Raw genomic sequence first — 144,179 nt, 5'->3', positions numbered from 1 at the left:
CCACCCGCAATTGAACCCGCAACACAGACTCCCTGTAGCGTTCATTCGCGATTTGCAAAGATGGCGTCGTGTCCGCGGGAGTTTCCAGGAATTTTGTCGGGATTTTTCTAAATGCTAGCGCGACGGCGTTCATTTTCACGGCTTAACGTGTCCGGGGAAAGTGCCCTAAATTCTGGGGTGGGAATTCCGCAATTCCTGTTACGCGTTGAGTCGAGGCTTCGACGGAAGTGACGATGCGGTTCGGTCACGCCGACCGGCGTTGCGGTAGTTCAGAATGCGGCCGAGGGTAAAACGGCAGAGTTCTGCAATACCGGCGAACCCAATGGGTCCCATAGGGTCCCATATGTGCAGCGATGGGACATGGCGAGACGATTATCGCGATTTGCAGTACAAGAGGAACTTGCATTTCCTAGTATCCACATTTCGCCATCCATAGGAATATCCGCCATCTTGGCCCCTTTTACCCGAACCATACTAATGACTAAAAAAATTCAACAGAACCTCCATTAAAATCCAGGCGGCCAAATTTTTCATTCAAAATTCTCATTGTACTTTAGAAGCGATTTAAGGTGAAGTGAAACACGTCGAGGAACTTGATCAACGTCGATAAAGATGATTTTTCTAAATGCCTACGTTGCCGACGTTCGTTTTTATATTGACAGCTGGGTCGAATTATATTGGGTATTGTACCAAATGGCATATTCCACCTGTCGTTTTCGTACAATAATTATAAAGAAATCGAAGTAAAACTCCAGAAATCCTCTGGATTCGTGCCTTCTGGGGCCCTAATTGACTGCGGAGGGACCCCTGCGCCATGTGTGATTTCCAGGTCAATTAAATTTTCACTCCGAGACCTCGTATTCCCATCGTTTTAGCAAAGAAGCGCATACAACACTTTTTTTGCCTTTATCCCGTTCAAATGCGAGTTTATCGATTACCAGAGTGTTCTAAATTGTCGTAAAATTGTCCTGACCCTTTCGATTCTCATATCAGAGCCTTCGATAATTGTATATTGATCGAAATATGAGAGCTCGACGCCATTTTGGTTCTGGTCTGGACTGAGTTAAAAAATTTTTTTGAAAAATCCAAATTTTGAATGTGTCAGGACAATTCTTAGATGATCAGGAGTGATGTGTCAAAGTTTCGGACAGTTTGGTCTAATACCCTTAAAAAAAAGTGTTGTATTCGAATCGACTGATTTGTAGGATGTTTCACTTCACCTTAAAATCTGTACTCGAGTCGAAAATTTTGCAAAAAATTGTGTATTGAATTTAATCTTGGATTACATGTACACTATATTTCGAGCAGATCTTTCCCAAGAGTGGAGGTTATGTTTAAACCCACTTACGCACCTTATGCATTTCTAACAGATATTTTCAACAGTGGAGGTCGTTTTTAAATACACCTTGCATTTTTTTTTCTCACCGTAGAGGGTCGGCAATAATTCCTTGAGTTCGCGTCGTAATATCGGCCGTGGCAGAATTTCTAGTTCACCCTGGCACACGTGGGTATGTAGTATTTAAACTCGAATCATAATTCATTGGTCAGATCAAACACGGCAGGCCATTATTCTTAGGGGTGCCGCCCTGGCGGCCGGAAGCGAGGGCTCAGCCCGCTGCGTTGTTCCACGGCGTATAACGTCGCGCGACGCCGTATAACGTCGTGTAACGTCGTGTAACGCCGTATAACGCGGTATACCCGCGCGTAACGATCTCTTTCAGAGTCCCACGTGCGGAGTGACACGCACGTCTAACCTTTACGTCCTCGCGTGGTTCTCAGTCGATGCGATCGGGTCAGAGGTCGACCATGAAAAAGAGGGACAAGCCTCGAGGTCGTAAACCAGACATCACCAACAATCTCCCCGTTAAGGTGAAGTGAAACACGTCGAGGAACTTGATCAATGTCGATAAAGAAGATTTTTCTAAATGCCTACGTTGCCGACGTTGGTTTTTATATTGACAGCTGGGTCGAATTATATTGTGTATTGTGCCAAATGGCATATTCCACCTGTCGTTTTCGTACAATAATTATAAAGAAATCGAAGTAAAACTCCAGAAATCCTCTGGATTCGTGCCTTCTGGGGCCCTAATTGACTGCGGAGGGACCCCTGCGCCATCTGTGATTTCCAGGTCAATTAAATTTTCACTCCGAGACCTCGTGTTACCATCGTTTTTGGCAAAGAAGCGCATACAACACTTTTTTGCCTTTATCCCGTTCAAATGCGAGTTTATCGATTACCAGAGTGTTCTAAATTCTCGTAAAATTGTCCTGACCCTTTCGATTCTCATATCAGAGCCTTCGATAATTGTATATTGATCGAAATATCAGAGCTCGACGCCATTTTGGTTCTGGTCTGGAATGAGTTAAAACATTTTGTTGAAAAATCCAAATTTTCAATGTGTCAGGACAATTCTTAGATGATCAGGAGTGATGTGTCAAAGTTTCGGACAGTTTGGTCTAATACCCTTAAAAAGAAAGTGTTGTACTCGAATCGACTGATTTGAAGGATGTTTCACTTCACCTTAAGTGCGTTAAACGTTAATCCAGGAAAAAAAAATCGCCGAACAACCATTTTTATCGAGGCTCGTTCCTAGGTTTTTACGGAGGAACGGGATTAGAATAAAATCCAAGGTCATAGGTCGATCATGAAAAGAAGGAACAACTAGGTCGTAAACCAACCTCCCCATGGGGAAACTTCGGTTCAACGATGGTTAACGCCGATAAAAATTCAGCTCACCCATAAATAATGTACAACGTCGTTCAACAATTTCCTTTCACCGTTGGATTTTTCTCTTTTGTCGATAGATGGGTTTAGTTTAAAGTCGAAGGTCGGAGGTGGACGTTGAAGAGGTGGGACAAATTTCGAGCTGGCAACTTGTTACCCAATGGAGAAGAGTCAGGTTGAACGCCGTTAAACTTGGAGCTTTTAACGTGGAAAATCCTGATATAACGCCGTTTAACGATTTTCCTCAGGCTTGATTTTTCCATTTTCGTCCCCTGTTGAACGGGTTAGGTGGAAAATCGATGGTCGACCCTGACGAGGAGGGACAAGCCGCCAGGTCGTAAGTTGGTTGGCGAGGGTGGAAAGCTCGAGCGCTTTACTCGCGGCGCGGGAGGCTTTCCTTGGATAGGAATAATACGGGGAGTAACGTAATAATAGTGCACCTAAAAGCACCACATCCAGTGCTTTTAGTGTCGGTGTCTTCAGCAGGGTCCCGCTTCCAGCGTTCGCCACGTTCCCCACGTTCCCCACGTTCTCCACGTTCCGCCCAGCCGGAGTGCGACGTCAGTCATGCGCGCCACCTACGACCGTGTTGCAGTCCGCAGTCCGTAATTCCGTTTGCTATCCTCGTAAAAGCATTCTACAATTTCTCATAGCCCCCCTCGTCGCTTTGCGTCCTCTCCGCTCGACAGAATGGTTCCTTTCCGTTGTCCTTTCGGTCTATCCCGTCTCCGCCAGGATGCTGAGATTTGCAAGGACCAGAAGTAGTTCCTGTCCAAAATTCATTCCGCCTCATCAAATGTGGAATGTTTCAAACTAGGGAGATTTTCAATTTTTTTTTAACTGTACCCGGTCGTACCCTGAGAAAAAGTGTATTTTAACCGGAGAAATATTTTCTTCAATTCTCCCACAGAAATTGTTTATTAATTCACAAAATAATTCTTTGACGTATCGTTTTTGGATAAACTGAAGTATCAGAAGAGTTCCTCGAAGTATCAGAAGGGTCGATACTTTTCAGCATCTCGAGGAGTGGTCCAGAAAAGGAGAGTCCCTAGGGACATCAGTATTCCCTCTTCGCTTTTCATGTCTCTATCCCTTGCCTTATCCTGGTTCCCCCTCGGCGAGCAAACAATCGCAAACGTTACTTCCCTTTTATTTGGATTCCCGCGGATAAAGGTGAAAATCGAAAGGTTAGCCGGTTGATTGAAATTCGCGTCTCGAATTCTTCCAGGCCAGCGGTGTGATGAATTCCAATCCGAGGAATTGCACATTTGATGTAATTGTCTTTGAGTTTATTTGAGAGCTCGTGGGATTTAATGGAGGATCTGTCCTATTATAAACATCCCTGATAGACTTTGCCTCAATTTCTCCATAAAATGGGAGGAAAATCCATTTTCCGCGCTCAAATGGATTTTCCGAAGGTCGAAAAGGGAAAAGTTACGGAAGAGAATTCCTCTTTTTTTTTTTTTAATTCAAGCTTTATTAATTAAGTTATACAATGTGGGGTACATTCTAGTTCGCTTCGAAAATCAGGGCAGAAAGGGAGGCTTGCCAAAGGCTTCGACCCTCCCTTTCCACCGCCTCATCCCCCTTTCGGCGGGCAAACAATCGCGAGGGTTGCCAGTGCACCACCGAACTCGGGGATGCAGGTCGGGCAGAAGGGGTGGCGAGTATGCCCAAGTCGTTACCCCTTTGCCAAAGGATCGAAGTTCCCGAAATTATCCGGGCTCGGTTCACTTCGCATGCGAAAGTGACGCCAGGTGCGGGACTACTTTGGGGCGGGGTTCGCGATGGCATTATCGCAACAGGCGTTTCGCCAATATTCCCTCGGCGTCTCAAGAATTCCACGGTAGGTTCCTCCGAAGGTTCCTTCCTAAGTGCATAATATAAAACAATACACGAGATACGCACCCTATTAAATTCACCAATTCGCCAACACTGGCCTCTTCTTCCTGAAAGAAACCCCAGAATTAAAAACTTAAATTCTAACCAATCTCCTTACCGTTCCTCCTTTTCGAAGATTTTCTTCTAAACCCCTTCACTCGAGACGCGTTCTGAGTAGAGTCAGCGAAGTTTGATCTGAAAAGTATAAGATCAGTATTAATTCGAGTTAATTACGAGTACCTTACCTTGAGCGGTCGCCGACTTCCCCCGCTGGCGTCCCTCCCGCGACTGGCGGTCAGTCTCGCGCGGGAACAAAGAAGTAGTCACTCGTCGCGCCGAACTCTGCCGAGCACTTCCGATCTCGGCCGAGTCGCTACACCGCGATCGGCTCCAATTTCGTGGATCGCATGTCGTCGAAGCCTCGGCGACTCGAACGAAATCAATTATCCGAACGGAAGCTAGGGCTTGCAGGCATCGTGGGCCGAATGTCCCGGACGTGCACGTACGTCGATACGGTTCCATTTAACCGGCTATTCGGATTGCATGAAGAGCACCTCGCCTATCTGTACGCATCTAACGGGTGTCACTGCCTCGACGCATCTACCTCCGATATCGCCCGAAATGCGGAAACTGAGTCGATGTTATCGGCTTTTGCTGATCCGCGGAAATTCTTGGCTCCTGCCATGAGCCATCTCGACGTCGAAACGGGAAATTACAGTGGAAATGTGAAAACGGCTAGAATTATCGTATTTATGTATGTAATTATTTACATAATCATAATCAGGGAATTTCAGTGGGGATTATTTCGGGAGGGTAGTTACACTTTCTTTTTCTATCTTGCGTTCGGGTGGTTCCCCGGAAAGGGAATTCTTTATTGTGCGGTCCCCAGGATGGCGGAGACCCCGTAACGAGATTTCTTACATCTTCGTAAAAAGTCATCTACAGGGCGGGGAAACGAGGGGCCGATAAAAAGAAGATAGATGCTCGTATCATGTCCCATCGAACATCAGGGAATGCTTCCTCGGGGACGTTTAGTCGGCAAGTTTTGTCCAGAGAAACTCTTCAGGGGGTGGAGGGGACCCTTAATCGGAGTTGCTTTTCTTTTTTTTTCTTCTTCCCACGCTTCCGGGTATCCCTTTTTCAGGAAAAACTCCTCCGATTTTCGGAGACGCCGTGCAGACATCTATGGCACCCTCAGCAACCTCCCGAAGAGAATTCCGAAGTATCCCCATGCTTTCGGATTTCCCCTATGGGGAGGAACTCCTTTTCTGGGGATTTATGGGGCGACGGCTATGCCACCCTCAGCAACCTCGATCGTTTCTCTGGGAAGCCTTGAAGAGTCGTGACTTCTTTTTTTTTTTCCACGCTTTTACCCGGAGGAAAAAACAATCAAACTCGTAGAAAAATCGGAAGACTCTTTTCTGCCAATTCTGGAGACTTTACCTTACCTTTCCGGGTGGCAGTAAAAGGGGAGGAATTTTTCCCGAGGGAATTTTGTCTGTAGGAAATTGTCACCAGTGACGTCACGCCTTTCAAACGACTGGGGATCAGTCTGTCCGTTTATAATTTTCACCCCTCGACAAGGGGCGGCGGATTATTAATTAATTAATAATTTTTATTCTAATGGATAGGCGGAATTGTTGGAATTCTATTTCTACCCTTATGCTGCACCAGAGTTCGGGAAAAAATTCCTTTCCTTGGAATTTCACAATTTTTTGTTCTCCCATAGATTTACATTTCTTGGGCTCCTAACTCGCACGACAAAGTCCCTTAAATGGCTCGTGGAATCTGTTAGGGGTGAAAAGAGGTCTCGAAAGTTTATTCCTAAGGCATCCTGGGGGTGGTGGAAATTTTCGATATGTTTATGGCCCATTTTGCGCCGCGTTCGCGCGACAGAATTATGGAGCACAATATGTCGGGAATAGATTGGATGGATATTTTTCTCCAGGGGTGGAGTGTACAGAGAGAAGTTACCCTGCAGGGTGCATTTTAGAGGGTGCAATGAGTCGAAAGTGCTCCAAGTTTCTTATGAAGATTAATTAAATTTTTATACCGCTGGTGGAAAAACTAAATGAATAAAATCCATAATAAAAATTCACCGTCATTTTACGGGGTGGAAATTCTTGCGAATAAAGAAATCAGGGGACAGGCGATCGGCTTAATTTTCTTTTTCACAGTTTCATGCAGTTCGGCAGATAGCAGGTGTGCCGTGAAAAATTTCTTCGGCACACAGTCGTTTGGGAATGAAAACATTTTAGGTGGACGAGAGAGGACGTGCCCGGCGTCTTTGAGAGTGGCTAGCGAACTGTAGGTGTACTTTTGGTCCACTTCAATGAAGAAAAAGACTACTTTAAGTCCATTCAATTGCGAAAAAGTATATATTTAAGACCGGAGAGGTGCCGGACACGTTCCCTTCCGGCAAGCTAAAAGTTCTGCCTCTTAACCAGACGGGCGGTAATTGAATCCTCCTCCACTCGGTCATTTAAAAATTTTTATTTCACCTCATTTCAAACGCTAACCCTCTCCCGAAAATTCCCAACACTCTTCACATGTTTAAGAAGCGCTAGTAATTTTTTATTTATTTTTATAACGACTCCCTTTGATAAAAAAAAAATGTATAAGACCGACATTTCTCGCGCTCGCGTGGTGTTTCTTGGGAAGGATATTTTTATTTCTTCGAAACGGCACTTTTTTTTCTTGCCAATGGAGATGCAATTCAAGGCCATGAAAAGAGGATCGATTTTCCAGATATAGGCGATTCAACAATTTCCCCCGAAATTCGGCCGGATCGTCTGAATAAAAAATCGGAGCAAATGGCCATTCGTGATATGGAGGACTTGATAATGGCTTCCTAAATCCTGGTCCTCGTGGCAGTCGATGACTGTCATCGTCGGTCTCTTCCTCGACAACGTGCAGGGAAAATGGACAATGCTGCACTCGATACTGCAATTTTGCATTCGCAAAATTCCGACTGCACGATTGCGGGTAATTGTGCCTTTCAGTCCAGAAGAGCATTGTTGCCCCGAGAAAGAAAAAAAAAAAAACCCCCATTGAACCAAAGAAATATATCTTCAATTCAAAGAATAATTATTTCCGTCAAATGAACTGAAATAAATTGTCAGAATTCCGAATGAACGTCCCATTCAATTTATTCCAGTTACTTTAACTAAAATCATTACTCCTTAAATTGTCAATTTATTTCTCTGGTTCAGTGACAGTTTTTTTTTTCTCAGGGTGAAGAGCTACCTGGTGTACACTTTTATGCGACTATAATATACTGAATAATGAGCCTCGAGAAAGAAAAAAAAAAAAACCCCCATTGAACCAAAGAAATATATCTACAATTCAAAGAATAATTATTCCGTCAAATGTGCCCATAATTATGAAAGTGGTCTAAGTCAAAATTAAAAAAAATGAGTTTATCAGTTATTTCACGCCATATTATTTCAAACGAAATTAATTCAATGTAATTTCGAAACAAAAAATATATGACCACTTTCATAATTATGGGCACAAATGAACTGAAATAAATTGTCCGAATTCCGAAGAAACGTCCCATTCAATTTATTCCAGTTACTTTAACTAAAATCATTACCCCTTGAATTGTCAATTTATTTCTCTGGTTCAATGACAGTTTTTTTTTTCTCTCAAGGTGAAGAGCTACCTGGTGTACACTTTTATGCGACTATAATATACTGAATAATGAGCCTCGAGAAAGAAAAAAAAAAAAAACCCCATTGAACCAAAGAAATATATCTTCAATTCAAAGAATAATTATTTCCGTCAAATGTGCCCATAATTATGAAAGTGGTCTAAGTCAAAATTAAAAAAAAAATGAGTTTATCAGTTATTTCACGCCATATTATTTCAAACGAAATTAATTCAATGTAATTTCGAAACAAAAAATATATGACTTAGACCACTTTCATAATTATGGGCACAAATGAACTGAAATAAATTGTCAGAATTCCGAAGAAACGTCCCATTCAATTTATTCCAGTTACTTTAACTAAAATCATTACTCCTTAAATTGTCAATTTATTTCTCTGGTTCAGTGACAGTTTTTTTTTTCTCTCAAGGTGAAGAGCTACCTGGTGCACACTTTTATGCGACTATAATATACTGAATAATGAGCCAGATCGGTCTTCGATATCTGGCACTCGAGATGATCGATCGAGTCCGATGGCTCCTTCAGTTCTTGACATGTCAAGGATTGATAAGCTGTGCGATAATAATGTCTTCAGGGCGCGATGCAGTCAGGGTTGCACGCGAGTATGCACCGTCGTGCGTGTCGGTCTTACATCTCATACAAAATGGCATTTTCATGTTTTTTATGGGCATCACGTGCGTAAAGTATTGCAGTACTTGTGCAGATGAGCACTGCATAAAAGTGCAGCGAATTACCGCCTTTCGGGCTGGGTGGGCTCGTAAATCCTCCCTGGAATGTGGTTTCATGAACGAGGAGCAACAATGATCATTGTCACTGATATATATATATGCCAAAACGATTACGTTTGCGGTAACAAATGTCCTCGGTGGAATTTAAAAAATAGAGTTCATTGGCGAGCTCTCTCTCTCGAAGATGGGCTTTATTTATCGTCTTATTTAAACAACGAATACTGTTACTGATTTAATAATACCAAAACAATTATACATGCACGTAGAAATTTTAAATATCAAGTCGAGTAGGTATGTCATAAAAATTGCACTTTTCAGGCCCTTATCGTCATCGTTTATTGGTCCACTTCCGTGGTTTCCAAGTGATGGCGCCTCTGCATTTATTTATTTATTTAAACCATCATCTTAATAGATACCGCAATTGTCTTTGTCAACACTATTAGCCATTATCTTCATCCTGTCTATTTCGGGCACTCGGAAATCTTTTTGCTGTAATTTTAAGGTGAAGTGAAACACGTCGAGGAACTTGATCAACGTCGATAAAGAAGATTTTTCCAAATGCCTACGTTGCCGACGTTGGTTTTTATATTGACAGCTGGGTCGAATTATATTGTGTATTGTACCAAATGGCATATTCCACCTGTCGTTTTCGTACAATAATTATAAAGAAATCGAAGTAAAACTCCAGAAATCCTCTGGATTCGTGCCTTCTGGGGCCCTAATTGACTGCGGAGGGACCCCCTGCGCCATCTGTGATTTCCAGGTCAATTAAATTTTCACTCCGAGACCTCGTATTACCATCGTTTTAGCAAAGAAGCGCATACAACACTTTTTTTGCCTTTATCCCGTTCAAATGCGAGTTTATCGATTACCAGAGTGTTCTAAATTCTCGTAAAATTGTCCTGACCCTTTCGATTCTCATATCAGAGCCTTCGATAATTGTATATTGATCGAAATATCAGAGCTCGACGCCATTTTGGTTCTGGTCTGGAATGAGTTAAAAAATTTTGTTGAAAAATCCAAATTTTCAATGTGTCAGGACAATTCTTGGATGATCAGGAGTGATGTGTCAAAGTTTCGGACAGTTTGGTCTAATACCCTTAAAAAAAAGTGTTGTATTCGAATCGACTGATTTGAAGGATGTTTCACTTCACCTTAAGCACGGAACCCTTTCCTCAAAGATGCGTTCTCCAGGTCTTCTTCTTCATCGTTTACTTCATCGTCCATTTTCGTCCTTCCAAGCGATGATCCTCCCGTATTTGTTTAAACCATCGTCCTAACAGCCCTCGCACGAGTCTTTGGCAACAATTAGAGCAATTCCCATCCTCTCTATTTCCAACCACATAGGGGAAGACAGACAATACTGGACACTTGGTACCAAAATGGCGGCGGAGCGAATACGGGCGCCGGCACCGAAGTATCGGGGATTCCTGTCATGTTCCCAGAGGCGAGCTTCCCTTATAAAATCACCGCGATTCATCTTCGTTGGCCGTCGATGGAACCGGATAGCGAGGCCGCCGGCCCGGCAGGATTTAAAGGAATTTATCGCCCCCGGAACTTCCGGAAAGCCGCGCAATCGTTCCCGAGTGCGGACGTGTTCCCTGCAGGACGTGTTTCGCAGTAAGCTCGAGCTTAACCCTTTCCCCGGCGCCGGTCGTTACGTCGCTTCGCGGGAAAAAATGCCGGCGATTTTCTCCTTCCATCCCTTATTTTTTCCCTTTTTTCCCACCCCCGCCCAAGGGGCGAAAACGGGGCTAATCGCGGGGGTGGCGGCGAAGACGCGCGAAACGAGGGCCAGAGGTCCGGATCGAGTCTCGTTAGGAAACGCAGCTTAGAGTCCGATGAGAAGCGTATGGAACTACTCTCGGCTCCGCTCGGCAAGGCTCAGCAAGGCTCAGCTTGGATCAGCTTGGAAAAAATTGCACCGGCACGCGATTCCCCTCATTTGCCGGGACTGACAAGGGATGAGAGCGGGATTTCGACGGAGAATCTTCTTTTCCTCGGATTTTCAAGCGCGGATTTTCAACTGAGTAATTAATAATGATTTTTTTTCGAGAGAGAATTTTTTACGCGCCCTTTAAGGACTTATTCAGCTCCGAGACGTTCTCCGGGTGCCAGGAATTTGTCGGTATTGGTTAAGCATCGATCAAAATTTTTCCAGGAATTTTGACGTCGCTCCTCTAGCACTTCTTTCTCGGGCGTGTTTTAAATGTTGGTGACGACTTTTCAGGAATTTTTATGTCGCGCTTTTTTGGTACTTCTTCGTCTTTGGTCGTTCTTCCAGGAATTTCTCGGGCATGTTTTAAACATTGGTAATGGTTTTCCTGGAATTTTGATCTCGCTCAAATTGTATTCTTTTTTTTCTTTTTATATTTGAGCGGTTAAGCATCGATCAGAATTTTTCCAGGAATTTTGACGTCGCACCTCTGGCACTTCTTTCTCGGGCGTGTTTTAAATGTTGGTGACGACTTTTCAGGAATTTTTATGTCGCGCTTTTTCGGTACTTCTTCGTCTTTGGTGGTTCTTCCAGGAATTTTCCGGGCATGTTTTAAACATTGGTAATGGTTTTCCTGGAATTTTTATCTCGCTCGTTGTATTTTTTTTTCTTCTTATATTTGAGCGGTTAAGCATCGATCAGAATTTTTCCAGGAATTTTGACGTCGCTCCTCTGGCACTTCTTTCTCGGGCGTGTTTTAAATGTTGGTGACGACTTTCCAGGAATTTTTATGTCGCGCTTTTTCGGTACTTCTTCGTCTTTGGTGGTTCTTCCAGGAATTTCCCGGGCATGTTTTAAACATTGGTAATGGTTTTCCTGGAATTTTGATCTCGCTCAAATTGTATTCTTTTTTTTCTTTTTATATTTGAGCGGTTAAGCATCGATCAGAATTTTTCCAGGAATTTTGACGTCGCACCTCTGGCACTTCTTTCTCGGGCGTGTTTTAAATGTTGGTGACGACTTTTCAGGAATTTTTATGTCGCGCTTTTTCGGTACTTCTTCGTCTTTGGTGGTTCTTCCAGGAATTTTCCGGGCATGTTTTAAACATTGGTAATGGTTTTCCTGGAATTTTTATCTCGCTCAAGTTGTATTTTTTTTTTCTTTTTATATTTGAACGATTCGCAACGGGCAAAGGATGTTTCTGGTATTCCCTTTTCGACTTCTTTGAGGGGCTCGTGTCTGCAATCACTGGGGAGCATTTATGACGATATGAGGTATATAAGTCGTCGGGATAGACTCGGATAGGTCCAGGACCGATATCCCGGAACAGGGCTGCTTTGTTCGCCTGTTCTTTGATCCCGCTTCCGCTTTCTGCGAGCGATGATACTTTGAGACTCTTTGACCACCGAAGCGGAGGAAACTGCCTTTGACAGAAAAACTGAGACGCTCTCGAAAACTGGTCCCGAGAAGGGACTTATCAGCCGAGGAAGGCAATCCAAAATCCTCCTCTTCGAGATCGATATATATTCATGTCCCTTCCTCTTCATCTCCTTGTATTAGTCTTCCATTACAGAATCGATACACTCTTTCCGTCGTGTTGCTCTTCGAGGTAGTTTGCAGGATCGACACAGGTCGTTACATTTATCAGACTATTTTTATTATCGCGAAAGTTAAATATTTTCTTGAATCCCGAAAAGTCTCGAGGCAAACATTTTCGAAATGGAAACGATGACGAAGACGAAGTTGAGGATAGAGGACGCAGTTTTCAGCGTCGATAATAAATCAATTTTTACATTTATATTANATCAATAAATTTTTCTCTTTACGAAAATCGACGAATTTTTGTATTTACAAAAATCAATAAATTTTTCTCTTTACGAAAATCAATGAATTTTTCGTAAAGAGAAAAGCTCCAGGACAAACATTTTGGGGGTGGAAAACGATGACGAAGATGAAGTTGGGAAGAGGGGAAGCGTCTTACACGGTTTTTAGCGTCGATGATAAATCAAGCCCGACTGAATGCGTGTCGCGGGGTGGAAGACGTCCTGTTATGCGGAAACACGGGTCGCTTCCTCCCCGTTCCCGGCGTCTTGCTCCTCCCGAGGGACTTCCGTCTTTCCGGGCTCGTATTAACGTCCAAATCTAAGCGGGTTAATTACCTTCCCGAGACGCCGAGGCAAGGATGAAGAGCGCCTCGGGGGCGAAAACTCTTCTTCTTCCCCCTGAGGGCAGAAAACCTCCCGGAATCCCGGGGGACGTAAGCCTCACCCACGGGATCCCTCCACCGAAAGATAAAGAGACTCCTCTTCGGGAACGGCGCAGACGTTGATGGATTTCTGAAATGGATCCTTCGCCCCTCGATTCCTGGTACCAAAGTATATTCCCAGGATCTCCCGGATTTTTTGGGCTTCAAGGAAGAACTCGATTTCCACTCTGGATATTTTCTGGATTATAAATTCGGAATATTTTATTTATTGCACGAAATATATTACAAAATGGCAGGAATCGGTTTCGCTGCTTTTCGATTCCTGGTACCAAAGTATATTTTCAGGATCTCCCGGATTTTTTGGGCTTCAAGGGAGAACTCGATTTCCACTCTGGATATTTTCTGGTTTATAAATTCGGAATATTTTATTTATTGCACGAAACGTTTTACAAAATTGCAGGAATCGGTTTCGCTGTTTTTCGATTCTTGGAACGAAAATATATTTCCAGGATCTCCCGGATTTTTGGGCTTCAAGGGAGAACTCGATTTCCACTCTGGATATTTTCTGGTTTATAAATTCATCATATTTTATTTATTGCACGAAACGTTTTACAAAATTGCAGGAATCGGTTTCGCTGCTTTTCGATTCCTGGTACGAAAATATATTCCCAAGATCTTCCGGTTTTTTCGGATCCTCGAATGTTAAAACTCCCCTTTTATCAAATTTCTTCTTTAAATTTCAGATATGTTATAATTTTTTAGGGTAAGTTTCGATTTGGCTTTACCTGACGCCATTCGCGTTACAAGGGTGCTCTTCAACAACCACAAGTCGCGGAAACGATCCGCAATAGTAACCCCCCTATGTAGAGCAGACCGCAATGACTTCGCGCACTGCAGTAACCGGTACAAGTAGGGCCAGTAATGGAACTGCACGATGCACTCGAATTTGCATACATACAGAGCGATCCAGGTAAAACACGAAGTCGTTTCCGAGGCCACCGTTTTGACATCAAGATCTTTTCCCCCCATAAAACCGTATATTTCGAGAAAAAACGTTTTACCCCAATTTCCCGCCCACAAGATCAATCAATTGTCGAAAACAAAACCGCAGCATCCCGAAAAAAGTCTCTCCACACCCGAGGAACTATCTGGGCTTAATGTATAATTAATGCACTTTTTATATAAGAGCTACCACACCAGAGAAGGCAATACAATGGATTGTTCCATAATTCCACGGACAAAGGTTCCGAAATGTTAGCCTGCAATTTCAAATCGAATCACGTAATAATTAATATTAATTACTAATATTACCCACCCCTAATTGCCACGCCGGGAGGTTTGTTTACCCTCTAAAAAATCCCCTGCAAGAAAATTTGCGCGGCAGTTACAAAAAGTGCATCACCACCATCAGCCTCCGAAAATGGACTGTGTGGTTTTGGAATTCAGTTTGAGGCAAAAACAAAATTAACAGACTCATTGTAATGTTTCTGTAACGTAGACGTGAGTGGCATTTTTTTTTATAAGCACCAGAGCTGTAAGAAAAAAAATAAACAAATTCCGAAAATGACCATTTTAACGTTTTTGGGGTTCTAGGAGGCTCTGAAAGTTCCTAACGTCAGAGAACCCATTAGAGTCGAAAATCCCAAATTTCGACGATTACAGAATTTGTTTATCTTTTTAAACAATTCTGGTTTGTGTAAAAAAAAATGCCATAAACAAAACTCAACATGACACAAACGTCTACACCACAGAGACATGCCAATAAGCCTTGTGCGTCAACTGGACCCAGGTTCACACAGTGTGGAAGCTCCCCAGGACTTATGAATGATCATTTACACCCCCGATCCCATTTTGGCTAAAACCACCCCCAGCATCCCTGCCGACCCCCGAGGAAAGTTGGAGCCACCTATGAGAAGCAATCCGGCCTGTTCCATAAATGAAGGCGCGGAGCAAAGTTACCCATGGTGGTCCATCCCATGTGCCCTGGGATGGGGCCGGATGCTGCAAAGTGGTCCAGGGCCCGTTCTTCGGGGTCGACTCGACCGGACGGTCCAGGACAGCTTCCATCCACTCGGTCCGAAAGTCCTTCAACGAGGAGGGTAGTTTCGGATGAAGTACGGTCGCCCCGGGAAATCTCGCGACGCGCGACGTCGGCGTCCCTCAGGGCGACGCGGTCATCGTGTCCTCGGATTTCCGGATCCGGAATTCCGCAGCTTTCCGAGCTTTCCTAGGAAGCCAAGCTTCGTTAAGGTGAAGTGAAACATCCTTCAAATCAGTCGATTCGAATACAACACTTTTTTTTAAGGGTATTAGACCAAACTGTCCGAAACTTTGACACATCACTCCTGATCATCCAAGAATTGTCCTGACACATTGAAAATTTGGATTTTTCAACAAAATTTTTTAACTCATTCCAGACCAGAACCAAAATGGCGTCGAGCTCTGATATTTCGATCAATATACAATTATCGAAGGCTCTGATATGAGAATCGAAAGGGTCAGGACAATTTTACGAGAATTTAGAACACTCTGGTAATCTATAAACTCGCATTTGAACGGGATAAAGGCAAAAAAAGTGTTGTATGCGGTTTTTTGCTAAAACGATGGTAATACGAGGTCTCGGAGTGAAAATTTAATTGACCTGGAAATCACAGATGGCGCAGGGGGTCCCTCCGCAGTCAATTAGGGCCCCATAAGGCACGAATCCAGAGGATTTCTGGAGTTTTACTTCGATTTCTTTACAATTATTGTACGAAAACGACAGGTGGAATATGCCATTTGGTACAATACACAATATAATTCGACCCAGCTGTCAATATAAAAACGAACGTCACCAACGTAGGCATTTAGAAAAATCTTCTTTATCGACGATGATCAAGTTCCTCGACGTCGGTAAAAAAGACTTTCCTAAATACCTCCGTTATTATATTGAGTATTGTACTAAATGGTATATTCCATGTGTCGTTTTTCTACAATAATTATAAATAAATCGAAGTAAAACCTCATATATCCTCTGGGTTCAGGAAGAAAGGCAAGGTTTGATAGTGGTACCAGGATTGGTACCACTTGGTACCACTCGGTACCACTCGGTACCACTCGGTACCACTCGGTACCACTTGGTACCAAGCCCCGCAAGGTTCCCCATGAAATCCACCGGCACCCCCGTTTCTACAATAATTATAAAAAAATCGAAGTAAAACCTCATATATCCTCTGGGTTCAGGAAGAAAGGCAAGGTTTGATAGTGGTACCAGGATTGGTACCACTTGGTACCACTTGGTACCACTCGGTACCACTTGGTACCAAGCCCCGCAAGGTTCCCCATGAAATCCACCGGCACCCCCATAGCCGAAATCCTGATAAATCGAACCGGAAGGGCGTCCATTAAACTTCCCACCCTCCGTACAATGCGGCCATGCATCAGGTTCTCCATCAGCAGCAGACAATCCGCGGGGCGGATTTTTTTGGCACTTCCGGTGCATCCGGTGCATCCGAGGTGCATCTTTCACGGCGCGTGAACGCAGGCACGCGGTGGCTCTTCTTCGGGGTGAGTTCGGTGCATATTCTTTCCATGCATCAGGCCGAGGGGAAAAGATTTACGCGGCCGCCCTCCTCCCTCTCGGTTCCTCCCGAGGGAGCGTTTCCGGTGCGGTCGGCCGCGGAAACGCGGCGGCCCGTGAAGCCGATCGATCGTGGCACCTTCCGAAAACCCGCCCTCCACCCCGCGGGCGGAAATTCCGCCCCGGAAAATGGGCGAAACGCCTCCCGGTAGAATTTCCTCGTTTTTCCGCACAACCGCATGCCGCCCGTTCCTGCCGCTTTTATCGAGTAAACCTGAAGCGTGTTTATGCATAGTTGATTTTCATTTCGCACGGTGGCGAGCGGGATAAATCCTCCGCTCGAGGGGAACGAAGACGTACGGCGTGCACCCCCTAAAAACTGCGGCCGCGGTCGAGCGGAATGCAAGCGGGGAGGCGGAAGTTCGACCTCGACTGCACTTTTTCCCTGCTCGAGGGGGAGGACGTTTTCCATGATAGGAGGGGTGAAAATGCTTCCTACATATGGGGATGAACAGCTCCTCATTTGAAAAGGGGTTTCCACTCGTGTCGTTCGGGAAAAATGAAATTTTCTTGAAATCTTTAGGTATCAATAAATCGTCGTCGGAACGGAATTTCGAAAAATTAGGGATCTGAAAATCACTGCGTTTTTAGTAGTTTTCGACGCCACCGTTTAATCAATTTCAATTTTCCGATGGAAAGGAAAAATCTGATAACGCCACCCGCCATATTTAAGATTTCATGAAGAACTTATTAAAACTCGATCTCAGGTACAGGTTTTCCTTGGCTTGTGACAAAATTAGGAATCTAAAAATGATAAAAAACCTTTTTTGTAATTCCGTACGTTTGTAGTAGTTCGCGGCGCCACCGTCAGAGGTCCGCCACCCTTTCGGCGGGTGCGCAGATTTTTCCTCGCGGGAAAACATTTTCCAGCGGAAACAATTCGGTCGAGCTCCGTCGTGTTAATTGCATTCGGGTAAACGCGACGGTCGCAGCCCGGAAACGCGGTCGCCGTTCGTTTTCCCTTTTTCCCGGCGGCGCGTCCCCTTTTTCCCCATACGCTGCGGCGGGGCGCAATCCCGCGGCGTTTCGGCCGCAGCGTCCTTTCGGGCGGATTGCCACCCCGAAGACGCGCCCAGACCCTCAGGGTTGAGCTGGGTTGGCTTAACAAGGTCCTCGTAACCGCAACCAACACATCCTCGGCATCCTCGACAGGTTTGCGAGCTGCGGATGCTCCGCATGCCTGTCCTGCCGCGAGGACGCGGCATTGTCCTTTATTCGGGGGCGAAAATGGGGTTAGAGGGCCGATGGGACCGAAACCATTTTGAGCGAGCCTTGGAAATGGGAATTGGGCACAGAGGAACATCCGGGATATTCGGTAACATTAAAGGGAAGTTGGTTCTTCAGGCTTCACCTCAGGGTGCTCTTAATTCGGTTTCCGAATATCACTTTAAATCCTCTTAATTCGATCTTCTGGTATCACTTCACATCTTAACCCTTTCCATGGACACATAAGTGTGTCGGACGTTTGGTCCAATATTGCTTGGACGCAGGGATGAAATTCGCCCATAACGCCAAAAGGACTTACCGCTGAAAGAGTCATTTCGATCTTCAGGGCTCTCTTCATCCCTTCTCCGCCCACCCAAAAATTGATAATAAAATTGAATTAACTTCGGTAACATTAAAGGGAAGTTGGTTCTTCAGGTTCTACCTCAGGGTGCTCTTAATTCGTTTCTGAGGTAGTATCACTTTAAATTCTCTTAATTCGATCTTCAGGTATCACTTCACATCTTAACCCCTTCAGCGCCATGGACACATAAGCGTGTCCGACGTTTGGTCCAATATTGCTTGGACGCAGGGATGAAATTCGCCCATAATGCCAAAAGGGCCTCGTTTCTGAGGTAGTATCACATTAAATGCTCTTAATTCGATCTTCAGGTATCATTTTACATCTTAACCCTTTCAGAGCCATGGACACATAAGTATGTCCGACGTTTGGTCCAATATTGCTTGAACGCAGGGATGAAATTCGCCCATAACGCCAAAAGGACTTACCGCTGAGAGTCATTTCGATCTTCAGGGCTCTCTTCATCCCTTCTCCGCCCACCCAAAAATTGATAATAAAATTGAATTAACTTGAGTTAATGACGATCTGAGGAATATGTCATATTAATGCTAGGAAGTAGCGATTCTCTTCAAGGAAGAGGTTAACCCCGAGGACCCTTTGTCACCTTTGGTCCTTTGATGCCAAAGAACACTTTGGACTTTCGAAGTCGGATCACAAAGGGCGAAGGATTTCTGAGCCAATCTTGTATAACTGGTTCCCTCCACGCGTCCTGGCAAGGACTTGCGCGAAATGGGTGGACCTCGATGCAAACCCCCACCTCAGCAGGGTCCTTTTCAGGGTCCTCTTCGTCCTTTATCCAGGCATCCGGCGGCTTTCTCGCGTCCACCCAATTTCCTCGGCCGGTAGTTACCGGGGTTTCGGGCCGAGCGGATCAAAAAGCGTCTCTAAGGGTGATTCTTTGCCGGGAGAGGAAGTTCCCGGAGAGGTCGAAGAAGAGCCCGAAGAGCGGGCTTCGCAAGGCTTCGTTTTGTTATCCCCCGTAATGGGATCACCATCTTTGCACTTTGCACTCGGACTCTGCCACTTCGTGCAGGGGGTGTTCGCGAAAAATTTACCACCGCCCCCGGAAGTTGGAGTTGCCACCCCTGAAGAGGTCGTTGAAGACCCGGAGCACGTACGTCGGTACTCATTTCCAGTTCCTCCTTGACTCGGGAGGACATAGAGATCCGCACTCCCGAAATGTCTTTCGCAACCCTTGCTTTTGATATCCACGGGGAATGGGGTAGTAGGGGGTTGGGGGTGGGGAACTGGAATATTTCTTATCCGTCGTACCAGAAAATATGTAGAGTAAAAATCCATTTCTCCCTAAAAATTTCAAGTAGATGTAAGAATCCCCCCGAAACTGAAGCCTAGGATCAAGATCCAAAATGGCGGAGGAAGGGCGACGAGACGCATCCATCCCCGTCTTCCGGGGTATCCCTCGTGACGAATTCACATTTCTAGGTTGAATACCTCGGACCATTCTCATAAGCAACATTAAATTATCAAGATTTCAGGTCTCCCGGATGGCGGAGCAAAGTGGCATCGCTACTATTTATTTCCCCGTTTGTTGAGCCAGTCAGCCCGGAGGGAGGACGCGAATGCTCATGCTAGATTTCGCAAACAATGACGCGAACGTACGGCGCTGCCCTGCTTTACGTATTTATATACACCGGGTAGAATGTATATTAATTCGATTTCATTTGCATATAAATTGCGCCGACGGTGTTTCGTGACGAGTACGCCGGCGAGCACCCGCCGTTATACGACGTGATATACGGGAAAATGGAATTGATATTTACTCGGTCCGTAATTTCCGGGCGCGTTAAAAGTATCGAAACTACGGCCAGCAAGAAACACACGTAACGAGAGAGAACGAGCCGCAGGGCGGCCGGTTTTTCCTCGCAAAAAGGAAAGTAAAGAAGACTTATGGTGCGACGATAAACGGGGACCGTAAAGATCGGAGATTTCGATGCCTGAACGAGTTCGAGGAAAGACGCTTTTTCCTATCCCGGGATTTGCGACTCGACGCGCTCATCATTATCTAATAGTTGATAAGGCACTATGACCATAATATCAAATTTCATATTTATTAATCTCCTAGATGTTAATTATATTTTCTTTTAAGCCGATTATAATTCTGGACATTTTTAGAATTTCATATCCTTCATTTAAGGATGGCTCATCTGCGCTTATCAGAGGTTATCAATCACGATTCATGGCCCATCGATGATTAGGTCGATGACCATACGATTTGTTAACTTTCTATACGTTAATTGTATTTCTTGAAAATCTGGAAATGGCTCTGCAGGCATTTTTTTAATTTTAAGGACTCTTGGAAGAAGAGCTCATCCGCCTTCGTATGTTTTTCTGAGCCATTTCTCTGAGGTGCACTTTTCCAAAAGTCGATTTTGCGTATCGAAGTGCATGGAAATGGTCTCTTTAATTATATTTTCTTTTAAGCCGATTATAATTCTGGACATTTTTAGAATTTCATACCCTTCATTGAAGAATGGCTCATCTGCGCTTATCAGAGTTTATCAATCACGATTTATAACCCATCGATGATTAGGTCGATGACCATACGATTTGTTAACTTTCTATACGTTAATTGTATTTCTTGAAAATCTGGAAATGGCTCTGCAGGCATTTTTTTAATTTTAAGGACTCTTGGAAGAAGAGCTCATCCGCCTTCGTATGTTTTTCTGAGCCATTTCTCTGAGGTGCACTTTTCCAAAAGTCGATTTTGCGTATCGAAGTGCATGGAAATGGTCTCTTTCCTGGCAACTTCTGAAGTGCACTTCTTGAAAAATCCCCTTCCGAATTTTCCCTCTTGAGATTGGGCTCTTCTCTTTTCGATCTCGTGCGTGCTTCCACTCTCGGTTGGGCTTCTTCAAGTTGGAGTAAAACGGACTGGTTTACGATCAGGGTTGATAATCGGAGATGATATATGCCCGGCCGATGGTTTTCACGTTGTAAACGGCGGATCTTCCAGTTCCACTATTAACTCGGCCATTAAAGCGAAACGCCGTCTGCGAGGGACCTTTAAAGAAAATGACTCCCACGAGTTACTTACGGCATCCATTAAGAGAGCTTGCTCATGGTTCTCTTCAGGGTTCCACCCCCACGAGCGGCAATTACATGCGCACTGTACCCGGTGATACATCAATGATGATGGAAAAAAAATCATCCCCCTGACAATGCCTCATAAGATTATATTCACGTTATGCATCTTCAGGGTGGAAGTGCAGAATTCCACCCCCCATTTCCCTCGTTCATCATTCTTATCAATTTCTCCTCCACTTGCGGCTTGGAAATTAAAAATGAAATTTATTCATTACTCATCCTAGCGTGTGAATTACTCCTTTCTCAATTGCAAGTGCATTATCATTCCAGATGGCGAAGTAAAAAAGAAATCCCCCTAAAATCGACCGTGAAGTTCCCCCAGGATGAAATTTCTTCTCGAAGGCCAGGAATTTCTCCACCCAGTAATTCATTCCCTTTGCCAAACACGGGAATAAAATTCCTTACGCATTCATTTCCCCAGGTTTCCATTTTCCATGGAATTCCCCATGACGCAGTTCGCTTCGGAGAGCAAGACAAACCCTCGAAGAAGGGGCGACATAGAAAACGAAGAGGAAGAGGAAGAGGCGTGCAAACTCCAGGAATCCCGCGACCAATTCCTGGAACATGAAGACAACGCACTAAATCTAAACAAAAGGAGGAATATGTATATGTTTATATACACGGCCATGTATATATACCGGAAGCGGATGCGGAGTTGACGGGAGGTCTCGTAAAGCACTCGAGTTGCGTCCCTTCGGTTGAGCATTTCCGATTTATGACGACTTCCGGGGATCCGGTGCATCGTTAACCGGGAAACGCCATGGCCGCGTAAAGTCGAGAGGTTTTTCAGTTTCTTTTTTCTTTTTTCATTTTCCTGAGCTTTCTCGCGGGCGAAGCGCCCCGTAAAAAGAGGTCCCCGGTAAAAGTTCCGAACAATAATTCGCGATGACACTTGTTTCGGATGCAGATCCCGACTTGCAGATTTGAGTGGCGAACCCGCCTCGAAATTTACTCTCGTCTCTTTGTTTCCCTTGAAGAGGTGTCGAAACTTTCGCGGGTCCTGATATAGAGCCCTTTTTCAACCCTCGTTCCTTCTTCGACGTGTTATTCCCCCGAGAATTCCTGGCATCTCGAGGGGAGGAATTTACAAAGATCATTGTTGCTCCGATAAACAATTCCCCCGTCACCGAGGAAATTGCTCCGTACTCTTATCGAGGAAGCTTAAACATAAGAATTAGAGAAATCGAATTGCTAAAAATCGAATTTTTCAATGTTCGGCCAATTTTTCAACATCTATCGCCATTATTATCCCTTCTTAACATTGTTTATTTGTGTCCGCGTGAATTTTGTGACACTTACAGTTGACGGAGGAATTTATTGCAATTATTTCGTCGGAACGTCACCCGTTTTATCAATTTTTATTCATTCCGCCATTTTGGAGAACACTTTTTCTCAGGTTCAACGTTGAGTTAAGGGTCTTGCAATGGGTGTTGCTCCGATAAACAATTCCCCCGTCACCGAGGAAATTGCTCCGTACTCTTATCGAGGAAGCTTAAACATAAGAATTAGAGAAATCGAATTGCTAAAAATCGAATTTTTCAATGTTCGGCCAATTTTTCAACATCTATCGCCATTATTATCCCTTCTTAACATTGTTTATTTGTGTCCGCGTGAATTTTGTGACACTTACAGTTGACGGAGGAATTTATTGCAATTATTTCGTCGGGACGTCAACCGTTTTATCCATTTTTATTCATTCCGCCATTTTGGAGAACACTTTTTCTCGGGTTTAACGGTGAGTTAAGGGTCTTGCAATTATTCTGGCATACAGAGAGGTGAGAAATAAGTGTTAAGGGGTAAATGGGGGAACTTTGAAAGAGACGCCCGAGTTCCTAGGGGATTTTTGTTGGTCGTGTCCGGGCATTGTCGGCGCCAACGAAACAACGCCGGATGCGACTATTAATCTCGGTCCCAGAGATCTCTCGTTTTTCCTGGACCTCTCTATCGCCGACTCCAATTAAAGCTCGGATCGTCCTGTTTTTCCACGCAACAAGCAACCCTGCATTTCCGTGTGCAAGCGTCGGTTTCCATTCCACCGCGACGTGGATTGCTGGCCTGTAGACGCGATTCATGAACACGAATCCAAAAAAAGTAGACCTTTCTGCTTTTCTTCCTTTTTCAAATCCCTAAACCGACCCCAGCAGCACGAAATGTTTGTTCTATATTTTTTTATTTTTACTACCTGTTCATAAATTAAAAAATATAACTTCTGTATATGTTTATAAATTATTGAAACTGAATATGTCATTGAGACTTTCACCAAATATTTCAGGTATCATCGAATGAAATCCACATCTTAAAAAATCTGTCGCTTGAGATATTTACCAAAAATTATAAACAAATATATAGAAATTATTTTATACTACTAGGGGAAGTCTAATTAAAACACTTGATGTCCAGGTCTGAATTCATTATATATCCAGATGCAATTAAAAAAACAACTAGGCTATTTCTTAAAATCTAAAACGTGAATTCTATTTCTTTTTTTTATGTATGAAGTGCTTAGCAATTGCCCTTCAATTTGAGTTGCAATAAATATTTATTCGCGGTCCTAGATGACGTCTTGACACTCCAAAAATGGGATTAGAATTCTTAGGACATCGAAAGAAATCCTACGGCATTTTCTTTTTTTTTTTAGTCCCAAATGTGCCTAACGCGATTCGCCATTAAACCCTCGGTGCAACAATTGCATCCCCATTTTGGCGCGAATCCTTGATAAGGTATTCTTGGTCCCAGGATTCGGTGGATTTGCACGCCTCTCCCTTATTGTCTCCTGAGTAAACTCCGTCTCTCCACGTAATGGGTTACTTAGAATTTTAACCCAAAGTAAACTCCTTCGGGATGATAAATCCCCGGCTGGGAAATTGGAGCGACTCATTAATCGACCGAATGTGTCGCACATGAAGTGGTTTACTCACTTCCCTGGAAATTGAAACGCAGTTTACGGTGCGTGGAAAGAATGGGAAACGGCCAAAGAAAAGTTCCGTAATGAAAAGTGCGGCTGCACTTTTTACATCAACGTCATGAACGCGGTTTACGGCAGTAAGCGAAAGAGCGAACAATAAATTTCAAAAGACCGGAAATAATTGCCTTATAATTAGGTGGTATCGATTTGTTGAACATCGACAGTCCAATCGCGCTTGGATTTCAGGGTGCGTTATCAATGCATTAATTCCTAGATGACTCGATGGACGCGCGAACAATAAATCCATAAATGCCTAAATTAATTACCTAATAATCAGGCGATATCGTTAATCGAAGGTCGATCGCGATCCATCCCTTTGCAACCCTCGTCGATTCACCCCTTTCGCGATTCGCGAATTTATATCCTCGTTCGGATCTCAGGGTGCATTATTAATGCACGGTCAATAATTTCTAGGCGGACTCTGCACCTGACGCGTACAAATCTTCGCAGCTTCGTCATTAGTCCCCGTACCCCCAGCGGGGAAAGTTTTGTCCACGACCACTTCCGGTTCCGTTTTACCGGAAACGCGACGAATCGACTCTGCTCGGAAAGGGGTAGATTGGGATTCGCCAGATTTCCGGAAATTCGACGTCTTACACGTGATACATATATTACTTATTTTCAGTACTCGCTAATACATATTCATATCTTGTTTTTTATCATTTAATTTAATTACGGATTATTTCCAATCTTTCATTTCCGAATTTTCTAATTATCTTTAATCAGCTATTTTTTGTAAATTTTAAATATTCTAAAATACAGCTTTCAGAGTACATGGTAGGGGAGGAAATGTTCTAAGGGGATGCAAAACGTGTCGCACCCTCAAAAGGAGGACCTCCTGTTCTCAATTTCCATATTTATCGATTATTCATAAATTTCCTAATCAATTTCAATTAATGATCTGTTGAGTTAAAATATCCTCATTCTGGATTTTCCGAGTGCATGGTAGGGGAGGAAATGTTCTAAGGGGATGCAAAACGTGTCGTACCCTCAAAAGGAGGACCTCCTCCGGTGTTCGAGTCTTCTCGAGTTCCATAACTATCGATCGATTATTCGCGCTTCGAGGACGGCCGGAGCTTCGCGCAATATCGTCGTCGGCGTCTCTTCGGGGCCGAAACCTAATTCCGCGCATAGTGCAGCTTTAATATCGCGCCACTCCGGGGAGCTTTAAAAGTCGATCCGAGCCTTCAGAATTTCCAGCCGGAGAAAAATCGCATTATCTGCCGGGCGTCCTTTGGTCCTGCCGTACTTGACCGTCGCCGTAAATGCGAGCCTTTCCGAGCTTGCGACTGGAACTCCATTTTTCGTGAGTCCAACCTGAGAAGAAAAAATGAAAAAAAAAAAGTGTATCGAACCAAAGAGACATTTCTTTGAATAGTACCAAAGAAAGGTTTCGTCGTTAAAAAGATCTCACTGGTCAATACAAATTCTCTGGATTATGATAAAATGTATTCCAGTTGTAGTAACAACATTCATGTAACAACTTAATCCTCCTTTTTTGTTGGTACTCAAAGGAAATTAATTAACAGAATTTCCGAGATTTTAGACACGTTAAGAATTGATCCTCGGTAATATTTCGTATCCAACGAAAATTGATTAGTTGATTTTTGGAAGTATATGGAAGGATTTGATGGATCTGGATTTCTGAATGCTTTCCGGCAATTCTAGTTTCGGCTGAGGGTTATTATTTTGATTTTTGTTCTTGGAGGATTTATTATATTACAGAGGAGGAGGAGGCACCAATCGGGAAATTCCTGCAGCAGGAAAAACTCGCATAACTCCCCTCGGAATTTTTAACCCCAGGGTTCACCGGCGTTGCATTAATTCCGGAGATTTTCCAGCTTGCAACTCCTAAAGGGGGAGGTCCTTCTCGAGGGGGTGGAAGTCCATTTTTCACTGTTTCTCCGGGAGAATCGGAGAGCAAAATTTTCTAAGAGGGTGGAGGGGCCAAGGGAGCATTCCTTCTAGTTGATTAAGCTATTCCTATCATCCCCTTATACGATCCTTGTCACCGCCTCTGCACCCCCTTGTGTTCCTCCACCCCGTGCACTCCAGTTTTCTCATTTTCCATTTTCATCTACTTATGCCGAGCTGCACCCTCTGTTACCTAGACTCATCTATAACTCTTCGGTACCTTCCCCGATTTCCTGGTTTTCCTTTTTCCCGCCTCCCCTCCCTCGGAGAAAGGAAATTCTCTAAATATTGAAATATTAATGCCGGCAGAGAAATTGGGGATGCCGAGTGTTTCGTGAAAAATTTCCATCCCCCTGTAATACCCATCCAGTTTCTCGTCCTTCTCATTTTGATATTACCCATATCAGAAATGCAAAGCTCTGGTTCTGCGATATTTATAGCGGGTACAGAGGATAGAGTAGCTGCAGTAGCCACATCTCTTCCGGATATTGAAGCTGTGGGGAGGAAGTGGAGGACCTCATCCGAAGGGTCGTCGATTCGTCCGCATCCTTCCTTGAATTTTTCAAAGTCCTTGTTTTTCCATTTGGGGGATGATTCCTTGTAGACCCTGAAGTGGACGGAGGAAACCATTGGCAGAAATTGGACGGGCGAAATTTCTCGGAATTTTTAATAATTAATTTTAAAAAGAAGACGTTGAAGATGTCGAAGACACACGAGTGAAATTAATGCGGTGGACATGGTGAAGACGCTGAAGGCGTTCCTAGGATTCTTAAGACACTCGACCCCCGATAAAAAGACACCCTGAAGACTTCTCTAAGATGTTGAAGACCCCTCCAACACGTAAACCGAAGTCCTGCGACACGTAGCAAGCCTCTAAAGTCTGCAAATTCATTTTCATCCCCCGTCTGCGAGGTTCGTCCTGTCCGCCCCATTCTTTCTCGCTTTTTCGGACGTTCCTGAAAAACCAAGGGAAAAAGAGATGGCGAAAAAGAAGGTCCTCCCTCGAAACGACCCCCTTGGGGTGACAAACTTTATGAATTACTCCGCCCTCGTGTAACCCCGGATTACCTCCTCCATTACAATCCTCATCATAGGCCACGCTTCGAAAATTTCCCGGACACCTAAAAATACCAAACGAAAATAAAAATGTTTCCGGGGCAGCGATAAAAGATCGTTGACGTTTTCAGGACGAACGGAGCTCTTGAGGGGAATTTGCGTCCGCTGAAAATTCCGGTGGTTTCTAAATTATAAATCAGGCACGATTAGCTCCATATGTGGTTATAGGTATTCCCCTAAATCCTTCCAAAACTGACTCTTAAATTCCCTGACCTTTCCATCCCCTTCCAAAAATCCCCAGAATCGAACCCCGCAATTCCCGTGGATTTTTCTCACTCCTCGCCGGAGAAAATCCTCGCTTCCGCCGGAAACTTTCCACTCGCGAAGTTGGCCAACTTTGCACACGGTTCTCGGGGAAGTTGCCGAAGACGCCCCCGAGGAAGTCCTCATCCTTCGAGCACGCACGCGCGCGTAGAATTCGTCCTGGAGCGATGCAATCGCGTTATCTCGGTCGAAGTCGGCGCGTCTCTTTCTGGGGAAAAAAAGAAAAAAAAAAAGAGGAAAGTATCGGCGCTTCGTTGAGGCAGGTCTGGCATAAAATCAAAGCACTTCCCGGGAAAGCGACAGACGTTTTCTCCGACCTCCTCTTTCGCCTTCTTCCCGATCTGGCTCCCTTTGAGACATGAATAAAGCGTCGCTCCTGAAGAACCCGAAGGACCTCGTTCCACGAGGGACGAGAAGCATTTATTTACTCAGCTCTTCCCAGGCCTTTCGACCTCACCTCTGGAAGGGGTGCGCATCTTCAACCCCTCTTCCATACAGGTGAAGTGTCAGATAGAGCCAACTTCGACTCCCCATCTGGGGACAAAGTTCTCCCTAAAGGGACGATCAGCATCACCTTGAAGAATTCCCTTATTTCGGTTCGGTACCGATCTTTAATTTTTTTTTCAGCTTATCGTTGGTTCCCCCTGTTTTGTGGATATAATAAAAATTTAGGCACTTTGTCTTTTACTTTTAATTTATTAATAAATGACTTTTACGTTATACATCAATTATATCGCCCCACCCGAACTCATTTGAAGATCAGATACTTCCTGAAGAGAATACTTCTTTCATTTTTTTTTTCAGCTTATCGTTGGTTCCCTCTATTTTGTGGATATAATAAAAATTTAGGCACTTTGTCCCTTACTTTTAATTTATTAATAAATGACTTTTACGTTATACATCAATTATATCGCCCCACCCGAACTCATTTGAATATCAAATACTTCCTGAAGAGAATACTTCTTTCATTTTTTTTTATCAGGTTATCGTTGGTTCCCCCTATTTTGTGGATATAATAAAAATTTAGGCACTTTGTCCCTTACTTTTAATTTATTAATAAATGACTTTTACGTTATACGTCAATTATATCGCCCCACCCGAACTCATTTTAGATCAGATACTTCCTGAAGAGCTGGTCGCTCCTTAATAATTCTCTACTCCTTCTTCAAGGCTCGAAACTCCACCTTATCACCTCACAGCCTTGATCGATCCGCTCAGATACATAAAAAAAAATTCCATATGATTTATTAATACCGGAGATCATTAATTTAGAAGTGAAATTTCAAGGTACCAATCATTCATGAACAGGCGCTGAAATTAACAATTTGGAAGTCCAGGATTAATTCGGGGCGTTGAAAATGTTGAGAAAAAAATTATTTCTGGATATTTTTTACAATTTCTTGTTATGTCTGATGAAGATTGATGATCTAATTAATGGATTTCCTGGAGACACAATTCAAGGGTAGCGGCCGAGAGGCCCTTTCAGCAGTCGCTCTCGATTCATCTCTCGTTGGCAATGGTACCGAGTATCGTTTGTACGGCATAATACTCCGTTTTATGACATCGGCCATGTAACCTGGAAGTACATAGGACCGTAGACAGTAATCCTCCACGTCGGGCTGACCCGGGCGGACAAACTCCAACACCCAACATAAACCTACCCCGAAGGGGTGAGTGCTTCACCTTGGAGCTGATCCTAATCCGAGTCGACCGACTTCAGGGGTTGAGACGACGGCAACCCCTGTCAGAATCGCAGGGATGTTTTGATCCCTAATCGCTTGCAGTCGGACCAGCCTCTGGGGAACCTCTTCAGGGTGTATCGACGATGCCGAAGAAACGTCTTCGGTGAACTGTTGGGGAGGATCGATCGAATCTCGGAATAATCTTCAATATTTATTCGGAGATTCTCATTAATCTTTTTAATTCTCATTTCGGATCGGAATATTGATTTCGAAAAAATTTCCAAGGATAAAAATAAATACAGAATGAGCCGATCGGTTCCCGTAAATTATAACCCCAATTTATTTTAGGGTCCGGATTAAACCTCACCCTTGTAACGAGGAGTCGATTCCAGGAATTTTTCAGGACGACAAAATAGAGTCGGGGATTTTGTAATCGAAATTTTGTACACAAAAGAAATAGGTACAGACCAGTTTCAATAATTATTCCCTAGGTCGATTAATTTGAAAATAACGAGGAGTGGAGTCCAGGAATTTTGTAGGATGCCGGCAGAAAGCTCAGAATTTCTCAGATGTAGAATAGTTACAGACTGATACGATCAGTTCCTGAAATAATGAATTACGTTGATGAATGCCAGAAATCGTCCTAATTTAGACCCTTGTACAGGAAACCGGGAATTTTTCAGGACGACAAAGGAGAGCCTGGAATTTTACAAGAGGGATTCTACAATCGAAACACGGAGGAGGGAAAAGAGGAGTGCACTGCGGCGGGAGGTCCGCGTCACGTTATAATGAAGTCATTTGCATGCTTTTCCGAGTGTATCCGAGGGAGGACTCGGTCCAGGGGAGAAGTCTCTCTAGGGCTGGAAGGGACCGGAGAAGACCAGGTGGCAGAAGAGGTGTCGTGGAACGAGGACTAATTTCACCGGCTGCTTCTCATATAACGAACAGCCGTGTCTCGGGAAAACTCTAACACTCGAGTCACCGGCTACGGGGAACGTTTGCGGGTTACTTTGTTCGGTCTCCCTTTCTCGAGATGTAGACTACCCAGCATCCCTTTGTATCTGTATCTTACCTGTTCCTGATAAATCCAGGTCGTCTCGATGTCTCATAAAGGGAAAATTTCCTGCATCCTTATCGAACCTATGGAGCTTATCTCGACTGTAATGTAATTTTCGTGTATACTTTATGTACACTATATAGGCTGTGCAGCATCCCTCTGTACCTGTATCTTACCTGTTCCGGAAAAATCCAGGTCGTCTCGATGTCTCATGAAGGGAAAATTTCCTGCATCCTTATCAAACCTATGGAGCTTATCTCGACTGATATGAGAGAATGTTAATAGTTACATGGATAAAAAATTAATTTTCGCATATGCTTTATGTACAATATTGCCTTGAAATTAATTTCATATGCGCGTTTGTCGTTAATTTAAGTAATTAATTTGTACGTTACTTACTAGTTTACCGTGGTTCAGTATTAATAGTTTTCATTGGTTCCTTTCTTAAAAGATTTCGGAATTTCATCTAGTGTTAAAAAGAATGATTTTTCGAGCCGGGTTGACTCTGGACAAAATGGCAGAATTTCATGAAATGTTATGAAAAGTGTGATCTCTTCGGTGGGTTTCTTAAAAAATCTCGGAATTTCACCGAATGTCCTGAAGAATAAATCCTAATAAAGTTCTTCCTCTCGAATATAGGATACCTCGAATGGAATGAAGCCCTCCTGCAGGAAGATCCCGAAATGTCTGGAGAGATGCACTCCATGCAACGTCCCATTAGTCGAGTGATGCACCGACATGCACCATGGATCGCAATCGAATGCAAATAGGCATCGGTGTGTCTTTTCGGGTTTCCATGTTAGGAAGCTTCCGAATCAATGCTAATCAAATGGATCGGAAATGGCGCGGCTCTTCGAGTCCTCCTTTCGAGAGCGGCGGAGGAAAGCTCGTCCATTCCGAACTTTTCCTCGTTTCCGGCTTTTCCTTCGGACGCGCAAATCACCCCGAGGATGTCGGACCAGGGTGGAAAAGTGCCGAGAAAAGTACACGCGAGATAAGCGATAAAAGTCTCCGCGGAAACGGTTCGACCGCTCCCGAATTCCTTGAAGTGCCTCCTAACTTCCATTTCCATTACTCGAGACACTATCGTTACAATTATCACAATCATACATTTCCAAACCGACAGGTTTTCCCTTAATTTAACGAGTTCCCACTTGTGGGGGTGAATTTCCAATTATCAGGAATTAATTATTAGGAAAATATGACCGATCGCTTCGGGATGACGAAGGCTAGTCGATGCGTTGGATTTATTTTAGGTTATGTGATCTTTCATTCGTGTTATGACGGCTGATTTTCTGCTGTTTTGGGGATGAAAAAGCGAGATTATTTTTCAATCCTGTCGCCGTGAACGTCGCGAGACAAAATGGCGGAGTGAACCGGGCTAGCCGGCGTTATTGTTTTTATAAAAAAATATCAGTAGCCGGAGTGCAATCGGTTCCGATGAACTGCATCTTGCAGCAGTCGGGGAAAAAGTTAACGCGAATTCTAGCTTTGAACGGGGGATTCGATTAAGTCACAAAGTGATTGGCTCCACTGGCCGAGATAATTGCATCTCGAGTCGCGTTTACATGCCGACGGGGGGTTGCAGGCGAAAGTGATGCAACTTTATGCTCTTTTTAATCACTCGAGAAGATGTGGGTTAACGACTTCCCCGAAGCCGCGAGAAACCCTACCGCCCCCGCGTTTATTCCGTATAATCTCGAGATAGACTGTAAAAACTTTTCTTTAGCGTCTTAATCCAAAATGGCGGCGGCCACTTTCTAAGAAAGACTTTAGAGGGCATTTATCGGTCGATAGATCAACTCTCGGAATTCATCCTGAAATAATAGAAACCTTTCAAATATGTCGTTTTATCGATATTGCTAATTTTAAGATGGACAGATCCGTAATTAAAAAACCACGTGGAAAGTCCTTAATCCAAAATGGCGGCGGTCGCTTTCTGAGAAAGACTTTTAAGTGTATTTATCCATCGATAGATCAACTCTCAGAATTCATCCTGAAATAATAGAAACCTTTCAAATATGTCGTTTTATCGATATTCCTAATTTTAAGATGGACAGATCGCATAATTAAGAAATTGGGTGGAGATTTTGCAATTGGCGCAGACCGGCTTAGTTCAAAATGGCGGCATGCAAATTAGGCTGCGCGGGAAACAAAGCGCGATCGTTTCTGCAACAAGGGCCCAAGTCGGCGGGTTTGGTAGCGACCGATCGGAGAAATGTCGAAATCGATGGGGAATTTATTGCGCGGCGAGTACGATCGTCCGTTCGGTCGGTGCTCGCCTCGTAAAAGTGCGGCGAGCGCCATTAACCTCGGCGGCGTTTTATTGCCGGGACTTTTTGATTGGCTACTCTCGAGCGGGGAACAATTATAAATCCCGTCCCCCCTTTCGCCAACATCCCTTTCCCGGCCGTTTCTCTTCTAATTTCCTCTTTTCCCGAAGAAAAGTCGAGATATTCAAAGCCGAGCGTCCCCACTCATCAATGGCGCCGAGTTAACCTCAAAAAACTGAATTACCCCTGCCCACGTTTCTCCTTCGTTTCAAGAATAATTCTAGGACGTGATTTTACCATAAACAATAATATAGGAGAGGAAATTTGACATTTATTTTGCAAATTTCTCGAGATATTCAAAGCCGAGCGTCCCCACTCATCAATGGCGCCGAGTTAACCTCAAAAAACTGAATTACCCCGACCCACGTTTCTTCTTCGTTTCAAAAATAATTCTAGGACGTGATTTTAACATAAACAATAATATAGAAGAGGAAATTTGGCATTTATTTTCAAATTTCTCGAGATATTCAAAGCGGAGCATCCCCACTGAAATGAATACCCGAAAATGGCGCTGAGTTAACCTCAATAAATTCAATTACCCCGATTCAACATTTCGTTTTTATCGTAGAAATAATGTGTGCAAGTAAATTTAACTGATAAAATATTTCAGGAGGTAATGCATGGTTATTTGAATTTATTGATCTTATTGGCAATGATTATGAAATTTATTTTTCAGTCGTACAGGTCGGGAAGACGCATAACCTCCTTTCATGGGATGGGGTTACCAATACTGATTTAAAAAGCAATTATAATTCGCATTCCCGTCTTCCCGGACAGTTTCTAGTCCCCTTTCCTACCCATTTCTCGTATAATTTCCTTTTTCCGAAGAAAAGCCGAGATATTCAAAGACTCCTGAAGACTCGGAGGATTCCCATTTATCGACGCCTTTCGCTTCGCGCTCGGAAGACGGCGAATTGGCCTCGCAAATTGGAACAGAGAAATCCACAGTTCTGCACTTCTACGAGCACTCCCTTGGGATATAATTCTAAACTAATTTTTAAAAATTATTTAAAGTAGAGTCTAGGGAAGGACTTGCAGAAATTCATGACGCCCCGCAAAAGAATCATCCCTCGTAAATTGTTTCAAAGGTTCTGAAAATGAGGTATGGATTTGAAAGATTACGAAAATTAGAATCATCCCTTAGGGGTGGTTATCAAAAATGTCTAATAATAAAATGATCCTTTAGATGGGAATTTAAAAAATCATGAGGCTTGAAGTGATTCGCTAATGATTTTCAGGAATTCGAAAAGCAGCCAGGTTTAGGTGTGAAATTGTGGAAGCCCCAAATTGCACTCGGCGTATGTTGAGTACTTTCAGTACACGGGGTAAAAGCACCCGTGAATGAATGTTTAAGATGAAGAGCATCTCCATGAATGGAGGCGACTACTCCGAAATGCAGTGAAAAGATCGGTCGCTGTTAATTTACCCCTTTCAAGGTGCAAACCGCGGACGAATGGCGGCCATACTTACGCGGCTGGTTTTGTTTAAATTTAAAGTTTAATACTCGGCCCAGTCTGCCGACTAAAGTCGCTTTTAGTAACCAGAGATCGTTTCACGGCCATAGTCGCTTTTGGCAGTAAAAGGGTTAACGACGCGCCCAGCACGAACGACTTAAGGGGTGCCTCGGGAATAACTAGGAACAGGGTTGAAAATTTCGAAAAAATCCCCCGACCTCAGGGGATGGATTTCGAGCCCGGAAAAAATTCCCCCTCCTTCCTGCGAACTAGAGCTCGAGAAAAAAAAATACAACCCACGAGTAAATCTTCAAACAAGGTCCAGAAAAATTAATCTCCATATGTATATCCCATTTTACTTTATACATATATTCTTTAAAGACTCAAGGAGGGCGAAAAAGGGGTTGTAACTTTTCAGGGCAGCAATTCGAAAACTATTACAACCCCTGAAGCGAAAATTCCCCCTGGAAGCACCCTCCGATTCCATTTTTTTTTTTTTTCCCCTCTTTATATCTACTTTCGCCGATCCGCTCTTTAAGGCTGCCGGAAAAAGTGCTCGAGAGGGCGAAAGTAGGTGGGGAGGGGAGGAGGGAAAGCTCGAAAACAGGGGAAAAACGGAAGAGGGGTGGCACGAGGCGATATCCGGACTCTTTGTAGCCTTAAGTCTCAAGTTTCGAGTTTTAAGTTTTAAGTTTTAAGCCCGAAGTTTTCCCATCGCGACGCGGCCGTAACTCGCGGGAAATTCAATTGTCGCGATTCGATTTCTGCAGGGAAATTGTTGAAAGCGGAAGGACGGTTTCCGGTGTAGCTCTCCTCGAAGAAAGAGAAATGCAATTAAAAAACGTTGAATTTTTCAAGACCTTCCCTAAGAAAAAAAAATGTCAGCGACGCAAAGAAACCCTTTGTTTATTCAAAGAATAATTATTTGACTCAAATAATTCTTTCCTGACCCTACTCAAAGAAATAATTCATTTGAACTGTATGCCATCCTCTCGTTTTATGTCAATCATAACTAATTTTTTATTCGGTTTTTACTCCTTACTCATCTTTAAAAATCTGAAAGAACCTCCACAAAAATTAAATCATAATCGGAAAAATGACTTAAATTCCGAATTTTTGGGAACCGCGATTTCTTCTTTCGAATTTACAAATTCCCGGGAAAAAGGGAGAGGGAGGGAATTTTATTCTCTCGTGGGTGGAATTGAAAAATAAAAAATAAAAAAAAAATGGCTCGCGCGCTTGGGTTCAATTTTCAGAGGCGGCTGGGAATTCCGGCTCGAGTGATAACGCGATAACGCGGTATCACGGAAAGTGTCGCAATGGCGGCGTGTAACGACATTCGGCCTTCCGCTGGCTCAACCAGCGGTGACGTATTCCGCAAAATTTCCGCAAATTCCCGAGTCTCGTGTCACTCGAGCCCCTCTTTACGCGCAATGACAAAATGTTAATGTTACTCGTGTCACCAACACGTTTCACCATTGTCACGTGTCGAGGGGGAAGTTTGTGTTAACTGATTGCGAGAGCCAACAATTCCCACAAAGGGTGCTATCGAAAGGGTGTCTGCAAATAATTCCCGGAACAATTGCGGATAAACAATTAACCCTCGAAAAAGTAATTTTCCGCATTAAACTGTCCGTGACAATCCTGTAAATGAAAAATATGCGATTGCTCAAGATTAAACCGAAGAATGAATAATGACGTATCTCGTATAACTGATTAAAAAAAAATTCATTGAACCACAGAAATATTTATTTCATTGAAATAAAATCGAGATAATTGGGAGGCGGCATTCCCTCGGAATAACGACAATATATTTAAATTATTTTTTAAGTTAATAATATATTTCTTCGGTTCACTGGATTTTTCTTCACGGTGTACGTTATATATTGTATTTTAAATTAGCCGTTCATTGTCTCCGTCTTGGAACCGTGATAAAGATCTGAAAATATTCGAGATTAAAATCCAGGATTAATAACATTGCACGGAGTATAAATATATAAAAACTTTAATATCCGCCCGAATGGAGTGCCCTGGACTCGAGTCGTTTTATTGAGGGAAAAAGGAAAAAATGGTGGCGGCTTTATGGGGAAAATATTTTACGGAGAGGGTGGAACAAGCTGGAAAAAGTCCTGGGGTGCCGGGAAACGCGGGGGGGGGGCTATTTGTCGGAAAAAAGTTACGGTTAGCCACGGGAAAATAAGCAACAAACCAGGGAGCAAATCGCTGCCCATAAATCAGAACCTCGTCGATGGTCTCTGCACCCTTTTCAGTCCTTCTCTTCGGGGACTTTATTTATCATTCCTCCTTTAGAGCTTTATACTTTTCCGTATTTTTCCACAATTTTCCCGCAGAACGCGAGAACGGTCGCCACCTTGGGAACTCTCCTCGAGTGGGATCGCTTTTTTGGAATTTATTCGGAATGCGTAAAGCCCGATTTTCCTCCCCGATGGACCCAATCAATGAATCTAACAAACAGCTCGAGCTTTTTCTTCCTCCACTTCGTACGAACTCGAACGAGCTTTACAAGCGAATGATTTTTATTTACTGCCGAGCCAATGACTCGGAATCCATATTTGGATGGGATCCATCTTGAGGAAACGCCAGATCTCCCCGAGCCTCTATTACCCTGATTTTTTAATTTATTCCTCTGCAAGTAACAGCTTATAATCGAAAAATAATTGTTAGTGTTTAATTTATCCATTTACCACTTTTTATAATCACCCCCCAATCTCGTTTAAAAATTCTCCTCCCTTTTAATCTTCACTTGTCTCAAGTAATTGGTCAATAATAAAAAAACAATTTCTGTTGTAGATTTTTATTCCACTTATAAAATAACAATAATTTCGTAAATGCTAGATTTTCACGAGGGTGAATTTCCTCAGCAATTTTTCCGCGCCTTGAGTCTTCGTCTCTTCATGTTCTTCCTTCAATTTCCGATTCCTGTTAGCAATCGACGGGTGCCAGAGTACGTGTACACGCGTGTATGCGTGTACACGAGCGAATGCACGGCTGGGATAAAATAAGTCGCCATTTTCCAAGAGCGGCGTGCCAATACGGTGTGACCTCGATCGCGGCGCGATGTGTACTGCCGCGGCGCGGCGTTTGTTCTTCGCTTTATTGAAAGCAGCCACTCGCTCCCATCGATTCCTGGATCCCGGCCGCTGCCGTCAAATTCCCGGAGGTGTAATCGCGACTCTGTCCCCGGGTGGATACAACTCCAATGTGCCCCCGAAAACTCCCTCTTCGACGTGTCACCCTGAAGAGCCCTGGAATACGCTTGAAATGATTGAAAGGGATTTTTTATACAATTTCAAAACAGTGTTTATTTATTAAATGCTTTTCCCATAAAATCCTAGTTCCTAAGTTTGACAGAGAGGCCTCTTCAAAGTGTCGCCCTGAAGAGCGAATCACGGTGCTTGTGGAATAAATCCGAAAAATTCAGAAATTAATCTCGAAATCTGTTATCATTTACACGTGACTAGAGATATCAAAATCGGAAACATTCACGTCAAGTTCCGAACAATGGGGGGGGAATTAATTTTCGTTCGAAGGTTATTTCCTGGGGCTGTTTGTAAAAACAATTTCCGGCCCTGGAAATAATTCCCTAGCCCCGTCATCCCCTGATGCACCCCCTGGCGGAGTGCAGGGCTGCAGCGGATCGAAAGCTGCAGATTTAGCCGTCGAAGCCAGCTTTCGAATCGGCCCTGTTGAAGCTGGACCATCGTCCGAATCTCTTTTCACGGTCGACAGGAACGATACATTTCCCCTTTTCAGCCGGGGGTGCATCCCGTGGGAAAGGAGAACCCCAAATCATGGGTCCAGCCTCGTATCTCACCCTGGTTATTTCCCAATAAAATATTTATCGGCCACCCCTACAAGGGGATGCTGTCGGTCCATCCTGAGACAAGGGACGACCCTGGCTTTCGGAGATGAGGACGGACACTCTCGCTGATTTCCTGGACCCTTTATTGCTCAGGACCTGAATCTCGTTCCATGGTTCCCCATGGGGCAAAAGCTACCCCTAGGGTCCGCGAAGACACCCCTCCCTAGTAGCACAAAAATATTTACCCTATATTTTCTATATATTAAATGAATATCCTACACTTTTTAATCATCGCCCAGAGAAATAAATTGTAATTCGGTGCTTCCATACACCGAGAAAAAAATTTCATTGAACCAAAAGAATATTTTTTGGAGCATCAAAAAAATATTTCAATAATTCAGAGAATAATCACTTGATGAGAATGAACTCGATTAAATTGAATGCGATATTTCTCTGGATTGCGGAAATTTTTTCAGTGCACTTTTGTCCGCAACGGTTCACAGAGAAGATGAAATAGAAATTAATTTATCGTATATTCTTTTTAACAGCGGGGCTTAAATTGAAAAAAAAATATGTAGAGCATAAATTATGCGGAGGGGCGTTCATTCCTGTTTCTCTCTCCTTCTGGTCTACCATTTCCGACTTATCTGCGACCATCTATCCACCCTTTTCCCAACCAAAACGATTCCATCCGGCGAAATGACGAGCCTAGGGGGGTTCGTTGCTATCCCTAGTAAAAGTTCCCTATATCGGAGCATTAAACGCGGAGGGATAAAATTGCTCCGCAGCTTTTATCCCTCAAATCATCGTCTCGCTCTTGTCTAAAGTGTCGCGGGACAAGATATCCCCCCAGTAAAAAATAGAAAAAAGAAGGCCAAGCCGTGTAAATCCGTGAATTTGGAGTAAAAAAGTCGGAATACATTTCCTCATCGACGCCGGGAATTTCAAAGAGGTCATTGTCGGTTCTTTTTTTCAATTCTCTCCATGGCGACGCAACAATCCGTGAAAAGCTCCGGGTTTCAAATTCCACCTGCTTTCGCGCAACAATTCGGGGGTTCAGCCAGTTTCCGGAAAGAATCGAAGAATCGCGTGGGGGTGGAAGTGGCGTTCGATTTTTTGGGGCGAAAGAGAACCCGTGAAAGGGTTGCGCCCTCTGAAAGGGTGCTTTTTCGGGCCCGAGAGAAAGAGATTTTCCTGCCGGGGATTTTTCACGATGTGCCGCAGTTTGTCGAAAGGAGGACCTTTGGGGTTGGGACGACGCATCCCCGGATTTATGGGGTTACACGGGGAGGCTCGAAAGAGCACCCCCTTATGGTTTTCCTGCGGTCGCATAAGCTGCGGCGATTCCGCCAGGGGTTGACGGTCTTTCCGCCGATATGGACACCGGGGGTTGTAACTTCCCTAAGTACTCGATATTTTTCAAAGTCCGCCCGAATTTTCGGGAGGGTCGAAATCGACGCCATTTTGCGTCCATTTTGACGTATCGCGAACAACCCTTACATTTTTCAAAGGAAGAACTCGAGGGGGTTCTAAACCAACATTTTCCATGTGCAAACCGGAAGACAATCTTTCCACCCCATTTTTAAGGTGAAGTGAAACACGTCGAGGAACTTGATCGACGTCGATAAAGAAGATTTTTCTAAATGCCTACGTTGCCGAGGTTCGTTTTTATATTGACAGCTGGGTCGAATTATATTGGGTATTGTACCAAATGGCATATTCCACCTGTCGTTTTCGTACAATAATTATAAAGAAATCGAAGTAAAACTCCAGAAATCCTCTGGATTCGTGCCTTCTGGGGCCCTAATTGACTGCGGAGGGACCCCCTGCGCCATCTGTGATTTCCAGGTCAATTAAATTTTCACTCCGAGACCTCGTATTCCCATCGTTTTAGCAAAGAAGCGCATACAACACTTTTTTTGCCTTTATCCCGTTCAAATGCGAGTTTATCGATTACCAGAGTGTTCTAAATTGTCGTAAAATTGTCCTGACCCTTTCGATTCTCATATCAGAGCCTTCGATAATTGTATATTGATCGAAATATCAGAGCTCGACGCCATTTTGGTTCTGGTCTGGAATGAGTTAAAAATTTTTTGGAAAAATCCAAATTTTCAATGTGTCAGGACAATTCTTAGATGATCAGGAGTGATGTGTCAAAGTTTCGGACAGTTTGGTCTAATACCCTTAAAAAAAAGTGTTGTATTCGAAACGACTGATTTGAAGGATGTTTCACTTCACTTTACGAAGATCTTCTAATTAACGAAGTCGTTAATAAATAATTTAACATCAGCCCCGAAATTTTTATTAAGTTTATCCCGATCAGAATGTAACACCGGAAATGGGTGCAGAAAGCCGGGGAAAATCCCAACCCTTCCGTGATAAGGCCGGGACCGGAAACCGTGCGACATCCGGCTCTTCCGGGTCAGACAGAGTCGCGATAACCATTTTATTCCCCATCGGACGATCCCCTCCGCTGGCCATCGTTATTAAGTAATATCAGGAGATTTCGCCCCGTCGGTTCGATGCGTCGATAAAATTTTCATTTCGCGGTTCGCTGCCATTGCCGCGACCGTGACGCTATCGTCGTTCCCTGTTCCACCCTCCGTTTCGCCCTCCACCCCTTCGCCCCTTGACCCGGGCCTTGATTTCAGCGTGACCCCGACGTGGCCGCCGATTAATCGATAAATTGATAAATTGATCAACTGATAAATCCTTCGCGGCCGACGTTTTGTCCGAGCCTGGATCACACCCCCGGAATCCACCCCTGTAATAACGACGCGCGGATTGCCCGCGTCCGCATATCTGTAAAAAGGGTTTACAAGGGTGAGTTCGCCGAAATCTGAATTTATACAGCGTATAAAATGGGATTTTAAATTGTTTTATGAGTCTATGTGCACTTATTTCAATAAATGCGGTGAACGCCAGACGCGGATTTTTTTTAATCTGCAAAAATGGTTTCAGGTCCGCATACCTGTAAAAAGGGTTTACAAGGGTGAGTTCGCCGAAATCTGAATTTATACAGCGTATGAAATGGGATTTTAAATTGTTTTATGAGTCGATGTGCACTTATTTCAAAAAATGCGGTGAACGCCAGACGCGGATTTTTTTTTAATCTGCAAAAATGGTTTCAGGTTTGAATATCTGTAAAAAGGGTTTACAAGGGGTGAGTTCGCAGAAATCTGAATTTATACAGCGTATGAAATGGGATTTTAAATTGTTTTATGAGTCGATGTGCATTTTTTTAAATAAATGCAGTTAATGTCTGGGGAATATCTGAGGTCGAGTTGTTCATGTAAACGCAGACTTGTAAAAATACATTTAAGGGTGGTTTTATCAAGGTTAAAATTTTTCCCTATAGGGGAATCACGATTAAAAAATTAGTATTAACAAGTATTGTCCACGTTTCTGTATATCAGTAAAGTAAAGTACTAAAAATAGAATTTTCCCTGAACGAATAATAATGAATTGTATTTTGAAAATTTGTTCGACGATTAATATGCACTTCATTGGTGAACTTTGGCAATGCAGTCAATTTTGGCTGTTCATTTCATGGCACAGGATTGATAATGCACCCGAAGGGTGTATTAATCGACAGAGGGATGACATGGATATCGGTGTACCGTCGAATTAAAATCTCCGTAACGAGGGAACGAGCCCATTCCGTTTTGACGAGGAATCACGTGCCGATTCGATATCCGGAAATGACCGGGCATTGTCGAGTTTCGCGAATTACGCGGATTTTAATCCCCAGCCAGGCCGAACCGGAAGTATCGCGAATGAATTTGGCAGTTTTGCAAAACCGGCCAGTTTATCAGCGTCGATCATCGTTATCGGCGGAGAAATGAACCTCGATTGCCGTTCGAATCTCGAATTCGCGTCTCCCCATATATCACAAAAATTTCAGGTTTAATTGTACGATGATTAGAAAAAAATACAGGCAACCGGATATACATTAGTTAAGGTGAAGTGAAACATCCTTCAAATCAGTCGATTCGAATACAACACTTTTTTTTAAGGGTATTAGACCAAACTGTCCGAAACTTTGACACATCACTCCTGATCATCTAAGAATTGTCCTGACACATTGAAAATTTGGATTTTTCCAAAAAATTGTTTAACTCATTCCAGACCAGAACCAAAATGGCGTCGAGCTCAGATATTTCGATCAATATACAATTATCGAAGACTCCGATATGAGAATCGAAAGGGTCAGGACAATTTTACGAGAATTTAGAACACTCTGGTAATCGATAAACTCGCACTTGAACGGGATAAAGGCAAAAAAAGTGTTGTATGCGCTTCTTTGCTGAAACGATGGGAATACGAGGTCTCGGAGTGAAAATTTAATTGACCTGGAAATCACAGATGGCGCAGGGGGTCCCTCCGCAGTCAATTAGGGCCCCAGAAGGCACGAATCCAGAGGATTTCTGGAGTTTTACTTCGATTTCTTGATATTGATTGTACGAAAACGACAGGTGGAATATGCCATTTGGTACAATACCCAATATAATTCGACCCAGCTGTCAATATAAAAACCAACATCGGCAACGTAGGCATTTAGAAAAATCTTCTTTATCGACGTCGATCAAGTTCCTCGACGTGTTTCACTTCACCTTAAATTATGGGAATTTTGGAATGTTCAGTTCCCCAGATTTATCGATCGATTGGGGACGCCTGAGAATATCTGGGATTTAATTCCAGTGATTTATTAATCATCTCGTTCCTGGTTTTGAATCGTGAAGGCCTTTTGGGGATTTTAAACCCTTTGAATATTAAATACGGATACCAATATTTCATATTGGGTATTGAGACAAGAATACTTTGGATTTCATCGTTCATGGGATTACGTCGACCTTTCGTCATTTCTCTTTGCGGTCACTTTTGTCAAGGGAATTTACGACTTACTGTCCGCTTTGTGAGAAATGATGTACAATAGGGACCGGAGGCATCTAATCAGGGAATCATGAAAGGCCTTGTATTTTATTGCACCGAGTGTCCAGTCGGGGGTGGGAAGAGAGCAGATAGTAAATCGACTGTTCCGGGGGTGAAAAGGGGAGGAAAAAAGCTCGTTTCCTGCAAGGGCCCCTGGGAGAGGTGGAGTGACAGTTTTTGTCACCTCCCAGGATCCCGGAAAAGGTACGAAAATCCCATTCCCGAAGAAGCACCCCCCAGGGATGTGGTGATGAACTAATTCGAACTTTTGATTTCCTCACAATGAGTTCTCTCACGAATGAAATTTCGAGACATTTTTCAGCCTTGCGACGAAATGTCGTGAACCTTTCGACTTTGCCGCGAAACTTTCAGATCCTTTCATCTATGCGACGAAATTTCGAGGTCGTTTCATCTTTGCGACGAAATTTCATGATTTTATTCATCCTTGCGACAAGATCCTAGGACACTGCACTCGTAAACATGAAATTGATCTACGCTAAACGCGTAAAATTTTTTATTTTTATCATTTCTGGCGTTTTAATCATTTTTAAGGTGAAGTGAAACACGTCGAGGAACTTGATCGACGTCGATAAAAAAGATTTTTCCAAATGCCTACGTTGAGAACGTTCGTTTTTATATTGACAGCTGGGTCGAATTATATTGTGTATTGTACCAAATGGTATACTCCACCTGTCGTTTTCGTACAATAAATATCAAGAAATCGAAGTAAAACCCTAGAAATCCTCTGGATTCGTGTTTTCTGGGGCCCTAATTAACTGCAGAGGGACCCCCTGCGCCATCTGTGATTTCCAGGTCAATTAAATTTTCACTCCGAGACCTCGTATTCCCATCGTTTTAGCAAAGAAGCGCATACAACACTTTTTTTGCCTTTATCCCGTTCAAATGCGAGTTTATCGATTACCAGAGTGTTCTAAATTCTCGTAAAATTGTCCTGACCCTTTCGATTCTCACATCAGAGCCTTCGATAATTGTATATTGATCGAAATATGAGAGCTCGACGCCATTTTGGTTCTGGTCTGGAATGAGTTAAAAAATTTGTTTGAAAAATCCAAATTTTCAATGTGTCAGGACAATTCTTAGATGATCAGGAGTGATGTGTCAAAGTTTCGGACAGTTTGGTCTGATACCCTTAAAAAAAAGTGTTGTATTCGAATCGACTGATTTGAAGGATGTTTCACTTCACCTTAATCATTTTTAAGGGAGCACAGGTAGACTCGCCATCGAGAGAATCGACTCACCGTTTGCGAAAGGCGCAGGTGCCTGGTATAAATTTCGACAAGGTACCCTACAAGGGTACGTAGGGGGTGGCGACGCAGAGGGTTGTAACTTCCGGGGGTGGATTTCCCGACGAGCGTTTATTCGGGCGCAGTTTGAGCAACCGATCCAGACTTCCCCCCTGCACCTGCTCGTAATCGCCAGATATTTGCCAGCTCTTTATTTATTAATCGGCTAGAGATTCCGCAGCTAATCACGGAAAATGGAGAATAATTGCAAGATAGCCAGAAATATATTAAATTAATAATTTAGATGTAATTACAGCGACTCCGTTTATGTTTATTACCACTTCTCTTTACTTTTCGCCGCACTTCCTTTTCGGAAAATGGGGAGGAAATAATTCCCACCCTTGTTCCCGGTTTCCAGTCCCAAAGGGGTGCGAGGGCGAATCGATCTCAGGGCGGACTTCGTGTTCCTCGGAAAAAGGAACTTCTGAAAGGGGGTGCATCTAACAAACCTCCTTGGGGGGCGAAGGGGGAGATAAGGGGCAGAAGCGCCCCTCGTCAATCGGAATATCTCGCGCTGCCTTAAAGTGACTCCTTTTCTTCTCCAAGGGGTAGTTCCTTGTGGAATAGGTTTCCCCTTGTTTTCAATGGGGAACCCACCCCTTGGTGCGTTTCCGCCGCGGCTCAAACGCCCTATGCAAATCGGACGACGTCGGCGATCGAAGAAGGCGGTTTTATCGGAATTCCGAGGCATCGGAGGAATTCAGACACCCGGAGGGTCCTTTTTTCAGGATCTGAAAAATGTCCATCCTGAAATTTCAATGTCACAGTCTCCAGAAAGTGAGGATTTGGAGATCTCGGTGGAGAAAATTTGAAATTTCGGGCCTGCTGCATGGAAAAAAAAAAAAAAGAAATTACGTTTGCACCTTTAACAAAGGACAGCATTGTTGCATAAACCCTAGTAGCACAAAATATTTGTCCTGTATTTTCTATATATTTAACGAATACCGTAAATTTTGTAAATATTTATCAGACGTTTGAAATATTTGCAAAACGTTTACTTTAGAATATTATCACTATAACATTTGTGTAATATTAGCTCCACGTGTTTTCATCATATTTTCCTACTAGGTATACAAAACATTTCGTTTAATTTTAATGTAAGTATTTTTTATATATTATCCGCCGAATACATTATAAACGTTTTAAAAATCTTTGCAATAAAAGTCACAGGATTTGCTCCCATAATGAAATAGCCGAAGAAAAGTACTGCAAAAATTAGTCGTGTTTGCTTTTCACAGGATGTCTTGAAAAATCTGTCGCTCGAGATATTTAGCCAAGATTATAAACAAATATTTAGACATTATTAATTCATGGGAATTTGACTGAACCCGAATTAACCTGATGATTCATATAAAAATGCGTAAATTCGCAGACTAGAAGATGGCGGGCCTTTAGATCATGCACATATCTTTGAATGTATTTCCTGAAGTAGAGGTTTGTTTTATGGAATGTCAGCCCCGAGCTCGTACAATGTATTCAGGGGGTGCGTCGTTATTCAAACACCTCGGCACCGTTTCTATAATCTTCCTACGAGTTGTTCTCAGGAAAAGGGCCGAAAGATACCGAAGGGATGGTTCCTCGATACCATTTCGTGGGAACATGTATCAAACTGGTCCCGAACCAGACTCGTACGTCATCCCTCTCCTTTTTCCCCCAGAAAGTAGAATGCACCGTCCAAAGCATCCCCAGTACCGTGGAATATTTTCTAAATATTTTTTATCACAACCTTCGGTAAACATCCAAAGCGACAGCTTCTTCAAGACATCCTGCAGATTTCATTTGAAGACATCTCAAATATTTCTCGAAAATCTCAATGACACATTCCGTTTTCATAATCATGGAAACATATATCTAAATGATATTTCTTAACGTGTAAACGTATTATAAAAATACATTTTCTTTTTTTTTTTTTTATTTACCTTTACTTGGTATCGGAAAACGCGAGAGATTTTTCCAATGCTTTCCTTCCGTTAATCTCATTATGGCAACGAGACGTGTGATTTTGATTTTAAAGGTTTCTAAAACGTTTGTTATGTGGGTTTAAATGTTTGACAATGGGATTTTCAATTTGTCGTTAATTTATAATAAATTTCTACCCGGCGTGAACGCCGGAGGTGTCTATTCGTCGCAGAGTCCTCTCTCGTCCTGTAACGCGATCGATAGGACCGTAATATCCTGCAGGCGGCACAAGGACGTCAATGTGGAACTATTAGTTTGCAATCAAGCCCCTGGTCATTCGGGGAGGAAAAAAGAAGGAGGACTGAACTGACTTTAACCCACGTTCAGACGCAAAAACTTATAGCCGCGCTAATAGTTTATTGCGGGTAGTTCCCGAGTGAAAATATCGGACAAAACTTTTCCCCGGGCAATTTTCATCGTCCTGGTCCTTGAATAAGACAACTTTCGATATCCTAAGCCATCGCTTTACGCGATAGAAAATTGGGAAAATTCCTGATTTACGTAAAAAAAAAAAATAATTCCACCCCGAGGAAAGAAATTCATTGAACTAGAAAAATATTTCGTTAATTCCAAGAATTTCATTCAAATAAATCGCCATCAATCCGAATAAATTTTCCATCCGATTTATTCCTGTTTGAGTTAAATAATTATTCTTTGAATTGACAGGATATTTCTTTGGTTCAATGACATTTTCTCCTCAGTGTAGGGGAGTAACGCTCAAATTTGGATTCTTCAGGATTTCATTTCATCCACGTGCGCACAGGTTGAAAAAATCCGTGATTCCCTTATAAATAAATAAAAAAGGACGTTAATAAGTCCTGTATTCCCGGAATTCCAGTGCGTTTTCGGTTGAAAAATCAATTTCTGCCTTCAGGATTTAATGCAGGTTGAAAAAGATGTCGGAAACGTGAGGCCATGATTTTGCAATTAAGCTCTATCCATTCGGAGTTAAAACCAGAGGAAAAAGGGTCCGGGCTTCGAAACTCGGGGAATCACCATTGCTAGGGGTAGTTCCGAAGTGAAAATATCGGGAAAACTTTTCCCGGCAGCTTCCGACGACCCTCGCTAGGAAAAGGCGTGTAACGACGCGGGGGGCACACACCCCCCCAAGGATAGCTGATAGAAAATTGCAGGGGGTCTCGATTCGTCCCCGATTACCGAAATTCCTTCGAAATTGATCAATCGCGACAATGACCTCCGATTTTCACCCCCAAGCTGGACACCGTTTCCCAATTACGCATTTCCCTTGAACCATCAATTAATTTCAATAACGACCGCTTGTTTAACCCAAATTCCCGATTACGCGACAGCGTCCATTCGCACCTTCGGAAATTCCCTCATTATATCCCCAGACGAGTCCGCCATTTTGTCAATTTATTTCCCTGGTAAAATTGGCCGACATAAGTGGCGCCTCTTTTAAACAAAAGACCAAACCTACGCTCCAGATATTAATATCGCTCTTGAAACACGAAGCTGTCTTTCGATCTTCAAATGGACACTAATAACCTCGATACGTCATCACAATTCCTGTTAAAAAAATTGTTGGCAGTTGATAATACATGTACATTTTGTGATGTCTAATAATACAGGTCTAGTGTCGGTTAATTGTCCGTAAAGAATTTTTGGAATGCATGATTCGGGCGTATTTTCGGAGTTCATGCGTTCTCCAGGCGCCGCCATCTTGGATGCGCGCTGCAGTTCAGTCGGGCCGATAATTTCAATTTGTAGACGCATTTGAGGGAGGAGAAAGCCAAGTGAGCGATATTTCTCGTATATTTTTGCGCTTTCTTGATTTTCGAAAGAATTTTTGGAATGCATGATTCGGGCGTATTTTCGGAGTTCAAGCGTTCTCCAGGCGCCGCCATCTTGGATGCGCGCTGCAGTTCAGTCGGGCCGATAATTTCAATTTGTAGACGCATTTGAGGGAGGAGAAAGCCAAGTGAGCGATATTTCTCGTATATTTTTGCGCTTTCTTGATTTTCGAAAGAATTTTTGGAATGCATGATTCGGGCGTATTTTCGGAGTTCAAGCGTTCTCCAGGCGCCGCCATCTTGGATGCGCGCTGCAGTTCAGTCGGGCCGATAATTTCAATTTGTAGACGCATTTGAGGGAGGAGAAAGCCAAGTGAGCGATATTTCTCGTATATTTTTGCGCTTTCTTGATTTTCGAAAGAATTTTTGGAATGCATGATTCGGGCGTATTTTCGGAGTTCAAGCGTTCTCCAGGCGCCGCCATCTTGGATGCGCGCTGCAGTTCAGTCGGGCCGATAATTTCAATTTGTAGACGCATTTGAGGGAGGAGAAAGCCAAGTGAGCGATATTTCTCGTATATTTTTGCGCTTTCTTGATTTTCGAAAGAATTTTTGGAATGCATGATTCGGGCGTATTTTCGGAGTTCAAGCGTTCTCCAGGCGCCGCCATCTTGGATGCGCGCTGCAGTTCAGTCGGGCCGATAATTTCAATTTGTAGACGCATTTGAGGTAGGAGAAAGCCAAGTGAGCGATATTTCTCGTATATTTTTGCGCTTTCTTGATTTTCGTCGTAAAGAGGGGAGCCAGGAGGGCGCTGAAGAGCGCCATTGTTAACAGCTGCGTAATCGCAGGACCCTGCGGCCATTTCGCTTGAAGTATCCTCTCGAGCGGGTCGTCTAGCGACCAATGAAATTAGCCGGACCGAAGGAACCGACCTCTGGTTTTCTCGCTCCAGGGGAAAATCTGCCCATTCCGGTGTACAGCTTCCGGAGGAAGATGGAGGCCATCCATGGGCGCCATAATGGAAGCTTGATGGTCCAATTAAAAGGAGATTGGCGCGATCCGCCGTAAGGCCTGACTCGTATGAAAATGCCCTGCTACCCTTATTTAAGGGTTGCGTTATGTCCTCGCAATTGCCTCCGCGTATTCGGATTTTCCATTATTATTTCATTAATTTCGTGCGCGTAATTAATCCAGACCAAAGTACGCGGTTGCGTCTCCACCAAGTACACGACCCTCGACTGGGTGCCGCGTCTCTTTACGCTAATTAGAGCGCAAATTAGTGTCGCGCTCTTGTCGCAAAATCTATAGAGGTTTTTAGAGGTTCCAAAGGAATCGGAAGAAATCTCCATTTTTTTAAATCTTCAACGAGACCGGATAATGGCTCGGGAATGAACGTTCTTCAGGATGTTCCTCGTGGGAGGCGTAAAAACTTTTTCCAGGTGGAACCACCTCCTGCGGTGCTCGGAACTTCGAGAGATACTCGCCTAAGTTCCGCGGCGTTTTTATTCCCCATCCTCGGCGATGTCAATGCCTAAAAGTAGAAATGGAATTCGATCCAATAATTCTTCCAAGTTGGGCTCGAACTTTCCCAGCAAGAACACACTTGGAGTGGTTTGTCACGTCTACGGCAAATGCGATCATACGTCTTCAGGATGTTTGCGCGTTGGTCCTGCCGAAAGTGCTTCCAAACGCTAACTCTTTATCAATGAGCATTTTTTAACTGCTTTTCAGCAATTTTCCTCTTCCTCGGGATATTGTCACGCCCTCGACAAATACGTTAATGCATCTTCAGGGGATGTTTATGTCTCGAAATGTTGCACCAAATGCAGAGGGTATTACCAATTTCTCAAACTTATCAGACTTTCCTTCGAACTGGGTGTGCCGAATCCTTTCAAACATTACAACCTGAATGTAGAAGCTATAAGGAAGGTCCTGGCACCCGTGGAATATTTTAAAAATATTCTTAAATGTTTATGGAATAATTTGTGAAAATTGAAAACATTCGGTAGGTACCATTTTTTTATTGGCTGGACTTTCTGGGACATTTCTTGGAATATCGAGGAAGAAAGGGATTATGTGGCGTGGCCGAAAAGTGCCGCCACTTTTCGTCCTTTTTCTTTCTTGAAGAGGCTCATTCCGGGTACGGGAGTGTCCTTGAAGGATCCGAAATTCCAAGTGCGCGTTCAATTTTCCCGATGCATGGAAGTAAGCGTCGGGAATCATTCGGCCGTGGAAGTGGATTCGGCATTCTTGAGTCAGCGAGGCAGGAGGTGTCGAGATTGACCAATCTCAGGATTCTTCAAGGACTGAGTAGAGCACTGAAAGGACGATCCGAGGACTCCGAGGACTACTGCAACAAGAATTCTCAAAAAAGACCCCGAGTCATTCCAAGAGATCCAAAAATCCAGCCTCTCTAAATCTCGAGACATCTTTTAAAAATCCATGAAAGTGTTAAACAACAAATATGAAGATTAACCTCCTCATGAATGTTTAAATTCGATTGAAAAAAAAATCAGGAAAGTAGCATTTTGGAAGAATGGCAAGGTCGACCTCTTCGGTAATTCGTAGAAATTTCGAGAAAGTATTATTTCGGAAAAGCAGAGTCTCATTTTTCGGAATTCTAGGGAAGGACTTTTCCCCAGGATGTGGAGCACTTCTGCATCCTGCTCCTTCCTGGAAGCTGGACACTCTTCGGGGGCACCAGAAGGTTTCTTCATATGTTCAGGGTCTCTTATCCAGGACTCCTGAGGGAACGGATTCTCGCCACGACTTCGATCCTCGGGATCTCTCCGATGCAAGGAATACTCGAAGACCTAGGTCCCTCTTTCGTCCTTCGTCCTTCCACTGGTGGATTCTCTGCAGTTTCCTGGAACGACCCGCCAGGAGTAAACGGCTGACCAAACAACATGCCGCCACCTCTACTGGTGATTTTATTGAGAATCGATCGAGCGTACCGGAACATGTCGAGGGTATCGATGTCCTGGACCACTTTGTGTCCTTTGTCGATGGAAACGATCGAGCCTGGAAATGTAAAACGAGAAAGAGGCCGAGAGCTTTCCTGAATACCGAGACATTTCCTCACTGGAACTATTAAATCAAAATGTATCCTCGCAAGGACGACAAGATCCCGACATGTTCTCGCAAGGATGAAAGAAATCTCGTCGCGAGGACGAAAGGATCTCAAAATTTCATCGCAAGGATGAATAGAATCTCGGAATTTGGTCGCAAGGACGAAAGGATCTCGAAGTCTCGTCGCAAGGACGAAAGGATCTCAAAATTTCATCGCAAGGATGAAAGAAATCTCGTCGCAAGGACGAAAGGATCTGAAAATTTCATCGCAAGGATGAATAGAATCTCGGAATTTGGTCGCAAGGACGAAAGGATCTCGAAGTCAGGTACTAGGTCGTACATATATATTTAATATTTCTCGGTAATGCAGCAGGTCGTGTCAGAGTGACGGTACCAATGTCAGTGCCCCAGGTCATGGTATCAGTGCCCCAGGTCATGGTCCGGAACGACTCCAGCCGTTCTCCGGCAAAGAGCGTCCTTTTCTGGTCCATCGAGTCCTCGGCCCATTTGTGACGCTACAGAAACAATAAAAGACGATAAAAGACGATAAAAGAAGCGACGGGGACGACGCACATCCGAGCCGACGAGGCGGAATGAAAATTGGCCCTTGTCGAGGGGGCTCGAAGATGTCTTTTCCTTGGAGCCAATAATCGTGCCAGCTTCCGGACCTCGTCTCCTGTACCGAGGCGACCTCTCCGTGCAATTAAATCGGTAGTAAACTTGGGTTATCTCGGTCGCAATGAATGGCCGGCCATTGTGTCCCTCGGGGGTGCGCGGACCTCCGCGTATTGTGCGAGTCCACCCCTAACCAAATGGAATAATACTCGGTCCATTGTGCCCCGGGAATGCTTCGGTACACCCGGGGCCTCCAGACGTGTAACCGGCTAATTTATTTTCTTCAAGTCCTCCCAGGAGTTCGCTACACTCGCGCCTGCTGCTGGAAAAACCTCCCCGGGTTTCCCTTATTGGACCCATTTCGGAGGGGCGGAATTTATTTGCCATCCCTCCGCTGGAGATGCGATCGTCGTATATTTATTTAGATACTTATTTATTTCATGTACAGTGATTAGTGTTTTCCGTTTGTTTATTAGGGTGTCTCGACACGGTGTTACAGTGAAACACCGAAATCTGGAGAATGTCGACTTTCACCGGCGAATGTCAACATTCACATAGTCGCTTCGTGTATGTCCGAAATATTTGCTAAATACACTTATTTCTGACTTACACCAGTAAATGTTGACTTTCACCGGTGGGTGATTGTCGACATACACTGGAGAGGGTCCGAATGTACAACAATGTAATGAAATATTCGATCTTTCTCCGACGTATTTGGTATCTGTTGACATTCACCGGTGAAAGTCGACATTCTCCAATTTCGGTCATTCACGGTAACATATATATTAATCAATTATGGTACCACTTAAATGTGGAAAATACATTGAAGTCGAATTTTAATTCCGACACGGAATTAAAATTCGACGGACGGACTGAAACGGAAATTAATTATTTATGTGTGTCATGTTTGAAATTAATCTTAGGGTATGAACTAATCAATTTGTTTCTTTTGTATATATTAATCAATTGAGGTACCACTTAAATGTGGAGAGTACATTGAAGTCGAATTTTAATTCCGACACGGAATTAAAATTCGACGGACGGACTGAAACGGAAATTAATTATTTATGTGTGTCGTGTTTAAATTTAATCTTAGGGTACGAACGACTCAATTTGTTTATTTTGTATATATTAATCTATTGAGGTAACACTTAAATGTGGAGAATAAATTTAAGGGGGTAGATTACTCATAATGGTTTCAATATTTCCTACGAGTACGCGTTTTCACGGCCCTGGTATGCACTTCCTGGTCAATATCTGCGACTGTCGGTATCTGCTTTCAGAGTATTTCGCCCGATACTGTTTACGAGCGCATAAAGCGACGCGATTCCCCCCCCCCGGCTCTTCCACCCTCTTTACGTATCCAATGACTACGGCGGAGATTCCGCGCGGAGGACCGAGAATCGCGCGTAAACGCGCGTCGCGGAAGCGTTTTAGCGGGAACGTCATTCGCCTCCCTCTCGAAATGGATACGACCGCGATGAGCCCGAGGGTGCTTTTAGCAAGGAAGAAGGGAAGACCCGAGAATCGAGACGAGTCCTCCGGCGGACGGCGACGCCATATTTCTTTGCGTCTTCCCTCCCCACCCGTTTCAACTCTTTCAGATTTTCAGAAATTCAAATATGACATTTTAGAATGTTAAAAGAAGTTCTTGAATAATTCTCAAGGTTTGTTTGCCTTACCTTCAATTTTTGTTTCTTTTCCAGAATTCGGGGAAGCCGTGCCATCGCGACGCCATATTTCTTTGCGTCTTCCCTCCCCGACATTTTCATCTCTTTCAAATTTGCAGAAATTCAAATGCGATATTTTAGAATGTTAAAAGACGTTCTTGAATAATTCTCAGGGTGTTTTTGCCTTACCTTCAATTTTTGTTTCTTTTCCAGAATTCGGGGAAGCCGTGCCATCGCGACGCCATATTTCTTTGCGTCTTCCCTCCCCGACATTTTCAACTCTTTCAGATTTGCAGAAATTCAAATATGACATTTTAGAAAGTTGAATGAAGTTCTTGAATAGTTCACAGGGTGTTTTTTTTTCCCTTACCTTCAATTTTTGTTTCTTTTCCAGAATTCGGGGAAGCCGTGCATCGCGACGCCATCTTTCTTTGCGCCTTCCCTCCCCGACATTTTTAACTCTTTCAGATTTGCAGAAATTCAAATGCGATATTTTAGAATGTTAAAAGAAGTTCTTGAATAATTCCAGGGTTTTTTTGCCTTACCTCCAATTTTTGCTTCTTTTCCAGATTTTGGTGAAGCCGTGCCATCGCGACGCCATCTTCCTTTGCGCCTTCCTCCCCGACATTTTCAACTCTTTCAGATTTGCAGAAATTCAAATGCGATATTTTAGAATGTGAAAAGAAATTCTTGAATAATTCTCAGGTTTTTCTTTGCCTTACCTTCAACTTTTGCTTCTTTTCCAGAAATTGGAAACGGCGTCTCGGCCCAAATTTGAGGTTAGAACCTGAAAAGTTTATCTCCTAGCGAATTTATCAGATAAAATAAATTATCAATTTTCTGACTTTTAAGACTTTCACTGAATTAATTTAGCAATTCTTAATATTTCGTACTAAATTTCTGACGTTTTAAGGCTTTCCTTGAATTTCGCACTTTTCGACATTTCTTATTTACTCTCGCGCTTCTGAGGTTTCCACCGAATTAATTCAACAGTATTTAAAATAGGCTCCCGGATTGTTCATTCTTAAGGCTCATCGTCGCAGTTGTTGATTTTCGATTTCTTTATCGACGAGGAGACAATTTTCAGGTTTTCCATGGATTTTCAGCGTTTTAGAATATTCCTACAGCGGCGCTTCCGCCGACGCCATGTTTACACACGACGTGGACTCATTCTCCTATCCGGTGGATTTCAGCCATAAACTCGGAGGGAATCGTGAAATATTCCGCGACACGTGGAAACATCCTGTCGGGGCCCGGAAGTTCAAGGGATCACGCATGCCCGCGTGCGCCTGCGTTTTATACGTATCTCATCCTCCCCGCGAATGGAAAACGCGGATATATATACGGGGGTAATATCACCTCATGAACCTTGATAACCTTCGAATCCTCCACCATCATATTTGACCCCCAACAGAGTTCGGCCACCCCACAAAACCAATTTAACCCCTGGTTAAATCTCAAATTAAGTCTAAAAAGGACATTTTACGAATGTCGCACGTTAGGAAAATTTTTTTCCGTCCCTTATGTCGATGAACTACACTGGAAAAAAAAATTAGTTATATCCGACCCCCAGCAGAGTTCGGCCACCCCGCAAAACCAATTTAACCCCTGGTTAAATCTCAAATTAAGTCTAAAAAGGACATTTTACGAATGTCGCACATCAGGAAAATTTTTTTTCCGTCCCTTATGTCGATGAACTACACTGGGAAAAAAAATTAGTTATATCCGACCCCCAGCAGAGTTCGGCCACCCCGCAAAACCAATTTAACCCCTGGTTAAATCTCAAGTTAAGTCTAAAAAGGACATTTTACGAATGTCGCACATCAGGAAAATTGTTTTTCCATCCCTTATGTCGATGAACTACACTGGGAAAAAAGAATTAGTTATATCCGACCCCCAGCAGAGTTTGGCCACCCCGCTAAACCAATTTAACCCCTGGTTAAATCTCAAATTAAGTCTAAAAAGAACGTTTCGGACAAATGTCACTATCCAGGAAAATTGTTTTTCCGTTCCTCATCTCGATGAATTGCGCATGGAAATCTGACGTCAATGAATAAAAATCAGTGATATCTCTACATTTGTGTCCATCGTATGTTAATTTTTCAATTTTACAAAAAAGGGCTATGCAATTTATATCTTCGCCCCCGACACTTGACTGTATTTTACAGTGCACACGACAATGGGTTTACGGTGCACGTAATGCACCTCCATTACACGTATGCACTCTCGCATTTTCCTCGCAATTACCCCGTGCGTGGGCGAACGCACTTTTCTTTCGAATCCTGTTCCAGGAAAGAAATTACCCGCCATCTTGGGAATCAGGGGAGACCCTGCAAATTTCCCGTTTTCATATCGGATATTGACAATAAATATGGTTTTTAGGAATTCCGTCTACTTTGGGCAGGCTTTTGAAAATGATAATAGGAATTTATTAGCGCGCTGAATTCGAAGTGCAAAAATCCGAACAATATACTCCCATTAATTTTGTAATTCATCCGCCTGCAGGGCGGATTTCCTTGATAAATAAGTTGACAATCCAGGGGTTCGGCGAGGCTCGTAATTCTACCGAGTACAATACAGATTACGACAGGAGAGGTGGGAATGGCAAGGTCGGATTTTTATTCCCGTCCATCTGCGAATAAAACGGAGATCGAGATGATTAATAGAGGGAAATGTGCCTGGACCAGTTCCGCTGTTATGTCTCTCTTTCTATCTCGCGCTGCCCGGATCGCTTCGTCTCTTTCCCTCTCGCGGTGCCTCGATCGCTTCGTCTCTTTCCATCTCGCGTTCCCTCCATCGCTCCGTCTCTCTTTCTCTTCAGGAACAAGCATCGAGCATTTATCACTCTCTGCAGCACTATCTACACAAAACGCTCAAAACTCTGTCAAACCTTTCGGACACTTCATGGAATGTGACTTTTTCAAAAAGATCCTCCACCTGCGACGCATTGTCCTAGAAATGAAAAAAATCCAAATTCTGACGATAAAATATTTTTTAACTTAATAAAAACAAATCAGGGAGCAGGAAATTTCCACTTTCTTGCAAGGCGCATATCGTCGCTCCATTTTCGCATTTTCTTACCCTGAGACGAAACAATGTCATCGAACCTAAGAAATATTTCGTTTCATTTTAATATAAGTATTTTTCCAATATTATCTGCCGCGTACATTATAAACGTCTTGAAAATATTTAATATAAAAATCACACGTTTTGCTCCCATAATGAAATATCGGTACGAAAAGTATTATATAATTGGTCGTGTCTTTTATACCAAATGAAGTGTCCGATAATAATCGTGAAGTAAAGAATGTATTTTTAATATATGTTTATAAATTATTGAAACTAAATATGTCATTGAGATTTTCAACAAATATTTAAGACATCTTTAAATTAAATCTGCAGGATGTCTTGAAGAGTCTGTCGCTCGAGATATTAAACAAAGATTGTAAAGAAATATTTGAAAATTATTGTATGCTACTAGGGACGTATTTCCGGTGGAGAGGGTCTCACCCCCTGAAGAGTCCTCCACCCTTAAATAGCTCAGCCTAAGATTAATCGTTGAGACCCCGTAATCCGAGGGAATATTAAACGCACCTATCCTGGAAATGCAAAATGGCGGCGGAAACGAAATTACAAAAGCGTTCTCACCCCCAGGGCCGCCCTGGAGGGTTTGGAAACTGGAACAAGATCAAAGCATTAAGCCGAGGGGTGCAAGGGGTTGTCACGGGGAAAACTGCAGGATCAGCTCTCTGGGAAAGCGCTAAGGAGTTTGCTGATTTATTTGTTTACCAAACTCACCCCATCTCGGGGGTGGCTCCGTCTGTATTGCCGCTTTTGCAACCCTCAGCGAGCCGGGATTCCGAATTAAGTGACGCGAGGTCGTTAGGCAAACGATGAGAAATGACCCCCAGGCCTTTCCAGGGCTGATTTTAATTTCCGGCTTGAAAAATTCCCCAGACTAATTCCCCAACCCCTAAGTGAATTCGAATGTCATCCTTATGTGGAGGAATTTTATTCCCTGAGAATCAGAGGAGGGTGTCGATTCCATCCCCCTCGATTTTCTCACTGGGGTTGGAAGTCGGCCAAAGATGTTAAGGTGATATTAAAGGGTCATTCTATATATGTATAAAACGTCAATATATTTATTTATGAAATTTAAGGTGATATTAAAGGGTCGTTCTATATATGTATAAAACGTCAAAATATTTATTTATGAAATTTAAGGTGATATTAAAGGGTCGTTCTATATATGTATAAAACGTCAAAATATTTATTTATGAAACTTAAGGTGATATTAAAGGGTCATTCTATATATGTATAAAACGTGATTATGAAAACCCTAAGGAAAAACGTGCTGCTCATGAAATTTCATTTTTAATAAAAAATTTTTGTATTTATGACTAGAACTCAAAATACATATTTTCTTCGAAAAATGAAATTACCTGAGTTTCAAGACCTTCATTAAGGCCTCCGTAAAGCATTAGAATTTCAAATTGGGTGCACCCAGTCTGCAGGAAATTTTTATAAATATTTTCATTTTTAGATGTGCATAGAATGACACCTTTCATAACACCTTAAATTTATGAAATCCTCCCTGGGATGTATTTCTGCATCTGTTTGTGGATTTTGAAGTGAGGATTTTTGAGAAACGAGGATATCGGATTTAGAAGTGAGAAATGTCGAAATTTGTAGATAATCGCGGCTTTTCATGGAATTCTGGGAGGAGGGGAAAAGGGGAGGGGGACAAATCGATCTGGATAATTCGATTAATTAGGGACAATTTGTTCGATCAGGTGAACGGGGAGCTTTACGCGGATTCCGAATCTCCCTGATCTGATCCTCGGGGGAATTGCGGTTGCGCGGAATAATCCTGCGCGGAATCCGCAGGAATAGTGATGAACATCCTGAAAACGTTACTCCTTATCCCCCCCAGGCCATGAAACCAAAATTGTGGAAAAGCTAATCCGAACTAAGCTAAGTTCGAGAAAAAATTAGAAAACGATGTCGGACGGATTTCATTTTGCCATCTCTTCTTCTAATGACGCCTTTTTGAATGTATTGACGAATTTTCGATCCGCCGAAAATGAATTTCAGAAATTTTTTGGTATCTGTTGGGACCTTGGTTATATAAATTCCGCTCCCGAGACGCCGAATTCCGAGAGCCTTCTCGAAAACCACCCTTCAACTGTTTTCAACCCTTTGGCTCGCAGCCAGAACGGAACCAGCCACTTTAACCTCAAAATTCTAGTTCTTCAAGTTCTGTCGTAACAAGTTGTGGTTACAACTTTCCCCGCGACATGTCCAAACTTCGACATAATTTTCCGAAAATCGGGACAGATCGATTTTCGGGGCTCCTGCGGTGTTTCTCTACTTTTTCTTCGAGGATGTTTTCCGTCCAAATTTGAAAATATTTATTATTCCTCTGTAACAATCATTATGTGTTCTCCTTCCCGTGGATTTCCCTTTCTATGGAATTATACGATATGTTTTAAAATTTTAATATTTTTGTTGGAAAGTTTTCCGTAAAGAGACTCGGTCGGCCGGGGGTGTAAAGGCATGTATGTACTTGGCGTGGACCTCAGCCGGGTTTCATGACTCTTTCTCGTGTTTTCCCTTTCTATGGGATTATACGATTTGGTTCAACATTTTTTAAACTGTGGCGTGAAGTTTTCCGTTAAGAGACTCGGTCGGCCGGGGGTGTAAATGCATGTATGTACTTGGCGCGAACCTCAGGCGAGTTTCATGACTCTTTCTCGTGTTTTCCCTTTCTATGGGATTATACGATTTGGTTCAACATTTTTTAAATTGTGGCGTGAAGTTTTCCGTAAAGAGACTCGGTCGGCCGGGGGTGTAAATGCATGTATGTACATGGCGCGAACCTCAGGCGAGTTTCACGATTGCGCGCGTCCCGAAGGGATGGTCGCGGAAACGGGACACGCGCAGAAAACAATACAACCCGTCCAGAGAACTCGGGACAAACTCAAACTGAGAAAGTTCGAGACCTGCATAGATTCCGCCATGTCTTTGACAACTTGGACAGTTAATAACAGTCGCCTGATATGGAGGCCCGGCACTTTTCCTGTACCTTGACTTAAATTGCGGATCCGGAAACCACGCATTAACCGACGAATTTTGCAATCTAAAACTAAAAATTCCTGGAAAGAGAGAAAATTCCAGGTTTAGCCAAAATTCCTGGAAAGAGAAAAAAAATCCACGTTTAGTTTAAATTCCTGGAAAGAGAAAAATTGCAGGTTTAGTCAAAATTCCTGGAAAGAGAAAAAATTCCAGGTTTAGCCAAAATTCCTGGAAAGAGAAAAAATTCCACGTTTAGTCTAAATTCCTGGAAAGAGAAAAATTGCAGGATTAGCCAAAATTCCTGGAAAGAGAAAAAAATCCACGTTTAGTCTAAATTCCTGGAAAGAGAAAAATTGCAGGTTTAGCCAAAATTCCTGGAAAGAGGAAAAAAATCCACGTTTAGTCTAAATTCCTGGAAAGAGAAAAATTGCAGGATTAGCCAAAATTCCTGGAAAGAGAAAAAAAATCCACGTTTAGTTTAAATTCCTGGAAAGAGAAAAAATTCCAGGTCTAGCCAAAATTCCTGGAAAGAGAAAAAAATTCCACACTTAGCCAAAATTCCTGGAAAGAGAAAAAAATTCCACACTTAGCCAAAATTCCTGGAAAGAAAAGAAAGAAATTCCAGATTTAGCCTAAATTCCTGGAATGTAATGCAGTACATCCTGGAATCCAGAATGGTCGATTTCAACGTCAAGTTGCATCCTCCTAAATAATCCGGAATGTCGCCGGTGCAAGATGCGGCACGAACAGAAGTTTAAAATGAAAAATGCAAATTGCCGCGGTCCGAGAAAAAAGAATTCATTCGAGATTTAACCCGAAATTCCGGAATGCGGTGGAGTGCATCCTGGAATCCAAAATGGGCGATCCTCGGGGATGCCACCCTCCGGCGTCAGGATGCACTCTTGTACAATAACCCGACATGTTGCTGCACCTTGGGTCAGGGACATTGAAAATTCAGCCAGCGGTATCTATTAAAAGGGAGGCGAGTCGTTCCACGTACACGGGAATGTTATTACCTCGGAGAATACGAGGATTTTCCGCCACTTGGGGGCATTTTCCGCCATTTTGCGCCGCTTCCCGGCATTTTTCGGCAAGAACCTCGACCGGGACAAAGCTGGAGGGGATGGAGAGCAACGCCGCGCGTTGCTCGGAAAATCAGATTTTCCTGACGGCTACATCCTGGCCCATTGAAATAAATAACTTAGCAAGAGCATATTCCACGGCTCCGGCGAAATCCCCGCCCTTGGGCTCGAATTAAGGGAACTCGATTTACAGGACCCCCAGGGGTGGATCTTAAGGCGGTTTCGGGTCTTTGCAGAAGTGCCGCACTTAGGGGTAACGAGGGCTAATATTCCCGAAAATTATTTAACCAATTGAATTACCGAGATATTTAACTGGTTGTATGCAGTTGTCATACTGTCATACGTTCATCGAACCTAAATACGTCATAAAAATTTTGGCAGCAAACATTTCAGACATCTTCGAATGAAATCTACAAGGAATCCTGGAAAATCTGTCACTCGAGATATTTACCAAAGATTACCAAGAAATATTTATAAATTATTCTGTGCAACTAGGGACGTATCAAAACACGTTATTAAAATTCATGTACATATGTGTTGCCTTAAAAGTGTAAGGCGGAATTTTTGAAAGTCTGGCCTCTTTCGGAATCTCTCCTGATAGCACTATCGGGGGTCATCCGAGCGCCCTAATCGATGAATTTCAAAGTTTCCCCGTTTTCAAAATCTGCCGAAGAAGGTGGAGTCGCCGAAGCGTGCCTTCGAGATATCGGCGGACATCAAAGTTTGGCCGGACCCGAAGAGGTCCAGCTTATCTAACAGAGGTTCGAAGGAGATTGCTTGGCCGCTTGCTCGACCCGATAAATTAGACCACTTGCGGCTCCTGAGGGAACTTTCTGCCCATCCTCGTCGGGAATCTCGTCATTGGGAGTAACTTCGATAAGTCTGACCGAATCCCGAAGTGGAGTGCCCTCCGTCTTTGATATCACCTCCTGCCTTACCTCTCTTATCAAGGTTTTCCTCCGCCCTCATTGTCCCAACAATCGATATTCCGGGATTAGACGAGCCGGGATATGTGCCCATAATTATGAAAGTGGTCTAAGTCAAAATGAAAAAAAAAATGAGTTTATCAGTTATTTCACGCCATATTATTTCAAATGAAATTAATTCAATGTAATNAAAACAACGAAACAAAAAATATATGACTTAGACCACTTTCATAATTATGGGCACATATCGCAATTAACAGTAACCCAATTTAATTGGAACGATTTAGTATCAAGGTTCACTATCAAGAATCGCTTCCGATCCATCATACCGAGTTCACATAATTATTAGAGGTGATCCTGGAAACGCTATTCAAGTACGACCTAGTACACTAACCTACCCCACTAATTAAGGATCAATCAGGCCGATAACGTCCCTAAGTATATATTTTCATAATCGAACAGTCGTCCCTCCATCTCATATTCAAGCTCGCATCCTTTCTCGGCAAGAGACGTCAGGAAACTCGTAACGCCCGAATGCGATTCGAAAATGACATCCTCGGAGTGATAAGAGGAGGATCCTCTCCGGGGAACTGGGTGGCGTTTTATGCGAGCCCTCTTTCCGGGTGCATCCATCGCCGCAATTTTCTCGAGACCTCGCATCTCGAGGCTCCATATATATATTTGATGGCTTGACAGTTTGGCGGAAATTTTCATTAATATTTTCAGGTTTTCATACATACATAATGACCCTTTGATAACCCCTTAAGGTGAAGTGAAACATCCTTCAAATCAGTCGATCCGAATACAACAATTTTTTTTAAGGGTATTAGACCAAACTGTCCGAAACTTTGACACATCCCTCCTGATCATCTAAGAATTGTCCTGACACATTGAAAATTTGGATTTTTCAAAAATATTTTTTAACTCATTTCAGACCAGAACCAAAATGGCGTCGAGCTCTGATATTTCGATCAATATACAATTATCGAAGGCTCTGATATGAGAATCGAAAGGGTCAGGACAATTTTACGGCAATTTGGAACACTCTGGTAATCGATAAACTCGCATTTGAACGGGATAAAGGCAAAAAAAGTGTTGTATGCGCTTCTTTGCTAAAACGACGGTAATACGAGGTCTCGGAGTGAAAATTTAATTGACCTGGAAATCACAGATGGCGCAGGGGGTCCCTCCGCAGTCAATTAGGGCCCCAGAAGGCACGAATCCAGAGGATTTCTGGAGTTTTACTTCGATTTCTTTATAATTATTGTACGAAAACGACAGGTGGAATATGCCATTTGGGACAATACACAATATAATTCGACCCAGCTGTCAATATAAAAACCAACGTCGGCAACTTAGGCATTTAGAAAAATCTTCTTTATCGACGTTGATCAAGTTCCTCGACGTGTTTCACATCACCTTAAATTGCGGAATTAATTCTTTATATATTTTTTCTATTTTTCTTTCCAGAGGGGGATCACGGACGAGTTATCTGGATGAAGACGACACGTATCTGGGTTATCAGTCCCGTGGGACCGAGTGGGAAAAAAAATCCTGCCCTCGCCTCGTCCCGGACAAAGGGTTGGATGTCGTCTCGCAGAATGGCGGTGTCCCGTCGACACGCTCGGCATTGTGATGGTCGATACGAGCCGAAGTCCTGTACACGGTCCGGCGTCTCCAGAGCTCCGCAGCATCCCTAGCCGGTGATATCAGCAACCCCTGGACCCGACCTGGTGGAGGGAGGCGTTAATAACGCGCCCTGGCCGACCCGGGTCGACGATCCCTGGACCTCCACATTTCCACCAGAGACCCGATACGCGACGAGGAAAATAAAGTGGCGAGACTCCGGCCTTTGTTGCCACTCTTCAGGGTCGGACTGAAACCTGGACCCTGTAAAGAAGCCTCATTGATCTTGACAAATTTCCCCTTACACGGTACGAACTTATCTGGACCAGTTCTGATAAGAACATCCTGGATGGGATGCTGAAGAGTGCACCACACGAAGGGCGGATTTAGTCTTCAGGGATGATTTCATTGTGAAAAAATCATCCTAATGTGACGTGAAGTCATGTGATAAGCGTCATGGGTGAGATGCCGAAGAGCGCACCACGTGGGAAAGGGTGAATTTGGTCTTCAGGGATGACTTTATGGTGGTGTCTATTAAGGTGAAGTGAAACACGTCGAGGAACTTGATCAACGTCGATAAAGAAGATTTTTCTAAATGCCTACGTTGCCGACGTTCGTTTTTATATTGACAGCTGGGTCGAATTATATTGTGTATTGTACCAAATGGCATATTCCACCTGTCGTTTTCGTACAATAATTATAAAGAAATCGAAGTAAAACTCCAGAAATCCTCTGGATTCGTGCCTTCTGGGGCCCTAATTGACTGCGGAGGGACCCTCTGCGCCATCTGTGATTTCCAGGTCAATTAAATTTTCACTCCGAGACCTCGTATTACCATCGTTTTAGCAAAGAAGCGCATACAACACTTTTTTTGCCTTTATCCCGTTCAAATGCGAGTTTATCGATTACCAGAGTGTTCTAAATTGTATATTGATCGAAATATCAGAGCTCGACGCCATTTTGGTTCTGGTCTGGGGTGAGTTAAAAAATTTTTTCAAAAAATCCAAATTTTCAATGTGTTAGGACAATTCTTAGATGATCAGGAGTGATGTGTCAAAGTTTCGGACAGTTTGGTCTAATAACCTTAAAAAAAAGTGTTGTATTCGAATCGACTGATTTGAAGGATGTTTCACTTCACCTTAATGGACTTTTAATAAACATCAAGGAGGAGATGTCGGAGGCAATAAACCAGGAAGTCGCGTCTTCAGGGTTCGGACACATGGACACGGACACGTGGTCCAGCACTCATGAAGTGGCCACACAGTTAAACCTCCACCCGGGTTAGACGCATACCGACTACGGAATCCCATGCTGCAATTTATGCTGATTTATATGCCCCCCGCAGCTTCCCAGCATCCGCATACACGCGGCCCGTGGTCCAGACATTCTGGAAGGCCGCCGTGGACGTCGCCCAGGATATGTGTACACTGCTGGACCATGATTCCACGTCTGGCGCCCTGGAAACGCGGAGGGACCCTCGATGGTCTAACAAAGGACGCCCACGGATTCCGCATGCTAATGCACATCCACGTGGCCGAGGGGTCCGAACTTTTAGCTGCACCACCTGGTGAAACGCGATCCTGGACCCTGAAGAGGCACCATGGGGAATTTCCGTGCATGCGTAGGTGATTTTTATTTCACTTTTTTGGACCTGGCAGATCAGGTTGCTCTAAATGAGCGTGGTACCGTTTGGATGCTGAAGAGAGTTACGAAGACGAGGACTTTCGGCTCCACCTCCTGGTGAAACGCGATCCTGGAGCCTGAAGAGGCACCAGGGGGAATTTCCATGCATGTGTAGGTGATTTTTATTTCACTTTTTTAGACCTGACAGGTCAGGTTGCTCTAAATGAGCGTGGTACCGTTTGGATGCTGAAGAGAGTTACGAAGACGAGGACTTTCAGCTCCACCTCCTGGTGAAACGCGATCCTGACCCTGAAGAGGCACCATGGGGAATTTCCATGCATGCGTAGGTGATTTTTATTTCATTTTTTTTGGACCTGGCAGGTCAGGTTGCTCTAAATGAGCGTGGTACCGTTTGGATGCTGAAGAGAGTTACGAAGACGAGGACTTTCAGCTCCACTTCCTGGTGAAACGCGATCCTGGACCCTGAAGAGGCACCAGGGGGGATTTCCGTGCATGCGTAGGTGATTTCTATTTCATTTTTTTTGGACCTGGCAGGTCAGGTTGCTCTAAATGAGCGTGGTACCGTTTGGATGCTGAAGATAGTTACGAAGACGAGGACTTTCAGCTCCACCTCCTGGTGAAACGCGATCCTGGACCCTGAAGAGGCACCAGGGGGGATTTCCGTGCATGCGTAGGTGATTTTTATTTCATTTTTTTTTACCTGACAGATCAGGTTGCTCTAAATGAGCGTGGTACCGTTTGGATGCTGAAGATAGTTACGAAGATGAGGACTTTCAGCTCCACTTCCTGGTGAAACGCGATCCTGGACCCTGAAGAGGCACCATGGGGAATTTCCGGGCATGCGTAGGTGATTTTTATCTCATTTTTTTTTACCTGGCAGATCAGATTGCTCTAAATGAGCGTGGTACCGTTTGGATGCTGAAGAGGATGATGAAGACGAGGACGATATTGCATAATCTTTTTTGTTATATTTTTTTCGGTGTCATTTCAAACTTGATAATTTGCATCGAAGAGTTTAATAATTTCCCGGATGAAGGGAAACGGGATTTTCGACCCTGAAGAGATGCCAGAGCAATATCATGGGTACGATGAATGTCTTGACCTAATTATTTTTTCTTCGATGTACAGCAGGATAGGTTTCCTTCTGAAAAATCGTCCCACCATTCTTCGGATGCTGAAGAGGTCACCAGAGACCAGGAGATTATTACGGCAAGGTGCACCATAATTTGTGTCATTTCCCTCGAGTGTCCCCCACCTTCCAGGGGCGCGATGAAGAGGTTAAGGCGTGGTTAATAGTCCGGGACCAGGGGTTAAGATCGTGAAAGGGTCCATTAACTCCACCCAAAGTGATGGCCCTTTAAAGTTCGCCCCTGACTAGGTCCTCGAATCGGACAATGGCGAAGGGTCCGGAAAGGTTGCGGTAGGGTAGGAAATGTCGAGGTCAGGGTTCACCGACTCGTTACTTCACCTTAACCCTGATACCTCCATTTCTCTTCTGAGCATCCCTCCTCTCCCAACCCGGACAAAGTAAATGAACAAATGAAACGAATTGAAATAAGCTTTATTTAAGGTAATGTGAAAATGGCGTCAAAAGTCTCGTTTATGACACTTTCCTCCGAACTGGGTGTCACGAATCGCTTCAAACTTTATAACATGAATAAGAAGACCGTAAGGAAGGTCCCCACACCCATGAAATTTGGATTATTAAAAAATTATTTATAAACATTTTTGAAGAAACGTGTATAAGAAATTAAATTTCATGAGTGTCGAGACCTTCCTTGTAGTCTCCACATCCACGGTGTCAAGTTTGACACGATTCGGTGCACCCAGTCCGGAGAAAAGTGTCATAATTGACTCCTCGGATGTCACTTTGACATCCCCTTAATCCTCGGAAATACTCCCTCCACGTGAATTGTGCGGAGAAAGAGGGCATCAAAGAAAAGGTGTCTCCCTTCGGCATCCCAGCGGAAGGGAAACTTCCGTATCACGCGAATTACGTTCCCCCTCGCCCCCGGGGGGTGTCATACCCCCCGTAAACTCTTCAGGGTACAAGTCAGTTCCCAAGACCGAGAGGAAAAATTTGACCATTTTCTCAGGCGGCACGAAACGCTCGTTCCCTCTGCCGAGATGTCGCCAAGACACGCCTTTGGTGTGAAGAACCCCCACCCCCCGCGGGGGGTAAATTCTCGCAACACCTCGAAACTTTTATCCTAAGAACTACGAGAAAGAGAGAGAGGGACCTCTCGTCCTGGTAACTTTGCAAATTCCCTACTTTGCCCCGGGGCCAACTTAGTTTGCGCCCCATTCGCGACAATAAGACGCGTGATGACAAGGCGCGACCTTCGGGGTCCTCTTCAGGGCCGCCATATTGGATTCGGTCTGCGAAGGGGAGAGAAAAGCTCGCGAAGAAGGATCGATGCTGACCAGGAGCCAGAAGACGTCCTGTGGTCCTTTTCATCCTGCCTCCTGAAATGTAAAATTCCTGGAATGGCATTTCTTCGTCGACCTTATATTTCCAGGAATTCTGCATAATTCTTGTTCAATGTTTTATATACGATTTTACTTTTTTCGCCCCGTCTCCCAAAATGCAAAATTCCTGGAAAGGTCTTCATCGTCCTCTTCCAGGCAATTTGCATAATTTTTATAGGCTGTTTTATACGAGTATGTAATTCTACGATTAAATTCGATCATGCGCTGAAGGTGTAGAGATCTGATGAATATCATTAACGTGCAGCCGTCAGATTCCTGGAACGATATAGGAATACTTTTTCCCCCCAATTTACACGCAGTTTAGTGCTAAATTCATCAGCTCTTCGGGTACCGTTCCTGAAGACGAATTTTACGATTAAATTCGATCATGCGCGGAAGATGCAGAGATCTGATGAATATCATTAACGCGCAGCCGTCAGATTCCTGGCACGATATAGGAATACTTTTTCCCCCCAATTTACACGCAGTTTAGCGCTAAATTCATCAGCTCTTCGGGCACCGTTCCTGAAGACGTCCCGGGGGATGAACTTACTTGAAAGGAACCCCTAAACAGGGGTCGGGTTCACCTTTTGTACCGCCGTCTGAGATTCTCTCAGAATTCCATTTCCCTCGACTCGGGGAGGATCTGGGAGACCCTGAAGAGCTTGCTGAAGAGGTCGCTGAAGAGCTCGCTGGAGAGCTAGCGTTCCTCCCGGATTAATTGATCCCGAGGAAAGGACTTTCGGAGACGATTTGGCCAGGAAATTCTAAAACTCGATCGGTCTTCCTTTACGTCGCTCACTTTATTCGTAAATGACAGGTGATTGTTCTCTTTTGACAGAAAGTGACACTTTCCCTCGTCTCGTCGTACAGATAATGTCATCGATCGAGGACCCGGAAAATCATCGAATCCTCGGATCGCGTTACAATAAATCTTAAGTTACACGCCTTCGAGTCATCGAGATCATCGATTCCGAGGACGAATGATTCCAGTCATCTCATTACTAGTGACGTCATAATGATCTTATTCAATTTTTATCCCGCAAGGACGAGTCATTTTTTTTTAATATCCATTCAATCAGCGTATCATTCCTCCTCGAACCGCGATCATCGCGCGTTCTCCAGTGACGTCACCTCGCCGATAAAATCATCCAATCATCACTTTTTCAACTATTTCCAGAAATGTACATATACATATACATATATATATCGAAAATGTTAATTTACGTCTAATTCGGGAGAGAATTTTCCCATCGAACAGGCAAATTGGATAATGACAGCCAGAAGCGATGATTGATTTCAAGCTTATCCGACTCATCGCATAAATATCGTTTTGTAACATTTTAATTTGTCAATTATAGTCGGTGATTAATTAGGATTATTTTGATCGCCGGTTCTCGGCTCGACAATTTTAATTATCCAGTTATCACAAATGGAATCGAAGGCTTATCGGCCGCGGATCATTTTCTTCTTTGTTCTCTGCATCGATCCGCTAAAATCGACCTCGCAAATGTCATCTTAATTGCGAAATCACTGCGTATTGTCATTAGAATAAAGCACATTGTTCAATCCTCCCCTCGCCCCCTCCCACTTTGTCGCGTACTCGTTTAATTCAGTTTTATGGCACCCTTAAGCTACCGCTTGCCGCTTGAAATACTGTTCCCTTTACGCTCTAAATCACGGAAAATATCCCGGGAAAACTGGGGAAACTTCCCCAGATCTTCGGCAAAGATGGCCGACCTCGAAAGGCGACTCCGCGATTGAAAATCGAATTTCCTCCCCCACTATCGGGAGCAACAATTAAGTTCTAAGTACTCGACTGGTAAGTACCGCAGAAATCCTGCAAGTCGCACCTGCATTAAGTACTGCTAGCACATTTCCCCGGAAAACTCGGGAAAATTCCGCACGGAGTAAAATCGGAACTCCCTGAAAAAAAAAAAATGCAATTCCATCGTTTCACCCATAAAAGAAATTCCGAATTAATTCCAGCGTTCACTCTTCAACGATTTTTCTTTCGTTACTTTTCACTTAAATAAATATATATGTATATATAATAAATTCTTAAGTCGGATTTCACGCCGTGGGGATTTTTCGCAAGGTATATAAAAACCCACCCTGTCGGCTAGATTTAAGGAGTTACCACCCTTAGAACAATTAATGAATAATTTATTATTAAGGCTGATTGAAGGCACGCCGGGGCTCCATTTTTCTAGGCACCCCTTTAGGGGGTGGTCCACCCCGTGGGGGGGTTTCAACCCCTGTTGAAGGGGGGAATCGGGTCCCGGGGGAGGAAAAGTCGGGAAGTCGGAAGAAAAGGAACTGTCCCGAAGACGTCCACGACGCGATCGGGGACGGGGATGCCCTGAAGAGGGGTGATAAGGGGAGGGCCAAGGGGGAGAGAAAGAACCGTCTCATCCATATTTCATGGGACGTCGTTAGGCGAGGGCTTGATGTCATTAGAGTTGCACGAGTCAACTCCGAATCGAAATTCACCTGGGCTGGCGTTTCGAATTTGGCGGTCCCGCGAGTATCTCGCGAGTCTCGTCGCTCCAGATAGTAGATAACAGGAGGAGAAAAGAAAAGAAGTAAAAGAATCGAAAACGGCCGGAAGCGGAACGCAGGAGGACGCTTCCGATGGCCTTCCTGCTGGAGAACTTAGATCCTTCACCGGGAAAAAGGACACTTCTCAATTTTGGATGTCACGGCTCATTGCCTAGGGACCATCGATTGTACGTGTAGGTGATTAAACTAGGATAATACGAACGGAAAGAGATGTCGGAGAGAATTTTAAATACTTTAAGAATTTTCAATACTCGAAATGAGTTGAATGAAAGAAAATCGAGTTTTGGGGGAGAAAAGGGAGCATCGACTTTGCTGGTTCCACCCAGATCGCGATGACATATTATTAATCCAGGATAATTCCTTGAGGACGAAATATTCTAATCGATGATTCCCCGAAGCCTGGGGGCCTTAATGAGAATTGTTACGAATTTTATGTACGCAAAATGGGTTTTAACGAAATTACATTTTGGAAAACTAAGGAGCATCGACTCTGCTGGTTCCACCCAGATCGCGATGACATATTATTAATCCAGGATAATTCCTTGATAAGGACGAAATATTCTGATCGATGATTCCCTGAAGGTATCCTTAAGAAATGCTTCCGAATTTTTTGAACAAAAGTGGAATTTTGGAAAACCAAGGAGCATCGACTCTGCTGGTTCCACCCAGATCGCGATGACATATTATTAATCAAGGATAATTCCTTGAGGACGAAATATTCTGATCGATGATTCCCCGAAGCCTGGGGGCCTTAATGAGAATTATTACGAATTTTATGTACGCAAAATGGGTTTTAACGAAATTACATTTTGGAAAACTAAGGAGCATCGACTCTGCTGATTCCACCCAGATCGCGATGACATATTATTAATCAAGGATAATTCCTTGATAAGGACGAAATATTCTGATCGATGATTCCCCGAAGCCTGAGGGTCCTTAATGAGAATTATTACGAATTTTATGTACGCAAAATGGGTTTTAACGGAATTACATTTTGGAAAACTAAGGAGCATCGACTTTGCTGGTTCCACCCAGATCGCGATGACATATTATTAATCCAGGATAATTCCTTGATAAGGACGAAATATTCTGATCGATGATTCCCTGAAGGTATCCTTAAGAAATGCTTCCGAATTTTTTGAACAAAAGTGGAATTTTGGAAAACGAAGGAGCATCGACTCTGCCGGTTCCACCGGATCCGCTGGAGGACTCGGAGCTACCGTCCTCACTAGTTCCTGAAGAGAATCTAACGCATGCGTTTACAGGGTAAATCTAAGTACGCACTGTGCACACGGGTGTCCACATGTCCCGCACTAGTCTATATAAAACATTTAACGTACGATATTAAAGTAGCTTATAACGTAACCTAGCATGGATACGCGCAGGCTGGTTGGACGAGGATCGAGCGATCGCTCTTCGTGCCGGAAGCCGGAACTTCTGGTGTCCTGGCCCGACTTCCGGTGCAGATTCGTCGCCTCTTCTCCTGCAAGATGCCTTCCGGTTTCACGCGGGGTGGCAAGGGGGTTGCGAGGACTCCCCATGAGGTCTACTCCATGGCGGCTTGCTGAAGAGCGACCAGGTGAGCGTAGAGTCCGTCCGCGGCGATGAGGTCTTCATGGGTTCCCATCTCGGCCACGGTTCCCTTCTCCAGGACGCAAATTACGTCCGCGTTCTGGATCGTGGCGAGTCGATGGGCTATGGTGATGCAGGTGCGACCCTCCATCGCTTTGTCCAGGGCAGCTTGCACCACCTGGAAGCAGGGAAGAGAAAAGACGGTTTTAGGATGATCAGGTGAGATCAGGTCGAAGATGCCTTGGATGCCCTAGACCACGTCATCTGGAAGCTGGATAGCAAAGATGATCTTAGGGTGAACGGACAATAAACTGATCGGGTGGATCTTTTTATACCTCACAGGAGCGGTTTGATTTGCATAATCTTGAAATTAGAAGAATAATGACGATTTAAAAATTATTGGATAGATCATCTTGTTCATTGTCAGGTCTAAAATGGCTTGCAACATCTGAGGAAGGAGCAAAAGGTGACGATTTTAGATCCATTAGCCCAGATTCGAGGAAAAAGAAGATCTCGCACTCGATTCCTGGCATCGGCGCGGCCGGTTTTTCGCGCAGCCTCCGCTCGATTCCTGGATCCCTTGGGAGTCCCTCGTTTCCCACTCATCCCCTTAGGGTGAACGGACAATAAACTGATCGGATGGATCTTTTTACACCTCACAGGAGCGGTTTGATTTGCATAATCTTGAAATCAGAAGAATAATGACGATTTCAAATTGATTGCTTGGATACATCTTGTTCATTGTCAAGTCTAAAATGGCTTGCAACATCTGAGAAAGGAGCAAAAGGTGACGATTTCAGATCCATTAACCCAGATTCGAGGAAAAAGAAGATCTAGCTCTCGATTCCTGGCATCGGCGCGCAGTCTCCGCTCGATTCCTGGATCCCTTGGAAGTCCCTCGTTTCCCAGCAAGATCCTCACGGAGCGTTGTTCGCGCCCCAGGGTCGGGGCCGTTTAATTGGTGGCGCATATCGCACAATGGGGCAACGCTCGCGTTGAAAACAGCCTTTTGTCCCGAGCGGACTCTGCCTCTTGACCCACGCATCCTTGAAAAGTTCCACCTAGCCGTTGGAGGAACGCCAGCTTAACCTTAAAAGCTTAACTCGGAGTCGCTCTTATTTCACTGTAAAGAGACCAGCAGGAGCCCCCTGGCTCCTGGGTCCAGAGAACTGATGCGGCAATCTGGACAGATTTATCTCGTCAGCCCATATTGTGCCCCGTTTCTCCGAGTTAAACGCCCTTCTTCAGCATCCCAGCCGGGGTTTTATAATGCTCTGGTGGATCTTCATGCAATTATTCCGCAACCTGGTGCTACTTAGTGTTACCATGTACTCCAGTCTTGGTTTTCCACATTTTGCAAGGGGGAGGTTGATCACTGTTTGCCACCTTCCAGGTTACAATTAAGTGTATCCTCTTCAGGGTAAATCGGGAAATGTATTTCGACGCATACGATTGCAGAACCGTGGTACCAGATTTCCAAGGTCCGGCCAAAGTGGCTGGACGAAGCTGCCAATTTATAGAGTCTTAGAAAGCATCTACGGGATCAGGTTTACCTTTTCGCTTTGCGTGTCCAAAGCTGAAGTGGCCTCGTCCAGTAAGAGGATTCTTGGGTTCCTGACGAGGGCCCTCGCGATGGCGATGCGTTGCTTTTGGCCCCCAGAGAGCTGAGTTCCCTTGGTACCGAGTCTGGTGTCGTACCCCTGAAAAGAGACAGAGACCGACCTTGAAGAGACCCTTAGCGAACCCGAAGAAGGAAGAACCTAGCCCCAGGTCCTCGTGCCAGGCGAGGAACCCGTGTTATCCATTCGATTATCCATTAGGGTGAGCTGATAAAAGAGAATCCGATAACTCCACCCCGCAGGACTAAATCCGGCTCTTCAGGGTCCCTCGCCCGGAAGAAGTCAAATCGGCTTAATCGACCCCTCCCCATGCAAGTCAAATCCAAGGCGGGCGTTTATCCTGATGAACGCATCCCGAGTGGAAAGCTCCTCGAGACCCTGAAGAGGCACTTTGTCCCTTGTGAATGATAACCCGCAGGATTAAAGACAAGGCAGGGTCGTAAATCTTGGAGAACCGAAGAAGCCGGATGGAATTCTAGACGAAGAGGTTCATCCCGATCTTGATCTTGACCTTTCATTAACTCATCGGGTAGGGACAGTTGAGGTGAAAAATGTAAGGCCAAGATGGAGATGATAAATCATATAGGTAAGACCAAGACATTACTAACAAAGTGGGCTCCAAAATGAATCCGAAGACTCACCAGGGGCAGAGAGCTGACGAAGCTGTGGATGTTGGACTTCTTGGCCGCTTCTATGATCTCATCCATGCGAACCGTGCGTGAATTATCTCCGTATGCAATGTTCTCGGCGATGGTGCGGTCGAAGAGCACCGGTTCTTGACCTACGACCCCCAATTGCGCCCTCAAGGCAGACAAAGACACCGAAGAGATGTCCCGCCGGTCCATGGTGATGGTCCCAGACAATGGGTCGTACAGCCTCTGCAGAAGCTGGATACAGGTCGATTTACCACATCCACTTTGACCTACCAAGGCCACCATCTGACCTGGCTTGACTATCAAATTTAAGCCTCGCAGAATCTGCATCTCGGGGCGAGTCGGATAATGGAACTCCGTCTTCGAGAACTGGATCAGCCCGTCCGCCTTCTGCAAGTTGAATAAAAAGCCTCCATATTTAGTCACCGTTTTCATCCATGGTGATTAGTCCGACAAGCCCACAGATATTGAAAAGAAAGCAGCTTCGGTGCTTCCTGGACCACACAGAACGGCAGGACGGATAGATGAAGCCCACTCACCCAGTCCAAATCCTTGCCCTCCAGCTCGGGAGGAGTCATGATCTCTGGGACCCTGTCGAGTAACCTGAAGATCCTCCCAGCCGAGATCTTGGCAGTGTTGAAGTTGGGGGCGAACGCGAGCGCCTGTCCCAGCATCCAGGACCCGAAGATGAGAGCTTCGGACACCTTGATGACGTTCTGGTAGCTGAGGCCCTCCCTGGCGACCAGGTACCCGCCGTAGTAGAGACTAAGTGCGTACCCGAAGTACGGAGTGGTCTGTCCGCAGGAGAAGACGAGTCCCCTGAGCCTGTTCCTGATCCTGGTGGCCCTGGCGACGTACCCCAGCTCCACGCAATACCTATTCAGGAAGGCTTCCTCTTTCCCCAGGCTAGCCACGGTCCTGATGTTGCCGATGGCCTCGATGGCGATCCTGGTCGCGCCCTCCATCTTCTTCTTCTCCTGAAGACCCTGCCCACTCATGATCCTTGCCTCGAAGAAGACGGCACCCAGCACCAAGGGGATGGACACGACGGAGACCAGCGTCATCTTCCAGGTGTAGTACATGGACAGACCGATCCCCAGCACCAAGGTAGAGAGAGCTTGAAGAATGGCGCCTATCCTGCTGCCGGTTGCTCCCTGGACCGCTGCAGCATCCGAAGACAGTCTCGCACAGAGAGCTCCCACGCTGTTCTGGTCGTCGTCGTACCAGCCCATCTCTTGCTTCAGCATCGCCGCGAACGTCGTGCTCCTGAGCCTCGTGGTCATCCGCACACCTGCCAGCCCGAACATGTACATCTGCAGGAAAGTGCCCAGCCCCGTCACCACTCCCACGATGATGAAGAGCACCGAGAAATTCACCGTCTCGGCTCGCACCTCGTCCGCGTCCTGGATACCCAGCACGTAGTAAACCTCCCCGAAGAGCACCGCGAAGGCCGGGAAGGATGCACCCACCACGGCTGCTGCAAGACACCCTGGAGAGGAGGAATAACGCGTTAGTTTTCCGCCCGAAGAGGTACCAGGAAGATATAAACCGGAAATTCAGAACGAATCTCCAGGTGTGGGGCTAGTGGAGTCGCGAATGCTGAAGAGCACCCGGAAGAGTGCAGGTTTTTCAGTTTCTGGCGGACAGGACTCCTTTCAAGGTGTTCTTCAGCAATGTTAGGATGTGTATGGACGAGTTAGGAGGTCAATTATGTGGTATGGGGTTAAGAGGAATTAAATTTATGATCGTTGCACCTGAAGAGGGGGATTTCTTCAGGGTGGGGAGGGAATAGGAGGTATAGGATCTTTGGGGAATTATGGATGAGCTGGAAGCATCTTCAAGATCACGCTCAGGAGAAGGTGTGGGAGTTCTTCGGCGTCCGATTTACCGATGAGGTTGAAGATCCATTCCGGCTTGTTCAGGCCGAATATCCTCATCATGGGCGCGTCGTAGGGCTTTTCATGTTCCTCGAGAGCTTCTTCGGAGGCCTCCGAACCTCCAGCCAGAGAAAGCCGATGGGAGTGCATGGACAAGGTGGAGAATTGCTTCTTCAAGGGTGGCTTGACTTTCGGCTTGGTGGCCGTAACAGTTTTCGCTGCTGATGCGGTCGCCTTGGCTGGAACCCAACAATTAACGTTAAACATCTATTATCACAATTAATAATATCTATAAGGACGCAATGAATAAATATCCTGGGAATGGTGAATTTGTCGGCCGTCAGACATTTGAGAAACATCAAACCGATGGAAAATTCCAACCGAGAATCCCTAGTTTCAATTTTTCGTTTCAACGAGATTATACGCCATAGAATTGGAAAATTACTAAAACCATTGACAAATCCACAATCAGTGACTTAAATAAATAATTAGTCATTAATATCAGTATTAATATGGAATTTCATGATATTAATTGTTAACAATTAATATCATTGTCAAGGGGGATGTTTCGTTCAATTTTTCGTTTCAACGAGATTATACGCCATAGAATTGGAAAATTACTAAAACCATTGACAAATCCACAATCAGTGACTTAAATGAATAATTAGTAATTAATGTCAGTACTAATATGGAATTTCATGAAATTAATTGTTAACAATTAATATCATTGTCAAGGGGGATGTTTCGTTCAATTTTTCGTTTCAACGATATTATACGCCATAGAATTCGAAAATCACTAAAACCATTGACAAATCCACCATCAGGGACTTAAATGAATAATTAGTAATTAATGTCAGTATTAATATGGAATTTCATGAAATTAATTGTTAACAATTAATATCATTGTCAAGGGGGATGTTTCGTTCAATTTTTCGTTTCAACGATATTATACGCCATAGAATTCGAAAATCACTAAAACCATTGACAAATCCACCATCAGGGACTTAAATGAATAATTAGTAATTAATATCAGTATTAATATGGAATTTCATGAAATTAATAATTAACAATTAATATCATTGTCAAGGGGGATGTTTCGTTTCAACGAGATTATACGCCATAGAATTCGAAAATTACTAAAACCATTCACAAATTCACCATCAGTGACTTAAATGAATAATTAATAATTAATGTCAGTATTAATATGGAATTTCATGAAATTAATTGTTAACGATTAATATCATTGTCAAGGGGGATGTTTCGTTTCAACGAGATTATACGCCATAGAATTCGAAAATTACTAAAACCATTGACAAATCCACAATCAGTGACTTAAATGAATAATTAGTAATTAATGTCAGTATTAATATGGAATTTCATGAAATTAATTGTTAACGATTAATATCATTGTCAAGGGGGATGTTTCCCAGGGAAGTTGAGGTATCCGGGAATCTCGCAATCCACCTTTTGCAGCCGCATTCGAGTCCGCAGCGACCAATCCGTGGTAATGCTTCCCCAACGCCAGGAGCTCCTCGTGCGTGCCCATCTCCGCGACTTGTCCGTCCTTGATGAAGACTATTCTGTCCGCATTAGTGATAGTCGAGAGCCTGTGGGTAACGACGACAGTCGTCCTGCCTTTAGCCGCGACATCCAGCGCCCTCTGGACCGTGGCTTCGCTGTGCAAATCGAGAGCTGATGTCGCCTCGTCGAGCAACAAGATCGCTGGTCTGCGCACCAAAGCTCGAGCGATCGCGATCCTTTGTTTCTGTCCTCCCGAGAGCTGGGATCCTCTCTCCCCGACTGGACTGTCGTATCCCTGGAACGAAGCGATACATTGTTTCGAGATGCCGTATCATCGATGGAGCTTTAAGGTGAAGTGAAACCCCCTTCAAATCAGTCGATTCGAATACAACACTTTTTTTTAAGGGTAGAAGACCAAACTGTCCGAAACTATAAATGTTATACTTCAGTATTTGGCGCGAAACTCTACCGAGTGTTCTGATAACGTCAAAATACGGAATACCAAATATATCAGGTAACCAAACAATTTTCATTTTATTATTTGGCGCGAAACTCTGATGAGTTTCTTGACAACTTTGAGTTGCCTAATATTTCTCGATTTTTTTTTACCACCAGTAGAGTTCCGCGCCAAGTACTGATATATGACATCGACATTTCTAAATAAAACGAGGATTTACGGAGGCAGCGTCAACAGGAAGCGCGATCACACGAAATTCCACATTACGTTATGTCCTTATTCGACCGATTGGCTGATAAGACGCTCGATCGAGCACTGATTACACGTATGCGTTGGATCGGACGATCAAACATTCCATTAATCTGTCGGCAGACAAATAAACACACGACAATTGGCTGTTTAGAGACAACAACCGGATGTGCAAATACGTAATGCAGCGACAATGAACAGTTAATGAAAGCCTAACCTAACTTTGTCCTCGTTTCAGATGAACGTTTCATCTCTGAGCGATGATTCCTTCTAACTTAAAACCTAACCTAACTTTATCCCTATATAATTTCTAAACATTCCAGACACGCAATACGGAGTACGAAAATGTGAATATAAATTTATCCTCGAGGAATTTTATGCAATCTCTTCATCCCCCCGAAGTCAGAGGTCGCCATTTCGGTTTACCGTTTCGCGCGTTTCGACTTTCAGGCGTGCTCGGTATGCAAACTCGGAAAGTAATTATACCCCCAGCGGAGTGAGGTTAGAATTCGCCAAAGCCTCGGGGAGCAGTTTCGGAGAAATTCGGAATCCCTTCGAGCAGCCGCGAAGACCGGAGTCGCGGTCCAATGTTTCGCGGCGGCGCCGCTGCAGGGCGCTGCGTCGCGCGGGAAATTCAAACTCGATGAGACGCGAGGATGGAATCCTCGGCAATTAAGCCCCGCCAAGTTTGTTTTCCAATTACCCGGGAAAATTTACACATAACGTAAATCTCCCCCGTTGTGAATTAGCGGCTAACTCGATTAGCCATAATTACACCGACACACCACAAATTGTTTGATTCGAGATCAAGGGATATGGACTCCGTCCGAAACCACGCCGCTCGATACTCACTTCCGGCAGCTTGCTGATGAAGTCGTGGGCGTTTGCTTCCTTCGCTGCTTTGATCATCTCTTCCTCGGTAACGTTCTCATTTCCGTAGCGGATATTCTCGCGGATTGTCGTGTCAAAGAGGACTGGTTCCTGGCCGACCAAACCGATGTACGAGCGAAACCAGGACACGTTCAGCTTGGCGATGTCGACGCCGTCGAGCAGAACCTGGGACATAGAAACCAAGACTCTTCATTTTGATCAATTAATAAAGGAATTAAATTTGAAAATGTAAAATCATTCGAGTATATATCTTTTAGGTGGACAATATGGCGGATGCCCTTAAACTGTAAGTGCCTCTTTTAATTTCGTTAATTTAATATCGAGCATTATTTCCTTCCAAGGATAATTTCTTTCCGACGGCGAAGATTCTTCAAAATTTCACTGTCTGCAGGTAAATTCATAAATCTAGATTTTTATTACATTTCTTTTATATTGATATATATTTCTTTCAGGTGGACAATATGGCGGCTGCACTTGAACTCCATGGGCCTTTAAGCAGTTACTATTTATTCGACCATCCAGAATAATAACCCTAATAATTAATTTCATTAAAATGTATGGCGAACAATTTTCCCGAGTTTTATTCAAGGATGCCAGGTGATCTAATGTACGAAGACGTGCCTCACCTGTCCCTGAAGAGGGTCGTAGAGTCGCTGGATGAGCTGAAGACAGGTGGACTTTCCACATCCTGATCCTCCGACCAAGGCCACGGTTTCGCCATGTTTGATCTTAAGGTTAAGCCCCTGCAGGACCTTGACGTCCTTCCTGGCAGGGTACTTGAAGTGAACGTCCTTAAACTCAATCTCCCCGTTGACCTTCTCTAACTTCATGCCCTCCTTGCTGAGACTATCAATTGTAGGTACTCGGTCAAGTACTTGGAAAATGGCGGCTGCAGAACCTCTAGCAACGGCGAAAGCTTCCATATGAGGAGAAGTAAGTCCCATATTTTGGGCCCCAGCAAGAACTCCGAAGAAGACTATAACCAGGACTGCCGGGGTGTACTCCTTAATCTCCTTGGGCCGATCATCCAGGATCAGCTGGACGCCGTACCTTGAAGAAGACACATAAAAAATATCTCATTAAACAACCCCGCAGAAGAGAGAAAGAAAAAAATTCCTCCATTGAACAAAACCGCTTAAGGTGAAGTGAAGCACGTCGAGGAACTTGATCAACGTCGATAAAGAATATTTTTCTAAATGCCTACGTTGCCGATGTTCGTTTTTATATTGACAGCTGGGTCCAATTATATTGTGTATTGTACCAAATGGCATATTCCACCTGTCGTTTTCGTACAATAATTATAAAGAAATCGAAGTAAAACTCCAGAAATCCTCTGGATTCGTGCCTTCTGGGGCCCTAATTGACTGCGGAGGGACCCCCTGCGCCATCTGTGATTTCCACGTCAATTAAATTTTCACTCCGAGACCTCGTATTACCATCGTTTTAGCAAAGAAGCGCATACAACACTTTTTTTGCCTTTATCCCGTTCAAATGCGAGTTTATCGATTACCAGAGTGTTCTAAATTCTCGTAAAATTGTCCTGACCCTTTCGATTCTCATATCAGAGCCTTCGATAATTGTATATTGATCGAAATATGAGAGCTCGACGCCATTTTGGTTCTGGTCTGGAATGAGTTAAAAAATTTTTTTTGAAAAATCCAAATTTTCAATGTGTCAGGACAATTCTTAGATGATCAGGAGGGATGTGTCAAAGTTTCGGACAGTTTGGTCTAATACCCTTAAAAAGAAGTGTTGTATTTGTTGTTATGTTTCACTTCACCTTAATTGACTGCATTTCCTTCTTTCAGATAAAGGGGAAAAAAATGTTATAATAAATGTATGCCAATTCACTGTTAGGACATGAAGTTTATAATTTTACTGCAACCTTATGTACTAAAAGTATGGATTTTAGGAATTTCTTCAACTATGTACCAGAAGGCCAGGGCGTAGCTGAGGTAGATGATGAACCACATGACGCCTCCACCAACACCAGACCACATCCCTCGTTTGATTCCCGTGGTCTCAGCTGGTACCAGCTTCTCGGCATATCTGTCTACTTCCTTCTTCTCTCCACCAAAGGCCACGACTGTCCTTATGGCACCTAGAACCTCTTCGGCAACTGTTCCAGCCTGGCCATAGGCCGCCAATTCCAAAGCCGTCAAGGAGCTCTGCACCTTTGCGACAATTGCAGTGGCGATTACGATGATGGGTGCACAACTCAGGACCACCAAGGTCAGTTTCCATCCGTAAACGAAGGAGATGATTATGGAGGACACGAAGGAGACCAGAAGGTACGTGAAGATGCCCAGCTTCTCGCCGATGCCGTCCTTCATCTTGTCCAGGTCCCTGGAAAAGGGAATGACAATGGTAATAATAACCGAATAGAATTTCAACCTACTTTGGAATAAAAAAATTTGTAATTTCCCCCCCGGGATTTTACAAAATTATAACATAATGTTATAAAGTTGTAAATTCATTCAGAGGTTTGCAAGAAATGTTGGGAAGGTTCAAGAATTAATTAGTGATGCATCCTTGGCGTTGATGATCATTTTTTGCCAACCTCCAGCAGGTCAAATCGGGCGTGCAATTATTTCTAATGGTAATTCTCTGCAAAATGAATTTGTTTGCGAATATATGTAATGTAATACAGGTGTACGTATATATGGAGTATATGTTTTCAGGGTGGAGGAAAGGGGCTAATTGCTCGTCCCGGAAACCACCTCGTCAACGGCTCCGTTGTTGCTATGTAAATTAACTCACTACCGCGACTGCAGACCAAACAGCGGATAAAAAGTTTCCCGACCAAGTCGGCTCCTGCGAGATCATTTCCGGCGAGGTGGAATAACGAAGTCAAACTTGATTTACGAGCCCGAGGAAACTATCTCGCTTTCTGCACTTTCCTCCCAGGCATTAAGAAACATGGCGCGCCCTTAAACTTTTCATCCAACAATGTATCCAGCATCGTATCCAGAGGAAGAAGAGGAACAACGAAGACGTGCAATAATTTCAGGCCATTTTCTCATTTACTGCTACTAACGTCACTTTCACTTGTTTTAAATAATTATCGCGCTAATACACGCGAAACTTGTTCATTTCAGTGTGAGAGAACAAGATGGAGGTGATCTGCCAGTTCCCAGATTTTAGATGAGTCGCCGAAATATTTTTTATAAATTGTATACAATGTCTCATGATCTAGCTAATGTATATTATATCCTATTTGTAGAAGCAAGGATTCAGGATGTCGGAAAATCGAAGAGGATGGATCCTTTCTGGTGCTTCGTGAAGGACTATTCTTCAGGGGGGAAGTCGTTTCAGATGCTGGGGTGCTGAAGTGCTGAGATGCTTGGATGCAGAGATGCTGAGATGCGGAGATGCTGGATCAGATCTCGGTTCTGCAGAACCACGTCCCGCCATCCACCTGTTGCGCCACCCACCACCCACCACCCACCGCGACCCGCGAGCTTACTTCACTCTGAAACGCTTCGACGCACCCCAATCTCGACTCAGAAGGGTGCGACTCGGTCCCACCCCCCTGGTTCTTGATGAACAAGATGCAGAAGAGGTGACAAGAGGAGAAAAATTCTCTGCACGCATTAAATGTACGGATGATATTTTTGGAACACTCGAAAAAAAAAAACTCATTAATTTCCTAGAAAGTAAAAACTCCGAAGAAAACAATTACAGATACATGAAATTTTACGAAGGCTTAACGAAGTACTAAGTAGGTTAATAAATTAAACGATTAACGAATAAAAAAAGAGTCAAGGGTGGGGCGGCCATCTTGTGCTTAAATCTACGAGTGGTTTGCACTCCAAGTTGAATTTCTTTTATAAATTATTACAATCGCATGATTTGTAAAACGTTGAATTTGAAGCGAGGAACCTGCCATACTCTTCGTAGAGTAATGCTATGCATGTACGCGAGGGGTTCTTTTTTATTATTTAGTAGATATCATTTATGATATATTTTATCAGGAACGGGGAAGAAGAGTAATTACTCACTCCGTAATTCTGCTGGCAAAGTTCGTCGAGGTGTTCGTGTCGTACCAAGCCATGTCCTGTCTGAGCACCGCCTGGAGGAACATCCTCCGCACCCTGGCGATCTGCCTGAAGGCCGCGATATTAAGGAGGTCCACCGTGAAGATGGCGAAGAAGAACTGCAGGGTGGAAAGGGCGGCGCAGGATACTCCGAAGGCGACCGAGTCGTCGTAAAGGGCGTCCATGCGCTCCTCGTAGGTGCTGTTGGGACCCCTGAAGAGACCAACAAAACGATTCATCTTCACCCCTTCCCATAACAATACCATTACACTCCTCCTCGCAGAAAATAGAATAAAATTAAGAATTTTAGAAAAATTGAATTTTAAAAATCAGATGCATTGGTATTATTGGTACCCCTGAAGAGACCAACAAAACGCTTCATCTCACCCCTTCCCCTCACAATACCATTCCACTTAACCTCGCAAAAAAACAGAATAAAATTAAGAATTTTAAACAAAAACTGAATTTTAAAAATCAGGTTCATTGATATTATTGGGACCCCTGAAGAGACCAACAAAACGCTTCATCTTAATCCCTTCCCATAACAATACCATTCCACTTCACCTCGCAAAAAACAGAATAAAATTAAGAATTTTAAACAAAAACTGAATTTTAAAAATCAGGTTCATTGATATTATTGGTACCCCTGAAGAGACCAACAAAACGCTTCATCTTCACCCCTTCCCATAACAATACCATACCACTCCACCTCGCAAAAAATAGAATAAAATTAAGAATTTTAGAAAAATTGAATTTTAAAAATCAGGTCCATTTGTATTATTGGTACCCCTGAAGAGACCAACAAAACGCTTCATCTTCACCCCTTCCCATAACAATACCATTACACTCCACCTCGCAAAAAATTCCATAAAATTAGGAACTAAAGAAAAGCAATGCTACAAAAATCAGAATGAGCCAAAATGTTCCAACAAATTAAAAAATGTTCACGTTTATTTACGCAGATTGTTTAAATGTTAAAGTGTTTAGCGAGACATTTAAAAGTCCTTCGGTCTGTTTCTTTCGGTTAACATATTTTTAAGAAATCCACAGATTTATCGCGAAGCATCCCCGTGCAGAACCGCAGCCGGATCATAATTTCCTTGGAAAATGGGAGCAGTCGAATCGTTCGATCACGAAGAGCACTTATTCTCGAGGGCCGTCGAAAGGAAAGGACAAAAAAGCCGGCCCAGAAATGTCTCGAGTTATTCCGGCCTTGAAGAGGAGAGAGAACTCGAGCGTTAGCTCGCGAATCTCGGAATTAGGAATTAAATCCCCAAGATTCGGGAAATCCCCCTGACAATGGCAGTTTTCCCTCGCAAGACATCTCGCAATTTTCCACGATAATACGTACTGCCCGGGTAAATAAAAAGGAGCCTTTTGTGCATGTAAATGTACTTTCCTCCTCGGGCATTGATTCTCTGGGAACGACAGCTGAAAGGACATTGCTGAAAAGCTCCTGATGAAAGCGACTCCTGAAAAGCTCCCACAATGGAATGGAAGGCATAAATTTAAACTGGCCGGCCAAGAGCTGTACTCCCGATAATATTCCTACCTTCTAATGGACCGAAAGTGGAGAGGAATTTTTTAAGAACACTCTTTTTCGCCCCCTCCTCGCGACAAATGGAATCGAAATTCTCGGTGATCAAAATTATTCATTACGATTAACCCCCGGAACGCGTTTAACGCATCTCCCAAAGAATTTCTCAACTTACCCTAATTTGTGAAAAATTCCTTATATATCGTATTTTTAATAATAGCGTTTATTCATTTCTGCAGAAAATGCGAATCGCGACCCTAAGAGATATCCTTGGTCCAGGGAAATTTTTTTTTTTTAACGGCGGAGGGAAAAATTGTATCGTAGGGGTGTTTGTTTATTGTCAATGAAATTTCGAATATCGAAAGAACCGAAGAGATATCCTTGGTCCAGGAAAATTTTTTTTTTTAACGATGGAGAGAAAAATTGTATCGTAAGGGTGTTTGTTTATTGTCAATGAAATTTCGAATATCGGAAGAACCGAAAAGATATCCTTGGTCCAGGGAAATTTTTTTTTTTTAACGGCGGAGGGAAAAATTGTATCGTAAGGGTGTTTGTTTATTGTCAATGAAATTTCGAATGTCGAAAGAACCGAAGAGATACCCTTGGTCCAGGGAAATTTTTTTTTTTAACGGTGGAGGGAAAAATTGTATCGTAAGGGTGTTTGTTTATTGTCATTGAAATTTCGAATATCGAAAGAACCGAAGAGATATCCTTGGTCCAGGGAAATTTTTATTTTTAACGGCGGAGGGAAAAATTGTATCGTAAGGGTGTTTGTTTATTGTCAATGAAATTTATTTACTCACAAGACTTTGCCTCCTCCAAACCACTCCATGATGAGAGTCGGAGTGCTCGTCTCGTTTTCCAAATTTCGGTCGACCAGCAAGGTGGTGAATTCACCATACTGTATGGTGGAAATTGGAATACAAAGGCCTGTTAAGGAACCCATTATCAGGCCTCCCATGACCAGCATCAGCTCCCCGAAAGTCGCGAATCGGAACTAAAATAAAATCCACATTAAATTCCCAAAATACAATATTCGCCTCTTCTACTACTTAGAGCAATATTTAGTAAGTTAATTAACTTACGAGCTTGTAATAAGGCACCGGCGGTAATTGTGGTGTCTGTGGGGGTGGTTTTTCCTCCTCCTTAGTCTGAGGCGGCACGAATTCACTGAGGACAGAATTAAAGGAAATTTTCATTAACAATTAGTTCAACGAGCTTAACACACTATACATTTGCACCAGATCAGGAGATACTAAACCTCAAGTTTTAAAAAACCATAAAAATTCGAGAGAGTACTTCCAGCGATGGGTAAATTTAATAAGTTAGAAATTAAACGTAGAATTGTTTAAATTTTCGATATTGAAAGTACTCTCTCGTGTAAATAAATAAACCCCTAGAAATCGGTCCCATGTGAGCTTTAGTCATCTCGTCCTTGATTCGATATTCCTTGGTCTTTTTTTTTTTTTGTAGGAAAATTCTGATAGCTCCTTCGGCATTTGTTTTTTTATATATTGCAACTCCTTGCAAAATCACTGTAATAAACGTATTCGTACATGGGTTCACCATTTTCTTCGATCATGTACTCAGTCTCTTGTTTATCCTTCTCCGTGTCTCGCAGTGTGTCTGCAAACGAAATACAACATGCCGTACTAACACTTCTGTACTTACTTCATTTTACCCCCTCATTGTACTTGGTACATTACAATATTTTTAAATAAAACCAGCATAGCGACTCCGGTAATGTCATCATTTAGTCGACTCTCATTACAAAGAATAATATTAACACCGATAATTAGAGGCGTTGCATTTCGGTTAAAACCCTAGTAGCACAGAATAATTTATAAATATTTGTTTGTAATCTTTGCCATTCTATTTATTGATAATCTCAATGACATATTTAGTTTTAATAATTCAGAAACATATATAGAAATTATATATTTTCATTTATTAACATGATAAAAATACATTTCTTACTTCACAATTATTACCGTGACACTTCATTTGGTATTAAAAAATACGACAAATTTTTGTAATATTTTTTTTTCCGCTATTTCATTATGGGAGCAAAATGTGTGATTTTGATTTTACATATTTTTAAAACATGTATAATGTATTCGGCAGATAATATTGAAAAAATACTTATATTAAAATTAAAGGAAATGTTTTGTATATCTGTTAGAAGAATATTATGAAAACACGTGGAGGTAACATTATACAAATATTTCAAATGTACGATATTCGTTAAATATATAGAAAATAAATGAATTTGAAAGCCGCCAAAGAGGGTGAGAAATAATTTCGGGGGATGAAATTCGATCCACCAGACTGCATAATTGATTAAATAAAGATAAATTAGATAAACCCCTCAGACCTAATAATTCATTATATAAATTAATTTCCCGGCCCCCGAAAAATCCGGAAAGAGCAAACATCCCGAAAAAAGGGGGAAAACATCCCTCGGGAACTTTTCCGATGAATTTCTCACCCCCTAATGGTTCGTAAATCGTCGCCCCGGCGATCAGGACCCGATACGAAGGATACCAGGAGAAGAAGGACCTTTTAGATACCCCTCAGGACGCCGGGGAAGGATCCTCAGCATCCCTAAGAAATGGACCGCGTATTCATCCCCCCCGAAATTCGTTCCCCGTCGACGGAACATCCCCTTCGGATGTCGACTAAGGTTCCCGAAGGAGCTCCATTAGCGACGTAATTGCTGTTCCAAACTTCCCCGACGAATCTACGATCAGCAAACCGTACACCCTTCGAACATCCCCCGAAAGGGGTGCGTCGCAGTTTGTCCCCGTAATTCGTTTCCTAGAACAAAGCCAAGTACGGGAAGATTCGAGCTTTATACCCCAGATTCCACCAGGAAGACAGTCTGACAAATAGGGGAATTTCCACCCCTCCTATTACGACCCCTTTACCCCCATTTTCCCCGAGACTTATATAAAGATTCGGAAAAAAACAAAATAATTTCAAATAAATATCTCACTGTAAAGTTGAGATTATACATTACACAGAACTATAAATTGAAGAAGGGGTTGAAGGTCCCAGAAAATTAGGGAGGGATTTTTAGGGGATTTTTTTAGGGTTTCCTATGGAAACTTTCAAGCGCTTCCATCTACTCCAATATGCAGACGGAAAAGGGAAATGGATAAAAATTAAATATTTAGTAAAAAAAAAATAACTAATTGTTCATCGTGGGGAAGGGTAAGTGCAACTCTCTTAATAATCCAGGAAATTTCGAGTTTCCATCAACCCCTGATGGAGGGTTGCTTTTTATCTCGCTTTATTGCAGCCGCTCGTGAAGTAACACGAGGATTTTGTTTTCAATTAAATTTTAATTGACCGCTGTTTAACATAACCGGAAATGCAAAGCCTCCGTTAATTACCGACAAGTACGGGAAACGTTTAATAAAATTTCCAGCGTCCTTCCTATAGTTTAACAATATAAATCCATGGCGTGGATAATCCCGCATAAAAATAACTAAAAAACAAATGAATTGAATTATTTACGGCCAACAGAAATTTATTCCCAATCCCTTATCGCTTCGCAACATTTCCCGAAGAAAAATCCTGCGGAACGAAAGTTAATTGCAAAGTAATATTTACGATCGAGTTACGTCAAAATTGTGCAAACTAGGGCGAAACCGAAATAAATGTTGCACCGGTTACCCCGAGGACAATAAATGCAATTTGTTATCATCGGCTGAGCCCAAATAGATGACTAGGAAAAATCATTAATCAAACTTATCGATCCACTGATCTATCGATACATTATCTACGAGGATCAGTCGCCGAGAAGTTGCGCGAAAAAAATCGGGAAAAAAATCGAAAAAAATTAGAAAAAATCGGAAAATCGATTTTTTCTTACTATAAAGTAAAAACGTCAGTGAAAAGGGTACTTACACCTCGAGAGGATTTTTCCCTGGTGGTGTGAGTTTGACTTTGGGGCTTCCATTTGTATACTTTGAGGAGCCTCTTGTGGGCTCGAGGACCACTGATAGATTCGCCGCGTCATCTTGCATTCTCAGTTAACAACGCTGCAACAACAAAAACAATGCCAAGCAACAATAAACATCGTGTCGCATAAAGTCCTGACAATCAAGGGGACAAATTTTGTAAATATAAAAATCCAGGCAGATAAACCCTATATAGTATGAATATTGTAGGAGAAAATCATGAAAATCGGGGGGGGGGAGATTTTTTAATTAAAAAATTTACCGAAATAAAAATGAAAGAGGGAGAGAAGGGTAACGGATTTAGGTGGCATTCCCCTCCTCGAGGGTGGAATTAAGCTCTTTGTGGGGTGCAAATAACGTATCAAGTTCGTATTATTGAAAGAGGAGACGCCTTCGTCCCTAGGGCCTCCAGAATCGAGCTTTCCACCCTGAAGAGGGGTGGAAACTCTGAAGAGGGGTGGAAAGCTCGATTACTCGGCTTTCGACGCCCTTCGAGGGCGGCTGAAAGCTCCCGAACAAGACTTCGTTAGGTCTCAAAAATGATCGGTGAACGAGTTCTCCTCAAGATCAAAGGGGTGTCCTTCGAGGCTGAAGAGCGCCCCGTGTAATCGGGAAAGAAAAAAAAAAAGAAATTTCACCGAGCGATTGGGGTCATCGAACATGTCCAGAGGATTCCCGTTTTCCTCCTCGAAGAGCACCCTGAAGTCTATATTTCAATTGGAATTAAATTGGAATTAAATTGCAATTAAATTATCTTGCGGACAACAATGAAGTCGTTTGACCAGAACGAGGAAAAAATGATCCATCGAGCCTAGGGAATATTTTCTTAATTCCTTGAATTAACAAAATAAATTATCGGGATTAGCAGCAAATGTTTTAACACGAGATCAAACTTTTGCGTACTCTTAATGATCTTCGAGGTTGTCTTCGCGATCCTCGGTGCAAGAATCGACGCCGGGGTGGTAACCGAAGGCAATTTTCGAAGGTTTCCTCGGGGGGATCGGGGCTGCGGGGGGTCCGACACTTTTCCCAAGCCCGAAACTCCATTACGCTGTAAACTAACTTCCCTCGCCGTCCTAACTTGTTCTCCGTCCGAATAATCCTTGCGGTCTACTGACCGGCGCTGCACCTCTTCGGGAGGACCCACGCGTCCCTGATGCGCTTTGCCTCCGGGATTCCCCCTTGCTTAAATACCCTCAATTCCGGGGAACCAAGTCCTGAATTCTCAAAAGTACCTACAACGAAACCCTGGTACCGATTCACCCCGTGAAATTCGAGAAAAATTCAAAAATCCGAATTTTCAGACACGAATGTCAAAAATGAGCATTTTTAATAAATAATTACGATACCTTGGGAACCAAGTCCTGAATTCTCAAAAGTACCTACAACGAAACCCTTGTACCGATTCACCCCGTGAAATTCAAGAAAAATTAAAAAATCCGAATTTTCAGACACGAATGTCAAAAATGAGCATTTTCAATTAATAATTACGATTCCTTGGAAACCAAGTCCTGAATTCTCAAAAGTACCTACAACGAAACCCTAGTACCGATTCACCCCGTGAAATTCAAGAAAAATTAAAAAATCCGAATTTTCAGACACGAATGTCGAAAATATCCTTCATTTTCAATTGGAAATTGCCAAAATTTCATTTATGGAAAAATATTCTTTATTATCAGCCTGAAACTGAAATTTCATTGAAAAAATATCCTTAATTACCAGCCTCGAATCGTCCCGATTAAACATGAACTTCAGGAAATTTCATGAAACTAAGAATGTCTTTCATTTTCAGTCTTCGACCATATCAATTGAGCCTGAAAAGCTCCGCGAAATTTCCCGAAAAAGTGTCCCTCATTTTCCCCGATCCCTTCGGACTGATAGTTTGCAAACATTCAAGGCCATATGATCCTTTTTTTATCGTGATATTCCTGAACCGCCATTTCGGGGAATTCGGTTCAGACCAACGGGGAGCAACCACGGTGACAATTTGGGTTTCGGGCATCCGGTCGAGCGAACGCGCAATTTGGAGCGCTCCATTATGGCGCGATCGGGAAAAATTTTGACGCCGGGACAAATCGATGCAGCCCATCAGTTTTATACCCGGTGTCAGTGAATTCACGGCTTTCGGAAACGCGTCCACTCTTCCGGATGCGTCGATTTCGAAACGCGACCATGAAGAACGGACGAGGGATTCGATTCGGCCCAGAAATGCCGGCGCCATTTTGGAGAACCAACAAAAGTGGGCTTTGAGGGATTTTTAAACAAAACGCCGATTAATCCCAGGTTGCTCCTGTTTTTTTTTTTTATTATTATTTTTCGAACCTGAAGAACCGAATTTTAGGGCGTGAGATTTTCCGAGCGCCCTGAAGAGGTCGGAAAGAGGAGGAAAAGATACTAGCTACCCAGGAAGGCGAAGAAATTCCCTAGGGATCGGCAGAAATCGTGACTCGACCTGGAGGAAGAACCGGCGAACTTCCAGTCCCTGAAGACACCCTCTTCGAGGTCGAGAGAGAGAGGGATAGAAATATACGGATAAAGGGACAGAATGAGAAAGAACTAGGATCAAGCTCTAAGCTTTGTTCCTGGTTCTATCTCCAGGCTCTTCAGGGCGTCGCGACGCCTCTTCGGAGTCGGCTTCCACGCTACTTCCTCTCTCCATTTTGTTGACATACCTTCACCCAAGCAAAAGGAATTATTTAACTATCAAATCCTACATAATTTACGATCAACCCAGTTATTTCTGTTTCTCGAAGGAAGAGGAGAGCGCATCCTTAGAGATTAATCCCGAGACGTGGAAGTGAGAAATGCAAAATGCAAATTTATGAAATGAAATTAGGAAAAAATTGCCGAATTTGCGGTTAAGGGTCAAAAATCATCCGAGGACGATTCCTTATTTTCTGTCGATCATCCCTGCTTATTTCTACAATTTCTTTAATTTTCTCGAAGGAAGAGGAGAGCGCATCCTTAGAGATTAATCCCGAGACGTGGAAGTGAGAAATGCAAAATGCAAATTCATGAAATGACATTAGAAAAAAATTGCCGAATTTGCGGTTAAGGGTTAAAAATCACCCGAGGACGCTTCTTCATTTTCTGTCGATCATCCCTGCTTATTTCTACAATTTCTTTAATTTTCTCGAAGGAAGAGGAGAGCGCATCCTTAGAGATTAATTCCGAGACTTCGAAGTGGATCGGACGACAAGGGGGTGGAAAGACACCGAGGAAGAGGCAAGAAGGGGATGGATCCACCGGTGTTACTAAGCCAGGGGCTTACCAAGCTAAGTAGACGACTGATCCTCGTCTCGGATCTTGTTCGAGGATCCAGACTCCGATATCCACTCCTGTAGGCTCCAAACAAGAACCAAGAACCACCCCCTTCCTGGCCTAACTACCCTCGACCTCGCCAATCGGAAATCCGGTTACGCGACCTCGACGTTTAATGCACCCAAACCCTTAATCGAGGTTCTTGGGGGTAAAAATTGGTAAAAATCCACCCCTATCGATTCTCCGATATTCAATCAATTCGAAATCCAGATGGCGATTAAAAATGCCTACCCCTGCATTTTTTTCATAATTTTTACCGCGGCTTATTTTTCTCTCATTAGATTTATTTTTAGAAAAAAAAATTATGGCATTCATGTAATAATGGAAGCGTTATAGAATTGGGAATAAATGTTCAATAGAGGGGATCTATGTTATAGCTCGTTTAATTCTCACATAAACAAGGCAATTATCTAATCCTACGAGCATGAAAAAATAAATCGAGCCTCCACTCGAGGCCGCCATCTTGGAATCGCCGTCTGACTCTTGACTTCCGCAAAAACCGCGAAGAACGAGAAACGAGGCGATAATGGAATCGCCAAAGGCCATCTCTGCCCCTGATCGGCTTCGATAACGTCATAATCGATTACCCTGGAGATATTTCGGAGCGATTCGAGAGGCCAATTGACAAGAAGCGATCGAATTCATTGACTGCGTACATCCGCGCCCGAAATGGACGCTGAAGATAACCAGAAGCGTTTCCCACCCCCTTACCAGATAAATCAAAAATACACCCGGAGTGGTTAATTAAAATTGAAGGATTAATTATAATATTACTTAGAAAAATATCTTAACCCTTCTTATATAGCTTTAAAGTCATATACTTCCTATATCGATATTTTCTAAGGCTTAATTAAATCTTCTCGCAGAATTTAATATCCCACCTTAGTATCGCCATTTTATGTCTCGTAGAAGGAAGTTGTTTGCGAATTATAAATTAAGTGGAAATTAAATCCAGCTTTCTCCCTCTGAAGTTCACTTCCGGGGGTTAATTCGACGCCGTTTTGTGCGAGGTTGGAGCTTTCCGAAGCGAGGCGCAAAATCTCGAAAACAGCCGAGCCTTGTCGAGCTTTCGAAGTCCGCTTACGAAGTTTGAAGTGCGTTTGCGCTTCTCCGGATTCCTCCGCTTTTTCCCGTTCCCGAGGGAGACGCGACCCCAAGTTCGGGGTCGGCGAGGAAAGGGAATCTTTAAGGTGAAGTGAAACACGTCGAGGAACTTGATCGACGTCGATAAAGAAAATTTTTCTAAATGCCTACGTTGCCGACATTGGTTTTTATATTGACAGCTGGGTCGAATTATATTGTGTATTGTACCAAATGGCATATTCCACCTGTCGTTTTCGTACAATAATTATAAAGAAATCGAAGTAAAACTCCAGAAATCCTCTGGATTCGTGCCTTCTGGGGCCCTAATTGACTGCGGAGGGACCCCCTGCGCCATCTGTGATTTCCAGGTCAATTAAATTTTCACTCCGAGACCTCGTATTCCCATCGTTTTAGCAAAGAAGCGCATACAACACTTTTTTTGCCTTTATCCCGTTAAAATGCGAGTTTATCGACTACCAGAGTGTTCTAAATTGTCGTAAAATTGTCCTGACCCTTTCGATTCTCATATCAGAGCCTTCGATAATTGTATATTGATCGAAATATCAGAGCTCGACGCCATTTTGGTTCTGGTCTGGAATGAGTTAAACAATTTTTTTGAAAAATCCAAATTTTCAATGTATCAGGACAATTCTTAGATGATCAGGAGTGATGTGTCAAAGTTTCGGACAGTTTGGTCTAATACCCTTAAAAAAAAGTGTTGTATTCGAATCGACTGATTTGAAGGATGTTTCACTTCACCTTAAGTGAAGAGATTCGTCAAAGTGCGGATAGACAAACCCCTACATCGAAAATTGCAAGAAAAAGAAAAAAAAAAGAGGAAAAGGAATACATCAAATATCAACAAATAAGAAATATCCTTCAAGATCGACGAACATTTTTTTTTTTCTTCATATTTCCAGAATTTGCAATTTTTCCCCTTATTGCGAAAAAACTGAAAAAAAAAGAGGAGGAAAATTCATACGCGAAATTTGACGAAAAAAAAAATGAAGAGAGAAATATTTCAACAGAGAGATTAACAATTGAGGATATAATTTAAAAAGTCGTTAAAGGAAATTAACAAATTAAATCCTCTTCTCGAGGGAGTTCGACGTCGCCGATAAGCCGCGGACTATTTTCACGGAAAATTCCCGGAGTTTATCGAAAGCCAGGAAATGGAGGGCACTAGAAATTGTTCCGGGGCCATTCAGAATCTCGAGCTGCAACCTTTGAGTGTCTTCGACATTCGTTGATAGCTGATAGTACGCGGGGGGCCGCGATACGTCTTATCACTGCGGTGGAAATCCACATGCGCGTTATCACCGCTCGGTGTACGCATCATCCCCGGATCCCTCGAGGAAAATAAGAAGCTCTCCACTTCGTCAAATCTCGATCAATTCGACACTAGAGATTACAAAAGGGATATAACAAAGAACATAAAAAAAGAGTGAAATATAGTTATCGGAATCTCATGAATAAGCGATAAGTTACGTCTCCTGTGCATCGCACTTGTATTTTGTCCCGGAAAAAAATATATCGATTCTAATCGAGACTTCCTGTCGAGGAGGAAAATCTCGAGGTGGTAAAATCTTCGATTAGGATTTCGAATTAATTACCGCCGGTCAGAAAATGATTACCCATTAATAAAAACGTCACGGGGACTGCTGCGTTATCTCCTGATAATTTCCTCGTTGACAGTCGAGGATTTATTTTAAATTCCAGTTAGAGGGAACTAATCATACCCGATGGAATATTCAGATTAGGATATTCTCGATTGATAGAGGGAGACCGATTTTCCAATTTTCTAATTATTAAGGCGACATTTTAGCTTGTGGGATTCCCGGCGGGGATTTCGAGACACGTGTAGATTAGTGACAAGAGGACGCCACGTCGTTCTAGATTAAAAATGAGAGAAAAGAATACGATCCGACGTCCTGAGTCGATGGGCTATCGATTGGATATCAAGCCGATATCGCGCGTTATCAGTTCTTCCCTCGACATCTCGCGATCGCGCGGCGCCCTCTGCAATATCGCCGAATCACCTCGCCGATCATAAATTTCATTGAATGGGTAATTAAAAAAGGGAATAGAAAAATTAAATAGCCTCCAGAAAAGAATTGCCTAAAAATGTAATGAAAAATCGAAGCGGTATGTACTGGTTAAGGTGAAGTGAAACATCCTTCAAATCAGTCGATTCGAATACAACACTTTTTTTTAAGGGTATTACACCAAACTGTCCGAAACTTTGACACGTCACTCCTGATCATCTAAGAATTGTCCTGACACATTGAAAATTTGGATTTTTCCAAAAAATTTTTTAACTCATTCCAGACCAAAACCAAAATGGCGTCGAGCTTTCATAAATTTCGTTGAATGGGTAATTAAAAAAGGGAATAGAAAAATTAAATAGCCTCCAGAAAAGAATTGCCTAAAAATGTAATGAAAAATCGAAGCGGTATGTACTGGTTAAGGTGAAGTGAAACATCCTTCAAATCAGTCGATTCGAATACAACACTTTTTTTTAAGGGTATTACACCAAACTGTCCGAAACTTTGACACATCACTCCTGATCATCTAAGAATTGTCCTGACACATTGAAAATTTGGATTTTTCCAAAAAATTTTTTAACTCATTCCAGACCAGAACCAAAATGGCGTCGAGCTCTCATATTTCGATCAATATACAATTATCAAAGGCTCTGATATGTGAATCGAAAGGGTCAGGACAATTTTACGACAATTTAGAACACTCTGGTAGTCGATAAACTCGCATTTGAACGGGATAAAGGCAAAAAATGTGTTGTATGCGCTTCTTTGCTAAAACGATGGTAATACGAGGTCTCGGAGTGAAAATTGAATTGACCTGGAAATCACAGATGGCGCAGGGGGTCCCTCCGCAGTCAATTAGGGCCCCAGAAAGCACGAATCCAGAGGATTTCTGGAGTTTTACTTCGATTTCTTTATAATTATTGTACGAAAACGACAGGTGGAATATGCCATTTGGTACAATACACAATATAATTCGACCTAGCTGTCAATATAAAAACGAACGACGGCAACATAGGCATTTAGAAAAATCTTCTTTGTCGACGTTGATCAAGTTCCTCGACGTGTTTCACTTCACCTTAAACGAGCCGAGATAAATAAATCTCAGGATTTTCTTACGCGTGAATGAGTAAATCCTGGGAGTTTACTTCCGTAATCTGATAAAGAAAAACCGTGTTTTATGAAACGATTTCAAGGGATGGCCGTAACTTTGAGGCGCGATAAAGACGTCGAGGATGAGGCAAGACCTCTCGTACCTTCGGGCACTTATCGCACTTAATTCGAGAGAACTCGCCAGACGAGATAACTTAGTGCTGAAAGTCCCGGAGAAGAATCTTTCCCATAGCCCTGAGGGATGCTGCGAGGGATGCAAAACCTCCCTTAAAAGCTTCCTCTCGAAGCAAGTCCCGCGACTTGACGATTTTCCCTGCCAAAATTCGCCCCCGGGTAGGCATCTCGTTTTTCCAAATTTTTCAACCCAGTTAAAAAGCCACTTTTCTGTTTAAAAAAAACTCGACGTTGAAAAATCTCGTACCTCCGACATGAAGTAAAAATGAACGATTTTACCAGAATACAAATTTCGACCGTCAAACGATTCGACTCCCCGGTTAAATAATTTATTTGAAAAATACGAAAGCAAAGTTAAACGGTGAAAAAGTAAATAACCCGATGAAAGTGCATTGCTCATTTTTAAATATTTATATTCTTCAGCCAGTTATGAAAAACGAAACTGCGCCTTCCGGACGTCTCTCGTTGGCTTCCAAAATATTCCCAAAAAAAATAAAAACGGAACAATGACTGCCCTATATATTTTTTTTTTACGACCCTGAATATTGGTTACATACATTGTCTAGGAAAAACACGCACAAAAATCCACCTCGCGAGTGAAATAATTAAAAAACCGAATTTTTGGCGTATCAAGATCCGCGGTCTCGGTGATGAGGCTGATTTCCATATCTCCGGATAAATTTCACGGATGTACGAATATTCGACTCCCCGGTTAAATAATTTATTTGAAAAATACGAGAGGACAGTTAAACGGTGAAAAAGTAAATAACCCGATGAAAGTGCATTGCTCATTTTAAAATATTTATATTCTTCAGCTAGTTATGGAAAACGAAACTGCGCCTTCCGGACGTCTCTCGTTGGCTTCCAAAATATTCCCAAAAAAATAAAAACGGAACAATGACTGCCCTATATATTTTTTTTCACGACCCTGAATATTGGTTACATACATTGTCTAGGAAAAACACGCACAAAAATCCACCTCGCGAGTGAAATAATTAAAAAACCGAATTTTTGGCGTATCAAGATCCGCGGTCTCGGTGATGAGGCTGATTTCCATATCTCCTGGTAAATTTCACGGATGTATGAATGTGTTAACGCGGATGTACATAGACGTGTGTTTATCGGTACATTGCCTAATGGCAGAGTTCCACGGTCTGTCAGATAAATTTATCGAAAGGTATGTCTCTGTACAATTTAAGATCAACAATGCCACGCGGGGGTTTCCGCCATCGCACGTGGGGATAATTTTTTTTTTCTCTCTTAATTTCGATTTCTGGACATTATCTTGAAAAATCGTCCGCTAATTCGATATTAAAATGTTCCCTAAAAATGTCACACATCATAACTCCTTTTCATTTAAGTATTCTCCGCATAAAATGGGAAAGTGACTAAGACCTGCTGAAAATTCGAAAGTTGATTGAATAATTGAAAATTGGAAATTCCTGGAAAATATGGAAAATCATTAATACAGACAATCAAGCCCCTATTAGCACAGAATAATTTCCCAATATTTTCTAAAAAATACTGACATTAAATGAAACGAAATGTTTTGCGTATCTGCAAGAGAAATATTACGAGATCACATGGTACAAACATTGTAAAAATAATATTCCAAAGTAAATGTTTTCTAAATATTCCGAATGTCTGCTGAATATTTACCAAATATACGATATTCGTTAAATACATAGAAAATATGAAACTGATATTTTGTGCTACTGAGGGCAGTTCTGCCCGAAATGTAATAATCAGCTGGGACGATATTCTGTTGAAGATACACAATGAATTAATCCCCGATTCTTTTTAATATTTCATTGTTTCATAATTTCGGGTTTCACGAGATCTTTCTTTTTTCTTGTTTTTTTACCTGTTGCTGTTACTGTTTCCAATCAATATCCCAAATATGTCTGATTTCGTCGGCGCTGGTTTTCGGAGAGTCGACGAACCCCTTCATAAGTGTCCCTCGCACTTAACAAAGTAGTGCACAGACACAGCCACACACACACGCGGAATAACGCACTGTTCACGCACGTACCACTTGCGATTTCGACACGAGTCCTTTACGTCGATCGGCGTTTTCTTTGCGATTCCAAAAATCCCAGAATTTACTTTGCCGAAAGGTACTCTCTTCGGCCTACTCCTCTGTTTAATTTCCCTAAGTATAAAAAAAAATCGTATCTACAATAAATTCCCTCCCTTATCACTTCTTTCGCTCCCCTCGATTATCTCTTTCCACCGAGACTGTAAAAAAAAAAACGGAAGCCACTATTTTTATTTTTTACTCATTTTTGGAGAAAGACTCGTGTTTTATATCACTACTTTCCCTATATTATTTATTTTTGGAGAGGAGGTAAAAATGGTCCGGAACTCTTTTTATGTGGATCTACTAATTTTTAGGGCAAGACGCGTGTTTTATATTACCACTTTGTCTTTGACGAGGCTTATCTCGGTGACCCTTTATTATCCCTTTCTGACGAGGAAGTAAAAATTGTCCAGATTTTAGGAATTAATTCTTTCTTTCTTTCTAGGTCGGGTTTTCAATTTTTAGGGTATGATTTTGGATTTATCGCTCGTGATACACTATCGATTGGAAATTACGGGTCTTGGGAAGGACGCAAAATCGAAGGATGCTCGTCTCGATCCAGACGTAAGTCGCGAATGACTGACGATCGAAGAGTGCGGCAAGCTCACTTTTATACCTAATCTGAGTTCCGTGATAAGAGCACCAGGTGTTGACGGGACCGACGACCGCCGTCGCGACGGCGGTGTCATGAAGAAACCGCGTGGGCGGATGTATACGAGAATGAGGTGCCCCGAAACGAGGCACTCTTATTAGCCAATTTTTGTATTTGATACCAAAATGGCCGAAAACCTTAAAAGTCTGGTATAAAGATAGATGAATTTTAAGCGTCTCGACGCAGATGACACGAGGAAACCACGTGGACTAATCTATCTCGCGCCTTTTTTATCCTCCATCAACGTCTTCCGGATGGTTTGAGCAAAATTTCGGCTACGAATTATGACATTTTCAGTCGTCGCACAAAATAGAAATGCTATGTTTTAGGTGTTGCATTAATAAAATTCCTCTTCTATCTCGCGCCTTTTTTATCCTCCATCAACGTCTTCCGGATGGTTTGAGCAAAATTTCGGCTACGAATTATGACATTTTCAGTTGTCGCATAAAATAAAAATGCAATTTTTTAGGCGTTGCATTAATAAAATTCCTCGGCCGACGTCGCGGGGGAACTTGATCTTTCGATTCATGTATCACCTCTTCTGTTATCAATTCTCTCAGGGCTTTAGAACCAAAATGGCCGAAAACCTTAAAAGTCTGGTATAAAGATAGTTGAATTTTAAGCAGAGCGACGCAGATGACACGAGGAAACCACGTGGACTAATCTATCTCACGCCTTTTTTATCCTCCATCAACGTCTTCCGGATGGTTTGAGCAAAAGTTGGGCTACGAATTATGACATTTTCAGTCGTCGCATAAAATAAAAATGCCAATTTTTTAGGTGTTGCATTAATAAAATTCCTCTTCTATCTCGCGCCTTTTTTATCCTCCATCAACGTCTTCCGGATGGTTTGAGCAGAAGTTGGGCTACGAATTATGACATTTTCAGTCGTCGCATAAAATAAAAATGAGATTTTTTAGGCGTTGCATTAATACAATTTCTCGGCCGACGTCGCGGAGGAACTTGATCTTTCGATTCATGTATCACCTCTTCTGTTATCAATTCTCTCAGGGCTTTGGAACCAAAATGGCCGAAAGTCCTGGACCGACCATAACCTCACTCTACCCGTGGGCTTAAAAATCGACGTCCTGACCCAAATGTCAGGAAATAAACGCCGATGGCGATTTACCTGATGCCAAGATCTCCGGGAGTCGATCTCTTCGTCGTCGACCAGCGTCTCCAGGACTTCGAAAGCGGAATGGTCGAAAGTCCTGGAGGCGTCGCATATAAACTCGAATTTCAGCCGCCCCGACGCCGAGGAGGAAAAGCGGGCTCGTTGTACGCGGAATCGCAATTGTACCGGTAGGAGATACCAAGGTAAAACCCGACCCGTCTTCGGGAACGACGGAAGAACCCGAAGAGGATGCTCTCGGAATACCTGAGCTCCCCTCGAGGTGCCCGACGTCGCGACGCTCCATTGTCGGAGGAAAGTATTCACCGGTACCTTCTTCCTTCTCCTTTTTTTTTCCGCGCTAACCGGAAACTCGCGTTGGATTCCCGGAATCGAAGGATAATTCCAGGAATTATACTGCATCCCGGAAAAATCCAGGAATTACTAGACGTAACGTATCGGTGCTTCGACAAGAGATTTTGTCATCGGTCGCGTCTTCGGAATGCAAAGTACCTCCACTCCATCGCTAAGAACCTCGGATATAATATTCAAAGAAAATACCCTGCTTCTAGATTTCCGTCGAGGTTAGGTTTGAATCATACCATCGGCCTTTTGAATACAAAGTCGGATCACGTAAAGGAAACACCCTATTTCTATTTTTTTTCCACGTTAGTTTTCAATCACTTTTTAATGCAAATTCAGGGTTGAGTTGATTAAAGTCATCAATTTTAAACACCAGATTTTTTTAAACACTCACTTTTCAGTAATATCGATTTAATCTTTCAAACGACGAGCTTATGTAACCAATTAAGATACTTAAAAAGATTCTCATTTCAATCGTGATTAAACAAGAAATGAATTTTATCAATCCTGCGCAAAGTGCTTTCACATCATTGTTAAGAAGTCCTGATAAATCGTGAGGAAATTGTGCTTAAGTTTTCAAGGTTAGGTTCGAAAAGTGGTGATAAGATATTAAATAAAGCCGAATTGGCACGAATGATTAGGAAACAGGAAGAGAAGACAGTAAAAGTGGGTTTCGAGAGAAGGGGAAGGTCGGCCGCCATCTTGGTTCTGGTGGCGGAGACCTTGAAGAGGGGAGACGAGGTCGCCGTACCAAGGGCGACTCCGACACGAGATATCCTCCCGATGATCGATGACGACAAGAAAACAGACTCCTTTCACATTTTCACATTTTCACATTTTTCACATTTTCACATTTTCACATTTTCACATTTTCACATTTTCACATTTTTCACATTTTCACATTTTCACATTTTCACATTTTCACATTTTCACATTTTCACATTTTCATAGATTACGGATTCCCCAAAACAAGATGGCGTCCCAATTACCCAAAACTGCGCCTAATAAACGAAAGTGAGCTCCGCAACCCTTCCATCTCATTAACAAGAAGCGCTTTTCTCATCCACGAAGAAAGAGCAAGATGAGAAGGATCGAAATAGAGCGAAATGGAAAATAGAACACGCTACACAGCGGAGGAGCAAGCGCGTCGGTGAGAAGAAAAGGCCGCCGCCATCTTGGTTCCGATAGCCCTGACCTTGATTAAAGGTCGCGGTACCAAAACTCCAAGAAAAGCCTCTGGACCACTCAGACTGATCCAATGATCTTAAAACGCCATAATTCACGATTCCACTCCACCCTGGAAATTCCACCATTTCCAAAATGTCTTAATTCTCTCTCAAGCCATTTACTACATCGACCATCAGCGTCCAAAATGGCGGACGCGGTTGAAAATATAACACGTCTCCTCCCGCGCACAGAAATCTCCACTCCACTTTCAATCGTCAAAAAATATATAACCATGACAGTGAGGTTATAAATCTCGTCTTGAGGCAGAGGAGAGCGAAAGAAAGAGAAAAACTCGATTTTATGCCGAACAGATAGCGAGGCTTAAGGTTATATGAAAGTGGCGTCAAAAAGCGTTTATGAAACTTCTCCGAGCTGGGTGTACCGAATCGTCTGAAACTTAACATCCTGAACGTGGAAACTAAAATGAAAGTCGCGACAGACATAAGGTTCAAGAAAAAGAAAAATTTCTTTAAGGGCATCTTCAAAATTTCTTCCTCAAAATTGAATTTCACGGGTGTCGGGACCTTCCTTAGGGTCTCTATGTCTACGTGGTGAAGTTTCAGACGATTCGGTACACCCAGCAAGGAGGAAGGCGTCATGAACGATCGACCCCGCGCTACTTTCACACCCCCTTAACGTGGGGGAGGGAAGGGGTGGCGCCGCCATCTTGGTCCCGCGACCGCGACCTTGGGTGGTCCCAGGGTCGCCCCCTCCCTTTCTTCCGTTTCCAACCCCGAAGAGGGTCAACCTCGATGGAGGTTTTCGCGTACCGTAAGGCGTTGCGGCGCTCGACCAACTGACGCCCAGACGACCCGACGTCCCGCGATTCTTACGCAATGACGTCCCCTCCCCGCGTGCGACGCCGACGACGCCGACGACGCCCGGCGTCCACGCGGAGGAGAGGACCACCCCGTCCCGACGGCGGCGATCCGGCGGAAACCGGTGCGATCCGGGTCTAACGTCGGCCGGCGTCGCGACGCCGGGGAGGGTTACTCGCGTCTACCGCGACGCCCTGCCAGCAAGACTGTCTCTGTCCGACGGTGACTCACCCTTGTCGGTCGTCTCGACGAAGCTCTCTACTGAAGATCTTTATATCCTGAGGGGGGAAATGTGGAGGTTAAGGAATTTTGAGGTTATGCTTAGTAGGTTAAGGGGACCTGAAACTGGCATCCGAGGAGTCGGAGTTCATGAAACTTATCCCTGAACTGGGTGCACCGAATTTTTTCAAGACTTTACAACGTGAATATGTAGGCTATAAGGAAGGTCCTGACACTCATGAGACTTCATTTTTGATAAGAAATTTTATAAATACTTATAAATAAATTTTAAAAAAATTGAAATTTTGGGAGTGTCAGGACCTTCTTTATTGATTCTATATTCACATTTTCAAGTTTAAAGCAATTCGGTGCACCCAGTTCGGGGAAAAGCTTCATGAACAATTGATATCTCCGATGCCACTTTCACATCCCCTTAACCTGCAAAATAAATCCTGGAAATTCCTTCTCAATCTCCACAATTCCTTCCTCGGGGTGGGTATCTTAAATGCATAAATGTACTGACTCTGAAATATTTCTTAGATCCCTTTCTTTAATTTCTTACATACGAAATGAGTAATTTCCCGTAAAACAAAATGGCGGACGTGGACGCCTTCCTACCAGTCTCTGGTATCACCAAATCCGTATGAAAAGAAATCATGTCCGCCACTGTGCACATATTTCTATTGTTCTTAAGTGATTTTTTTTATCAAAATCTGACTTCTCGTTGAAGTTAACAATAAACAGGGGCGGTAAAGTGCAGTTCTAATATTCTACAGGTGATCCCGGGCGCAAAGTACCGCCGCTCATTACCTGGGAAAAAGTTTTAATCGAGAAATTTTACCAGATACGTTATCGACGAGTCCTTTTATCCTTTAGCCTCGGGCGGGATTAATGTGCGTTGAATTTACAAGCTCGATGTTTTCGGCCACCCCCGGCTTATTGCGTCCGCTGCATAATGTATCCATTCAGGTCGCTTTATTGTTTCCGCGATCACAGCCGAAACGCGCCGGCCACTTTTCGATTTTAATCAGCGAACGTTAATTTAATTTTGCATTTTACATCCCGCCGTCCTAATAATGCAGCTTACAAACAACGGCCCAGCACCGAGCGATCAAATAACAGCAGTCCCCGTTTGCAGGAACAATTTATCCGACAACCGCGACAACAATCGAGGCGGTAATAAATCCATCAAACCGGAAGCAACTATTACGATGAAAGACACGAAAATTTTGTTACAGTGAAACACCGAAATCTGGAGAATGTCGACTTTCACCGGTGAATGTCAACATTCACATAGTCGCTTCGTGTATGTCCGAAATATTTGCTAAATACCCTTATTTCCGACTTACACCGGTAAATGTTGACATTCACCGGTGTGTGATTGTCGACACACACTGGAGAGGGTCCGAATGTACAACAATGTAATGAAATATTCGATCTTTCACCGACGTATTTGGTATCTGTTAACATTCACCGGTGAAAGTCGACATTCTCCAATTTCGGTCATTCACGGTAACATATTCACCGAATAATAATTATCTTCGCCGATGGCAAAATCATTATTCTATCGTAAAATTCAAGATGCAGTGGACATTCACAGGGAATTCCAGATTTTCAATATTTGTTTATACGGCAAATTAATTATCAATTAATTCCCACCCTCTCTGCGGTGTTCATAAATCGGGCCACGTGACCATGTCAAGGATGCACTTCTCTGGACCAAATCGAAGATGGAAATTCTGAGGTCACTCGCGGGATACCCGAAATTCCGAACTTCCGAAATTCTGAAATGCGGAAATGCCGAAATTCCGAATACTTTAGGCCGGAAAATGACACTGGGACATCCGTCGATTCGACGATACCTACTCCATGAACGAGATACTGGAGCCGCAAGATGAACGAAATACGTGTCCGTAAGCCGAGGGAGAAAGAGAGAACGATGGGGTCGCCTACGAGGAGGAGAAGGACGGAAGGTCTGCTTAAAGCGCAGGCTTGGCTCGCGTAATGTAGGTTAAGCTTTTTGTCGGCTATCCCGCGATTTCGAGCCGACGCGCTGCTGCAACTTGCGCGAATCCTCGTCTTTTATGCACCTCGCCGGCCCTCGGGGGATTTTTTTATCTCACATTTTCCACAGTTCTTGGAATCTTCACCGAGGGTTGACAAATGAGCCGCGAGGAAATCGTCGAGAAATGTGATATTTTCCCGAATTTTTCCCACGCTTCATTTATTATCATTTCTTGCGAAGCGTCTGGAAATGTGAAATTTTCTCCAATTTTTCGCATGCTTCTTTATCATTTTCTGTGAATTATTTAAAAATCTGAAGTTTTCTCGAATTTTTCGTGTGCTTCATTTCTTATCATTTCCTGCGAAGTGCCTAGAAATTTGACATTTTCTCGAAATTTTCCCGTGCTTCGTTTCTATATCATTCCTTGTTAATTATTAAATTCTTATAAAATTTCAAACTTCTAAGTTTGAAATTTTCTCGAATTTTTCGTAGGCTTCATTTCTTACTGTTTTTTCCCGAAGTTTCTAGAAATGCGAAGTTTTCTCGAATTTCTCTCATGCCTTATCATTTTCTGTCAAATGTCCCGCAATTTCAGAGCGACGCGTCGCTGCAACTTGCACGAAGCCTCGTCTTTTATGCATCTCGCCGGTCGTGTAGTCTGCGACCCGGGAAACTTTTTTGAAACGTTCGTCCAAGTTTTCCGGATCCTCGCAAAGAGAAAGGCTTGAATAATCCAGCGGACACGTAGGGAGAAATTTTTCTGACGCCTCACTTTGTCAATTTATTATATTTTAATATCAATANGCACAATGTTGAAGAGCAGTCGATACGACACGCTGACCCATTTCGATCATTTCTACCGTCATAAATTATAAAAATAAAATTATTGTTAATTAATACAACGGCACAATGTTGAAGAGCAGTCGACACGGCACGCTGACCCATTTCGGTAATTTCCACCGAATTCAATCCAACCCCTCGAATTTCTTCTCACGGTGTAAATTTAATTAAAATTATTGTTAATTAATACAAGGTATTGTAACGGAACGACGATGACACTTGTTTCCAGACGTAGGATTTATTTACCCCGAGTTTACTCAAGTAAGGAAAGAGGAAACAGTGCAACGTCACCAGATACAATTATAACCATACCACGAAGTCAACAAACTCCGAGAAACAACATTTAATCTCTCCAGCGGACCGCATTGTTGCCTGTCAGGTGACGTGCAATTTCACAGAAAAGGGAAACAAGATTTACCGTATTGACAAGAGAGATTTTCTGTCTCGGGGGCTGCAAACACATCTTCAGGGAAATAAACGTTAAATTTAGAAACGAAATTAATATACGTATCGTTATGAAAATACATCCCATTAATTTTAATATTTTAGGAACAGATTATTAACCCGTGCATTAAGAAGTTCTCGATTTCATTAGATAACACAATAACGGTGTATGTTATCATCGTGGGAAGAAATTGGAAATTAATAATTTGGGGAACAAAATTCTACTAATATACCCTAGTAGCAGACAATAATAATAATCGTGAAGTAAAAAATGTATTTTTATTATGCTCTCATAAATTAAAAAATTTCTATACATGTTTATTAATTATTGAAACTAAATATGTCATTGAGATTTTCAACAAATATTTCAGATATCTTCGAATGGATTCTACGGGACATCTTAAAAAATCTGTCGCTTGAGATATTTAGCAAAATATTTAGAAATTATTATATGCTACTGGGTATAGTATAAAAAAAAATATTTATAGGTCATACTCATTTTAACGATCTGATGTCAGGTTTACAATCGGTGTCAAGAAGTTCTGGAAATCATGAAAGAACGCGTCACCTCCGGTTCCCCAAAATGGCGGAGTACGTTATCAGTAATCATCCTCGTAAGCCTCGCAAGAGCCACGCGGGAGATAAGACTCGGAGGAAAGTATTAATAGGCACATCTCCCGTGCAGCCGGAATTTATTTATAGCCTGATGCAAGATCATTGGGATCTGCGCAAGTACCGGAAGAGAGGTCGCTGTCGGTCCCGAATTAGTCGCCATTTTGGCGAAAACGCAATCGTCCCATTTCGAGTCGATATCCGGCGACTTCGATTTTTTTAAGGCGCTCAGATTGTGCCATCGAACCCGATATGTGATCATACCAGATTTGACATATTACAGTCCAGTTCCTGATAACCTACCCGAATTCAAAATTATTAGTGCGAGTCTGATACGGCGTTATCAGCGACCGCGCTCTTAAACGGACAATTTTTCCGAAATCTTCGGCTAATAAATCTATTTTCCCTATTATCTCCATTTAGGGGAACGCCTAATTTTATTCCGATCGTTTCTCCATTTTTCTGGAGTCGTGCATATTTTTTTAAAATTATCTCGGCTTTTCGGGAAAATTTTTTCGAATTTTCCGAACATTTTCTCGGGCACGTGCCCGAGGCGCCGAAGCCTCTAACAAGTTGCCAAAATTAGACGACGTCGTTGGGATCGAATATGATATGTCGTCAGTTGTTTGGCCGGTAACAAAGTTACTGCAAATAAACGAATAGTCAGCGTTTTGGCAGAATAGTCAGACAAAAATGGGATTTTCCCCTTTTCCCGTCGGTACATGTAGAATTTTCTTTCTCTACATTTGACAAAATACTCATTCTCAAGTTCTCCAATCATTTTTCTTCCCATTAGTGGAATACCTCATTTTTTTCAAGTACTCTATCAATTATATCATGACAAAAATCTTGTAAGTTAATTTTAAAATTAGGCAGCGACATTAATATTATATATGACCGTGAATAATTGGAGGAGTAATTTTATTCCCAATTACAGAATATCGTCGTTTTCTCCTTTATAGTGCTCCATCACGACCAAAAAATTTCTTAAATTAATTTCGTAAATTAATATTGAATATGACACGTCATGAGCAGTCTGACGAGTAACAAAGTCCAGGACGAAAAAATTTCATAAATTGATTTCATAAATTAATATTGAATATGACACGTCATGAGCAGTCTGACGAGTAACAAAGTCCAGGACGAAAAAATTTCATAAATTGATTTCGTAAATTAATATTGAATATGACACGTCATGAGCAGTCTGACGAGTAACAAAGTCCAGGGCGAAAAAATTTCATAAATTAATTTCGTAAATTAATATTCAATATGACACGTCATGAGCAGTGTGACGAGTAAGAAAGTCACTCGACTAGACGAGTGGTCAAAGTTTTGGCATAACCATTCCGAGTCGGATATCCCGACGTCGTCTTCTCCTTGACCCGTCACTCGCGATCAAACGTCCCTTCTAGGATTAAACGAAACGTCCTCCGCAGACGGAATTAACCCGGCCTTCCCCTCCTGATCCTCCCAAGAACTGCAACGAATTCGAAGAGCCAAGAGACGTCGGTTCCTGAATGGGCACCGAAGAGGCTCCCGGAAGTCGAAGAACTCGAAGAACTCTCCCGAGCCTACGCGACGTCGACGTCGATTTCGCGTCGTCGTGGACGTCATCGCCGTCGACGTCGCCTCGAAAAGCAACGCGAGGAAGGAAATGGATTTCCAACGAAGGGTGGCGACCTCAGAAGTTCCTGGAAACCATTTTTCCATTGCACCTGAAGGGTCTCGATAACTCACGAAGGAAAGCAACATGGCCGACAGCGCCGCCATCTTGCTTTCCAAACTCACCCTCAAAAGAATACTCGACAGGAGATCGAAAAACGTACTTTAGACAAACGCTTGACGCTATAAAACGTAACAAATCAAAATTCAACATGCGATAAGAAAATACCATGAAATATATTAATCATTACCCGGGAAATATTAATATATATAATACCACCCCATGGATCATAACAACGGAACATGATAAAATTTCATATTGTAGGACACTTTTTCATGTGAGGTGCGACAAACCACGTTTTAAAACATTTTACATGTAATAACATATTGTATACTGGGAATATTTCAGAAATTTATAGAATTTCTCTAAGAAAAGGAAGATGGCGTAGAAAAGGGATGTAGTTCCGATGATGGCCGTCGACCTCGGAAGCTGCGGAGATCAACTCCCCGACGAGGCTGGAGCTCGGTAATAGTTTAGTGGGATTTAATCGAGACGGCAATTGTTTCCTATTAACAGTTATGGAACACCTCTACGTAGAGGCTTTCGAGTACATGGATGTGGTAGTAGGTTTACGAATGTACGTGCACCGGTGTCGCCACCTGTATGCACGTGTGCACGCGTATGCAAATGGCCGAATACTTGCACACGGGCACTTCTGGACGCACCGAGGTTTCTCGGCCTCGTTAATTGGAAACCGTTCCCTAATGCGCATAACCAAATCGACCGCCAGACTTCGAGGTTAGGGACGAAAATGAAATCCGACCCCTCGTATCATGGACCGCTTAGGTTAGATTAGTTTAGATTAGATTAGGTTAGGTTAAGTTAGGTTAGGTTAGGTTAGGTTAGAGAAGTGCACCAGCCCGCGAGTTCGATCGAGTGCGTTAATCAACAGTACGGAGTCCTCGACAACATTGAATAACTATTAATTAACCAAAGAGGGATGAAAATATACACGCAGAGAATGGAATAATCCCTGAGAAATTTCCCGGTTTAATATAAAAATTCGGGGAACTTCTTACGGTGAGAGGGAAATAAAAAGGATGCATTGTACCCAAGAGATATTTTGTTCATTCGAGAAATTGAGGCAGGTAATTATCATGGACCGCTTAGGTTAGATTAGTTTAGATTAGATTAGGTTAGATTAGGTTAGGTTAGGTTAGGTTAGGTTAGGTTAGGTTAGGTTAGGTTAGGTTAGGTGTTAGAGAAGTGCACCAACCCGCGACTTCGATCGAGTGCGCTAATCAACAGTACGGAGTCGTCGACAACATTGAATAACTATTAATTAACCAAAGAGGGATGAAAATATACACGCAGGGAATGGAATAATCCCTAAGAAATTTCCCGGTTTAATATAAAAATTCGAGGAACTTCTTACGGTAAGAGGGAAATAAAAAGGATGCATTGTACCCAAGAGATATTTTGTTCATTCGAGAAATTGAGGCAGGTAATTATTCCCGAAATTAAGGAAATATTTCTTCGGGACTGTTTAATTGTTTTCCGGGACCCGTGGAAATTGGTTTCTCGGGTTTTCGCAAGAATTGCGAGATGAGTCTTAATCGTAATGTCATTTTCAGATCGGATAATTGGACGCGTGGGGTGATAAGGAGGTTTGCGGATCTGAGGCAGAGACTGGCTAATCTAATCGCGAGATGAAATCTTCTAGCGGGAGTCTGGCCGAAATGGTGTTCCCGATTTCTCGGATGCTGGAGCAGAGGGGAGATAGGAAAGCTTTGCAAAAATCTCTGCCTTAGGCAGATAGACTAGAGGGACGTGAAAAGGGGTGAGAAAAAGGAACAGACTCGGTCCATCCAGCATCAGGAAGAGTGCTTATGCACACATCCGGTGCAGACGAAGTCCCGGTTTTTTGATATCAGACTTAGGAGAAAAGCGGGTCCAAGGAGCATATAGAAATTCCCGTAATCGCCCCCCCCCTCTCCTAAAAGCGGAAAATCCTCTGTTTAATATCGCCATCTTGGAGGACCCTCTTACTCTAGAACATCGAATATTTTCATACCGAACGGACTCGCTTCCAATTCCGAGCTTTAATCTCCATAATAATCAGTCTGAAATGGGTGGAAACGAGAGTGGTGATAAAAGTTCGTTCAACCCTTTACGAACAATTTTCTCAACCCTTGGGGATAGCCGAGTAATAAATTAGAAAAGATCGAAAACCTCGAAAATCTTAATATTTTTCATTGAAATTTAGTCAAGGTTTTGGGAAAAAGTGCTAAAGAACTTCATTTCTTCGGTGACGTTTAAGGGGTTATTTTAGCTATCATAGGAATGACAAAAAAAATTATATATTAAGTTCAATAATTGTACTATGAAATCACGCTCTGTTTTCGATTAAAAAAATGCACTTTAGTTATGAACAAAAATTCCTCAATTTTGCCTATGACAACTGCGTGTAACCCCTTAAACCAGATTTTCGAGATAAATGTTGAAGAATTTAATTTTTTTAGTGAGGTTCGGAAAATTTTTCAAAATAAATCCTGTGTAGACAAAGCTTAACGATTTTCACTTTTCTTCTATTTCTTTTAATACTTTTCCTTTTTCTAGGGACGAACAAGATTTTCGAGATAAATCTTGAAGAGCTTAATTCTCTCAGCGAAGTGTCGCAAGATTTTCGGAAAAAATGTCGAGGAGCTGAATTCTTTCAGCGAGGTTCGGCAAATTTTTCAAAATAAATCTTGAATAGTCAAAGCTTAACGATTTTCACTTTTCTTCTATTTCTCTTAATACTTTTCCTTTATTTAAGGACGAACCCTCTCTCTTAGAATCGGCCGCAAAGCCGTCTTTTCTTCGTCGCTCGATCGTCGGGCGTTCTTGTCAAAAAGTTCAGACAGTTAAAGGAGAGGGACGAGGACTTTTCCCGAGAGAAAAGCACAGTTCCTCGGGTGATTGTGGGTAAATAGAACGACAGACGTTCCCGATACAAGAGGGCGGTTCCCCGGAAAAGCGAGACAACACCGAGGGCCCCTTTCCCCGTCGCCATTTTGTTAATTCCATCGCCCCTAGAGTGGAAGAAAGAAAAAAAGAAAAAGCAACCAAATGAACTCTAAAAGAAACAATGAAGGCACTTCTTTCCCCGTGTCGAAACCGATTATCACCTGGAAATATCATCCCGTCGTGAAGATGCCGCAATCGCGGAGACACTTTTTCCCCGCATTGTTTATTTCTAGAAGTGTCGATTATTCACCGATATTCCGGGAAAAAAGGAGGAAGGTCGCCATTGTCGAGATTTCTCGAAAACTCTCCCGTTATATCCCAACCACACTATTGTGGCCTTATCAATCGGTGATAAAATTCTCTTTCGCAAACTGACGGAGTTACGCGTAATCGCGATCTAACTATACCGTACAAACAATACATAAAATAACAATTTCCCTCCCCTAAATGAACCTTCGGATCTTAAGAAATGGCATTGTCTATAAATAAATATTGTGATATCCGAACTAGAGTATTGTGGCCTTATCACTCGGCGATAAAACACTGTTTTGTAAACCGATGGAATCACTCGCAATAAACAATAGATCCATAAGTCGATACAGTTTCATCCTCGTAGATTCAAGAATAAGTACCAAAGCTTCCTAAGTAATCTTGGAAAATATTGAAATAATGCCATTGTTTATCCGTGCATTTAATATACATGGCCTAATTTGTTGTTCATGATATATGATGATCATAATATACATAGCCTAATTTGTTGTTCATGATCGATCGCGTCCACAAACTCCGTAGAAACACTCGAGCCGCGTAATCGTCCATATCAGTTTGTTCTGCTTATCAGCGACCACCGAGCGCGAATCCTTCCCCGATGATTACGACATACCCGGTGGCTCGAAATCTGGGATTTCCTTTTCCTTTCCTCTTTTTTATTGTGTTCGCCACTCCCGGGGATTTTTCGCAGATATTACGTTTGCTCGCCGCAGATAAAAGGGACTGTTTTCATTAAGCGCGCTCTCGAACGGTAGGAAAAACCGGGACTTCCGTGCTTTTCCACATTTTTTATTTTTCTATCTTTTTTTTCCTCCCCCAAAAAATCTCCATTAATCCCACCAGATTCGAGTTGGTCACGAGCGAGGTGTCGATAAAGGCTTTCACGGCCACCCTCGCTCGAAAAGGTGAAAAGGTAAATTTTCAACACCGCCCCCCGAAATTAAGTTGGAATTTTTATACGTGTCACTTGGAAACTAGCAATAAAAATTCGGGCCAATAAAATTCACTGAAAATAGGATCGTCAAGTGTAGGATGCATTTAGCGGAATTGAAGACTCCGATTAACAGTTTACTCGATTATTTCGTTAATTAAATCGCAGGTAAATAATATTTCCCTTAGTTTCGGGGTACGCTCGAGTAAGAAGCAGGGAGCCAGGAGACTAGTTACAGGCCTGGGTCAAATATTTGGCATCGGGGTCAATATTAAGCAAGGATTCGCAATATAGGCGGCGCGACAACGCGCGATGCGGAGTGCAGTTCGCTCTAAATCGGGCAGTGGCCTGGAGGCTCGCAAACGAGACGGAGCGCCGACATAACCTCTACATTCCCACTTGTCATCCCGCAACAGTCGGATTGACCGATCAAACAATCCCGCCGCACGCATTTATACATTGTTTACACCGCGACCATTGTACACCACAAGAATAAAACAAGGGACAATTTCCCTGAGTTTTTCCGGTCTTATAATTACCCCCTCAAAAACCATCGCAGGAGCCTAGAAATATGTAAAAATTAAAGTAACTTAAAAAACGATGCGTTATACTCTTGATTGTACAATAATGTAATTATACGCCAGGTATAATAACGAATATTCATCGAAAATGTCGCACTGTACAATATTCGTTATTACGCCCTGTAAATAATTCATACTATAAGTTCCATATAGTGTGTAAGTTAATTGCAAGAAATTATATCGAAGAAGTAATCTATCCGATAACGTGTCGTTCTTTAATTTGAAGGATTTTCAAAAGAAATTCAGATTTTAAGCTCGACGATATTACGAAGCGGAATTCGCGGGGATTTACTATAATTCACTCGTATCATAGTAAACTAATCACCCGGAGTGACTAATACTGATACTACCATAAGGCCGCGAAGTGGCGCCTTATCAGTGGCCAATTTTGATCGTTGATAATGTAATCGTTCCGGGACGTATTTTTAGTACCCTGCAAGTGACTGCACAAAGTTTAACCGTAAATACTGCAATCAGTGCTTCCCTGAGTTTCATTAGTTAAGGATGACTACCAGGGGATTACTCGTAACGGGGATCATTGCATTTATAAACGGCTTATCATCGGGAAAACGGAAGCCTTCTTTCGCGATAACTCGGGATTTCATATCGCTTCATTTCTTTTTTTAAGGTCACTTTCACGCTTTCCGCGATCGTTCGCGTTAACTCAGTTGCGGCAAATATGGCGGAGCTGCCATAAAAGCGGTTTTTTATTAGCACGGATATGCGGAGGTTTCCAAAAGTGCATTACATTTTCCATTCCGTTTACACGTGAATGAACGTATTTATTTATCAAAAATTGTAATATCTAGGAATTTAAATAACGCTTTCTTTTCGCCGGTATGACGAGGCTACAACATTTTATTACAATGTTATACACAATTTATAACATTTTATTACAATGTTATATACAATTTATAACATTTTATTACAATGTTATAAAAGTGTACAAAATGACGTCAGCTTGTAAATTCATTAGCGGTCGTGGGCATACAGGGTAAAATTAATTAGTTTCATTTTCGATCGCGGTAAAAATGTTTCGCGCGACCTACTTTATCGGCAAAGCGATCGGGTCGTTCTTCTTCTCTCATAAACGCGACCTGGCAAATGGCGAAAGTCTTTAACGGGCGCCGAAGTAGCGGCCGCGGGGTCATAAACAAGATTTGACGAGATGTCACCAAAGTACTGAGTCCCAAGTTAACGATTGGCCGATTTTCCCCCCGAAACGAGCCACCGCGATAACAGGGAGCGTGATAACGACACGCAGAGCCGGAAGGTGGTGCCACCTATCCGATACACGGGGAAACTAACGATAACGACTTATCGCCGAACGCTAGAATTGGTCAAGTCGTAACCTAACCTCGAAAGTAATCCACTTCGGTAAAGAATACCTCCCACAGGACATCTGCATAAAAAATAACAAAGAAAAAACAAAGGTAAATGGTATTCATCCATAACATTTGAACATTTCCCTGTAACAATGACAATACTTGGTAATCGACATTTCTCAATATTCATACGTCATAAAGTGACATTTTCATGCCGAACATTTTACGGATTTTCTGCTCAACACTTTCGAAATTAATTTTAACTCGCAATTTTTCTCGCCGGTTCTGAAAACCCGACCGTTAACCGAGATGATCAAACGTTAAATATTAACGGCTACGACAAAAAAAGAAAGAAAAAAAGGTCGCAACCGCAAATGCTCCCCGAGGGGAAATTTTAATCCAAGCAACTCGTCATTCATCGGGTTCCGCCATTTCAATTTACGGCGAGCTCATCCGCCGGTGTGGTTTTTATTTGATTAATTCCATTTCATACGTGAAATGCGCGCCCCCTCTAGGAGGAGGTCCCATATTGACCGATCGCACGCAGCGCCGTTCTCGATAAACTTTTTCCCCCTGTCCATTAAGCCCCCCCCCCCCCCTCAAATTATCGTTCTATTTTGCGAATTTCATCGCCCCCCTCTGTATTTCCGCAAAAGTGCATTTTCACACTCGCCGACGCCATTTCGCAAATGCTCGGCCACTTGGTGAGCACTTTCATGGCCGAGCTCGTCGAAGGATGAACCTAACCTCGAAATCGAAATTCCGCTCGACTTTAACGACCTCGGGAAGACTACTCCAAGTGGAAGACTTTAAGTGACGAGATTATATACCGGATGATAAAATGAAGCTAATTGAAAGGCTACTGATTATTTAACTTAACCTCAAAATCGAAAGTAAACATCGCGAGGGAATTTCGCGATACAGCCAAGAAGGAGGAAATCCCAGGGAAAGGTAGGTTAACGTGAAGTGAAACATCCTTCAAATCAGTCGATTCGAATACAACACTTTTTTTTAATGGTATTAGACCAAACTGTCCGAAACTTTGACACATCCCTCCTGATCATCCAAGAATTGTCCTGACACATCGAAAATTTGGATTTTTCAAAAGAATTTTTTAACTCATTCCAGACCAGAACCAAAATGGCGTCGAGCTCTCATATTTCGATCAATATACAATTATCGAAGGCTCTGATATGAGAATCGAAAGGGTCAGGACAATTTTACGAGAATTTAGAACACTCTGGTAATCGATAAACTCGCATTTGAACGGGATAAAGGCAAAAAAAGTGTTGTATGCGCTTCTTTGCTAAAACGATGGTAATACGAGGTCTCGGAGTGAAAATTTAATTGACCTGGAAATCACAGATGGCGCAGGGGGTCCCTCCGCAGTCAATTAGGGCCTCAGAAAGCACGAATCCAGAGGATTTCTGGAGTTTTACTTCGATTTCTTTATAATTATTGTACGAAAACGACAGGTGGAATATGCCACTTGGTACAATACACAATATAATTCGACCCAGCTGTCAATATAAAATCCAACGTCCTCAACGTAGGCATTTAGAAAAATCTTCTTTATCGACGTCGATCAAGTTCCTCGACGTATTTCACTTCACCTTAAAATAATGCATTTAAAATTGTTCAACTGGTTTCCTTTAGCAATTCGTTTATTTATATTGCCGAGGATGGAAAAGCGAGGGTCTGCCAAGACGGAAGAGACACCTGGGGAGATGGCGAAGAAACAAAATGGCCGCCATTGGACGGATCGCTTCTATCAGAGAGATGGAATTAACGATCGGGTGCATTCGATGGAATCATGACACTTCCTGCGATTGGATGACGATTGACATCGATTGGCAGAGATCGAGTCCAAGTGACAGGAGTCGTGTCGGTCTAGGTATCACTGTAGCGGTTAATTTCGTTTGACTCTAGTTGAAAGACGATCATAGTACGTAGCGACGAGTCGACGGAGGTCGAATGTCGCACTATAAATAAACCGGATCGATCGATCAGCGATGGAAATCGTCAACAAGCACCGAGAGGCGTCCAGGCGTCGGGACGCCACCTCCCGTGGGTAATTATACGGCCCTTGTACATGGACGAACGCATTCCGTTAAAACGCAGAGTCTACGTCGATGAGATTATGAGTACTGTACCAAATGGCATACTCCACCTGTCCTTTTCTATACAATAATTATTTTCTGTATAATAATTATTAAAAAGTCCAAGTAGAACTCCCGAAATCCCCCTGGATTCATGCTTTCGGAGGCCCTAATTGACTGCAGAGGGACCCCCTGCGCCATCTGTGATTTCCATGTCAACTAAATCTTCGCTCCTACATCTCGTATTACCATCGGTTTAGCATAGAAGAGCAAAGATCGTTCTTTTTGCCTTTATGCGAGTTTCTGGATTACCAGAGTGTTTTAAATTGTCGTACAATTGTCCTGACCCTTCCGTTTATAATATCAGAGCCCTCAATAATTGGATATCGATTGAAATATGAGAGTCTGATAGCATTTCGGTTCGGGTCTGAGCTAAGTTAAAACATTTTCCTCAAAAACCCGAAACCGATCGGTGAAATACTTTTTCAGATTTCGTGCTCACCTAAAAAAAAAAGAACTTTCAGAGAATGCTGTACCTCGCCAATTTTATTAATATACCTTGAAAAAGAAAAGAATAAAATGATATATTAAGTTCAATAATTGTACTACGAAATCATTCTCTTTTCGAATTGAAAAAAAAATGCATTTTAGTTGTGAAAAAAAAATTCTTGAATCTCGCCTATGACAACTGTGTCTATCTCCCATTTCTCCGGAGGACGGGGAGGATGGGGAGATGAAGTTTGTCACGTATTGCAAAAGTTATTCCCCAAGTGATATAGATCTCTTTTCTCGGTAAAGACAGGGCCGTTGCTTGTCGGGTGAGGAGCAGCTGTTACCATCCGAGAATCCCTCTTTCTCGCTCACGCATGCGCGCATACAGCGACAACTTCCGGCCTTAGCAAGAAACCCCGCGGAGCGTCTCGGCGCTGAATTTATTTCGGGCTCGATACAACTGCAAGAAGAAACACCACGTGTACCGACGTACCAATGACACGATAAAGTTGAGAGAGAGAGAGAGAGAGATAGAGAGAGATACGAACAGTCGCATTCGCCGGCCCCCTGCATCGTTTAATGCACTAAGCAGACGCTTTACATAACCTAACTTCTCGTTATCTCAAAAGGAACGTCCACATATCTGACGCAAAGGAATTCTACATGGAAATAAATAGTAAATTATGAAAGATTTGTATGAGACATGGAAATAAAATTAAAAAATTAAGAAGTAATCGTTTACGTGTTAATTTACCTCATTTTATACCTCCTTCAATTTCAGGATCATGTGTGAAAAAAATAACGTTTAAATAAATACTGAATTGGACAATATGTGAGAATGGCAGTATAGAAATATATAAGATACGATGTGTAAATTGGATTTTCCATTCTATACTAATAATTAAAAATATATTCTGTAGAATCTTTTCGGTACAGAGGTTAGGAATGAATGCGTTTGCTGCATTTCATGTACTGTGCAGTTTTTATGCTTGCACTGTCTCAGCTGTTGGAGTGATGTCACTCATTCGAATCATTCTTTTGTCGGGGATTCGTCACCACTGTTTGATATACAATTCCTTTCCTGTTTTGGTATCGTGTGACGTTTAACGATAAGTTTGCGGCATGCAAATTATTCACGAGAGGACGGAGGAAGGAATTTGAATGGCCGCGGCATGTATTGCATATAGTCTCAAAAATGTCTAATTTTCTCAATCTTAATCAAGAAATATTCATTTTATTTCATGTGAACTGGATCCATGAATTAAAATCGAGGATCACAAAATTTCTCGGAAATGAAATTCCAGAAAAAAAAATATCTAATTTTTTCAATCTTAATCAAGAAATAATTTTATTTCATGTGAACTGGATCCATGAATTAAAATCGAGGATCACAAAATTTCTCGGAAATGAAATTCCAGAAAAAAAAAAGTCTAATTTCCTCAATCTTAATCAAGTGATATTAATTTTACGTCCTCATCCTCATTTATTCCCTCTTCGCGTTTCCTCGACGTTCCTGACATTTTGGAATGGCATGCAGAGTACAAGAGGAATCCGGGAATTTGTCAAATTTCACGAGGCAAGTCTAAGGAGTCGAAAGTTGGGGAGGAAATTCGACTCGGATATTTAGCCCCGCGTCCTATCAACAATGGCGCTCGTTTGGTAGACTTAACGAGGTCGTTTCCGGGAATATTGGTCGATTGTTATTAGTGCTAAATATTAATGAGAGGAGACGTTATAATCCCGTTAAAAGGAGCCAAGCGTCGGCGTTGGAGAATCGCTTCTCGAAATCACGCATGCGAGATGAGAGAGTTTACGATTCCGCCGCAGTTCGCCTCGGGCGGCGCTGCGATCGCAAAGTGGAAATCCCGTCTCCCAGGGAGGGAAGATTTCTTCTTCAGATCTCCCGGGTATCCTAGGACGAACTGTAAGAGGTATTAACATCTCCCCTTTCTATCGATCTTAATTATGGACACGGCAAGTGTCTCCTAACGTGGACAATTGAGATAAGTACGAGTTTAACGAGCGGCGCTGGAAGTCCGAAGTCTTTCGCGTCCGCTAAAATTAAACCGGTGGGTCAGCTCAGCCCTGAACCTCCCGCAGTGCCGCATGCGGAAAATCTGTCGCCCTGGATCTTGGGTCCCTCTTAAGGTGAAGTGAAACCCCCTTCAAATCAGTCGATTCGAATACAATACTTTTTTTCAAGGTCACGACAATTTTACGACAATTTAGAACACTCTGGTAATCGATAAACCCGAATTTGAACGGAATAAAGGCAAAAAAAGTGTTGTATGCGCTTCTTTGCTAAAACGATGGGAATACGAGGTCTCGGAGTGAAAATTTAATTGACTTGGAAATCGCAGATGGCGCAGGGGGTCCCTCTGCAGTCAATTAGGGCCCCAGAAGGCACGAATCCAGAGGATTTCTGGAGTTTTACTTCGATTTCTTTATAATTATTGTACGAAAACGACAGGTGGAATATGCCATTTGGTACAATACCCAATATAATTCGACCCAGCTGTCAATATAAAAACCAACGTCGGCAACGTAGGCATTTAGAAAAATTTTCTTTATCGACGTCGATCAAGTTCCTCGATGTGTTTCACTTCACCTTAAAAAGTCATAAAAAACGTTGGCCGTGTAAACGGGCCTTGAAAAGGACTAAATTTCACCACACAAAACTAACCACGTGAGGGATTTTTACCGAAGGTTTATTCAATGTACTTCTTTTAGGTTATATGAACGCAACAGAAAGTAAATACGAATTTTACAATAAATACCAACCGGCCCTAAAATGCAATAAACTTCACCGTTTCGTGAATACATTTTTTTAGACTAGGTGAATGTAGTAGAAAATTAATTTAATAATCGTTGAGAGTGGTAAATATCAGTTTTACAGTAAACATTAAAATATCGATCATACAATTGGAGAATCTGATTGATAGGAGAATTTGGAATTTCTGGGATGACATTAATTGCTCTTAATTTTATATTTGAACGATGGTATGTTTTCGGAGGTAACGTATTGGTAAATATCAGTTTTACAGTGGTAAATATCAGTTTTACAGTAAACATTAAAATATCGATCATACAATTGGAAAATCTGATTGAAAGAAGAATTTGGAATTTCTGGGATGACATTAATTGCTCTTAATTTTATATTTGAACAATGGTTTGTTTTCGGAGTGAGAGTATTTCCCGAGGAGTCTATTTAATGTTTAAATTTTCCCCGTGGATGGGGTTTAGTGCTCGTGTCGGTAAATATACAAAGATTAGGTTAACGTATCAGAGTATGAATACAAGTACCGAGCCTTGCGACAAGTACTCGAGCGAAAAGCAAATAGCCTGTCCGAAAAAAATCCACCGAGCTCTCGCCGAGGCGAGCGTATTCCGTTATGGAGGACGACGGAAAATTCCGCTCGTCACGGGCCGCGGACGCGGAATGACGGACTTGCGACCCGACAATTCCAAGTTACAACTCACTAGTCAAATGTATTCGCTATTTTCAGGAATACATTCAAAATGGCGACCAAATCGAGGCGCGAAAATCCAATCCCATCCAAACGGCACTTTCGGTAACTTCGTGACTTATTGTGTCTTTAACCTCTCTTTGCAACAATTACGAACATAAAATTGGCCAAAACCACAAAAGGTGAATTGAGGAAATAAACCGCAAAAGATTTGATTTCTGACGAATCGGTGGAATTTTTAAAAATGAGATTTTCTTTACAAAAGCCAATCCCACCAAATAGCACTTTCGGCAAGTTTGAGACTTATTACGTCTCTAACCTTTCTTTGCAACAATTATGAACATAAAATTGGGTAAAACCGCAAAAGGTGAATCGAGGAAGTTAACCGCAAAAGATTTGATTTTCTGATGAATCGGTGGAATTTTTAAAAATGAGATTTTCTTTTCAAAAGCCAATTTCACCAAATAGCACTTTCGGCAAGTTTGAGACTTATTGCGTCTCTAACCTTTATTTATAACAATTACGGACATAAAATTGGGTAAAACCGCCAAAGGTGAATCGAGGAAGTTAACCGCAAAAGATTTGATTTCTGATGAATCGGTGGAATTTTTAAAAATGAGACTTTCTTTTCAAAACCCAATCCCACCAAATAGCACTTTCGGCAACTTTAAGACTTCTTGCGTCTCTAACCTTTATTTGCAACAATTACAAACATAAAATTGGGTAAAACCGCAAAAGGTGAATCGAGGAAGTAAACCGCAAAAGATTTGATTTCTGATGAGTCGATGGAATTTTGTTAAAATGAAATTATCTTTCCCAGATTGCAGCCATTTCCCCGCGCGGCGTTTCCGCGGTCGGTTTAACCTCCGAGGCCGGAAAAAGTCGGAAGTCTCAAATCAATTTCCGAACTTTTCCGAAATCGAGCCCGGCGCACTTAAGAGATAAAATATGCAACTCGAAAATGCACTCACCATGTTGAAGAAATTCTGCCGGGCTGGCACAAGGACGGGAAAATGTTCGCAACGATAGCTCCTCCTCGTCTCTACTCGGCGTCCATTTTGCGGCCGCAAGTAAAAAAGGAAAATATCGGCTCAAATTCGAGAACGATCCCTTCTTCCTTCTGGTGGGCTTTTTAAAGACGAATAAAATGAATACTGAAAAATATCACTCGTTCCCTTTGGCTTTCTCCCTGTCTCTCGGACACTCGAAATTCCACCTAAGTAGAGCACCTGAAACTAAAAACCAAAGCGATCACCATAGATCGAGAAGGAAACTAAATCCACGGCTAGGAATTCAAAGATAAGAGGAAAAGAAAAAGGAAAAGTTGCGCAAGCAAAGTCGGCTTTCACCGCTTTCTCTGTCGCGGCCGTATTTGCGATTTATCAATCGCATAACACTTGAGGCGGCCATTTTGAATACTCAGAAAACAAAAAATAAATATTCCCACAACCAAAGAAATATTTCCTTCCTCCGAAGGAATATTATTATTGTGCCCGAATGAACTGAAATAAATGTTCATAATTCCGAGGAAATGTTTCGTCCAATTAATTCGAGTTTACTTGAGCCAAATAATTATTCCTTGAATTTTCGAAATATTTCTTAGCCACTAATTCAAAGAATTATTTCTTCGGCTCGATGAAATCTTTTCCTCGGTACCTCCCGAAGAGGTATTTCATATTAATCGGATATTTTTCGTCCACTCGCGGCAAAATTGCGACAACCTCCTTGGCGTGGATTAATTATGCAATGCGCGGCGCGACTTATCGCAATTAGAAGAGTAATTACCATGAGGTTGTCGCGATTTGCGGTAATTAATCACCGCGCCATTTTCCTCTTGGTCTCTTTCTACGGGAGATGCATCGTAGCGAATGCTTATTACAAGGGCATACATACTTTCCGACTTAGAAGATGCCAACGAGACAACCTGAATTCTAATCACCTCTGACGCGCAATTTAGCAAGATGAAAAATTAATTAAAAAAATAAAAAGAAGTGACCATCTATAAATAATTACGACAAACAACTCGGTAAATGCATTTTCAAATTTTATAAATGAAAATATGGAATATAAGATTTCCCAGCAAACCCGATAAATGCATTTCTGGCTTCGATGCATCGGCTTGACGATTTCCGCCCTAACAATTAAATAATTATTTGCCTCGCCCTGTATAGGCTGAGATTTAAAAATTTATTTTCATACATTGAATGAAATACTCTCAGCTTGTATGACCTGCCCCTCTTTTCAAACTTTATAAATGAAAATATGAAACGTAGAATTATTCAGCAAGGGTAATAAATGCATCTCTGATTTAATTCCATCGCCTTGAAGATTTCTGCCCTAAAAATGGAATATGGGCTTAAAATGAGGACTTTTGTTTACGGGGTTGCAAATGTTAAATAGAACTGTATATTCACCTATTTCGAAGAAAAGAATATCCGCAGCATCGCATCTCAGTGCAACAGAGATCACAGGAAATCACCGCGGATTCCTCATCGGACCCGCCTCCTTCTCTCTCTTTCTATCCTCTTTCCACTTCACTGTTTCCTCCTTCCCTGCACATAGGTTGCTGAAAAGAAAGGATCAGAGAAATGAGGACTCGAGGAGTCCGGAAAAGGCCGAACTTGTCCCCTTTTTCTCCTAGATTTTCTGCCTTCTTCCACGGGCAGAGCTTTTCCCACTAACAATGGGCTTTCGGTAACCGGGTTTCTTGCCTCGGTCTTTTTCTCTACAAGTGTTCCCGTATATTGATCATCTTGTTGTTGGTGTTACCGATAAACCGCCTCTGCTTCACCATATGACCCCCTGTCAACCTAACCTGCAAAGACAACAGAAAGAAATTTATCAACCACGGAAGTGAAAGAAATCACAAAAAGGTTATCAAGAAACTCAGCAACAAAGTTCCCAGTCCATTAGCTTAAATCCTGATAGTGAATAATTATTCTTTATTAATTGTGCAATATGCAAATTATTGTTTGCGAATATTTTGCTCGTCATTAAAGGAGAACATATAATGTTTATAAACTCGGCAGAGTTTCGTGCCAAGTACATTTCACGTGAAGCGAACCGTACTTTTATTTTCCATTATTTTCATCTTTGAAGTGGGATTTCTCGTTAATAAATTACTAAAGCATACAAGAATAAAAATGGCGTCACGATATCACGAACGCCTACGGAGATGAATATTATTTTGAAAAAGTAGGGAATCACAAAAACTTCATATCCATTCTAATTACACGCTACTCTTTTCTTTTTCTTCAGCTGACGTCATGGAAAAGATATCACTTATCATCTTGGCATTTTTCCTAGACAATCGATTACTCATCTTTAAACGGACACGTTAAGGATGTTTTGCTCAAAAGAAAATGTTCAAGTATTATGTCCGATAATGGCTAAAAAAGTGATTTAACGTGTATTTTACAGAAGTTATAATGATGCATAATTAAATCCAAATGTACGCTTTGCATGTTTTTATCCAGAAATCGATGCACAAATGAGGAGAAAATGTGTAGAAATTATTTTGTCGGAACGGTAATTGGTGCATAATTAAACCGAAATGTACCCATTGCGTGTTTTAATCCTGAAATCGATTTATAGAAATTATTTCGTATAAATGAAAATTGTCCGAAATTAATAAAAATGTCCGCGTTGCATATTTTGATTTTGAAGACGATGCACAAATGATGAAAAAATGTGTAAAAATGGTAATTCGGGAAAATGAATAAAAATGTCCGCTTTGCATGTTTCGATCCCAAAGAAAATGCACAAATGAAGAAAAAATGTATAAAAATGGTAATTCGGGAAAATGAAGAAAAATGTCCGCTTTGCATATTTTGATCCCGAAGAAAATGCACAAATGAAGAAAAAATGTGTAAAAATGGTAATTCGGGAAAATGAAGAAAAATGTCCGCTTTCCATATTTCGATCCGGAAGAAAATGCACAAATGAAGAAAAAATGTGTAAAAATGGTAATTCGGGAAAATGAATAAAAATGTCCGCTTTCCGTATTTCGATCCCGAAGAAAATGCACAAATGAAGAAAAAATGTGTAAAAATGGTAATTCGGGAAAATGAAGAAAAATGTCCGCTTTCCGTATTTCGATCCCGAAGAAAATGCACAAATGAAGAAAAAATGTGTAAAAATGGTAATTCGGGAAAATGAATAAAAATGTCCGCTTTCCATATTTCGATCCCGAAGAAAATGCAGAAATGAAGAGACAAGGACTATCCTGGGGTTACGGCCCTGGGTGTCGGATCGACAAGCGATTTTATTGAACTTAATTCCCAGAACGAACACTCGACTTGAGTTGCCGCGCGATAATGAACCTTAAGGAATTAAGTGGTAAGCACAATACTATTCCAGTGTTCAATTACCGTGGCCCGACTTAACCCGTTATTGCTCGGTAATATCTTTCAATGGCCCTTAACCCTTTGCCCCCCCGTCTTATTTTTAGCAGCGTACTCGACCTCTCATCCTCCCCATGGAACTTTTTTAAACATAATTTCTTCCCCGCTTATCAATAACATTCTATATCCATTCCCGCGTCCAATTGCAATTACGCTACGCTGAGAGAGAAAAAAAAAATAAAAAAAAAACCAACATTAACCGAACCAAAGAAACATTCCGTTAATTCAAAGAATAATTCTTTCCCTCGGATAAGCTGAAATTAATTGTCACAATTCCTAAGAAATATTGCATCCGATATATTTCACTTTATTACAATCATATGTGCCCATAATTATGAAAGTGGTCTAAGTCATATATTTTTTGTTTCGAAATTACATTGAATTAATTCCGTTTGAAACAATATGGCGTGAAATAACTGATAAACTCATTTTTTTTTTTTATTTATTTTGACTTAGACCACTTTCATAATTATGGGCACATACGATTACTCGTTGCATTTACTAAGTATTTCCATGGGACGATTCAATGCTGCTCTTTGTGTAATTTCTTAACTTTTTTAGTACTCTCATGAAATCTCGTCAAACATGAACAGCCCTGGGATTATGCACGACTTTGTACAATGGTGCATTCATCCCGGGACGAATTGCATGGAAAAGATAACACGCTAAACCCTGTATTGTCGTCGATAAGCGTATCACGAGTCTCTGTACGTAATTCGCCTAAAAGTTCACTTGATCGTAAAGAGCTGACACTGTCTTACTGCCCGACTTCTACGAACGAGTTTCCCGGACATTTACGACTGTTTATCACTAGCAACATAACCAGTTTGCGAGTTTAATTAGAATAGTTTACTTTATTTCCTCTCCAAGGACTCGAGAGAGAGACTTCCTGCGGAATCTTCCCCAGAATCGAGCCGTCGATTCTTAATTTAGTGCAAATATGTGCGATGCAATTAGCGCAATAAATCATGCTTTCATATCGGTCTTGCGTAAGCACTTACAATTAGTTAAGGGGTCGCGTATTCAATCTAATCGTGTTCAGCCTCCGGCATTATGGAGGAATTAAATTTTAACATTTAAACCGACAACCCCCCCCCCCCCCCCCCCCCCGCCCTTGAAATGTGCTTTGCGTGATTAACTTCTAATTAACTTACACTCATCGGGTATGGGCTGGGTGTTTTCGCCTGGTCTCCTGAAAATCCTTTAAAGTCCTCTTCCCTTATCCGCCTACTGCGAGGAATTCCTGAAAATGTTACGCCTGAAAAATAGAAAACAATTGTTTTTACCACAGAAACACTGAAAATGGCGAAAAGAGATATAACAAGCATGTCTTCATTAAAAAAAAAAAATATCAGCATCGGATCAATGATATTCCTAATTTCTGGCTCGACAATATCCACCGGTAAATCGCCATTACCCTGAGAAAATATGTAGCGTTGTCTATGTCACATGTAATTGCACGAAACAATTATTTCATTGAGAAGAAAAATTGTATCCTCGATTTAAACGACTTTTCTTTGCGCGTATTTTATCGGAGGATTTTTTTGAAACAATGCCTATTTCTATGAGTCAACCAACTTTTTTTTTCCCCGTAAAGAGATATAATGAGTATGTCTCCATTAAAAGAAAAAAAATCATCATCGGATCAATGATATTTCTAATTTCTGGTTAGATAATATCCACCGATAAATCACCATTACCCTGAGAAAATATGTAGCGTTGTCTATGTCACATGTAATTCCAAGAAACAATTATTTCATTGAGAAGAAAAATTGTATCCTCGATTTAAACGACTTTTCTTTGCGCGTATTTTATCGGAGGATTTTTTTGAAATAATGCCTATTTCTATGAGTCAACCAACTTTTTTTTTTTTTCCCCGGGGTAGATAATCAAATTTATGCTTATAATAAGTGAACCAACCGCAGGTTAAATGAATTTCTTCTTTAAAGTGAGTTTAAAAATCGATAAATTATAATCTACGACGACGAACTAACCACAGAACAAATCAATATATTTCCAAATCAAGTTCCAAAATGTCCGCCAACAATTGATAGAGTCAACCAACTTTTCATATTTTCCCAGGGTAGATAATCAAATTTATGCTTATAAGTGAACCAACCGCAGGTTAAATGAATTTCTTCTTTAAAGTGAGTTTAAAAACCAATAAATTATAATCTACGACGACGAACTAACAACAGAACAAATCAATATATTTCCAAATCAAGTTCCAAAATGTCCGCCAACAATTGATAGAGTCAACCAACTTTTCATATTTTCCCAGGGCAGATAATCAAATTTATGCTTATAAGTGAACCAACCGCAGATTAAATAAATTCCTTCTTTAAAGTGAGTTTAAAAACCAATAAATTATAATCTACGATGACGAACTAACCACAGAAGAAATCAATATATGTCGAAATCAATTTCCAAAATGTCCGCCAACAATTGGGAAGGAAATCACCGAGGAAATAATTAGTCACAGTAAGAAAATCTAGGAGCCTTGAGATATTCCACGTAAGGTTTGAAAATATTAACCGAGAGCCGTTTTAGAGTCTAGACAAGCCGGTCGGCCATTAAAGTGGCGTTGCACTTTGCACTCGTTAATTCCGCAAAGAAGTCGAATAGGCCGCCATATTGTCGTAACCGGATCGATAGCCAGACAAGGCGTCGTCTTTCCAGGCCTTAGGCAAGGATTTAGCCTAAGATTCGCACTTTCCCCCGACGTAGCCTCCCGGAGGAGAAAAGAGGCTCGAGAGAGAGCGAGTCTCTTCGGGAAAAGGAACACCATGAAAGTTTCGAAGAAGAAGGCTCGGTCGTGTCGACGTGACTGGCCCGTGCATCGAACCAGCCCGGCCGGCTGTACTTCACCGTGCAATTCCCACTTGCTCGTTTTCTGGTTGCTACTTGGATATATATCGCGATAACGCGGACTCTATGCCCACCGGCGATTAGGACGCGCTCGGGACTCGGGAGCCCTGGAGACCCCCTTAAGGTGAAGTGAAACACGTCGAGGAACTTGATCGACGTCGATAAAGAAGATTTTTCTAAATGCCTACGTTGCCGACCTTCGTTTTTATACTGAGAGCTGGGTCGAATTATATTGTGTATTGTCCCAAATGGCATATTCCACCTGTCGTTTTCGTACAATAATTATAAAGAAATCGAAGTAAAACTCCAGAAATCCTCTGGATTCGTGCCTTCTGGAGCCCTAATTGACTGCGGAGTGACCCCCTGCGCCATCTGTGATTTCCAGGTCAATTCAATTTTCACTCCGAGACCTCGTATTCCCATCGTTTTAGCAAAGAAGCGCATATAACACTTTTTTTGTCTTTATCCCGTTCAAATGCGAGTTTATCGATTACCAGAGTGTTCTAAATTCTCGTAAAATTGTCCTGACTCTTTCGATTCTCATATCAGAGCCTTCGATAATTGTATATTGATCGAAATATCAGAGCTCGACGCCATTTTGGTTCTGGTCTGGAATGAGTTAAACAATTTTTTTGAAAAATCCTAATTTTCAATGTGTCAGGACAATTCTTAGGTGATCAGGAGTGATGTGTCAAAGTTTCGGACAGTTTGGTCTAATACCCTTAAAAAAACTGTTGTATTCGAATCGACTGATTTGAAGGGTGTTTCACTTCACCTTAATTTAGATAGGTGTAAGATTTCACGTGAAACTTTTTCCAAGGATCAAGTCAAGTTTAAGCGTTTACCGGTTTTTAGGACGCGGTCAGGACTCGTTCTCCAAGCCGCGCAAAATGGCCGACCCGATCGCGTCCGTTCTTCCTTGGAAACTGAATATTCCCACGGTTAGGCACGAGAGAAGGAGAGATAGAACATTGATAAAGGAAATTGCCATGACTTTAAAAAAAATCGAGAATACTAGTTGTGCAGAGGATACACCGAGGTGAGCGTTATATGTGCCCATAATTATGAAAGTGGTCTAAGTCAAAATTAAAGAAAAAAATGAGTTTATCAGTTATTTCACGCCATATTATTTCAAACGAAATTAATTCAATGTAATTTCGAAAGAAAAAATATATAACTTAGACCACTTTCATAATTATGGGCACATATCGCCTGTGGGAAATTTTTTGCACGCGAATCGAGAAGGTCGTTAACGCTAATCTCGATTTCTGCGCGCTGGACGGTCAAGGTCGGTTTACGAATACTTCAAGGTTAACCGAATCGATCGACTAATTCGCAGTCGGGATATTAAACTGCTTTCCGAGAGACTGAAGTCCGCCCTGAATTGGATCAGCAGACTCGGAAATTGAATTTATATCCGATGACTTTGGTGACGTCATATCCCTGACACTCGTCATAATCAGCGAGAAGAAGAGAAACCTTGACCCGAGAATAACCAGATATGGTGATTTTTTTTCCCCTCCATTGAAACGTATACATTTATAAGAGTTTTGGAAAAGAGCGACGAGGCCAGAGTGGGATCCGCAATTGAGGTTATGTTGCACTCATCGAGTGCCACTCATGGTGATTTTTTTATTTTCACTCCATTGAAACGTATACATTTATAAGAGTTTGTATATTTTTGGAAAAGAGCGACGAGGCCAGAATGGGATCCGCGATTGAGGTTATGTTGCACTCATCGAGTGCCACTTGTCATGGTGATTTTTTTATTTTCACTCCATTGAAACATATATATTTATAAAAGTTTGTATATTTTTGGAAAAGAGGGACGAGGCCAAAGTGGGATCCGCAATTGAGGTTATGTTGCACTCTTCGAGTGCCACTCGTGATGGTGATTTTTTTTCCCCTCCATTGAAACGTATATATTTATAAGAATTTCTATATTTTTGGAAAAGAGCGACGAGGCCAAAGTGAAATCCGCAATTGAGGTTATGTTGCACTCATCAAGTGCCACTCGTGATGGTGATTTTTTTGCATGCCATTGAAACGTATATATTTATAAGAATTTCTATATTTTTGGAAAAGAGCGACGACGCCAGAGTGGGATCCGCAATTGAGGTTATGTTGTCATCATCGAGAGCCTCTGCGACGCAATTTTGCAAAAATTTATTCGATTTAACAAAACGTAAATGAACACGAGTAGTGGATTATAAAAATGTCGTCGGGAGGATTTGTTAATCCGGGTTTAGAAGCGAGATAAATTCACACATTCCATGGCGGGCTTTACGAACCAAACTTCGCGAGAAGTTGTTCGACCCAGTTCTTCGAAAACATTGACGTTGCCTGAGATTCATCCAAAACAAGGTAATGGATCGTCGCGCCCGAAAGCAGGGATTTCTCGGAGGAGTTTAACGAAAACAGAAACTTCCTCTTAACATGGTGTAACAACGTCTAGCTCTCCCTGAAGTCGGGCACCTTTCGACGAAGTTCGCCTCTACATTCGAAGTGAATTAAACCTTGCACAAATTGTGGATTTAGAATCTACGGAAACAAACGAATTCCAAGTACATTTACAAATTTACTAAAACTGAAGTTTACTAAATCCCAGGGAAAGCCTACGAGATAATTAAGATTATAAGTCAGGATGTATTTTGAGGTTATGTTGTAACACGAGAGAGAAAGGAGCCTCATGTGGAAGTTTTCATAAAACTCGATTAAAAATCCAAACGAACATCCAAAAGCCCATTAAGATTCCCCCAAAAAATGACGCGACGTTATGCGCCAAACTTCTCGGGAACGAACTTCCTGAAGTACGCCATATAAGTGAAGAGAAACTTCTTTCTCTCTCAATCGCGGCACGTCTAGATGCGAAAACTTGGAAAGTGCCGAGACACGTGCGACAGATCAATCTTTTTCACATGAGGTTCGACGTCACGTCGATCTCGTCCATTCTATGCTCAGCTACACCGTCGCCATCTTGAATTCTGCAATTATATAACATATTGTCCGATTCGCAATACGACCTGCGTCCCACTTCTTGTGTAAGAACCTCTTACGCCACGCATAATTACCCGCCATTTGTGCATAGTCTGTAAAATGGTACCCACGAACATCGATATACAACTTTCCGTAATCTCTCAGATTTCGCATTTGCAAGTTCTGCGCATGCGCGACACATTCACTCCTTGTGGAAATCGCTTTCCCTGGGATTAAGGAGAAACAACTCGGCATCCGAGTTGCAAATATCGTGGCAACGCGCAGGCGCGGCTTGGCACATCTGCCTTACACTTTCATTCAAGGTTAAAGATGCGCATAACCGTTAAAAATGAATTCCACATTTCCCTTTCGAATGCAATAAACATGGATAGGTTAGAATAAAATCTCCAACGGTTATATCGTTCCAGATCAACGATTTGCCGGCACAACATAACCCCTGATTCCCAATAGAAATCCTGACCCGCGTCCAGCTTCACTCCAACCTAACCTCCACGCACATGCGAGAACCTTCTACTCGTCCTAGACTCCCTCGTCTTTGAGAAACGTTCGCGCGACGAGCTTCCCGGCCGCCATCTTGAATTCCAAAGAACCAAAACAAAACCGAGCCCCACTTCGCGGATTCGAATGCCGAGTACTTCGCTGCATACTTTGCAAACCCTTAATTGATCACATTTCTGGGTTCCTTAGAAGGGAACCGAGTAAAACACGCGTTAAAACGTCGCAGAAACGGTAAATTATAAATATTCACCTTTCGTCGGTCCTCTCTCCGTGACGCGTTCGACGGGATCGACCTGCACGCGATCATACGAGGAACTGTAAAGTCGCCGGGAATAAATATCGATATATGACTATATAAACGGCCTCGCACAGGTCGGACGCGTGCCTAGAAGGTTTCGAGAATTTTCCAGATTTCCCGAATATCGGGTGTCGTGCCGCTTGACCGTTACGTGGTGTGCGGTCGGAAGGCCGATTTACACTGGCCCCGTCGCGGTCTGGAGCCGCTATGTATACCGGGGTCCTGCTAGTCGCCCGGCCGAGGCCTGGTAAGAGAGTAGTAGGCGTCTGGGCACCCTGCGGGAGGCTAGAGCGTGTCGGCATGGGACTAGCCATGTGTGTCGTGGTAGAGCGCCCAAGCTGATGGGGGTTACTAAGGGGCTCAGTCTGGTGGGGAGAGCGGTAGGTACGAGACGGTCGCGAGACGCACAAGAACGGTAATAAGATGGAGCTGAATAGTGGGACCCAAAAATTAAGGTAATATGAAAGGATCATTCTATATATATATAACGTAAAAATATTTGTAAAACTTTCCTCCAAACTGGATGCACCAAATCTTAGATCATGAAGATGAACTTCAGTTTGGCGGTACGTTGGCTGTTGCAGGAGAGGCACGGTTAGGAAATAAATGTATTGTAAGAGGTGTAACTTTTAATTTTTTTGTCCCCGGGATTTGAAATAAAGAAAATGTAAGCCATCCAACATCAGTCTAGTGAATTCTAGTTTTAATTCATAATACAGAGAATCGCCCTAACCGGGGATCTTTCGTGAGTGCAGTTTAAGTGTTCAAGGGGTTAGCCGCGCTAACAACGGTTTAGTCACGCCGGCGTGGCACCAGCACTTTGTACCCGATGCCGCACTTCGCGAACTTCCGCTATGGTCTCTTTACGTACGTCCCATACGAATGGTCTCGTTGATTTTAATTCAATTAATTCCTGGGCCCTGTTAACTTCCATGCCGAGAATTGCCCTGGTTCAACCCGGATGCTAAACGCAGTTTAAGGGCACCGACATTCGAGTTAAAACCCTTAATCAAGGATTACTTAACCCGGGATTTCAATAAATCGCCGATTTGTGGTAGTCTAACACCGGGTTTAAGCCCCGGTTAGCTTAATTTCCGTCGATGCAACACGAATTTCACTAATCAGGGACAATTAGTCACGGTTACGAGATTTCACGTTAATCATGCTCGGTGTAAACGCGTTCCTGTTACGCAGCATCGGCTTGTTCAAACCAACCAGATTCCATCTGGTTCCTGTTTGTCCGACAGGCTAAAAAACACATCCCTCGCTAATCCATCTGTGAAAACACGTGACTGTGGAAAAAAAAACGTTCCATAGGTAACGAGAACGTGTTACTAAAACCGCTCCAAATTGCTTACTTTACTCGTTAGCTCGAAGAAAATGGCCGCCGCGCGTTGGGTAACCTTCACGCTCGCCACCTAGAGAACCTATTCTCATGAATCGAACTTTTGTAGATTGGAAACGATGCAAAGTACTATAACACCAGGAATAGGACAGGTCGTCCACCGATCAAGACAATCTAGCCAAGAGGGATCTTAAACCGAGTGTCTCTATCTTGCTATTATTGTGCAATGGCGTCCTCCCACGCATATCGTTGGCCCAAGTATGCAGAATCCGCAGACTGATACGACCTGTTACTCAAGGTCCTTTGTATCAAGATTAGTAAAGTCGCTAAGAGCAGATTGACGACACGATAAAAAATTAACGATTACCCGCCACGTTCGTAAACGGGAAAATAAGCGTTAACCGTAACTCATGTAAATAAAGAGTGTGTAACAAAACTTGGAACGGACTTAATGTTTATTACGTGATTCTTGGGAGTTTAATTAATGTCAGGAATTAATCCTGTTAATTCATTCGATTATCCCTGCAAATTTATTATTATTCTTGCGCATATTGACGGCTGTTATTTGTTCCTTATCTCGGATGAATTTAGTGGTGGTAAAGAGTTATTCAATTATGATAAAAGCATTTGCTGGACTTTTGACCACGGTAATAGTGGTAATTTATCATCTGTACCGTTTCAATAATTGCATTGACCGATTGCGAGAACCAATTGAATCGCTTGGCTGCGGCGTCGGTGAATTGTCGACTTCCGTTGCGAGTTGTGTTATCAAATATCTAACTAGTGTATGTGTCACGTGTGGCTGCTCGTTTCTCAGTTGGCCAACTAAACCAGTTAAATTGACAGCTCGACGCAACTCGTTTGCTTCAAGTAACTGGTAGAATGTGCACACATACTCGTACACTTGTAAGAACGTTCTGAATGTCAGAAAGCCTAACGACAATTTCCTAAGGCACCTTTTAATTTTTATTTCATTATTTACGTCGCATTGCAGGCATTGGTCGACTTGGTTGATTAATAATTCTACAAATTGATAAAAAAATAATAACCGGAAGAGCGCCGTTCAAAATGGATGTTTCGACGGCACTTCAAATTTGAAAGACGCCATTTCTGCGCACTTATGCTGCATATCTCGCGTGCCAACTAATTTCTTAATCCTTAACGGAAAAAGCAGTTAAATCGACTCGTTTGCTCCGGGAATTTAGTAGAACGTGCGTGCTTACTCTGTGTCACTCGGGCACTTTGAATTGCAGATGCTGTTACGAAGCCGTCGCTTTCTAAGTAATCGTAAAACGCTTTACGATTCTCAGCCTCGTAGTTTCTCAACCTACTATCGCGTGAATGCAAGACCTTCGAGATAAGGGAGCGAAGACAGCTGGGAGGAATGCAAAATATGCAGCCATCGGGTGGCGGCCATCTTGGAAGTCTGCAGCTTCGCTTCACCTTATCTTCAGGTTATCCAACTCGGTTCGAATGTCAAGGCTATCCAACGGAATTATCACGGATACATGGTCGCGACATTCATCATTTCTCACGTAGAAATATCGGTGGAAATGAAAATGGAAATTATTCCGACATTTTCTGTTAAGGGGATGATGCAACATTCGTGAGTATTGGGGCACCCTCTTAACCCACTTTTCTTCGCGGGCATATACGCGGAAGAATCAATGTCCTCACCTACGTGGCTGTATTTAATGTCCGCAAATAAGCTTTTCTGATTGCTCGAATTGCCCGGAATTAATACCGTCAAGGGTGTTCGAGAATATAGGAGCGTACTCGAGTCCGATTCCTATGAAGCGACATTCCTGGTAAATGTACACCGACGGTGACATCACCTTGCGACAACCGGGGATCCAGTTGCATCTGGTTCCATATCGTGGAAATGAAAACGTGAGGCTCGACACTATATACATAATGGGACTCGTGATCCAATCGTTGCATTAGTTATCCGCTGATTTTTTTATTATAGGTTAATTCCTCTGCAGAGATTTATTTCCATTGTCGTGACGCGAATTAGGTTATTGGTCGCAGGTGACTCCCCGAGGGATGCTGAGTACCTCCACAACGTGCATATAATTAATCTAGATCACTCTCCGTCATCCTGGCGACGTTTCGTGTACATAAGAGAATGGGTTAATTCGTCTACAGAGATGAACGGCTCTTGACGGATGGCGGATACGGTGTAGAATTAGCGAGGGTTGATGTTTATAGGTTATGGTTGACGGGCAATAGATACGATTCCTGGATTGATGTCATCAACCGGGTCGCAGAGTGACGCACGTCTACAAGACTCGATATCCACGTTTTCGAGACGAGATGTAAAAGGATTTAGATCATGTAATCGATGGTGGAGACTTTTAACGGTTATCTCACAAAACCGCCGACAAATTTCAGGTTAATTAGTGATCCCATGAATGGAAAAGTCGGAGAAGAACGTTCTCACCGTTTCTCGGCTGTACCCATGTCCGGCATTAATCTCAATGAATCTTCTCGGTCCCTGGTACACGTGTACATGCGACAACGGGTTAAACCGTCGACAATTATATGGAGCAGCTGATGGATAGCGAATACCACCTACGACTCGTGCCAGTGTGGGATTCATGGGTCATAGATGATGGAGGATACACGACCTCGAGAGGCAACCGAATCGAGCAATTAAGCTTTAGTTAGCCGTGAACATTCGAGGTACCAACCCAGAATAAATCCAGGGCCACGCGTAACCCACATTTCTTTCCATTCCGTCTATTAACGCACTCATGGCCGAATCAAAATGGAATCCAACACCAGACGCTTCCGATGTGCGTCATGGTCGGCCTGGCGTTCGATATTCCACAAATTAAAAGTTCCAGGCGCACAATTTAAGTATATCAACACCTTTCCGTGTCTCGAAAGTACCTTAATACGGTAAAACACGTAGAAAGATCCTATGACGTCACACGGTCCCAGCAAGCGGCCATTACGGTGAAGAAAGGAAGTCGACCACGCGCCGCCATTTTTCCTCCGTTTGTAAAAGATCTCTTCGAGGAAGAACTGATTTTTCTAAGTTCTTGAACTCCACCTTTCCGAAAAATTCTCGTTTCCAGGAATCGATTTGCGATTCCACGTGCAGGTGACTTCTCGATTCCTGGAATCGATTTGGAATTCTGGACGTTTTCCTTTTAATTTCATGGCGAAAAGGACGATCCAGCGGTGGAGCGGCTTCTTCATTTTTTAATTTTCACTGGCTTTTTTTACCTTTTCTATGCTTTTCTGGTATCTCTAGGTTTAATTCTAGGTTCATTGGTCTCTCTCCCGATCGGACTGATGGTGGTTTCCATTCTGGCGGTTTCCAAGAGATCCGTGAGAGTTGAGACGTCGAATTGCTGGGTCCTACACAAAATGGCGGTGCAAGTTCTTCGGGGTGTGGGTGAGGACGGATTTCGAATCTCGAAGTTTCGGGCAAGAGGTCCATCGCTGAGAAGGGTCATGGGCTTTGGTCGAACTTGGACCAACAACTGTTGTCATCTCCAGATGTGCACTTACGACGAGGGGAGAATATGTACACCTAGTTCAGAAATGTGGGGATCCAAACGCGTCGAAGGGTCAGGATGAAACTTGACGTCTCCTTCATATTGCCTCCACGTGCTGCTGATATTTTCGATATAACCCTGTCAAAACTCCAAAAAATTGTTACGAATAAAGTTGATAATAAAAAGTATCGTTTTTGTGTAATTCTTTTCTAAAAACGAGCGGAAAAGCGGATCTCTAGACTAGAGAACCCCCTTAAAGCGGGTATTACGCCGCCATTGTATTCCATTATTTGTAGTATATTGGTTTCTGTGGCGAAAAAAAAAAATAAAAAAAAAACATTAACCCGCGAATGTTCATTATCCGCGAGCTCTATCAAGTTTCTACATCTTTAATTAATACCAAAGATTTAAATATTCGAACCGGCGGCGGGAAGTTTGAACCTCTTAACGACGGAACTTCAGAAGCCGCCACATTTCCCGCAACTTTGTTCCTCCCTTGAAGTCGTAAGTCCGAACTCCCAGGAGTAAGTCCATACATCTTCCGACTACTTCTAACTCCCGGGCGTAATGCTGAAAATCGTCGTAAAGCCTTGAAATTCGCCCCATAAAAACTGGCCCTGTGAGAAAGGTGCTCTCTCTCCGAGAAATAGTAAACGGTCCAATTCTTCACGGTTCGCAATAATGATAAATACATTTCCCGTCGGCATTTCTTATTTCCAGGTAAACTGGACAACCATTTTGAACAATATGCAGCGATTGATTTTTTTTTTTTACGCCTCCTGGGGAATATCCAACCTATCGTTATCATGAGTCACGATGCTGATCGATATGTAAAATTACAGGGTGTGCACCTGGCATGGTATAAAAAAATTCCAACTTTCGGGGATCCACCTGCAGGGGTGCTTAAGGGTCAACCTTCGATTCTGAATATCCGACTTCACCTGGAAAAAAAGAATCGACATTAATAAAATATCGCAGGGGTGTCTGTTAAGGATAAGCCTTCGGTTCTGAATACCCAGCTTTACACCGAAAAATCAAAATTATTAATTACAAGGGTGTTCATTCGATTCTGAATATCCAATTTCGCTTAAAAAAGAATATCATTATTATTAATAAAAATTCCATGGGTCTTCATTAAAGCTCAACCTTCATCTTAAAAATTGAATCTTTTCAGAAAGATAAAATGGAAGGCGCGGAGCGGTTAAGGTGAAGTGAAACACCCTTCAAATCAGTCGATTCGAATACAACACTTTTTTTTAAGGGTATTAGACCAAACTGTCCGAAACTTTGACACATCACTCCTGATCATCTAAGAATTGTCCTGACACATTGAAAATTTGGATTTTTCAAACAAATTTTTTAACTCATTCCAGACCAGAACCAAAACGGCGTCGAGCTCTCATATTTCGATCAATATACAATTATCGAAGGCTCTGATATAAGAATCGAAAGGGTCAGGACAATTTTACGAGAATTTAGAACACTTTGGTAATCGATAAACTCGCATTTGAACGGGATAAAGGCAAAAAAAGTGTTGTATGCACTTCTTTGCTAAAACGATGTTAATACGAGGTCTCGGAGTGAAAATTTAATTGACCTGGAAATCACAGATGGCGCAGGGGGTCCCTCCGCAGTCAATTAGGGCCCCAGAAGGCACGAATCCAGAGGATTTCTGGAGTTTTACTTCGATTTCTTTATAATTATTGTACGAAAACGACAGGTGGAGTACGCCATTTGGTACAATACACAATATAATTCGACCCAGCTGTCGATATAAAAACGAACGTCGGCAACGTAGGCATTTAGAAAAATCTTCTTTATCGACGTCGATCAAGTTCCTCGACGTGTTTCACTTCACCTTAAGTCACAAATCTGGAGGACCTATTCTATTAGTTTAGATGACCTCGTAGTGACACCTATCGGCAATATTGATCACTGATCGATCCTACCTGTTGGGCGTCGGGCATTATGTCGGAAATTGCCGCAGGAATAATTCAAACGGAACGTGAGCGTGAATAAACTACGTGCTCCCAAAGCCCCGATGTTATTCCCGTACCTCGAGCACAATGATTAAGTGCGTGTGCATTAAATGCGTGAGAATACACATACACGTGCATGAGAATGGGTACGCGTGTATTGGTCGGCCTCGCGGCCATCGGAAATTGAAAACGACCTGAATTTGTCCGCGTGTCGATTTTATGGCACGAAAATGAAAAATGAAAAATGAAAAATCAGAAATAAAAGGAAATCTCGATTCCGACCTCGCTCGATATCATTTCGACTTTTCCCCCTGGGTGGAGTGCCCATTCCATTTATGAAATCCGACCATCAATTTCGAATTTCCAGAAACTGGGAATCATCTTAAAAAACCAACAATTCGTAAATGAAGAATCGCATTAAACAATACAAATTTAAATTCATATCCGGTGAAGATGTTTAAGGGGTACCTTTAAGGTGATACGAGAGTGATATCTGAGAGGTCTCGTTTATGAAACTTTTCTCCAAACTGGGTGCACCGAATCGTTTCAAACTCCACTAAATGAATGAGAAGACCCTAAGGTAGGTCTTGAGACACGCGGAATTTCATTTTGCATAAAAAATCTTGAAAATATCTATAAACGAAATTTTTTAACCCATTGCATCATCAGCGTATATATACGCTCAGTTTTCCTAATCACTATCACTGGAACGTATATGTATATGTACGCTCAATTTTACTGGCCACTATCATTCAGCCTTTCATTTTGCATAAAAAATCTTGAAAATATCTATAAACGAAATTTTTTAACCCATTGCATCATTAGCGTATATATATACGCTCAGTTTTCCTAATCACTATCACTGGAACGTATATGTATATGTACGCTCAATTTTACTGGCCACTATCACTCAGCCTGAAATTTGGTGATAAGGACCCTTTTTTCATACTTCCCAATGATGCAAATGGGTTTAATGAAATTTCATGAGGTTCAGGACCTTCCTCATACCCTCCATACTTATATTGTAAATTTTTAATCCAATTTGTGTACTCAGTTTGGAGAAAAGTTTCGTGAACAAGAACTCATTGGCGCCACTTTAACATCACCTTAATGAGAAGGCTGAGAAATTACTATCAGACACCAGTAGCGTAGAAACTGCAAATTGAAACTGTAAACTGGAAAGGCGATCGGACCGCCGCGTTTTTCCGGAAGGGTATTCAAGATTTCACCGGCAGTCGGAATACATGATCCTTTCATCCTTGGATGGTCCTCCTGAGAACGGAAGCTGCGAGGTCGGCATTTTCCGAATTCCTGCGACGTCCGAGTTTCCCTCGGGAGCGTGTCGGCAATGGCCGCCATTGTTCTCAGGGAACTCTCGAGATCCGAGACAACGTTCGCGACCCTTCGTTGCGGTAATTACACGGAATCTGAAGACACTCCCGGAATTCCTCCGGACTGTCCTGAAACTTGCTCCTTAACTATGGTCCTGCTCCTTCCTGGTCCTGCGCCTCCACCTCTCGCGATTCCTCCAAGGAGCCGAATGGAGGACGCCGCAGGATACACTTTCCCTAATTAATATCAGGACGATAATTATTTTACATTAGAACATGAAATATTTAATCAAAAATGAAATATTCTACATCTTCATTTATCAATTATTTAACGGGGATGTAGATAGGAAACAGGAATTTAGATGTAAGGATGGAGGACGCCGCAGGATACATTTTCCCTAATTAATATCAGGACGATAATTATTTTACATTAAAACATGAAATATTTAACCATTAATGAATGCTAAGGGAAATGTAGATAGGTAATAGAAATTTAGATGTGCGAATGGAGGACGCCGCAGGATACATATTCCCTAATTAATATCAGGACGATAATTATTTTACATTAGAACATGAAATATTTAATAAAAAATGAAGTATTCTACATCTTTATTTGTCAATTATTTAACGGGGATATAGATAGGAAACAGGAATTTAGATGTAAGGATGAAGGACGCCGCAGGATACACTTTCCCTAATTAATATCAGGACGATAATTATTTTACATTAGAACATGAAATATTTAATCAAAAATGAAATATTCTACATCTTCATTTATCAATTATTTAATGGGGATGTAGATAGGAAACAGGAATTTAGTTGTGGGGATGGAGGACGCCGCAGGATACATTTTCCCTAATTAATATCAGGACGATAATTATTTTACATTAGAACATGAAATATTTAATCAAAAATGAAATATTCTACATCTTTATTTGTCAATTATTTAACGGGGATGTAGATAGGAAACAGGAATTTAGATGTGCGGATGGAGGACGCCGCAGGATACATTTTCCCTAATTAATATCAGGACGATAATTATTTTACATTAAAACATGAAATATTTAATCAAAAATGAAATATTCTACATCTTCATTTATCAATTATTTAATGGGGATGTAGATAGGAAACAGGAATTTAGATGTGCGGATGGAAGACACCGCAGGATACATTTTCCCTAATTAATATCAGCACGATACTTATTAAACAATTATAACCTGCAATACTTAAAAAAGACAGGGATATTCTACACCTTCATTTGTAAATTAGTTAAGGAATTATATAAGGGATTATACGTAGATAGAAAATAATTGTATGGTAACCATTAGAAATTTGGTTGTGGGGCAACGTCGACCCCGATAATTAAGGTAAACACACAGTAACAATTTAAATTATATAACCTATAATGTTCATCAAGGGGATCTCCACTGTTCCATCCGTAAATTACTTAAGGGAGATACAAGGAGAGAATAAATTTGAAGAAACAATTTAGCAGGGAGGGCATTATCGACCCCGTTTCCTCACCCCTTTCAAGGAAGTACTTTCCGAAGTCAGGAACGATTTCGAGGCAATATGTCGTCGCTTTTAGGGCAAAACGAAGAAACTTGTTCCATTCGCAGGAGCGGTACTTTGTTCACGCTCGACTGATCTCTCTTTCGTGGAGGTCTTCGCTTGTAAAAGAACTTCCCACTGGGGGGAGTCTTCGTACCGGCACAAGAGTTGCACCTCGGGGGTAGGAAAAGGTGTTTCCCAGGATCTCCAGGACCCTGAGGCAGACAGGATGTAAACGTGGAAAAGGAGCAGGACCAGAAAATGGAGATGAAGAAGTGGCTTATAATGTCGCCGTGAAACCGTCCCTCTGTACAGGAGTACGCGATGCATGCGCAATTGCATAAGTACACTTTACTGCGCACGTGCACCAAAGAAAAAGAAAAAAAAAAACGCGTGAACACCGAAAGATCACCATTGCTGATAGAGGCTCTGACAACACGAATAATTGCACTGACAGCAAAATTGGTTGCAACTGCACTCTGCAAAAAGAAATTTTCCAGGCCCATTTTCAAGATTTCACAATTGCCTAGGTAAAAAAAAAAAAAACACGTGGACACCGAAAGGTCACCATTGCTGATAGAGGCTCTGACAACACGAATAATTGCACTGACAGCAAAATTGGTTGCAACTGCACTCTGCAAAAAGAAATTTTCCAGGCCCATTTTCAAGATTTCACAATTGTCTAGGTAAGTGGAATTCCTTTTTTTTTTTTTTTATTACGACTGGGAATTACTTTTCTAAGCGTGGAGGCGAAAACACTAATATCACGACATAAATCACTTTTACATATTTTTCCGCGCATATACGTGTGTACTAAAAAATACAGGGACGACATCCGGAGTTCCAGTTAATGGTTGATAAGGGACATGGTCCCGATAATACCCATCCCGGCTCTCAATCCCCCCAGATTAGATAGTGATATATTAAAGTGATACCATTTTTTTTTCCAGGACTTCTGCGGCTTAGGGCGTAAAAGATGACGTAGAAGAAAGTGGGACGCCACGTGGTTGGCATCGAGGTTAATCGAGCGAAGTTACGATTAACCTCTATTATTAATTAATCTATTTTCCTATTTCATGACTGCCGTGGATGGATTACAAATGGCCGACGGATGATGGCTCGACATAAGAGAATAAACAGAAAGAATAACTTTTCTTAAAGTGTGCTCTCGCAAAGTGGTCTTGTTTCCGGTATCGATTAAGCCTGGATTTACGATTAACCCCAATTGTTAATTAATCTGTCTCTCGAGCGTCATTTTGCTATTTCGTGGCTCCCATGGATGGATTACAAATGGCCGTCGAGTGGCGAATCGGCACAAAAGGGAGGAAAAGAATAACTTTTCTGAAAGAGTCCTCTCGTAAAGTGGTCTTGTTTCCGGTTTTGACTAAGCCTCGATTTAAAGATATGCAGTCGGCTGGATTTTTTCGACATTTCCCGACCTTTCCGAACGCTCCGAGTGTTCCACACGCCATATTCCGTGCATAATAGCCGACCCTGAAGCGATCGTTATCGCGATAACCGGAGCAAGCGGCAAAAAGTAACAAGGACCCGGGCCGTTCGTCCCGTTGTGCGCGTCGCTTAACAATTACAAAGGAACATTTCGAGGAGTCACGTAACAGTCGGTACCCTCGCACATGCACGCGAGTAACAAAAGGTAAATTCGAGTCCGCCGAGGAAGACACCCCTCGGAGACTTCAACGCCATCGGAGAGACGGAGTCGTCAAATCCGGGAAAGCCTCCGAAAAGGAAAAAGGAAAAGCCAGATTGCGTCGTCCTCGGTAATTGCGAGCTCCGAAAATCCCCCTGCAAATGAAAGTAACGACTGTATCTCTTCCTCATTTTCGACTCACCCCGATATTGTCCTCATTTTCCGTTTTTAAGAACCTAAGTTAACCCTGCAACGGGAATGTAGTGAAAATTCTAAAAGGGAGCAACCCCCGGGGATTTTCTAATTTTCACCGCGACGGGTATATGAGGTTACCCGATAAGAAATGAGAGAAAAAGAAGAACTGCTAATTTAAGGTGTTGTGAAAGGGTCATTCTATATATTATGACGTTTTTACGTATATAGAATAATCCTTTCATAACACCTTAAGTTCACTTGGGGATGATAAAATGATTAGATAAGTTCGCGCGAAGTTTGAATCTCCCGCCAAGGAATTCCTGCCGACAAAGGCGCCTTGCGGGCGTTAACACCGAGATAAGCGATCGTGCAGGAATTTCGCAGGAATCGATTTAATCTAACTTGGGTCGGAGCTACAAACGGTATCGACAAGCTGCACTTGGTTAGCGCGATAATCGGGCCGAAGTTTCCACGAATAAAGTTCTCGAGGCTAAGTTACGACCGAGCTTGCGGGAATTTAGCGGAATTTTACGGAGCAATGGGAGGGGTTGGAAAAAATGGCGAGGCCGGCTTAACCTCGCGGCCGTAAACCATCTCGAGCCCGGCTCGTTGCGCAAAAAGTGCATTTAATAAACTTCCGCAAGCTCCGAAGTTTTGCATTCAGCCGAGGGTTTACCACCTCGTGCTCTTGTAACCTTGGCTCTCGGTGCGCTTAACGTTATTGTCCTGTCTCGCGTGTCTTGTCCGTTTTGTACACACCACAAGAAGTGCGTAAATAAAAACGAAGGAAAAAGAAGAGAGCAAGACTCCCATCCACCCTTTTACGAGCAGAAAGTAAAGCGCCGCGGAAACGGATGAAAACTCTTCGAATGTCGTTTACCCTCGCTTCTACTTCACACCTTTTACGCGACGTTGTTTCATAATAATCTTCATAAGTGGTTGATAAAAAAACTCAAATCTTTCCATATATTTATTACATTTAATATCTTGGAATATATCTAAAATACCGTTTATACAAATCTAAATACATCTTACATACATTCAATAGAAATTGATATACGAGTATATTACGTCTGCTATACATTCAATGGTATCTGGGTACTTACCTTTACCCCCTTAAGATACTTACTCTTCCGCGGTCCTCTTCAAAGTGGAACTATTAACCTACAATGATATTCAAATGTCGTCGATAAAGAACCGAAGGGTTCTAAAAATATTTTACAAACCTTTCTATTACGCTATACCATTAATAAATTCCCGGTAAAAGGTGTTACTAAAGGTATAAATGTTCCGTACTTACCTTTACTTACCTAAGATGCTTACCCTTCCGCGGTCCACCTCAGAGTGGCCGACGCCCACGTAAGTGCGTCCTTAAGAGACGCGTCCTCGAGTGGAACATGAAGTCTTACGTTAGGCGCGCCGGTAAACATAGACCCGCGTCGCCCATACCGGCTCGAGTCGGATTTTACCGACTCATTCTAGACCACGGGCCAACGTCGACTCGACCGTG

At 42.6% G+C, this 144,179-nt stretch overlaps 2 protein-coding genes and 1 long non-coding RNA gene across 15 annotated transcripts; 2 read left to right on the top strand and 1 right to left on the bottom strand.

The window, feature by feature from the left end:
* Positions 1-70,574: 70,574 nt before the first annotated feature.
* On the bottom strand, positions 70,575-131,278 carry LOC105699776 (multidrug resistance protein homolog 49). 10 transcript variants are annotated; one of them, XM_023433809.1, is made up of 19 exons: positions 131,064-131,278; positions 125,605-125,708; positions 122,462-122,862; positions 122,247-122,384; positions 121,019-121,282; positions 88,054-88,187; positions 85,698-85,767; positions 85,227-85,311; positions 84,945-85,138; positions 82,569-82,817; positions 80,500-80,913; positions 79,194-79,617; positions 78,529-78,732; positions 76,914-77,265; positions 75,461-75,688; positions 74,112-75,061; positions 73,561-73,962; positions 72,854-73,000; positions 70,575-71,478 (listed from the first exon to the last, which is right to left on the bottom strand). In XM_023433809.1, exons 6-19 carry the CDS (start codon positions 88,163-88,165, stop codon positions 71,275-71,277), a joined length of 4,035 nt encoding a protein of 1,344 aa, XP_023289577.1. In that variant the 5' UTR covers positions 88,166-88,187; positions 121,019-121,282; positions 122,247-122,384; positions 122,462-122,862; positions 125,605-125,708; positions 131,064-131,278; the 3' UTR covers positions 70,575-71,274. The 10 variants fall into 10 exon arrangements, with proteins under 10 accessions (XP_023289577.1, XP_012280493.1, XP_012280510.1 ...); XM_012425070.2 differs by lacking the exon at positions 122,247-122,384; XM_012425087.2 differs by lacking the exons at positions 122,247-122,384; positions 131,064-131,278 and adding an exon at positions 126,986-127,279.
* On the top strand, positions 115,588-117,314 carry LOC105699829. Of its 2 annotated transcripts, none has more exons than XR_001104066.1 (2): positions 115,588-116,060; positions 116,887-117,314. It is a non-coding gene; the product is annotated as an uncharacterized LOC105699829 (long non-coding RNA). The 2 variants fall into 2 exon arrangements; XR_001104067.1 differs by having other exon boundaries at positions 115,588-116,133.
* LOC105699813 lies at positions 117,982-136,109 on the top strand. 3 transcript variants are annotated; one of them, XM_012425155.2, is made up of 3 exons: positions 117,982-118,504; positions 135,731-135,862; positions 135,967-136,107. In XM_012425155.2, the coding sequence occupies exons 1-3, from the start codon at positions 118,300-118,302 to the stop codon at positions 136,002-136,004; spliced, it is 375 nt and encodes a 124-aa protein (XP_012280578.1). In that variant the 5' UTR covers positions 117,982-118,299; the 3' UTR covers positions 136,005-136,107. The 3 variants fall into 3 exon arrangements, 2 of the variants coding, with proteins under 2 accessions (XP_012280578.1, XP_012280569.1); XR_001104063.2 differs by having other exon boundaries at positions 117,982-118,511; positions 135,731-136,109; XM_012425146.2 differs by having other exon boundaries at positions 135,731-136,109.
* Positions 136,110-144,179: the final 8,070 nt, after the last annotated feature.

Source organism: Orussus abietinus, unplaced genomic scaffold (assembly GCF_000612105.2).
Source record: "Orussus abietinus isolate OABI.00-Male unplaced genomic scaffold, Oabi_2.0 scaffold29, whole genome shotgun sequence".
Classification (NCBI taxonomy): domain Eukaryota; kingdom Metazoa; phylum Arthropoda; class Insecta; order Hymenoptera; family Orussidae; genus Orussus; species Orussus abietinus.
Note: the sequence above shows the minus strand (reverse complement) of the source record. Positions and strands in the feature narration are given on the sequence as shown.

Bases quoted from the DNA above. Each gene is read 5' to 3' on its own strand.
- LOC105699776 (XM_023433809.1), bottom strand. From the start codon at position 88,165: ATGACGCGGCGAATCTATCAGTGGTCCTCGAGCCCACAAGAGGCTCCT. The intron at 85,768-88,053 runs GTAAGTACCCTT...TTTCGTTTGCAG, and splicing joins GGGAAAAATCCTCTCGAGGT to ACACACTGCGAGACACGGAG. The intron at 85,139-85,226 runs GTAAGTTAATTA...ATTTTATTTTAG, and splicing joins CGGTGCCTTATTACAAGCTC to TTCCGATTCGCGACTTTCGG.
- LOC105699813 (XM_012425146.2), top strand. From the start codon at position 118,300: ATGAGAGGAGACGTTATAATCCCGTTAAAAGGAGCCAAGCGTCGGCGT. The intron at 118,505-135,730 runs GTAAGAGGTATT...GTTTAATTCTAG, and splicing joins CGGGTATCCTAGGACGAACT to GTTCATTGGTCTCTCTCCCG.